Source organism: Rhinopithecus roxellana, chromosome 21, assembly GCF_007565055.1.
Source record: "Rhinopithecus roxellana isolate Shanxi Qingling chromosome 21, ASM756505v1, whole genome shotgun sequence".
NCBI lineage: Eukaryota > Metazoa > Chordata > Mammalia > Primates > Cercopithecidae > Rhinopithecus > Rhinopithecus roxellana.
Window position 1 is genome coordinate 43,305,443 of NC_044569.1, and position 144,179 is coordinate 43,449,621.

The 144,179-nt window shown below is 39.7% G+C and overlaps 1 protein-coding gene and 1 non-coding gene across 3 annotated transcripts; both read left to right on the forward strand.

Moving 5' to 3' along the window:
• Positions 1-32,914: 32,914 nt before the first annotated feature.
• On the forward strand, positions 32,915-102,113 carry MBD2 (methyl-CpG binding domain protein 2). Of its 2 annotated transcripts, XM_010375358.2 has the most exons (7): positions 32,915-33,688; positions 52,645-52,804; positions 68,861-68,998; positions 90,460-90,550; positions 91,924-92,101; positions 97,029-97,167; positions 101,637-102,113. In XM_010375358.2, exons 1-6 carry the CDS (start codon positions 33,144-33,146, stop codon positions 97,153-97,155), a joined length of 1,239 nt encoding a protein of 412 aa, XP_010373660.2. In that variant the 5' UTR covers positions 32,915-33,143; the 3' UTR covers positions 97,156-97,167; positions 101,637-102,113. The 2 variants fall into 2 exon arrangements, with proteins under 2 accessions (XP_010373660.2, XP_030781774.1); XM_030925914.1 differs by lacking the exons at positions 68,861-68,998; positions 90,460-90,550; positions 91,924-92,101; positions 97,029-97,167; positions 101,637-102,113 and adding an exon at positions 55,082-55,522 and having other exon boundaries at positions 32,946-33,688.
• Positions 35,305-35,433, forward strand: LOC115895569. Its single transcript, XR_004055761.1, has one exon. It is a non-coding gene; the product is annotated as a small nucleolar RNA SNORA30/SNORA37 family (small nucleolar RNA).
• Positions 102,114-144,179: the final 42,066 nt, after the last annotated feature.

Sequence of the window (144,179 nt, forward strand, 5' to 3'; positions counted from 1 at the left end):
GCCGAGGCGGGCGGATCACGAGGTCAGGAGATCGAGACCATCCTGGCTAACACGGTGAAACCCCGTCTCTACTAAAAAAATACAAAAAAAAATCGAGCTGGGCGAGGTGGCGGGCGCCTGTAGTCCCAGCTACTCGGGAGGCTGAGGCAGGAGAATGGCGTAAACCCAGGAGGCGGAGCTTGCAGTGAGCTGAGATCCGGCCACTGCACTCCAGCCTGGGCGACAGAGCGAGACTCCCTCTCAAAAAAAAAAAAAAGACTCCATTTCAAAAAAAAGAAAAGAAAAGAAAAGAAAAAGTCTACTTCCTTTGGCCCTATATTTACCATTCAGAACTGTAGTGAAAAATTTATGGGTAATCTCCTTGGCTGAAAGGTATCCTTTCAAAGCAGAAATAAATAATTACCCTCACTCTGATCTCATTGAGAGTTTCTAATGAAATATTTAATTATGGACTTCGGATATGGGAAATATTTTCTAGCTGATCTTTTATTCTAATACGTATGCTCTGTAATTGGATTGAGTGACAAAGATCATTTACCTGATAGAGAGGGCAATTAAACTTTGTGGCTATTGTTGCTTTCACCTTACAATTAAAAGTGACATAATTAGATCCTATACTTTAGCACCCTGTTGTAAGATACAGGTTTAAACCTATCCCTTACATCGGAAGTTTCACACCGTCTGACCCTGCAGCCCTTCTCAGTGGAGCTGATGTGCATTAAAGTGGTTCTGATATCCTCTTTGCCTGAGCAGACAATGTTACTTCAAAGCTCTCTGATAAACACAGAACACCAATGTTCCCTACTGGAGTTTTCAGAACTAAAGTGTGACCTAGGTGATCAGTTTCCCAAACATTCCTGGTCCCAAGAATCACCAGTTATCATTAAAAGTAAGTTCTCTTAGGAACCTCATTGAGAAATTATGATGAAATAGATTGTGCAGGACCTTGAAGATCTGAATTTTAGACAAGTGTCACTGGTGATCAGGCATATTTGAGGCATTGGTCTCAAATTTCAAAACAGTAACATACAATAAAGCATCAGTCACTCCTGTGAGGTGTTATTAGGATACTAGAAAGAATATGAACTTTGTTATTAGATAACCCTCATGTTTCCCCATTTATGAATTCTTTAACCTCTCTTTTAATGTCTGTTTTAAAAGATGGTAATATCTATCTCTCAAATTCATTGTTAAGTATTAAATATAAAGGATCTGGATTTGTGATAAAGTGTGGCCTGGGAACCAGCAGGTAGCAGTCGCTAAAACCTTGCAAAAAAAAAAAATCTGCAGAATCTCAGGTCTTTTCCCAGACCTGCTGGATCAGAATATGCTTGTTAATTTTGTATCCTGAGACTTTGCTGAAGTTGCTTATCAGCTTAAGGAGATTTTGGGCTGAGACGATGGGGTTTTCTAAATATACAATCATGTCATCTGCAAACAGGGACAATTTGACTTCTTCTTTTCCTAACTGGATACCCTTGATTTCTTTCTCTTGCCTGATTGCCCTAGCCAGAACTTCCAACACTATGTTGAATAGGAGTGGTGAGAGAGGGCATCCCTGTCTTGTGCCAGTTTTCAAAGGGAATTTTTCCAGTTTTTGCCCATTCAGTATGATATTAGCTGTGGGTTTGTCATAAATAGCTCTTATTATTTTGAGGTACGTTCCATCAATACCGAATTTATTGAGCGTTTTTAGCATGAAGGGCTGTTGAATTTTGTCAAAAGCCTTTTCTGCATCTATTGAGACAATCATGTGGTTCTTGTCTTTGGTTCTGTTTATATGCTGGATTACGTTTATTGATTTGCGAATGTTGAACCAGCCTTGCATCCCAGGGATGAAGCCCACTTGATCATGGTGGATAAGCTTTTTGATGTGCTGCTGAATCCGGTTTGCCAGTATTTTATTGAGGATTTTTGCATCAATGTTCATCAGGGATATTGGTCTAAAATTCTCTAAATCACAAGCATTCTTATACACCAGCAACAGACAAGCAGAGAGCCAAATCAGGAATGAACTTCCATTCACAATTGCTTCAAAGAGAATAAAATACCTAGGAATCCAGCTTACAAGGGATGTAAAGGACCTCTTCAAGGAGAACTACAAACCACTGCTCAGTGAAATCAAAGAGGACACAAACAAATGGAAGAACATACCATGCTCATGGATAGGAAGAATCAATATCGTGAAAATGGCCATACTCCCCAAGGTTATTTATAGATTCAATGCCATCCCCATCAAGCTACCAATGACTTTCTTCACAGAATTGGAAAACACTGCTTTAAAGTTCATATGGAACCAAAAAAGAGCCCGCATTGCCAAGACAATCCTAAGTCAAAAGGACAAAGCTGGAGGCGTCACGCTACCTGACTTCAAACTATACTACAAGGCTACAGTAACCAAAACAGCATGGTACTGGTACCAAAACAGAGATATAGACCAATGGAACAGAACAGAGTCCTCAGAAATAATACCGCACATCTACAGCCATCTGATCTTTGACAAACCTGAGAGAAACAAGAAATGGGGAAAGGATTCCCTATTTAATAAATGGTGCTGGGAAAATTGGCTAGCCATAAGTAGAAAGCTGAAACTGGATCCTTTCCTTACCCCTTATACGAAGATTAATTCAAGATGGATTAGAGACTTAAATGTTAGACCTAATACCATAAAAACCCTAGAAGAAAATCTAGGTAGTACCATTCAGGACATAGGCATGGGCAAGGACTTCATGTCTAAAACACCAAAAGCAACGGCAGCAAAAGCCAAAATTGACAAATGGGATCTCATTAAACTAAAGAGCTTTTGCACAGCAAAAGAAACTACCATCAGAGTGAACAGGCAACCTACAGAATGGGAGAAAATTTTTGCAACCTACTCATCTGACAAAGGGCTAATATCCAGAATCTACAAAGAACTCAAACAAATATACGAGAAAAAAACAAACAACCCCATCAAAAAGTGGGGAAAGGATATGAACAGACATTTCTCAAAAGAAGATATTCATACAGCCAACAGACACATGAAAAAATGCTCATCATCACTGGCCATCAGAGAAATGCAAATCAAAACCACAATGAGATACCATCTCACACCAGTTAGAATGGCAATCATTAAGAAGTCAGGAAACAACAGGTGTTGGAGAGGATGTGGAGAAATAGGAACACTTTTACACTGTTGGTGGGATTGTAAACTAGTTCAACCATTATGGAAAACAGTATGGCAATTCCTCAAGGATCTAGAACTAGATGTACCATATGACCCAGCCATCCCACTACTGGGTATATACCCAAAGGATTATAAATTAGTCTACTACAAAGACACATGTACACGTATGTTTATTGCGGCACTATTCACAATAGCAAAGACTTGGAATCAACCCAAATGTCCATCTGTGACAGACTGGATTAAGAAAATGTGGCACATATACACCATGGAATACTATGCAGCCATAAAAAAGGATGAGTTTGCGTCCTTTGTAGGGACATGGATGCAGCTGGAAACCATCATTCTTAGCAAACTATCACAAGAACAGAAAACCAAACACCGCATGTTCTCACTCATAGGTGGGAACTGAACAATGAGATCACTTGGACTCGGGAAGGGGAACATCACACACTGGGGTCTATCATGGGGAGGGGGGAGGGGGGAGGAGGGAGGGATTGCATTGGGGAGTTATACATGATATAAATGATGAATTGATGGGTGCTGACGAGTTGATGGGTGCAGCACACCAACATGGCATAAGTATACATATGTAACAAACCTGCACGTTATGCACATGTACCCTAGAACTTAAAGTATAATAAAAAAAAAAAAAAAAAAAAAAAAAAAAAAAAAAAAAAAAGAATATGCTTGTTAAAACAATCCCCAGATGATTGACATGCACATCAAAGTCGGAGGGAGGCGCTGACCTAGTCACTAAGTGTTCAGAAAATGCTAGATTATTTCCTTCTCATTATGTTTCTTGTACCAAAATTTCAATTCAGCTGGGGCTCAGTATCTGTCATTGCCACTACTTACTGTTGATTTAAGTCCATCAGGTACACTTTGAGCTCTTGCATGAGGGAAAGGCATTCATAAATAAACAAATGCATGGACTGGAAATCAGGCTACTGCAAAAGGTAACTGAGGATTTCTCTCTCAGACCTTTGCCCTCACACGCTGTTGCAGGCGTGAAGCTGACAACACTCATTTTTCAGTCTTTTCTAAGCCTGGTTTCACAGCTTCTTATATGGGCTTCACTGATAGTTTCCTACACAGTAACCATAGAATTGTTGGTAGCAAGGGAGACCTACGGCTAATAACTAAACCTGTTACTGCTTGAATACAAATTGGGGGAAGGCTTCATGAAAAGATTTTGAGTTTTTTTCATTTTCAGAGTTTATCATTGAACCATGTGGAGTCAGAGGATTAGGCAGAACCTGTCTTACTGCATCAAAGACATATTCAGTAATTGCCTGTAAGATATATGGCACATGTTAGTGTATGACAAATGAAAATGAAGATTATATTTTGAATTTTGGGGGTTCACTGAGGGAACAATGGGAAAGGCTTGCTGTTGCAATTAATGTTTTTGCTGGAATAATTTTATGAAAATGGCACATGAATTTAATATTGCTTTTAAAATAAATAGACTCACTCTCAGATTTACAAATATTTTAGCCATAGAAAGTCTTCTCCAATGCCTTGAGTTTCTTTTTCTTTTTGTTTTGTTTTTTGTTTTTTGTTTTGAGACAGGGTCTTGCTGTGTCACATAAGCTGGAATGCAGTGGTGTGATTTTGGCTTACTACAACCTCCGCCTCCCAGGCTCAAACGATTCTCCTGCCCTGCCTCAGCCTCCTGAGCAGCTGGAATCACAGGTACATGCCACCAAGCCTGGCTAATTTTTGTATTTTTAGTAGAGACGGGGGTTTCACCGTGTTGGCCAGGCTGGTCTCAAACCCCTGGCCTCAGTGATCTGCCAGCCTCAGCATCCCAAAGTGTTGGGATTACAGGCGTGAGCCATTGCACCCAGCCCTTGTGTTTCTTAAAGAATTTGTTGTCCAACAGAATTTATTGAGATCTGGTATTTGTAAGTGTTCTATCACTGATATATTCCTTATAAGAATATTCTTCACCTGAGGTCAGGAGTTCGAGACCAGCCTAACCAACATGGAGAAACCCTGTTTCCACTAAAAATACAAAATTAGCCAGGTCTGGTGGTGCATGCCTATAATCCCAGCTACTCAGGAAGTGGAGGCAGGAGAGTCACTTGAAACTGGGAGGCAGAGGTTGCTGTGAGCAGAGATCACGCCATTGCACTCCAGCCTGGGCAACAAGAGTGAAACTCCGACTCAGAAAGAAAAAAAAAAAAAAGAATATTATTTTTTATTTTCCCTTTAACACCAGTGAACACCTATCCTCAGAGGCTTCTGGTTACAGAAGCTAAGCCCACAGCTTGACTTCAACCTTAACACACCTCTCACATTTTCCACGGGTCTTGGAAAGTTTTAAGATGTGTTTTCACTTAGATTCCTTAGTTCTTGGAGAAAAGATCTGTATATTGAAAAACTGACACACCAAGCTGGGTATGTTAGAATTCCACGTGGTAGGTCTTTGAATTCACTGTCACCATTTGCAATACTATGAAGGGTAAGCTTATATACTCCTCTTTCAATAACATAGATTCAGCAGGATTAATGAGGCATGCCTTGAAAATGAGGAAATAAAGAAGTTTCTTTTGCTAAAATCAATGGATTATCATGGCCAAGTGTGGTGGCTCATACCTGTAATTCCAGCACTTTGGGAGGCCGAGGCGGGAGGATCCCTTAAGCCCAGGAGTTTGAGACCAGCCTGGGCAACATGGCAAAAATCTGTCTCTACAAAAGAATACAAAAATTAGCTGAGTGTGATGGCACACGCAAGTGGTCCCAGCTACTGGGGAGGCTGAGATGGGAGGATCACTTGGGCCTAGGGGTCGAGCCATGATCATGCCACTGCACGCCAGCCTGGGAGACAGAGTGAGACATTGTCTCAAAAAGAAAAAAGACAATTTTCTTTTTGGTCTAAATATTTGGCACAGAAATCACTGAGTGTCCTAAAATTGATAATTTTTAATGGTTTTTGGTTTTAATGGCTATTACTTCTACCGTAGAGATTGGCGACCATTTTCTATAAGGGCCAGATAATAAATACCTAGGCCTTCTGGGCATAAGGTCTCTGATGTTTATCACAACTATTCTACTCTGCTGTTGTAAGTGAAAGCAGCCATAGAGAGAAAACGTAAACAAATTGGTGTGTTTCAATCAAACATATGGACACTAAAATTTGAATTTCATAGAATTTTCACAAATCACGAGGTATTCTTTTCTTTCTCACCATTTAAACAATTTAAAAACCACTATTAGCTCAGAGTTTCTACAGGAGCCAATGGCTGGGGGATTTGGCCCTTGGGTTTAATATACCACAGTTCCCCCCCAGACAACTGAAGCCTGTGAATTCATGCTTGAAATCAGCCTTAAAGGTCATCTAGTTCACTGGCTTTGGGATTAAAAAAAAAAAATGTTTTGAACCAATGAGAGCATTAAAAAAATAGTAAGTTAAAAAAAAAAGGAATGCTTCTCTGGTTAAACGGGGACAGGGATAGAAGGCATGCCTGGCATACTTCCTGCTTTGCTGTTTTGGGCCCAAAATACTTTTCCAGAATCCACAGAAGAGTTTTTAAATCACTGATCTAGTCCAAAACCAATTTTTCCAAGAATAGTCAAAGACTGCATAGCTACTTAGAGGACAAATGTGAACCAGAATTCAAGTCCACTGGTCTGTGTATGAAATACTACATGAAACTCTTCTCAACTCTATTGAAAGTCTTGTGACATTGCTGAATGGGTTAATGGCTGTGCTCCTATCCCTGCTTTTATCTTTTACATTTGATTTTGAAATGATTCAGACCTACAGAAAAATGTTAAGAATAATGGGAAGAACTATCATCACTCTTTAACATTTTGAGACACACACACAGAAGCACACACAAACACAATTACTTATTTTTTCTTAACTATTTCATTTTGCACATCATGTCCTTTATTCCTTAGTATTTCAGTATGTGCTTCTTGTGTCCTATCACTTTTTAAAGCTGTAAATCTGTCGGCACAAACTTTGTTTTTACTGCAATCTAACCATCAAGTTTATATCCTTTCCTAGTCTTACTTTTATCCAACATGGTATATGATATGTTTCTCATGTATTATTGCTTTTCAAGTGTTTTTATGCCATTAGTTTTCTCATTAACTTTCACCTAGCTATGTAATGAGGGTTTCCTAATTTTTCCTCTTTCCTCATAGCTTTGCTTCTCCAAACACATCTGTACATTTTCTGTACATTTCTGGTAAGGGGGGAGCCATAACTGAATCATAACTGTGCTCCACACTGTAGCCTCAAACCTAACCCTCAGAGCTCAGCTGTTATTTTCCAAACCATTGTAATTACCCTGCCATTCATGTTACAATAAAGCACTGGTTATTTTATTACTTTTATTTCTATTATTAACTTTGAGTTTAAGTGTAGTGTAGTTTCAGTAGTTAAAGGAAGTATCACTTCCTTTAGAAGTAATTCATGCATATAACTAATGATTCCAAACACTTATACTTCCTGTTGTGTGTGTTTTTGTGGCCTATATAGAAATTTGCTGGAATGAGACGATCTGAGTTTATGTTCCAGTTCTGCTGTTTACCAGATAGGTAATTTTGTTTTTGTTGGTTTTTTTGTTTTTTGGGTTTTTTTTTTTTTTTTTTTTTTTTTTTGCTTTTTTTTTTGAGGTGGAGTCTTGCTCTATCACCCAGGATGGAGTGCAATGGTGCGATCTCTGCTCACTGCAACCCCCGGCTCCTGGGTTCAAGCAATTGTCCTGCCTCAGCCTCCCCAGTAGCTGGGACTACAGGCGACTGCTGCCACACCCGGCTAATTTTGTATTTTTAGTAGAGACGGGGTTTCACCATGTTAGCTAGGATAGTCTCAATCTCCTGACCTCGTGATCTGCCCATCTCGGCCTCCCAAAGTGCTGGGATTACAAGCGTGAGGCACCACGCTTGGCCCCAGATAGGTAATTTTTACCAATCACCTTGTATTAGTCCATTTTCACACTGCTGATAAAGACATGTCCAAGACTGGTCAATTTACAAAAGAAAGGGAGATTTAAGGGACTTATAGTTCCATGTGGCTGGGGGGCCTCACAATCATGGCGGAAGGTGAAAAGTATGTCTCACACTGCGGCAGACCAGAGAAGAGAACTAGTGCAGGGAAACTCCCCATTTTAAAACCATCAGATCTCATGAGACTTATTCACTATCACAAGAACAGCACGCAAAAGACCTGCCCCATAATTCAATTACCTCCCCCCAGGTCCCTCCTGCAACACCTGGTAATTCAAGATGAGATTTGGATGGGGACACAACCAAACCATATCACACCTAATCTCTCATAACCTTAGTTACCACATCTAAAATGATACTCGACCTATCTGTTCTCTAAACTTCTGCCTTGTCTATTTCAGGAATTCTTGTGAGGAAAAAATAATAAAGTAAATGTGAAAGGGCTTTATAAGAAACGCCAAAATATTTAGAAACAGTAGATATCCAAGTATTCAGAATGTGGAAGGAATCACAGAGATTATCCAATCCAGTTGGGTTATTATGTTACAGATGGAAACTAAAAAACAGAAAGAATTTGCTCACAATTCTAACTCTTGGGCAAAATCAGGTTTTCTGGTTCCTAGACCAGTACCCTCTAACTTCAGCAAACTGTCTTCCTAGGCAGAGTCCACTTCTTGGTGCTTCAAGTTTATCCTCTCTGTATCATGGCTTGATGTTGTAAAGAACACAAACAGAAGAGCCAAGTATTTTTTTAAGCACCCACTGTAGAGAGTTTAAATTAATATAAAATTTAGAAAAAGCTAGATTATTTAAAGAAAATACACAAAAATTGTAGGTGGCTTAGAATTATATTTAACATTATTTGAAATATGCCAGGACATTATTCTTGTCCACTGAAGTGCAGGTTTTGTAAAAGTGTCAACAACCAGGATCTATATTGAGCTTGTATAGATTAGCTTTTAGTTCAAGCTCAATAAATGACCAATAAAAGCTGCCAATAGTATTATCTTTTTTAGTTAACTTCATTATAAGATGTTAAAATAGTATAACAGGTTAATTGCAGAATAGTCATGCCTATTCTGAAACCCAGTTGAGTATTGATCTGAAAATTTAGATTTGCAATTATTGAAGAGGATGCTGTCATAACTTGTAGATGAAATAGGCAACAAATTAATTTGTCTATAGTGTTAGGTGTTGGAAGAATACTCTCTTTGACGTTGGGTTGAATCTACTCTTTAGTCCATTCAAATAGATCTCACTGGTTGAATATAAGTAGGTTAAAAGATTGGCAAGGCTTGAAGTCCACAAATCTGAGAAGGTTTTTGAACTGTTCTGATAGCAAAAGTCTTTACTGTATGCCCTATTTAATTCAAACCTTTTATTCACGTAAATTATATGAGGAGATGTTAGTAGATTTGAATAAGAGCAAAGACTGCAGTTTACAAAGTTCAGGGCATTTGTCTTAAGATGATAGAATTGAAGAGGCCTCCAAAATGTCTGTCAGATATAGAACCTTCATATCTGATATACCAGAGTAACCCTACTGTCAGTGAAGGTTTGAATGGCCAGATCCAGGATTTTATAGATATTTTTATAGGTAATACATTTAGGATAGCACTAAAAATTATTGAATTCTCAGAGGCCTCATGTTTGTACCTCTAGCTGGCTAACTAATCATGGAAGTTTTTTTCCCAAGATGGAATCTAACTCTGCCACCCAGGCTAGAGTGCAGTGATGTGATTTCAGCTCACTGCAATCTCTACCTCCTGGATTCAAGCCATTCTCCTGCCTCAGCCTCCAAGTAACTGTGACTACAGGGGGATGCCACCATGCCTGGCAAATTTTTGTATGTTTTAGTAGAGACAGGGTTTTGCCATGTTGGGCAGGCTGGGCTCCAACTCCTGACCTCAGATGATGCACCCACCTCGACCTCCCAAAGTGCTGGGATTACAGCTGTGAGCCACTGCACCCAGCTGGTTATGAAGTTTTAAATTTTAGAAGGATAAAATCAGTTTTGAGGTTTTTATTGATCTGTTTTTAAGTATCTGGAGAAAATTTCAGAAATGAATCAATATAATTTATAACGTTGATATAATTTATAATTTTATGTCAAAGAGTATTCGTCCAACATCCACGGGTGTTTTGGCTGTGCCTCCAGCTTGTGATTTTCAATCAGAACATTTAAATTATTTTATTTTTACATTTAATGATTCCCTGACCTCCCCACATCTAAAAGCAACATGATAATCCTTCATCAGTTATAGAGGTTATGTTCCTGAATGGGACTGTGGTTGGCAAAACTTTTATTGCTAAAATCGTGATCACAAAGAATATACAGTTTTAGGGGGAAAATGTATGCCATAAAAATATTATATGCATTTTTAACTCAGTAAATAAAAGTAGAAGTCATCTGCTTTTGAAACAAACCATATTTGTTGGCATTCATACGCGCTCTGGTATTTTCCTTGAGTCACCTTTATCAATTCTTCAAGGAAAAATTCCTGAGCTTCTCAGGTTAGCATCACATTATCAGACTATAGCTCTATTTAATGCCTTTGAATCAACCCTTTCTGCCTTGAAATTTACTGTTTCTTTGACTTATGCTTTCCTCTGTTTCTTATAAGTCTCAGCAAATGCCTGTGTAGCACCCAGCCTTTTTACAAGGTATCTAAATTCTTAAGTATTGGAGGAGACAGGAAGGAGTCTGATCTTGAAAGCATCTGCAAAGAAGGTGGGACAACAACCAGAGTTCTCCATGAACTGCGTTTCCGCTGAGCTGAGCAAGTCGGCCTGGAAGGGAACAGAACAGCCACGTGTTTACATAAGTCAATCACAGCGTTTTATTTTTGTTGTTGTTTTTAAATCTCAAAGCCCATAGTTAAAATCCCCTCCAGATTCTACTAACTCAGAAATAGATCCAAGAAGGTAGAAAATGTTTTGATTCTCAACTTTATTTGCAGTAAAAGTAGTTATGGAGGGAAAAAAGAAGTTTTCTCCTGAGGTCTCCTTCCTACACCTCTCATAGCTCTACCCACGGTGAATTGGAAATGAAGAGCCCCATGTGAACAGCAAACCTGATTCTTCCACTTAGTGGCAGGGTAAGAAGCTGGTTCTGAGAGAACAAAGGCCTGTCAGAGCCTGCAGGAGGCCGAACACACCTGCCAGCTTACTGATGAGAACTTGAGGCACAGTGAGCCCACAATGCCTCGGGGGGAGGAAACCCAGAAAGGATTCTAAAGGCTGGGCCACAGCACCATTAACCCCACGTATAGCCTTATGATTGTCAGACTCTCCTCCTCTCACTAATTAGAGAAACATCTGTTCTTGCCTTGGGGAAGAACAAAGATCAGGAGTGGGGCTGTGGAGAGACAGAGAGAGAGAGAGAGTGTTGTGTGTGTGTGTGTGTGTGTGTGTGTGTGTGTGTGTGTGTGTGTGTAAATACAGCATCTCTGAAAGAGGAGAGCAGAACTCTTCATTACTCAAATGGCAAAGAGCAAAAGGGTTTAAAAACTCTCCCCTCTCTAGGTTGATTTTTTGTAGTGACAGGGTTTTGCCCTGTGGGCCAGGCTGGTCTCGAACTCCTGGGCTCAAGTGATCTGCCCTCCTTGGGGCCTCCCAAGGTGCTGGGATTCCACACCTGGCCCTGAAAAGACACTTAACATTACTAGTCATCAGGGAAATGTAACTTAAAATCACAATGAGATGCCAATACACGCCCATTGAAAGGCTTACCTTTTTTTTTTTTTTTTTTTTTTGAGACAGAGTTTCCCTCTGTCACCCAGGCTGGAGTGCAGTGGTGTGATCTCGGCTCACTGCAACCTCTGCCTCCTGGGTTCAAGCGATTCTCCTGCCTCAGGAAAATCTCAACTTAAAAAAAAAAAAAAAAAAAAAAAAAAAATGACTCTATCACATGAAGATGAGGATATGGAGCAACCAGAACACTTAGACACTGTTGGTGGGAATGCAAAATGGTGCAATGACTGTGGAAAGTAGTTAGTAGTTTCTTAAAAAGTTCAATATACATCTATTATGTGTCATTCCTCTTCTAGGTATTTACCCAAAAGAAATGAAATAATATGCTTGTGTAAAGACTGCAAATATTCATTGCAGGCTTCTTAGCAATAGTCATAAACAATCCAAATGTCCATCAATATGTGAATAGATACATTGTGGTACAACCATGTAGTGGAATACTACTCAACAATAAAAAGGAACAGAGTATTGATGTTCACTATTTACCACAACATAAATAAATCTTAAAATAAATTGCTGAATGAAGGCTGGCATTGTGGTTTATGCCTGTAATCCCAGCACTCTGGGAGGCTGAAGTGAGAGGACTGCTTGAGTCCAGGATTTAGACTTGGAGACCAGCCTTGGCAACATAGTGAGACCCTATCTGTACAAAAAAAAAATAGCCAGGCGTGGTGGTACTCACCTGTAGTCCCAGCTACTCAGGCAGCTGAGGTGGGAGGATCACTTGATCCTGGGAGGTCAAGGCTCCAGTGAGTTGTGATCACACCACTGCACTCCAGCCTGGGTGAAAGAGCAAGACCCTATCTCAAAAAAAAAAAAAAAGAAAGAAAGAAAGAAAAAGAAAAGAAAAAATGTAGCTGAATGAAAAAAGTCAGAACAAAAAAAAAAAAGTATGTACTATATAATGCCATTTATGTGGAAGTCTGGAACATGCTAATTAATTGATGGTTACAGAAGGCTCAGTGGCTCTCTGGAGAAGGGATTGGAGGCAGGGAAGGATTGCCAAGGGGCAAAGTAAATTTGAAGCTGGTGAAAAAGTTTGTTACCTTGTCTATGGTATGTACATATGTTAAGACTGATAAAATTGTACTCTTTAAATGTGTGTGGTTTGGTGTACTTCAATTATACCTCGATAAAACTGAAAACAACAATAACAAAAAAATACATTGAAAAAGCTAGCACTTCAGAATCTTTCAATTTAGGTCCTTTCCTGGCCCCATTACAGAGGAGGAACCTTTGTCACTTAGAAGGCATATACCAAGGAATCTACTCTGTTTGGAAAATTGTATCATGAACCTCTTGCAGCCTACAGTTGACTAAAACTAAAACTATAGCTGACAGTCAAGACTAGACCTTGTCTGATAAAATGCATATAGTCAGCTCTTGGTGGTAGGAGAGTTATTATTCAGATGTATGGCTTAATCAGCCACCCAAGATGGGTTATCATATGTCACTGTAGGAGAACATGAATGTGATCCTAAGTGGGTTCAATAAACCCGTAGGTTAAAGAGGTGACATCAGTAGTCCTATTATCAGACTATGTGGATATGGTCAAATTATAAAATAGTGCTGTAAATTCCATCAAAGGAGGAATTGAATGTAATTATTACTTGATGAGGCTCCTGAATTTCTTAGATTCATTTACCAGCTGCAGGTCCAGGCATCCCAATACACTACTATCATTGCTCAAATTGTTTTGTGGCTTTCAAATGTGTTTCAAGCAACAGACCCTTTAGTCAAGAAAATCTCCAAAATCTCATTCAATACACCCACCTCAATCACCACCCCTGCTGTGCATAACAGAAGAATTTTATGACTATGTATTTATTTTGTTTACTTTTTAATCCTTATATAATCAATAAAAGTAATGTAACTAGAGAATAATGGCCACACGATTTCCCAAAGAGAATTTGTGGATGATGGTTGGTGATGTATCGACATCAGCATTCATTTCTATATCTTGTCTGTGTGAAATTCCAGATTCACACAGACAAGAAGTTCCAAATGGTGGTGGTTTTTTTTTTTTTTTTAACCAGTGCCAGTTGAAAACTGAGTATACTCTCCTTTTAAACTGATTCAGAAGCTTCAGAGGATGACAACAAATATTTGCCTCTAAATTGAATCACTAAGGATATCTAACAATTGATTTCATTCCTTGTAAAAAAAAAAAAAAAAAAAAAAAAAAAAAAAAAAATTCAGGGCCAGGCGCGGTGGCTCATGCCTGTAATCCCAGCACTTTGGAAGACCGAGGTGGTTGGATCACCTGAGGTCGGGAGATCGAGACCAGCCTGACCAACATGGAGAAATCCCGTCTCTATTAAAAATACAAATAAAATTTGCCGAGCGTGCTGGCGCATGCCTGTGATCCCAGCTACGCGAGAGGCTGAGGCAGGAGAAGCACTTGAACCTGGGAGGCAGAGGTTGCAGGGAGCCAAGATCGTGCCATCGCACTCCAGCCTGGGTGACAGCGAGACTTCGTCTCAGGAAAAAAAAAAAAAAAAAAAAAAAAAAAAATTCAGGCAAGAAATACAAAAATTTAAAATAAATGTCAGAATGATCTAATGTGAGAACATCACTATTCAATATACTGTACATTTACTTATTACTGATAATTCACAATGGTACCCACATGTTCTAAGAGTGTTTTTAGTTGTACAATTTTATGTGTTCAGACATGCAAAAACCTAAATTAAAATTGAGGAGAAAAAAACAAAAAGCTAAGTCAGAACAATCAATAACCATTAAAGCAATACAAAAACTTTAAATATACTAATCCAGATGGCAGAAAAGTTGTAGTGGTCAGAATCTTAGGTGCGACCCTGAAGAGCTATAGATTTTGTATACTCCCCTGCCCTTTGAGTGTGAGCAGAACCTTTCAATAAATTTCCACCAATGCAGTATGGCAAAAGTGATGGGCTGTCACTCCTGTGATTACGTTATGTCAGCTGGCAAAGGTAAAGAAATTTTGCAGATGAAATTAAGGTCCCCAGTTAGTTGGCTTTATGTTAATCAAAGGAAAATTATCCTTAGTGGGCCTGATTTAACCAGATGACCCCTTTCCACAAAGGGTATCGAGATGGAAGTCAGAGGCTCTCCCGCTGGTCTTGAAGAAACGAACCATCAAGAATTCTGCAGCCAGCTGGCCAGATGCAGTGGCTCACATCTGTAATCCCAGAACATTTGGAAGCCGAGGCAGGAGGAACGCTTGAGTGCAGGAATTTGAGACCAGCCTGGGCAACATAGCAAGACTCTAAGACTCTGTCTCTACAAAAAATACAGAAATTAGCCAGATGTGGTGGCTGTGCCTGTAGTCCCAGCTCCTCGGGAGGCTGAGGTGGAAGGATCTCCTGTGCCAGGGGGGTTGTGGCTGCACTACACTGTGATCGTGCTACTGTACTCCAGCCCCAGTAACAGAGTGAGATCCTGGCTCAAAAAGGGGGTTCAGTAGCTGCAAGGAATGAACTGTGCTAACCACGACATGTCCTTGGAAGAGGGGTCTGAGCCTCAGATGAGAATGTAGCCCTTGTCAACACCTTCAACACACCATACCCAAGAGCATAATATTCAGAGATGAGACTGATGGCAATGGCAGGCCGTCCGGAGAGGCTGCTACCGTCATGCTGGCTGCAGCAGGGAGGCACGAGCAGTGGCAGCAGGGGTGGCTGTGGGAGCAGCAGTGGTGGCCGTGGGTGCTCTGTGCTCTGCATTTCCGATGCAGCCAAATGTGCCACCCCTACCTCGCACAGCTGGGCAGGACCTGCTGCCAGGTTTAGAGCCTCCACCGCGGCCTCAACCTCACTGCCCGCTGCATCCCAGGAGCCCACGAGCACCCAGCTGAGGGCGTAGCCAGGCTCACAGGCCCGGCCCTGGAAGCACTGGCTTCATTTGTGTGGGTATAGCCGGGGCCAACGCACTGCGGGCAAAACCTGGAGAGGAGGCACCGCCGGGGCTGCACGGGGTTCCACTGAGCCTGCTGGAGCAGGGCACAAGTGGAAGCCCCGCCCCTTCTGAGTTGGTGGGGCAGGAGCTCCTCAGGTGCAACTGCAGCCGCTCAAGCCTTCTGTGACCTGAGCGCCCCTGTTCCCTTGGAGCCAAGAGTTCCTCAGGCCCAAATGCAGCTACCCAAGCCACGGTTGCCACCCAGGTACCCCTGTGCTCTTGGGAGCCAAGAGCAGGCGGGAGCTCTACCCTCCCAGGCACAGCTGCAGCCACCCAAGCTGTGACTGCGGACCCAGAGATATCTGCACTCTTGGGGGCCCAGGAAGTCCCCGCTTCCCCTGCAGGCTTGGAAGTGCCTGCTCCCACTGTCTGGTTTCTCCCCACTGTTGGCTCCCACTCCGATTGCCCAATCCAATCTTGAAGCAAAGTTGGGGCCGAACCCGAGTGCTGTTGCAGCCTGGTGGAGTGTGCACAGGCTTGGGGCTGTGCTGACACACCAGCCCCCAGCCATCTCAGACCCCTCTCCAGACTTTGGGTGTGGACAAAGAGGAGAGGGAGGCCAGGAGGGTGCTGAGGGCAGCCCAGCACTGGCCTGCAGGCGGCCTTGGCATGAACAGCCTGGGCATCAAGAACAAGGGCAGGAGGCAGACAGGCTTCTGGATGGAAGGGGGTGGATCCCTGGTGAAGCCCCACCTTCAAGCCCATTGGGCCTGAAGCCTGGGGGCGAGGCTGCCCATCTCAGGGACCAGAGTGGGAATTTGTGGTGCATTCCCCTGGGCCTGCCCATGGCCACCCATAGACCAAATCAGCACACACTTCCTCCCCTCTGAGGCCCATACTCCCACCTCACTCAGCCAGACTTGAGGTGAGGATGGAGAGACATGAGACAACCAGCTTCCGAGAGGGGCTACCCTCTCTGCTGAGAGCTGAGCACTCACGGGAAGATCTGCCTAGCAGAGAGGAGCTACTCTGTATGCTGAAAGCTGAACACTCATCAGGACACCCTGGCTGTGGAGAGGAGCTACTCACTGTGGGTCTCCCCTGAGCTGTTCCGTTACTCAATAAAGCTCCTCTGTGTCTTGCTCTTCCTCTACTTGTCTTCTTACCTCATTCTTCCTGGATGCAAGACAAGAACTCAGGACCTGCTGAATGGCAGGGCTAAAAGAGCTGTAACACAAACAGGGCTGAAACATGCCCCTTGTTCGCCACACTGAGGGTGACTAGAAGAGAGAAGCAGAGAAGAGCTGCAAACCTTCAGGGAACCCAGACCTAGAAGCTCCCCAAGCCAGGGCTGTGACACCCTCTTTAGGGATCTACGGTTCCTGGTGTCTCCAAGCTTTTGGGCACCACTGCATTCCCCAGTATCAGCTGTGGAAGCTGCTTATGGTACACTTGGTCTAGCTGCAGCATCGCAGGGAGCTGGTGCCTGTGCTGGTCCTGCAGCTGCCCGCCCCACTGCAGGCAGTATGCCTGACTATACGCAGTAGCCAGATGCCACGCTTGCTCACAAACCCCTCACTGCTCCGTGCCTGGCTCACCCTTGGCAGACATGGGATCCAGGCCGGCAGTGGAAGCTTAGTGCAGCCTGCCAGGCCGAGTGGGCAGAACAAGCCCAGCAGGCCAGAGCAAAACTCAGGTAAAGGCACCACTGACCACAGAGGTTTCCAGCTGGCAAAGCAACGCCCCAAGGATCCCATGACAAGACCATTAGAGGACCCAGTTAAGCCATTTCCACACTCCTGACCCATGTAAATTGTGTAATAACAAATGTGTGTTGCTTTAAGCAGCTAAATTTGTGGTAATTTGTTATCTAGCAAAAGAAAACTAACACAGATGCTTTATTCCCAGGCAAATAAATACTGAGAACAGCTCAGGGCTGTCATTCAGTATTAACATTTCTTTAAGCTCAGAATTATAGCTGAGCATGATCTCTGAAATGCAGCTCCGTTAGAGAAAAATACAATATGAAGAGTCCTTCAATATTACACTAAGAACCTGAGGAAAACAAAAAACTGCTTGCTAAGCTCTGTGCAAAAATGAGTTAAGCCAGCAGCATAAAATGACCTCCAATAAATTAAAAGTTGATGTATGGCTGGACGCAGTGGTTCACGCCTATAATCCCAGCACTTTGGGAGGCAGAGGCAGGTGGATCACGAGGTCAGAAGATTGAGACCATCCTGGCTAACACGGTGAAACCCCGTCTCCACTAAAAATACAAAAAAATTAGCCAGGCGTAGTGGCACTTCACTGTAGTCCCAGCTACTCAGAAGGCTGAAGCAGGAGAATCACTTGAACCTGGGAGGCGGAGATTGCAGTGAGCCAAGATCATGCCACTGTACTTCAGCCTGGGTGACAGAGCAAGACTCTGTCTCAAAAGAACAAAAACAAAAACAAAAAATATCATTGAGACAATTGTCAGAACTTGAATGTCATCTGAGGATCATAGTAATATATCAATTTTAATTTCTTTATTTTGATGGTTACATTACCATTATTAAGGAGAAGAATGCCTTTATTTGTAAGAATTACAAATTAAAATATTTGGGGTTATAGAAGGTCATGTTAGCAATTTTATTTTAAAATAGTGAGGAAGCAGATGTTCTTGCAATCTTTCCGGAAGTTTGAGATTGCTTTAAAATGGAAAGTATACAAAAAGCTAAAACTTGGACTTTAAAAAAATTATGCATTTGGGAAACCCCTCAAGTAATTCCCATGAAACACTGTTTTAAAAGTCTCTGTTTTGCCCTTTCTCCAGAAAAATAACACAATGTTTAATGAAACTATTTCTTATCTATATGGCAACCATATAATTTTTTATTCATTTTTAAAACTGTAAAATTTATCATTTTTTAATTTGTGGTTTCACTAATTACTTGTTTCCTTTGTGATAGATCATGATTTGGTTTTGAAAAGTTTGCAGAAGATATATGCTAAAATAAGAACAAATTTCACTGTTTATATTTTCATGCATCTATTAATTCTCCATTTCTCTCTAAAATTAGTTTGATACCAGGCGTAGTGGATCACGTCTGTAATCCCAGCACTTTGGGAGTCTGGGGCAACAGGATCGCTTAAGCCAGAAGTTTGCTATGGCAACACAGCAAAACTCCTGTCTCTACAAAAAATTTAAAATATAGAAATTAGCTGGGCATGGTGGCACATGCCTCTGGTCCCAGCTACTCTGGAGGCTGAGGCTGGGGGATTGCTTGAGCTCAAGAGTTTGAGGTTATGATGAGCTGTGATTGTGCCATTGCACTCCAGCCTGGGCAAGAAAGGGAGACCCTATCTCAAAAATAAATAAACAAAATAAAAAATAAAATTAGTTTGGAAGTTTTTCCTTATGCATCCTCATGTGCTATTTATTATCGAGGGCCAGTTAATTACAGTATTCTACAAATTGCAGTGGCTAACAATAAATCTAGTATAGATGTTAAAATGTTATTTTAGTGTACACTGCAAAGCAAGATACAATTGGAAAACCATTTCTTTCTGATCCTAAGTTTAGATGCTAAAAAAAAATCAGTTTCTAATCCTAACTTTTAAAAAATTGCTACTAGATTCCAGGAAGTATCATCCTCCTATGTATTTATTCCAGACAAATGGCATGTTTAGAAACATTTGCAAACATTTCTGTTTATATGTCTTTTAAAGAAAAAATATTTCTCATTAAATGTTTTGATATTGCTTTAATCTTTTTATTTACTTTTATCCTCATGAAACTCTTATATTAGAATTCCCTGATTAATAGATGAAGGAGATGAGTAAGGGGAAGGAATGAGGGCATAATTCTCACTCAAAGAGCAAGCTTTCCTCTCTGTCTCTCCTAAGACTGCTGCTCTAACATTCAGCTCTGTAGTCATTGACCCTACAGGGACTCTGATTTTCTAGACACAACTCGCCTTCTTTAACAGGTATTTTTTTCTCCCTTCACCAAGCAATCAGACTTGCCAGTGAACACCAGGAACAGTTCAGAGCTATCGTTCAGTGCTAAAAATGTATTTTAGCTCAGAATTACAGCCGAGAGCAATCTCTGAACCTCAGGTGACTTAAAGGAAATATAGGAAGAGTCTTCCAATACTATATACTAGGAGCCTGAAGAAGATAGTAAGCTACATGCTGAAAATGTCGACTTAAGGAATAACGCCATCACAAACAACAGTGACACAAATATACATTACGTGCACACAGGGAATAATTAGTTAACGTACAAAAATTAAAATTGCATATAAACAAAGGTATAGTTGCACTTACCCACAATATGTGATTGAAAGAGCCTAGGTTTTAAAACCAGATGGACTTAGGCTCAACTTCAAATTTATTATTAGTCATTTGGGTAAACAGCGATGGGTAATTTAATCTCTCAATGCCTTAGTTTTCTCATCTGTACACTGAAGATAATAATATCTACTTTGCATGATGTTGTGATGATTAAACATAATGCATGCATAGTGTCTAACACAGGGGCTGGCTACTCAGGAAAAAGAGATAATTAACCTTAATATCATGAGGTTGTAAGTAAGGGTACCAAAAGAAAATCACATTACAATTTTTAAAAATTGTCAAATTTTATCCAAAATAATATAAGCACATGGTTCAAAAAGTTAAAGAACAGACGTATATAAAGGAAATATCCAGTATCTTGTTCCATCTGTTTATTTCTCAGTCCCACTCCCCAGAGGCAACACATCTCTGCACTTTAGCTGCTTCCTCTAGTGTAGGTTCACCTTTCTAATTTCTGATTCAATCACTTAACCACTATTACATACTACAAAATATCACAATATTATGACCATGATTATATATCTTTTCTTTTTTCCCTTTACCAAGGAAGTTCATCAAAGAATTTCATCAAAGTTCAATGATAACCTCTTTTCAAATTTTCTTAGTATTCTACGTAACTATCACTGATTCTTTTTCCCCACACACTCCAAGAGCTTTTTAATAAATTTCTACATAGCCATCAGCACAGATAACCAATCCTCCTTTTTTCCCCACTAGAGATGTGCCTTCTGTAACCTCTTTCCTCTTCCTTTAAACTGGAATTTTGCTCTCCAGGCCTGTTGTGCAGCTAAGAGCTTCATTCCTCATCATCCTGGGGTTCTTTTCCCTCTCTCTTGTACTGGAATTTCTCTTGCCTGGATCCCCCATCTTCATAAATCTAGTTTACTCCTTCGTTTTGGTAGAACACATCCTCCAGCAGCTTTCTAGGAAGGGTGCTTAAGAAACTTATTTTCTGAGACCTACCTTGTAGTTCTGGGGATGATTGTTGACTAGGTATAGAATCCTAGTTTGAAAATAATTTAAAAGCAAATTTTTAAATGCATTGTTTCTTTGCCTTGCAGCTTTCAGTATTCTTGAGAAATTCAACAATATTCTTACTGTCAATCCTTTACATGTGAATTTTCTTATCCCTGAAGCTCTTATGGCCTTTATTTGTGGTGTTCTGAAGTCTCATGATACTGTATGCAGGTGTGGGATTGCATTTTCTTCATTATGCTGGGTTCTCAGTGGGCCTTTCAATCTGGAGGACTCATGTCATGAAAAATTCCTTAGTTAGAAAAAAAATCATTTATCTATGTTATGTCTGTTATTTGTTTCTGAAATTTGTTTCTGGAATGTCTATTACTTGTTTCTGGACCTCCTAATTTGATCTCTCCGTGTTTTTTTTTTTTTTTTTTTACATCCTTTTCTGGGAGATTTTCTTAACAATTTTCTAATATTTCTATTTATTTTTTAAAAGATTGTGCTACTATAGTTACATTTCTAAGAGCTTTTCCTTATCCTCTGATTCTTCTTTTTTAATATTGTCTTGTTCATCCTAAGGGATCTTCCAAGTATGTTAATCTCTGAGTAATATTATGTTCCTAGATTTTTTAAAAGGTTTTTCAATTCCCTTTGTTGCCTCTGTTTCTTCCAAAGCTATTTTTTCCGCTGTTTTTTTTTGTTGTTGTTGTTGTTTTCTTGCTCTGTTTTTCCATGTTAAAGGCTTTCTTCAAATGCCTGGAGATCCTGGCTGCCCATATTAATGAGTAAAACACAGGAAAGCTGTTTGGAAGCTCTGTGTATACAGGCAGGAAAGACCTTTACAATGTATTGAAGGAATAAGGAAATGGTACAATATACAGAAAGCAGGGCTTCTATGTACCTAGGAAAAAACTTGGGGATATGTGCTGAAAAGTTAAATAGTGTCCTCCTAGAAAAATCTATCTTATATAAAAAAGTGGAAGAAACAAGATAGGAAGAAACCAATGCGTTCAGGTCAACCTGGTGATGCATTTGAAATGTGATCAGCTGAAGGACTTGTCTGTTTAAGACAGAGTGAGAAGGCACAGTAAGAACCTAAGAATGGGATGGTCTGATCAAGATGATAGTGAGAGAAAACATTTGGAAATGAGTTAAGAACAGGCTGTTGTGCTGAGGAATCCAGTGATGATATCATAATGTTAGTTCAAGGAAGTGAAGTTAGTAGCCTGCACGTTCTGCTATTTCTACGGGGCTGAAAATCATCTGCCCTCTGCTTATGGAAATAAGAGCAACACCAAAGTATTTATGAGTAAAAGGAATGTTAAAATTTGACATCCTGATTATTTCTTTTGTTTCTACAATCCGATTATCTGAGCGAGGGACATACAAAAAGTGCCATCTGCACAACCCAATTCCCCACCAGTTCAGCTGTAGCTTGGAAGAGTAAATAACACATACTCTAAAGTCATATTTCTTTGGCAAATAAAACATATATTCTCACAATGGTCACAAAAGGCTCATTTAAAATAAGTATGTTCAGAGACTATCTCCTTATCTTAATTGTTTCATGATAAAACAAGTTTAGGCAAAAACTAGACCTGAATCAAATTATATTTCTTTTAAATCACATTACTGACTTTCTTTGTGCTACCCCTACCTTTACAATATATGTCCCAGTGAAATCTGTAAACTTGCTTTACTTTACTGAAATACTATGGCAATATCTTGTCCTTCTATCTTTTTGGACCATTTAGATTTTATAATCTGGCATTCTAAATTTAGTATTAATTCATCTAAATACTTTCCAAACTTCTCAGAAAAATACCAACCCTTTAACATATGTATTTTTAAATTTTCTCTTAAAATTGTTGTGGGTATGTAGTAGATATATATTTATGGGGTAACATGATTTTGAAACAATACTTAAGGAAACAGATTTTAGCACTCACAAATGATATTACCATTAAAAGGGAATGTCACCATTCTACTCTTGTTTTCAAACAGTGTTTGTTTGCTTGTTTGTTTGTTTTCCTTCTTCTTCTCTTCACACTCCTGGTCTCTTTTCCAATCCCCTGAAGAGGTAGAGTGAATGGTGAATTTGGAAAGAACAGGATCTTGGTAGCTCATCTCCTTCCTCTCTTTTCTTCCTGTTTTTGGCGTTTTCCTGCCTGCTTAGCATATTTGTTCTTGGTTATTCTTGGTCATGTTACAAAATGTAAGAGTAAAGGCCAGACCTCAAGAGGTGGACGGAGACACTGCCCACAGTCCAGTTATAGCAAGGTAGGTTAGGTCATTAAATTTTGGAATTCAGTGACAAGCCCATTCAGCTTTCACACATCCTCTAAGCGATACTTTCTCATGATGGAGTTATTCTGGATGTCATTTTTCTCATTCCTTTTCTTGTTTCTTTTATTTTTTTTTTGAGACGGAGTCTCGCTCTGTCGCCCAGGCTGGAGTGCAGTGGCGTGATCTCAGCTCACTGCAAGCTCCGCCTCCCGGGTTCACGCCATTCTCCTGCCTCAGCCTCCCGAGTAGCTGGGATTACAGGCGCCCGCCACTACGCCCGGCTAAATTTTTTCTATTTTTAGTAGAGACGGGGTTTCACCGTGTTAGCCAGGATGGTCTCGATCTCCTGACCTCGTGATCCGCCCGTCTGGGCCTCCCAAAGTGCTGGGATTACAAGCGTGAGCCACCGCGCCCGGCCTTCTTGTTTCTTAATTAGTTTCACTTCTCAGGAGGGACAGAGGGGTACCAGTTTTGGGGCCTCCTCAAGACCTCAAAAGTAGCCAATGGGGTGATCTGTCGTCTGGAAAACTGCTATAGGGTTATCTATAGTATATATAGGATGATCTCGCCGATGCCGCATTGGCCATGTTGTCACTGGAAGGCAAGGGTGAGTTCCTGTAGCTAAAGCTGGTGAGTAGGTGACATTGACAAGGCAGAGCAGGTAGAAGGAGCAGACAAGGCACCTAAAGATGGAAGCTGGGAGAACAGATCATTTGAGGAACTATCCAAGAAAAAAGGTATACCAAAGAGAACTGGAAAGTAATAGAAGGAGAATCAGAAGGGTATGTCTCATAAACCAAGGAGAGAAAGAATTTCAAGATGGGTCACGAGAGACACTTACATTTATTAATTTCTCAGAAATCTCATCACATAGGAAGAAAGAATTTGACGGTGAGACTGAAAATTAGAGAACTGTTTCTCAAAATAAAAAAAGGATATATATTTCTTTTTCAAGGAAAAAATTACTGAGGACTCTATTCCACAGTGTTGAGTTAAATAATAATAAGAATGATTATTTTGAGACAGGGTCTCACTCTGTTGCCCAGGTTGGAGTTCAGTGGCACCATCTTAGGTCACTGCAGCCTTGACCTCCTGGGCTCAAGCAAGTCTCCTGCCTCAGCCTCCTGAGTAGCTGGGACAACAGGCAGGCACTACCATGCCTGGCTAAATTTTTGTTTTGTTTATAGTAGTGACTAGGTCGCACTATGTTGCCCATGCTGGTCTTGAGTCTTGAATTCCCAAACTGAAGCAATCCTCCTGCCTCGGCCTCCCAAAGTGCTGTAATTACAGGCGTGAACCACCACACCCAACCTGTGTTGTATTATTGTTCTGATGTCACATAAATATGTGAAAGCATAAAACTCTTAGCCTCATTTAACTCATTTTAACCATGCGGCTCTTACATAATTATAAAAATTGAATAAATTTATAAGTAAAATACAAGTAAAATTATTAAACAGTAGTCAAGTCAAATCGCTATTATAGATTATTATTTTCCCAGAAACTAAATTATTGATCCCAAAGTGATGACACAGATTGACACTAGTCAGATAGTTTGGGTTTTGGCCGATAGGTGCCACTTTGTTCTTCAGGTGACTAAGTTTTCCCACCACTTTTCTCTGATGGAATGATTACGAAACTTTCATTGGTCTTCATATGCACAAACTCATTATTTGCATATTATGTTGGCATCTGTTCCTTTATCATTAGTCAATGTCATTCAAAGTAGCACTGTTTATTACCAACTAGATCAAGCTGGGGCAGTGAAATAAGGAAACATGACTCAGATACCAGATGGTTATGCAGACAGTCCGTTGTATGCTTATGTTGGGGCTTAAAAGAAAATAAAAATGTTATTATTGAAATGAAAATTTTATGCTAAAATTTTGTGGTAGGGAATTGGCAAACTGAGTCCATCTGTGGATCTCAGTTGGAGAAATGCTGATCAAGGGTCTCCTTCCCCATATGTGTTACTCTATTCAGAAAAGACGACAGTTGCTATGAAATGATCAAGTTCAAAGATAATTTACTGGGCCATACCTTCTGGAGCTGGAGCTTGCATTGTGCCTAGCAAGGGAATTAGAGCCCAAGCAGAGGTGGCCCCTTGGAATACCTTTCTTTCCACCAGGGTGTGAAAGAGAGACCTCTCCTGGACTGCTGCTACTAGGGGAAAGCCTACTAACAACTTTCCCCTGCTCTCTCTCTCTTTATATTTCTCTCTGGCTTCTTCCTTCACTCTTTGCAATCTCTTACACCGAGGTCTCAAGCTTAGGAGCTGCCTGAATTTTAGCAAGATTTAAACAATCCATTAAAAGAAGAAATTTTATTTCAGCAAAAAATGCTTTCTGCTGCAGGTATCCAAAAACTAAACAGTGATTTAATCAAACATGGTCTTACTCATATAACAAAAAGTCTGGAGATAAACAGTTGCAAGACAGTTCAGCTGCTCAACAATGTCATTCAGCTCTCCATTTTCTGGCTCTGCTATTCTTAGGATGCTGGCCTTTTATCTTAATGTTCTTTGCTTCATAGTTGCAAGACAGCTGTCACAGCTTCAAAAATCCTGCCCATGTTCCAGCAGGAACAAAGGCAAAAGGCGAGTGCCGATCATATCTTTTTTATCTTATTTACTTATTTATTTATTTATTTATTTATTTATTTATTTATTTATTTATTTATTTTTGAGATGGACTTTCGCTCCTGTTGCCTAGGCTGGAGTGCAATGGCACAATCTCGGCTCACTGCAACCTCCACCTCCTGAGTTCAAGCAATTCTCCTGCCTCAGCCTGTTGAGCTGCTGGGACTACAGGCACCCATCATTGTGCTTGGCTAATTTTTTGTATTTTTGGTAGATATGGGGTTTCACCATGTGGGCCAGGCTCCTGATCTCAGGTGATCCACCCACTTTGGCCTCCCAAAATGCTGGGATTACAGGCCTGAGCCAGTGTGCCCAGTGTCTCTCTTTTTTTTTTTTAAGATAAAGAAGTAAACAGTTTCCCACAGTCACTCTTGCTTCTCTCCTATTCTTGCCTAAGCGAGATTGGGAGAGTATTTATACTTTCTAGTTTCTATAGAGAAGGTGGGCAAGGGAAACTCAAATCGCTAATGGGTGTTTGATTTTGCCAACCAGTGTGTCTGCCACAGATGGTGACGGAGAAAGTTGCTGGGTCACTGTTGTTCCAATCCCCCACCCCAGAGGACAGACTTCCAAGCTATGTAGAAGGATATGTGGCAATAATAACAGCTGCCTGGAGAGAAGCAATTGTGTACAATTGTATATAATTGTGATTAACTTGTTGGGGAGTCTTGAGGTATGTAACGACTTGGAATACAAAGTCTGAAAGTGTTTCAGAACAAGATCACTGGGCTAAATCATGAGTCCTCTATTAGGTTTTTAAACTATTCTGAAAAGTACTACAGATTAGAGCCCATTAGAAATGAGCAAAGCCATAAAGAAAATACCCTGACAACTTTGTAGATGGTTCCAAAATAGAAAGACACATGTGAGTATATGTAACTTAGACTATTAGGAGGAGTCAAATTATCTGAAGTCAAATGAGCAGAAACATGAATGCAGATAAATATTTCAATTCAGAAATAGGTTTTTAGAAGTAGTCATTTTGTGATTATCTTTTATGATATATATTCTCCAATATTTTTGAGGAGCTAATAAACAGTTCAAGTTAAAGTTGATGTAGAAGAGACTAAAGAAAACATTATAACTTTTATAATCAAACATATTTGTAAAATGAATTTAAGCCTCATTTTTAATTACTATAAAGTTAAATTCTGGTTATCTACCCAAAGTTAAATAAATTATTAGAAATCATTATATCCAAAATATATCCATACTCATATGTTTATTGCAGCACTATTCACAATAGCAAAGATATGGAATCAATGTAAGTGTCCATCAACAGATGTTTGGATGAAGAAAATGTGGCATATATACACAATGGAATACTATTCAGCCATAAATAAGAATGAAATCATGTCTTTTGCAGCAACATGTATGGAACTGGATGTCATTATCTTAAGCAAAACAAGCCAGACACAGAAAGTCAAATATCACTGTTCTCACTTATAAGTGGGAGTTAACTACTGCGTACATGTGGACATAGAGTGTGGAATAATAGACAATGGGGATTTGGAAGAGTGATGGGTGGGGGAGGGTGGTTGCTGACAAATTACTTAATGGGTACAATGTGTATCATATGGTTGATGGATACCTTAAAAGCCCTGACAATCACTACACAATCAATGCATGTAACAAAATTGCACTTGTACCCCACATTTATACAAAAAAAGTAAAATTTATTGTTAAATATCTCTTAGGCATGGAAACCTTTTCAATTTTTCAAAGATTGGACGAGCTGTGAATTTCTTTTTTATATAATCCATGTGATTTTACTTTCATTGAGAAGTAAATATGCTGCTCATTATTTTAAGACTATATAATTTTTACAAAAGGGTAACCTGAGGTCAGGAGTTTGAGACCAGTCTGGACAACATAGTGAATCTCTGTCTCTACTAAAAATACAAAAATTAGCCAAGCATGATGGCAGGTGCCCGTAATCCCAGTTCCTCAGGAGCCTGAGGCGGGAGAATCTCTTGAACTCAGGAGGTGGAGGTTGCTGTGAGCTGAGATCGCACCACTGCACTCCAGCCTGGGTGACAAGAGCGAAACTCTGACTCAAAAAAAAAAAAAAAAAAAAAAAAAGTATTAATTCAATGTATTCATCAGCTATCTAATGAACCCTTCCCATGTACCCGGCAAGTCCAGTAATAGGCACGGAGAATGCAATGGTGAATATGAAAAGTGCCTTATGGGCTGGTGGGGGACAAAAGACAATTAAAAACTAATTCAATAAAGTACAATAAATGGATGAGGATACTAGTGTGGTGCAGAGTATACAACCTGGAGGGCACTGAATCAGCAGTGGAATTTCTGGGGAGGTTAGAAAAGGCAACTTGGATGAAGTAATGTCTAAGGTGAAACCTAAGAGATAAGTAGAAATGAGCCAAATGGAAGGTTGGGGTGAGAGTGTGGGTGGAAACAGACAATCTCTTTCCAATTTGAAGTAGCAGCAAGCAGGAGAGTGAAGAGGCCATTGAAGGTGGGACAGGCAGTGAAAGCAGACAAACCTCTAAACTTGGAGTCAGGAGACTGGAGTTCTAGTCTTTGCCTTGCCTCTCGTGAGGTATGCATGAGGACTTGGGAAAGCCATTTTAGGTACAAAGTCTCTTTTGGTGAGATGTATTTTCTGATTTACTCAGTGACTACTCCTCCCTCACTTGCAAACTGAGTAGTCAGCTCTCATTTCTGATGTATCACATGTCCTAGCATTGTGGTGTTTTGCAGCCAGAATTAAAGTTAAAAACCACTGTTCAGCATATTAAGTGGTATCTGAGGGCTCTAAAACCTAAAGATCATTTTCTTTCTACTGGTTGCACTGTTTTGTTTTCCGTCCTTTTTTGGGGGGGGGGGAGTTAAATAAAATAAGCATGTCTCCATCCTTTATTCCTAAACATTTACTTATGACAAATGTAATAACTGACAGAAATTTTAAAAATATCAGACACTTCTTAAATGTTTTCCCTCGGTTCAAAATTTATCCCTTCTTGTTTTCTCTTTCTTTTAAGATAATTAACTTTTCTTGTTTTAGTTTGAACTATGCAGTGCAAGATTCCTCTGTAGTCTTTCCAAGTGGAAGGTTATAAAACACAAAAAAACAAACAAAAAGAAACTTTATTTATACTATGCCAGGTGAGGTGTCAGAGCCCTGGCATCGGAAAGTGGTTGGCTCATGGGTCATAGGGTTGTAAGAAGAATTTACAGAAGACAGCACAGGTTCGAAAAAGCAAGTTTTATTAGAAAGAAAGAACAATGCAGCAGAAGAGTACAGCAGGGCACCTCAGCAAAAGAGGAATGAGTGGATTTTCCTTAGGGATATTTATGGACCTTAAAGCAGGAGCTTAAAGGGAATTTGGGCCATATTAACCACGTAGGTCATGATAAATGATTACATTTTTAGACATTTTGGTGTCTTAATGTCAGCAAAGGTTGCACTGAGTTTTGACATGCATGCATGGGAGACGTGCAGAAATTTTAGTTACTTACAAGTTTTTGGGAAAGAAGCCTGGACCCAGACGCCAGCTTTAGATAATAGGGGAGCCTAATTACTTCTAAATTCCTCACATAAGGAGTTTTGCCTCTGGACGGCCTGCTTGATGGCTACTAGGTGATCTCTGCCCTCTTCATACTACAAGCTCTTGCACTTGAAAGTGTCATTTGGCCTCGTGACATGTTGTGCCTGGGAATTAGGTGAGAACAGTAGTTGGGCCAAACTAGTGAATCATAAAACCTGTTAATTAGTGCTGGAAAATATTTTTTCCCCCTCACTGTGCCCTTACTCCTATGTAATGTCTTGATAAATTCTGACCTTACTGTTTGGCGTCTAAGAGAAAAAAATCCTAAAGTCCCTGTTACTCCTTCATGCAAAAATGTTCATTGAAAAAAGTAAGGTTTTCCAGTATTTGAAACGTTTTTCTAGCTGGGTGCGGTGGCTCACTCCCATAATCCTAGGGCTTTGGGAAGTGGGGCGGGAGGATTGCTTGAGCCCAGGAGTTTGAGATCCGCCTGGGCAATAGGGGGAGACTCCCATCTCTACCAAAAAAGAAAAAAAAAAAAAAGTCTTAATTAGCTGGGTGTAGTGGCATGTACCTGTGGTACCAGTTACACACAGGAGGCCAAAACAACAACAACAATAACAACAACAACAACAACAACAACAACAACAAACCCAGTAAACCAATCAACCAAACGAACAAAAACCCAAAAAACAAAGACCAAACAAAACAAAAAAACAAACAAAAAACCCCTGCTTTTATTGGGTATTTTATCACACTCAAAGATTTAAATGCAGGTTATATATTTGACAGAATATATAGTTCTCAAAATCAGTCTCACCTCCTAATATTCTTCGAAGTTTCATTACCTGAATGTGTTCTAATTTTCAAAATAAAAATCCAGATTAACACCTTTCTTTAAAACAACTTTTTCTTTAATGGCTTAACTTCACCCAGTTTTACCTGCTAAACAATAAAGGGAAAAATCAAAGAATGAATAGTCTTCTAGGGGTGACAGTTGGTGTTTTAGCACCTGCCTTTATACCTGGGAGGCAGAGATCACAGGTGGTTACATCTCTGTTTGTTCATTTAGTGGACCAGATCCTGTCTTGCTTTTGTCTTTCACTTTTTCCAAAAGGTAAGTTAGCAAGCCTTCTCCATTGTAAGAGAGACCAAATTGAAAATTTGGTCACAACTTTACTACCTAAGAAAAACAACGTTGCTATGCTTCCTGGAGGAGTGATAGAAAATGCATTTTCCTAGAATTAGAAAAGGTTTATTATTTGTCCAGTATTTTAAGAGAAACAAAGGGGTCTCTCTCTCAGGTATTTAGCGTCTATTCTTAACAGTTTTCGATCTCAATCTAGTCCCTTTTGGAATTTATTGTTGCCCTAATTGGAGTATTTTTTTTTTTCTTTTAGTGGGAGAATAAATAAGAGCATTTATTTTTATCTGTTTTTTTTTTTTTTTTTACTTTGCTCTATGGTATCACAGTAGAAAAGTTCAAGTGTAAACAAAAAGCTTTTGATATGTCTAAATGAAGTTTTTCTTAACAGAGGGAATATTAGGCTACATCTTCTGGGATTTAGCAAATGGAATCTGGTAGTAGAAGTCAAAATAATGACCCGAAAATCCTGTGATTTATTTCTTAAAAAATGCTTTTGTATCCAATATATCATTTGATCTACAGCCTCGTTAGCACAGCATGAAAAGGTAGAATTTTCCAAAAGTATACCTGTTTCCATCTGTTGTCTCAACCACCTGTCTCAATTACCGTTTCTACTGAGATTTTTTGTTCATGTTTACCCTTTATTTTCAATTATGTGCGAAAATCAGAGTACTCTCTTATGTCATACAAACTTTAATATCATTTTTTTCCTTTATTCCTTCAGTGGAACCTTAAGTATTGGCATTCCTCAAGATTCAGTTCTTTATCCTCTTTCCTTTTATTATTAACCATGCAAGCCCTTCCTTGGAGATCTTACTTACTTGCAGGGTCTCCTTCAATTGACACTTTCACAAATGACTTTTTTTTCTTGAGACGCAGTCTTGCTCGGTTGCCAGGCTGGAGTGCAGCGGCGCGATCTCGGCTCACTGAAACTTCCGCCTCCCGTGTTCAAGCAATTGTCTTGCCTCAGCCTCCCAAGTAGCTGGGATTACAGGCGCACGCCACCACGCCCAACTAGTTTTTGTATTTTAGTAGAGACGGGGTTTCACCACGTTGGCCAGGATGGTCTCTATCTCCAGACCTCGCGATCCGCCGGCCTCGGCCTCCCAAAGTGCTGGGATTACAGAAGTGAGCTACCGCGCCTGGCCACAAACGACTTCTATGTGAATGTCTCCAGTACTGATCTCTCTCCTCAGAACTTACTTGATGAATTTTTAGATTCACATTTCTAAATTTCTTGTAGGAAGCCATAAATTAGTGTCTTTCAACTAAAGGACATTAAAAGAAGACTAGGGTCAGGTTTAGAGACAGACAAGTTCGTGTGTATGAGTTAATGTTTGCATATACTGCAAAGATAAACCAAATTAATTTTCGATTTTCGTTTCTTTATATTAATCAACTTTTTCTATACGTTAAACTTGGTCCTTGTTTTTAGGTCATATAAGTACAGAAACCCAAGATAGCTTATCATCAGGCTGATAACATGTGCTTTACATTTTTCAGTCTTCCAAACATTTCATAATATGTTATCTTGAATTTCAATAGCACACTTGTATAAATGTTCAACAACTTATAGAAAATATGCATTTCTAAAATTCAAATCAGTTTCCTTAATCGATTTGTCATTATGCTTTAAAATCATTCTTGGATGATGAGTTGGATGACCGAAAAGAATCCCGCACAGTTTCCGAAAGGCTTGTGACGGTAGGTTAGGCTGGACTTTCAACATAAGGGAATATTTACCAAATAAAAGGCCATTGATTTTTGTATTAGACAAAGACATCTGGAAATTGCTAGATGGGTTTAGGGATTCTAGTCACTCTAAGAAGAATATAGAGGTAAGCCACATCTGACTCATGGGCATATTCCAAGTTATCATTTTCCTTCCTACATCCTTACAAGGTTCAAGGAGAATCTGTCAATGGCTCTGAAGCCAGGCTCAGGAGGTGCACTGGTATTCCGCGAATGGGACACTTTGCTTCATTCCTTCAGTATAAGCTCCCCTGCAAGCTTTGTGCAGAGAGGCGGGAAAAGGGGCTATCATCCCCTTAAATGAATAGCCGAGTTAGTGAGTATATAAGATCTATTTTGCTTGTTATTCATTAATGGGGAAGCAAACATAGGTAAAATCACATAATGGTGGAGATTACCCCGTATGAAACAAACTGACCACAGTCACTATGACACCTCCAGCTGGTGACTAGCCTGACCAACCTCCCCGGCTCCGCGCGCCCAGTGGGGGCCCGGGCCGGAAAAGCGCGGCAGGGGGCGTGGCCCCGAGGAGGTGGAGACAAGATGGCCGCCCAGAGCGCTTGGAGGACCTAAGAGGCGGTGGCCGGGGCCACGCCCCGGGCAGGAGGGCCGCTCTGTGCGCTCCCGCTCTATGATGCTTGCGCGCGTTCCCCGCGCGCCGCGCTGCGGGCGGGGCGGGTCTCCGGGATTCCAAGGGCTCGGTTACGGAAGAAGCGCAGCGCCGGCTGGGGAGGGGGCTGGATGCGCGCGCACCCGGGGGGAGGCCGCTGCTGCCCGGAGCAGGAGGAGGGGGAGAGCGCGGCGGGCGGCAGCGGCGCTGGCGGCGACTCCGCCATAGAGCAGGGGGGCCAGGGCAGCGCGCTCGCCCCGTCCCCGGTGAGCGGCGTGCGCAGGGAAGGCGCTCGGGGCGGCGGCCGTGGCCGGGGGCGGTGGAAGCAGGCGGGCCGGGGCGGCGGCGTCTGTGGCCGTGGCCGGGGCCGGGGCCGTGGCCGGGGACGGGGCCGGGGCCGGGGCCGGGGCCGCGGCCGTCCCCCGAGTGGCGGCAGCGGCCTTGGCGGCGACGGCGGCGGCTGCGGCGGCGGCGGCGGCAGCGGTGGCGGCGGCGCCCCCCGGCGGGAGCCGGTCCCTTTCCCGTCGGGGAGCGCGGGGCCGGGGCCCAGGGGACCCCGGGCCACGGAGAGCGGGAAGAGGATGGACTGCCCGGCCCTCCCCCCCGGATGGAAGAAGGAGGAAGTGATCCGAAAATCTGGGCTAAGTGCTGGCAAGAGCGATGTCTACTACTTCAGGTATCTCCCTGGGGGGAGGGGGTGGCGGGGTCAGGGGTCAAGAGCGGGCTTGGACAGGGTATGCCAGGATGAGAGCTGGGGCCCTGGGGGCATCTGGCAAGGACAAGCTGGTTTGGTGGTGGAAGGTGGCGGAACTCTTGGGTGAGAGTTGACCCCAGTGCGGTGGGAGGCAGTGTCAAAAGGTGAGGGCCCGCAGGAGTGAGTCTTATGTGGAAGGCGTCAGGGAATATGGTTGGCGAAGAAAGGGTTACCCTGGCAGGGATGGTTAGTCCACTGAAGGGTTAAAAGGAGGTGTAATTCATCGAAACTATAAAACCCAGTCACTGTTGGCTCCTGTCCCAGCCTGTCCCAGATTCATCATCACAAGTGTTTAATCATGCACATGTGGAAGAATTAGCTATCTCCAGTAACAAGGTTTCATTTACTTCATCCAAGAAAGTTTTGTATAAAGCAGCTATTTGGAATGCCTGAAGTTGTTTTGGAACTTCCTTGGTTTTGCAGAATATACTCTTTTGAAACTGACACACTGTACTAAGTTTTTAGATTCCTAGACCAAAATTTGCTCCCCAGGGAACATTTGTCAATGTCTGGAGACATTTTCGGTTCTCACACCTGGGGAGGGTGTGATACTGGCATCTAGTGGGTAGAGGCCAGAGATGCTGCTACATATTCGATAATACGAAGAAGCTCCCACAACAAAGAATGATCTGGCCCAAAATGTCACCTGTGCTGAGGTTGAGACATCCTGTTTTACATGATTCAAGGTTTTTCACCTTAATGTGATCTTGCACTGCCGTGGTCATGCCGCTCATGTCTTTAGTTTGTGTGACCCAGTAAGCTCAAGAAAGTGCCTATGGCAGTTGACATCCGTGGACTTAATACACATTTACTAAATTTTGTAATAAGCCATCCTATTGATAGAAGATAATATAAACTTGTATTCAGTAGTTTGGAGATACGTGTTTGTGGAGTGATTGAAGCATTTTTCAGTGAATGTATATGGCTATTGGAGACAATTGTCATTTAGCTATTGTAATAATGTTATGAAGGATTTCCTGTCCTCTACAAGAAGTTCTGGGAAAATGTGTCTGTACACATACCATGCTTATGAACTGAAAATACTTTTAACTAGATTGAAAAGGTTAAAGAAATGTACATACGCATGTATACACACATACGCACACACAAGAATGTGATCACTGCTTGTGCAGCATGTAAATACGAACACATTCCTGATGGTTGCTATATATGGATGAGTAGTTGTAGTGAGTTCACTTCACCTCAGCTAAAAAACAAAATAAGAGTGATGTTTCATTAGAACTTAGTTTTCCACTTGATCTGGACCCTCATCTTGAAACCTCATATGATAAAATGGAGGACTTATTTTAAATATATGAAGGTGATATTCGCCTGTGGTCCCAGTTACTCACGGGACTGAGGCGAGAGAATCTCTTGAGTCCCCGAGTTCGAGGCTGCAGTAACCTATGATTGTGCCTGGGCGATAGAGTGAAACCCCGTCTCTTTAAAGAAAAAAAAAGAAAAAAGAAAAAATGTGATAGTCTTGGTTTGTATTTCCTCATCATTAAATATTTGATTTAATGGTTAGAAAGTTATTGTGAGCACTTTCACAGGTCCTCCCTCAGGCTATGGGGCCAGGATTTGGTAGCTGGTGCTAAGAGAAAACCTTTGATGGCATCTTTGCCCTGGGACTGTACCAGTGGCAGCTGTCATTCAATGGGACAATTTCTTCTGATTAAAAAAAAAGTTATTGTGGTTAAAAAAAGATTAGTCCTCTCAAGTTCATTAGTTTCATTTAGTGCTGTTCATAATTGTCCGTTTTCTAGTATTCTTTCATTAACAGAGCATTCTGTTTTCTTTCTAAGCAGGCAGTCTTCATAACCTGTGAACTATGTGCTGATGTCTTGTAGGCAGTTATATTTGACAAGATTATTCTGTGTCTGTGATTGAACTCCTTCAGGAATAGATGACTAGTCTGTTCACAGTAGACCATCTTAAACTTTGAATTTTACTCTCTATGGTAGTTCTCCTGGGATTTGGTTTGTTTGGTTTTGGGATGATGTATTCAGACTAACTTTGGGTATTGCAAAGGTTTTTGTTTGTTGGTTTTTCTTGTAGTTGGAAGAGTTATTTCAAGAAATCAGATTGTTGTAGTGCTCATTTGGATTTGTGGCCACTTAACATTTTCTTGAATGTGTTGTAAATTTTCTGATGTTAAATTTGAACACCTCTCGGGTTCAAGTGATTCTTCTGCGTCAGCCTCCCAAGTAGCTGGAACTACAGGTGCCTGCCACCATGCCTGGCTAATTTTTGTATTTTTAGTAGAGACAGGGTTTCACCGTATTGGCCAGGCTGGTGTCGAACTCCTGACCTTGTGATCCACCCACCTCGGCCTCCCAAAGTGCTGGGATTACAGGCGTGAGCCACCAGGCCTGGCCATTAAATTTTTAAATACAAATTTAATAAGTTGTTTTTTTTTATTTGAGACGTAGTCTTGCTCTGTCACCCAGGCTGGAGTGCAGTGGTGTGATCTCGGCTCACTACAAGCTCTGCTTCCCGGGTTTGCCATTCTCCTGCCTCAGCCTCCTGAGTAGGTGGGCGCCTGCCACCACGCCCGGCTAATTTTTTGTATTTTTTAGTAGAAACGGGGTTTCACCGTGTTAGCCGGGATGGTCTCGATCTCCTGACCTCGTGATCTGCCCGCCTGGGCCTCCCAAAGTGCTGGGATTACAGGCGTGAGCTATCAAGCCCCCCCCATATGATCAATTTAAAACAAACTTTCTAAATAAATGCATCTTAAGGCAAGTCGCAAGCCAGTATAGTGGTAGTTACTCTCTATGATTTGCCTTTTACTTATTTATGTAAAATGGAAAGGACACATTGAACAGATTTGTGCCAAACCTGTTTCATTCAGGGCCTAAAGGAGCATTGTCTGCTGTTTATTTACTGTCTACAGAGGTTCAGTTACTTTGCAGGATTGTTAAAACAACCAGTCTTGTTTTTCTTCTGAAAGGTTACATTCTGAGGCAGTAAGATACATGTATGTAGCATAATATGATGATTGTGATACAGTAATTTGACTGTAGCTTTTTGTGATGAATGATGGCAGTCACTTATTGTAAAGAAAGACAAATTATTTTTCAGCTTACAGTGTCACTGCTTTACATATTAGTGTCCCCATGTATACTCCACCCTTTAAAAATTCCATTAGTTCACCGAACACCGACTATCTGCTAAAAGTGGATTAAGAGTTAATTCTCCTGTTGGTAATGTGAACACCTGCACCCAGTTGTTCACACAGATTCTAATAATACTAACCCCTGAATTAGCCTGCCCCTGGGGAGATTAATTTAAACAAATCTGTGCCTGTTAATGTAGGGTGTGGCAGGCACTTATTAATTGGACTGAAATTAAGCTCATCGAGAAAGCCTCAAATTTTGGTAGTGTGTTTTTTGGCTGCTTTTTTGAAACTGCCAAGTTCTAATAGGAAGGAGTGCCCTAGTTGCCAGTTAAGCAATATAATTATGCCTTCTGTCAGGATTACTGATAGTGTTGTGGCGGTTCATATATTATCATCCAGTGTGTTTGTTTAAAAGGGTGTGGTTTGACTGGATCCATTGGTGTATTTTCTGAAAAAGTTTGTTGCCATCATTTGAAACCATTATTTGAACAGTAATTTTCTAACTTGTCTTCTTGACTCCTGTCATTTCTAGTTGCTTGCATTTTCTTCCTCACATAGTCTTTGTTTAGTAGCCCTCTCCTGCCCTTTTTAAAAAATCATGTCTAGGCTGGGCGCCGTGGCTCATGCCTGTAATCCCAGCACTTTGGGAGGCTGAGGCGGGTGGATCAAGAGGTCAGGAGATTGAGACCATTCTGGCTAACACGGTGAAACCCTGTCTCTACTAAAAATACAAAAAAATTAGCCAGGCGTGGTGGTGGACGCCTGTAGTCCCAGCTGCTCTGGAGGCTGAGGCAGGAGATAGGCGTGTTGTCCCAGCTACCTGTGAGGTGGAGCTTGCAGGGAGGCGAGATCACGCCACTGCACTGCAGCCTGGGCGACAGAGTGAAACACAGTCTCAAAAATGTGTGTGTGTGTGTGTGTGTGTGTGCGTGCGTGCGCCATTTGTTGCTAAAGACTAGTATGATGCTTCAAGAGCATGAATTCTCAATCACTGAGGTTCAACCATGCTCCTCCCCTCATTTTGGTTTGCCTTTAAAAACAAACAAACAAAAAACAAATGGACCCTCCATGTAGGCTCTGTAGAAAACTGACTGAGTGGACCCAGGTAAGGAATGTGACCATTGTCACAGTTCTTACATATTTGAGTTAGTCTTCTTGGCTTTCAGTAAAAAGCCTTTTCTGATATTGTCCTCTTTCTCATTATTCCTATGTAGTTAAACTTGGTGTCTCTTGTATAACTCTCATATTCATTTACTTAGAACTTGTGGCTTTCTCACATAGCTGTTTTTCCCCTCGACACAATGCTGAACACACAGGTGCTAAATAAGGATTTATCAATTGATATTCCACCTAACATTTTGTAAAACAAGCCTTAAAATGACTTCGTAGTTTTTTTGCTTTATTTCTGTTCCTGTGGTGGTGTGTTGGGATAAAATTGGTTGAGATATTTTATTAATAAGGCTACACATTTTGTAGTTTCTAGTTTTCATCATCAATGTGAGGGTACTGCAGAAAACCTTTCTCTGGGATTTTGAATATTAGAGATACAGTGAAAATGGTAAATAGGATGCTCAGTGCACAGACACAAGTGAGAAACTGGCATTTGAATTTCATCGACTGTGTAACATAGGGTAAAGTAGTGTAGGGTCTTCTGTGCCTTAATTCTATGTGTATTTGTGTTACAGCTCTCAGAATTTTGGCAGCTGTTAGTATTATTTTGCTAAATGCTTTACATGAATTGTCATTTTTTTTTTTTTTTTGAGACGAAGTCTCACTTTGTTGCCTAGGCTGGAGTGCAATGGCGCAATCTCAGCTCACTGCAACCTCTGCCTCCTGGGTTCAAGTGATTCTCCTACCTCAGCCTCCTGAGTAGCTGGGATTACAGGTGCACACCACAACGCCCGGCTGATTTTGGTATTTTTAGTAGAGACGAGGTTTCACTATGTTGGTCAGGCTGGTCTTGAACCCCTGACCTTGTGATCCGCCCACCTCAGCCTCCCAAAGTGCTAGGATTACAGGCGTGAGCCACCGCGCCCGGCCTATCATATTGGATTCTTATAACCCTATGAAACATAGGTACAATTATCTCCATTTTACAGATGGGGAGTTAGCAAAGGGAAGTAGCGTGCTTGGGGTTGTATAGCTGGTAAGTGCAAATTTACAATCCTGAAGCGGGTGGTTTAACCTCAGAACTCCTAACCACCATGCTCTGTTGCACGGCATAGAGATCCCTACTTGTATTCTCAAATATTACAACACCCCATGTCTAATCTACTTTATTGGGCTTAGTGTGCCGTTAAAATAATGTGATTATTTACTATTACACTTGTATCCTGAAGATGTCAAAGGGTAAATTTTAAATCCTATTTGATAGTGAAGCTATTGTACCAAAGTATAACCCTCCAGCTTTATATAATCCTGGAGGGGAAAAAAAAAGTAATAAATCCACATAATTTAAGCAGTATTGTTCTGGGTAATAAAAGTGATCAATTTGTTCAAAAATATTCTCTCTTTGATAAATGTTCAACCTAGGATTACCCTGTTATTTCTCAGATATTGAGGTTTGAGATACAGTTGAAATACACCCTACAGATCAATTTTTTAAAAATCTCTGGTTGGAGGAAAGAAAGAAATGCATTATTTATTAAGAGCTTAATTGCATAATAGAAAGTTTGTCTTGCTTTTAGTCTTTTCTCTTGATGTTGTGTGATTGAAGCCTGCATCCAGAAATGAAAGACATAGGTGTGGTGGAGATTATGCTCTGAGACATCTTCCTTAGCTGTACTATCACATCTTTTTGTGAGACGCCAAAGGAATTTTTGTTAGGGTGCGGCGTTGCTGTCTGTCCTGCATCTGATTTTTAGAATCTGGCATGCAAAGTCTCACCTGCCCCAACACCCACAATACCTGTATTAGAGGAAATACATAGCTCAAAGGAACTGATGCATATACATTCTAAAAATAGTCTCCAACAGAAATTGGTAGTTTTTTTTCACATTGCTTTTAAAAATGTTATTAATGAGATATACAGTCATTTTTTCATAATTTAGTTTTAATCGAATTTTAAAGGAAGTGATGCTTTTTTTGATTTTGTTTTTTAGATTCTATCGTGGGGCTCATAGAAGTTCATAACTCTTTCACTCATGTTTAAAATCTTCTCAAGACTTCCGTGATGAATTAGAAATAAACGATAAACTCTTCCTGGATTTAGTGTTTGGCTGGGAATCTTAATGCCTCTTACAGCTCTTGTGTATTGATCTTTCATTGTTCTTTGCCATTTCCAGTGAGAAATGATGGGGAAAATTTTGTAATATGATGTTTTACTTAATTTTATCAGAACTTCTAAAAACTAAAACTTCCCAAGGAAGGAGAATAAAATTATGGAATAGAATGAAGTTTGAATAATATCTGCAGATTTCATGATTTTGTCCTGTCTTCTTTCTCAGTATAATACAAATTCAAACTCATTTTGAGAACTTGGTGTACATAAACTCTATGTGAATATAAATACTAAAACTTAAAATTAGATTTTAAAGTTGAACACTTAGGACTTCTCAGGAATAATTGAGTGTTTTACAGATGTGAGGAAGAACATCATCCCCCTATTTTATTTTATTTTATTTTGAGATGGAGTTTTGCTCTTGTTGCCTAGACTGGAGTGCAGTGGTATGATCTCCACTCACTGCACCCTCTGCCTCCTGGGTTCAAGTGATTCTCCTGCCTCAGCCTCCCAAATAGCTGGGATTACAGGCACGTGCCATCATGCCTGGCTAATTTTGTATTTTTAGTAGATGGGATTTCACCATGTTGGCCAGGCTGGTCTTGAAGTCCTGAACTCAGGTGATCCGCCTGCCTTGTTGGCCTCCCAAAATGCTAAGATTACAGGCATGTGAATGCTGAGATTACAGGCATGAGACACTGTGCCTGGCCCATCATCCCCTTTTGAAGATTTTTTGTTAAATGCTGTATCTTGGTATTCTTTTCTTTGTTATTTTTACAGTGGAAGAATGGATAGATAAGCAAGGATGAATGTCGCTAAAATTCTTTTTAATAGGCATTCATCTCTTTTAAAAAGCCTTTTGTAGAGTCCCCTAGCAGAAATGGGAAGCTCCTATGGCATTTGAGTATAATTCTGTTAACTCTTACCACATTTGCTTTAAGAAATAGCTGGCAAGTCTTTGTTGCCCATGAGATTCTGAACCTCCTCAAGGTCAGGAGCTGCATCTGATTCATTTTTGAATCTTCAGTATCCAGCACAGTCCCAGGTATAATATGGAACATTTTTGATAAATCCTTGTTAAATGAAGCAAATAGTAAATACATTTCTCTATTAATCAAAAAACTTGCGGTTAATCTGGCTGTGTACATAGGCCTGCCTGCCCTTATAGGGGCTGTTTTATGTCCCCTGCAATTACCAGCATCCTGCCTTGCACTAAATCAGATAAGCAAATATTGAATAGCTGAAGTAAATGTAATTTTTTTCCTCAAACTTGTATATGTGTAGTGTTGATGTATATATATTACCTATAGGCTTTTAGGTCTAATATGATTTATAGGACTTTTGATTTCATTTTTAATATTAAAATTCTTTTATATTTTGCTTGAAAAAATCTACAAGGGCTGGGTATGGTGGCTCACGCCTATAATTCCAGCACTTTGGGAGGCTGAGGTGGGTGGATCACCTGAGGTCAGGAGTTCGAGACCAGCCTGACCAACATGGTGAAACTCCATCTCTACTAAGAAATATAAGAAAAAATTAGCTGGGCGTGATGGCGGGTGCCTGTAATCCCAGCTGTTCAGGAGGCTGAGGCAGGAGAGTCGCTTGAACCTGGGAGGCGGAGTTGGCAGTGAGCTGAGGTCACGCCATTGTACTCCAAACTGGGCAACGAGCAAAACTCCATCTCAAGAAAATAAAAAATAAAAATAAATAAAAAATAAAAATAAATAGAAAAAAAAAGAAAAAGGCGGGGCGCGGTGGCTCACACCTGTAGTCCCAGCACTTTGGGAGGCCGAGGCAGGCAGATCACGAGGTCAGGAGATCGAGACCAGCCTGACCAACATGGTGAAACCCCTTCTCTACTAAAAATACAAAAATTAGCTGGGCATGATGGCATGCACGTGTAATCCCAGCTACTTGGGAGGCTGAGGCAGGAGAATCACTTGAACCAGGGAGTTGGAGATTGCAGCTAGCTGAGATCGTGCCACTGCACTCCAGCCTGGCAGCAGAGGGAGACTCCATCTCAAAAAAAAAAAAAAAGAAAAAAACATATCTTCAGAAATTGCTTTTGTATCATCTTGGAAGCCTATGTTTCTATCTAATTTTAACTAATTTATTTTTTCTTTTGCTATAAATGTGAAGCATTTGTTACAGTATCTTGAAAGTAGAGTGGTCTGTATTAAAAAAGAAGAGAAAAATGAAGTAAAAGTGGATATACAAAAAACATGTTGCAACTTTTTACTACCAGATTCCTGAGTCACATAAACTTACCCTGTCAAGTTACCGTAACAGTTTCCAAATGCTTTCCTTACACTTGCGGGCTTAAGTATTTGAGGACCAGTATGTGTGCGCATAGACTACACTTCGGTTGTCCTGGTTTAGAATAAACAATGGGAACTTTTGAGTCAAAAGATTTGGGCTTGTATCTTGCTTTACTGTGTTAATCTTGGATGGATAAGTTTTTGTAAGCCTTTATTTCCTCAACTATAAATCTAGTGTAAGAATTCTACCTCGTGGAGGCCAGGCACGGTGGCTCATGCCTTTAATCTCAGCACTTTGGGAGGCCAAGGCGGGCGGATCACGAGGTCAGGAGATCAAGACCATCCTGGCTAACACAGTGAAACCCCATCTCTACTAAAAATTACAAAAAATTAGCTGGGCATAGTGGTGGGCGCCTGTAGTCCCAGCTACTCTGGAGGCTGAGGCAGGAGAATGGTGTGAACCTGGGAGGTGGAGCTTGCAGTGAGCCGAGATTGCACCACTGCACTCTAGCCTGGGTGACAGAGCTAGACTCTGTCTCATAAATAAATAAATAAATAAATAATAAAAGAATTCTACCTCGTGGAATTTTTTTGAGATTAAATGTGCTTGCCATGTGTAGGTGGTTAGTGCATCAGTAAAGTGTTAGCTCCTTTCTCTTCTTTTAATTAACCAACAGAAATAGAAGTGCATGCTTGGTATTTATGTGAAGGTTTACTGTCTTTTGTTGTATTTTGAATGTGATTAGGGCAGACCTTAGGTTATAAAGGTTCCCCAGAGCTTAAAAAATATATTATCTATGGGTCAGGTATGGTGGCACATACCTGTAATCCCAGCAGGAGGATTGCTTGAGGACAGGAGTTTCAGACCAGTCTGGCTAACATAGTGAGACTTTTGTCCCTACAAAATTTTTTTTTTAATTAGCTGAGCATGTTGGCCTGAGCCCATACTCCCAGCTACTCTGGAGGCTGAGGTGGGAGGAGGATTCCTTCAGTGGAAGAGTTCAAGGCTGTAGTGAGCCACAGTTGCTCCACTGCACTCCAGCCTGGGCGACAGAGCGAGACCCTGTCCCCCCCCCCCAAAAAAAAAAGTATGTATATATATATATATATACACACACACACATATATATAATATGTATGGGTTATAAAAGTAACCCATGCTCAGTGGGAAAGTTGGGAAAATACAGAAGAGGATAGCGAAGTAATGACAGTCATTATTATAGTCCCAAAGAGAACTACTGTTTTATCAGGCAATGTTTGTTGTTGAAAGAAAGAAAGAGAGAGAAGAAGAGAAGAGAAAAGAGAACCACTATTAATTTTGACGTAGTAGCTTCCAGTCTGGTTTTTGGGCATATTTGTTTAAGTAAATACTAATATGTGTGTGTATGTATATATGTAAGATATATGTGTAAGGATATATATGTGTATACACACACACATATACCTACATACACACACTTTTTTTTTTGAGACGGAGTCTCGCTGTGTCGCCCAGGCTGGAGTGCAGTGGCGCGATCTCGGCTCACTGCAAGCTCCGCCTCCTGGGTTCCCGCCATTCTCCCGCCTCAGCCTCCGTGTAGCTGGGACTACAGGCGCCCGCCACCGCGCCCGGCTAGTTTTTTGTGTTTTTAGTAGAGACGGGGTTTCACCGTGTTAGCCAGGAGGGTCTCGATCTCCTGACCTCGTGATCCGCCCGCCTCGGCCTCCCAAAGTGCTGGGATTACAAGCTTGAGCCACCGCGCCCGGCCTACACACACTTTTAATTATGGAAAAGTTCAGACATAGGCAAAAATAGATGGAAAAGTATAATGAGTTCCTATATAATCATCCAGTTTTAACAGTTACCAACTCCTGGCCTGTCTTGTTTTATCTGTATTCACCCCATTCTCCCCAGTTATATTTTGAAATAATTCCCAAACATACTTAATTTCTGAAAGTGTTGTAGCAGTGTCCAGTCCCCAATTCAACCAAAATAACCAGTGTTTTTCTTTTTTTCCTTTTTCAGAAAGCAAATGCCTTAAGGATGAGACTAGGTAGAATTCTACATATGGTTCATTTTTCACATTTTAGTGGCACACCCTGGTTTTTAATTTTTTAACAAACTGATATAGAGCAGTGGTCCCCACCTTTTTTGGCACCAGGGACCAGTTTTATGGAAGACGGTTTTTCCATGGATCCCGAATGGTTTTGGGATGAAACTGATCCACCTCTGATAATCAGGCATTAGTTAGATTCTCATAAGGAGCATGCAACCTAGATTCCTCATATGCACAGTTCACCATAGGGTTCATGCTCCTATGAGAATCTAAAGCTGCCACTGATTTGACAGGAGGCAGAGCTCAGGCTGTAATGCTCGTCTCCTGCTGTGCCTCCTGGTTCTTAACGGACCATGATCAGTGTCCAGGGCTAGGGCTTAGGGATCCCTGAAATAGAGATAATACTATTAGCTATAGTAATTTACTGTAGTAAATTTTTTCCTTATTCATACTTTAAAAATAATCCCCCCCCCCCATCCTTCCCACTCAATCCCACTGCCAAGGAATTTTTTTTAAATTTTTGTTTTGAGACAGGGTCTTGCTCTATTGCCCAGGCTGGAGTGCAGTGTTGTGATCATTGCTCACTGCAGCGTCGCCCTCCCAGGGTCAAGCAATCCTCTCACCTTAGCCTCCTGAGTAGCTGGGACTACAGGCATGTGCCACCATGCTCGGCTAATTTTAGTGTTTTTTGTAGAGGCTGAGTTTCACCTTTTTTGCCCAGGCTTGTCTTGAACTCCTGGCTTAAGTGATCTGCCCACCTCGGCCTCCCAAAGTACTGGGATTATAGGTGTGAGCCACTTTTTTGCCTGACCAGCATATTCTTTAATGCTCAAATTTACTTGCCCAGAGTCTTGATTTTTTAAAAGCTTTCCTATTTTGGGGGCAAATCTTCAGCTAGCATACTTAATGTTTAAACAAAATAGAGAAATTTTCTTACATACATACAAAAGTAGTGGGAACTACCCAGCTTAAACAATTTGTCAACACATGGTCAATCTTATTTCATCCCTATCCCAATTTACTACTCCTGACCCAACCTTCATTATTTGAAGCAAATCAGACATTGAATAAGTTCATTCATAAGTAAGTATTCAATATGCTATTTGAGAAGATTTAACTTGTGAAAATTTTCTAGCAATGTAGAACTCAGTGCTTCAAAGCTAGAATGAGGCCAACAGGCAGTTCATGACTATTTGCGTAACATAGGCAATAATTACTATATGGGTTCAGAGGAAAGAAAATTCCTATTACTGGGTTCTGTGAAGGCTTTATGGAAGAGGTAGTATATAAGGTGGATTGGTATTTCTGGGCTCTTGGAGACTGGGCATAGCATCATGCATTATGGACCAAGTAAAAGATATGGTTCTTGCAAAAAACTGTGGAAGCCATTTAGACTATTCAGAATAGAGTGATTCAACCAATATGGCTGGAGCAAAGGTCACTAGGTAAGAGTGGAAAGTAGGGTTGAAAGGTTAAGAGGAGGCCATAGGACCAACATAGAGAAACCCCGTCTCTAAAATACAAAAAATTAGCTGGGCATGGTAGTGGGCTCCTGTAATCCCAGCTACTTGGGAGGCTGAGGCAGGAAAATCGCTTGAAGCCAGGAGGTGGAGGTTGCAGTGAGCTGAGATCCCACCTCTGCACTCCAGCCTGGGCGACAGTGCGAGACTCCATCTCAAAAAAAAAATGAAAAAAAAGCGGTGAGGCCATAGGAAAAAGGATCTAAAACGCAGGCCTAAGATGTTTGGCTCTCTTTTTTGCTAATGGGGTAAAAGTCCACTGAAAGCTGTTAAGCCAGAGCTGTGGTCAAAGTGGTGTTTTAGGAAGGGCCATGTGGATAGTGTAGAATGCAAAGAGACTAGCAAAATTAACTTATCATGATGATTTAGACCTGAGGTGATGCAGACGATTTGGGCAGTGGCAATGGAAAGGAAGGCTGGGTTTAAAGGTGATCACTTAGAAAGTGATCAGACATGGTAGATATGAATAAAATAAGAGTAGATAAAATCTATCAGGGACAAGCTGTAGAGGAGTGCTGAGGATGGTGCATTGTAGTAAAGCCCTACATTTAAAGATTAAGGGGAAAGGAGTTAAGGAGGTTTGGGGGGCTGACTTAGGTAGGCTTTTCTCTTGTGTGTGTGTGTGTGTGTGTGTGTGTGTGTGTATATGTGTGTGTATGTGTATGTGTAGCAGTGATATACATTCTTTTCATTTGGCGAGTTTCTGATTGTTTTGTATCTAAGTACAAAACACTAATTCTAATTTCATGTTTTTAGTCTCAGATGAAATTTGATTTCTGAAGAAAATTGTTATTTAAAGTTAGGGAAATGTTTCTTTGAATACTTACTCTTGTAAGTAAGAAGTAAGCGTTAACATTTAAAGAGGTTTAAAAAAAAAAGAAAGTTGATGTTTCTTTTAGTCTCAACATTTCCAGTGCTGTAACTTAAAGAATTTTTAGTATGGAGATTTTTTTTATTCCCCATAAAGTATTTTCTGATACTGATGGGAAGTGATGTGCCTCTGAACATGCTGTTTAGGTGTCTAGCCACCTGCCATCTGTGACACCCCTTGTCACTCACAGGCCATTTCATCTTATTCCAATCTAGTGGCTGCTACCCCTATCATGTTAGAAATTGATTTGAAAATAGACTTGTGTTTATTTAAATCTCTGGTCTCCTCATAATGGTTTGACTGAACACTATGATTATCCATGTTATCAAAGAAACAAGAAAAAGTATCTTCTGCTGTATTAGAGTAGTGGTTTCAGAGTAGAGTTTCACATGCAAGCAGCAGGTCTTCTGGAGATACAATTTTATGTCATAGACTGAGAGGGCATATTATAGTTGTCTAACTCAGGTAGTGGTAATTACAAGTAAGTTCACAGTGCAACAAATTGTGAATACCACTAAATTAAAGTGAGCGTAATCGGAGTATTTCTGTTTCAATTACTTTTTTTTTTTTTTTTTAAGATTTGAAAATCAGTTGCCACATAAAATTCCTTTCTTCTTGATAATAGAAACTTCTAATAGAAACATTAAAACTGGTAAGATGGAGTTAGGCTTAAAAATTGCTTTGAACAGTTTAATTGAAATGAAAAGAGGTCAAGACATAGTTTAAAAGTGATAACGTTTATTTTTGTTATTTTTATTTTTAAGTGATGAAATGTTCTTATGTGAATGGGAAAGATACAATTCATGTTTTGATTTTCAATTAGTATGTTTCTTCAGGGCTTTTTTCAGAGTTTATTTAAATAGTGGGTAGAAGAAGTTAAAGGTGTGATCACAGTTGGTTCAGGAATGGTGTATCTAGGGGGCAGTTGATAGGGAATTTTTTTTTTTTGTGGTTGAAAGTGAAATAGTATTTCATTACTGGGATTAGAAGTAATCATAATGGGCAGAGAAAACTGAAAATGACTAATATCCTTTACTCAGTCTTCTAGAGTTAAACAGGTTTTGAACTTCCCTAAGTTACGAATTGATGCTTTTAAAATAAAAGCTTAGTCACTTTCAGTCTTGGTGTTTCTGAGATCAGGACCTACAGCAGCCATTATTGAGGGTAGACAGGTTATTAAATTTAATCACTTTGGGTAAGAGTAGAACTTAGGTGACAGTCTTTTTGTTCATCTAGCATTTATTTCCTCAGTTTGCCTCTCCCAAGGTCAGTTTGCCCCTGTACAGATGGTGTGTATATCATCTCATGGGCAGAATTCCTACTTAACCATTCCCTTGGGCCTTGCCGTCCTCCATGTTTGCTTTCAACTCCTGAAGAGTAAGGTCTCTGGCCTAAAATCCCTTGGGGCAGCCAGGTTGACTTCCCTTAAAGCACCACACACAGACTGTAGCAGTTACGGAGAAGAAAATGGCTTGTAGTACTGTTTTCTGAAGGCAGCAGTATGTATGACAGATACTTGTAGCTATCCAATACAGATGTTTCATAGAATTCCATCTGTAAGGCAGGAAATGGTGATTCATTATGAATAAGAATTTGCTGATTACTAGCAAATATTCCAGCTTTCTTTTGGGTATGCTAATAGTTAAAACTTCTACCTTTTTTCCTTCATTGCTAATTTAGTTTATTAGTAGAGGATGTCTAGCCTTTTTGTTTGTAATAAATACCTTCCATTTCTTTTTTTTTTTTTTTTTTTGAGATGGAGTCTCACTCTGTTGCCCAGGCTGGAGTGCAGTGGCACAGTCTCAGCTCACTGCAACCTCCGCCTCCCAGGTTCAAGCGATTCTACTGCCTCAGCCTCCCAAGTAGCTGGGATTACAGGCACACGCTGCCACACTGGGCTAATTTTTTGTATTTTAGTAGAGACGGAGTTTCACCGTGTTGGCCCAGGCTGGTCTCAAACTCCTGAGCTCAGGCAATCCGCCCTCCTTAGCCTCCCAAAGTGCTGGGATTACAGGTGTGAGCCACTGTGCCTGGCCCCCCATTTCATTTTTAAAATCAATAAACATAGGAATAATATGAAGCCATGTTAAACTGCTAATAAACTGCTAATCTAGATGATAAATATAAGCGATCACATTTCATGAGTATAGCCTTTTAATTGAGTTCAAATTATCTTGATTTGTGGGAGAGGTATCTGAAATAAACTGATTGCTAATGAGTTTTGTTCTGTAGAGGAACATTGTACTGAGGCTCTATTATGTTTTCAGCTGCAGTGGATAACTGACATTTCAACTGTTAAATGAGGAACTACTTATTGCAGGTTTAATTTGTGAAGTTTGTCAATTGATTCCCTCATAAATAGCTTCCTATTTGTTCACTAAGCCATATACTAAGAGCAGTGTGCTTATCTTTTTGGTAAGAGTTACTGCCTGAACATTTCATCTTCTGGAAAATGAATCTGTTGAAATAAGGGGTCTACTCTTGAGCTGTTTTTTATTGCACTATCTGAGGGATAACTGAGAATTGTCATTTTATTTTATTTTATTGAGACAGAGTTTTGCTCTTTGCCTAGGCTGGAGTGCAGTGGCACGATCTCGGCTCACCGCAACCTCTGCCTCCTGGGTTCAAGCGATTCTCCTGCCTCAGCCTCCTGAGTAGCTGGGGTTACAGGCATGCGCCACCACACCCAGCTAATGTTGTATTTTTAGTAGAGATAGGTTTTCTCCATGTTGATCAGGCTGGTCTCAAACTCCCGAACTCGGCCTCCCAAAGTGCTGGGATTACAAGCATGAGCCACCGTGCCTGGCCACAGAATTGTCATTTTATTTTGTGGAGAGATTTTGTTTATTCATTTTTTGTGATATGTTAACTAGTTTATCAGAATCTTGTTTACCAATTACTTGAGTATCTGATAATAAGGACCATATGGCTATTGCAGCCTTTTTTTTTTTTTTTTTTTTTTTTTTTTTTTTTGAGACAGAGTCTCGCTCTGTCGCCCAGGCTGGAGCGCAGTGGCATGATCTTGGCTCACTACAAACCCCGCCTTGCGGGTTTACACTATTTTCCTGCCTCAGCCTCCTGAGTAGCTGGGACCACAGGCGCCCACTACCACGCCCGGCTAATTTTTTTGTATTTTTAGTAGAGACAGGGTTTCACCATGTTAGCCAGGATGATCTTGATCTCCTGACCTTGTGATCCGCCTGCCTTGGCCTCCCAGAGTGCTGGGATTACAGGCGTGAGCCACCGTGCCCGGCTATTGCATCTTTTTATAAGTGACATAATAGCAGAGTAATCTTTACTAATTTTTCATATTAATTTAGGTCATTAGTATAATGACAGTATAATACTTTATTTCTTATGTGGTAAAACACATTAATCATGAATATGTTTTCTAGCTTAGTTTTAAAAATTGTATGCCATATAACTTAAGTAAGCGATAGTATTTATCTCATTGTGTCTGCAAAAACCACATCCTTTAGTATTGAACTGATAAGGTTTTTTGCTCTCAGAAAGTTACCTTGTTCAGTGCTAGCCTTTAATAGTGTTTGAAGTTTAAAAGTGGCATTGTTGTTTGACTCAGGAAGGAAATATATAGGAATTATTGTAATGAAAATAGAATTTCGGGTGGTAGTAGATTATTTCTGACTTGAATTGGAGAATCTCAGAAGACTTCCTAGTGGAAGTGGAGCACATTTTAGCTGGGCTTGGAGGATTTAATAGCCTTTTGATAGGCAGGATGTTTCTGTGCTCATCCTTCCGTCTGCAAAGACATGACTGGAAGATTCAAAGGTATATGGCATATTTTGGTGATTTAGAGTTTGGAATGTAGGCCACCAAGGCTGGTGGGAAAAGAGTCTGGAAAGAAAATATAACAGACGTAAAGCTTTTGATGGCTTATTAAGGAGGTGAAGCTTTTTTGTCAACATTGAGGAGCCTGAACATTTAGAACTTGGTACTGGATGTGTGACTGAGACATGGAGGTGCTGAAGGATTGTAATGTGGCCTTCTGGCTTGGAGAATGAAGTGCTAAGTGGACAGCAGTGCTGCTGACACAGGTGTGGAGTATAGAAGATCAGGTTTTGGGGGTGGAACTGTGTTGTGTGGTGGGCAGAGATGATTCAAGTTTTGGACAATATTGCGAGTGACTTGCTGTTTTATTTTGTGATACTGAGTATTCTGGAAATCTAGGTTAGAGTTGGAGTTGAGCTTTGCTTGTGTGGGATCCCTTACTCTCTCCTCTGGTGCTTTCTTGTATTGTTCTTGTTGTTACTGGTTGTTATCTTCATCTGCCTGCTGAACTCTATACCTTGAATTGTGTTTCAGGAGTACTTAAGTCATGTGGTTGTGGAAAAAGAATGTTGATAGGATCTTCAGTTGTCTTGAAGTGTGTTGGGACAGACTACCAAAGAGTTTGTGACAAGTCACAAACTTGGATTTGACCCAGAGAGAAGTTTTCTTGTTCCAAGAGAATATGTATTGCTTGATCTCTCAGCCTTTTTCCTTTTATCTTCTTATGAGTTATTTTTCTTTTATTGTGGTCACTTGGTGCAAGGTTAAGTTCTGAATGTGATACATTGGCTTCTTTGAGAAGTATTTGAGAATTCTCACAATTTTCTTGTGACATATCACACTGACTTTGTTCTAGCACATTTATTTCATTCAGAAAATTTATTAGGTGAGACTTTGGGGCATTATTCCTATAAAAAATTTCTTACAGATTAATGCCACACAGGAAAAAAATTTTTGGGGGGAAGACTAGTCCTCTGTATAATTCTGGCATTTTTGTAACTTTCCAGCTTTGGCAGTATTACTTACCAGAAGTAAATTATTCTTCATGTGCTTCCCTAAGGGAGGAGTTTGGCTAACAAAACTCATGTCAGCATGGTACAAGCACGTTCACAAATATTTGGTCTAGTTTTCTCATTTCAGTAGTATTAGCATTTAAATATTGTCAAGATTTAAGAATTTTACTGTGAGTGTTATGAGCCAAAATATGATACAGAGTCCACATATTTGTGTTTGTGTGTGTGTGTGTGTGTCTGTGTGTGTGTGTTTTAAACAAGGGTTGCTGACTTCAGAATAATTTGTTCTCAAGTCTTTTTCTGATTATTGCTGGCATAGTTGTATATGTAATACTTGCAGGGAAAAAAAGCATTTCAAAAATCAATTTGGAAAGGAAGTTTGTGAGATTGAAGACAGTTTTAGTATGCCTGTTATGCTGTGCATGAAGTTTGGATTTAGGTTCTCGCAGTAGTTGCTGAGTGACCTGTGGGAATGGCTGTGGCAACATGTTATGTGTTCTAGTGGATTACCTAGGGGAGCGTTATATTAGGTGACATGTGATCTCTTCTTACAGGGAAGTTACAGAGTTCCCTGTAAAACTTTAACATTTTTTTTTTTTTTTTGAGACAGAGTTTTGCTCTTGTCCAGGCTAGAGTACAGTGGTGCGATCTTGGCTCACTGCAACCTCTGCCTCCTGGGTTCAAGCAATTCTCCTGCATCAGTTTCCTGAGTAGCTGGGATTACAGGCGCCCACCACCACGACCAGCTAATTTTTTGTATTTTTTTTTTTTTTTTTTTTTTTTTTTTTAGCAGAGACAGGGTTTCACCATGTTGGCCAGACTGGTCTTGAACTCCTGACCTCAGGTGATCCACCCACCTCTGCCTCCCAAAGTGCTGGGATTATAGGCATGAGCCACTGTGCCTAGCAGAACTTTAACATTTCTTTAAAAATATGTACAATTGAATGGGGTATCAGTTGAGGGTAGAGGAAGACATGAAGAAAAGGCTTATGTAGAGACCTAGAGTAAATATTGTTGCCTTTTATTCAGTTAACCTTATCTTTCTTTTAGTCCAAGTGGTAAGAAGTTCAGAAGCAAGCCTCAGTTGGCAAGGTACCTGGGAAATACTGTTGATCTCAGCAGTTTTGACTTCAGAACTGGAAAGATGATGCCTAGTAAATTACAGAAGAACAAACAGAGACTGCGAAACGATCCTCTCAATCAAAATAAGGTTGGTTAATTTACTTATCGCATGTATATGCTACTTTGAAAGCTGTTCAAAAAGTATCTCACATCATAGTCACTGGAATTTTGGTTGTCCAAATGTCCCATGCATGTCCCTGTACCCTGCCCACCCTGTCCCAGAAAGAAAGAGCATAAGTAAATTGTGCACAGTAGAAAATAGCATTTCAGTATCTCTCTAGGTCAGTGAACATCACACTTTCTGACCCACTGGGGCTGTTTACAAAAGGTTTCTTTAGTGTTAATTGTCTGCTTTTTTTCTTTTTCCCTCAAAATCGTTCCTGTTGTCCAAAAAGTGGCAACATTTTAATGTGGCAGGTATCTTTATCTCATAGTTTATAATTACGTATTGATTTTCAGGTTCAGGTTTTGAGAAAGGGCGGTGTTTTTTTTTTTTTTTGACCTTTGATGATGTTGAAGATAATGAGTTTTTGGAATAATATTCTAATACTATGTTTGGATATTTTTCCGTTAGCCCTTAGCTTTATCGAGCTGTTTGGTTGATAGTTTATTGTATAGCAATTGAAGCAAGTCTCATTTGAATTATAATACAGTTTGAACATTCCAAATCTGAAAATATCTGAAATCTGAAACTCTTCTGGTCACAAGCATTTCAGATGAGGTATGCTTAAGCCTGTACTAATTTATTTATTTATTTATTTATTTATTTATTTATTTATTTATTTACTTATTTTTTGAGACGGAGTCTCGCTCTGTCTCCCGGGCTGGAGTGCAGTGGCCGGATCTCAGCTCACTGCAAGCTCCGCCTCCCAGGTTTACGCCATTCTCCTGCCTCAGCCTCCCCAGTAGCTGGGACTACAGGCGCCCGCCACCTCGCCCGGCTAGTTTTTTTTGTATTTTTTAGTAGAGACGGGTTTTCACCGTGTTAGCCAGGATGGTCTCGATCTCCTGACCTCGTGATCCGCCCGTCTCGGCCTCCCAAAGTGCTGGGATTACAGGCTTGAGCCACCGCGCCCGGCCAGCCTGTACTAATTTAATTGTGTTAAAGGATCCAGTATCTTTACAAAGAAAGCTGCTTTTTCCCTGAGGACAACTAAACCTATGTGACTATTTTTTCTTAGTTTTTCTTCCTCTAAACTTCAGGGATCTGTGTGTATGTGTATTGCTACCACCATTGTCTTCACACTGACAGTGAAAATAGTGGAGGGAGAAGTAGGGGCTCTCTTTCTTAAGATGTGACTGATGTGTGGGACTAATGGGACTCATGTAATCCCGTAAGTCCCAGTGAGCTCATTTTAGGAACCCATTGGCAGTGTAGTGGAGTAAGAAGGGCTTTGGACCCAGGAAGGCATGGCTTGGTGAACTGGCTCTGCTACTTATTAGCTGATGCAGTCATGAGAAACTTTCTTAGACTCCAAGGGCCTTCGGTTTCTCGTTTGTAAAATTAAAGAAAGAAAAGTTTCCCTTCGCATTGTTGTGAGGAGTAAATGGGAATTTTTTAGAACATCTAGCAAAGTGAATTTGACCCACGTTAATTCCTTTGCTTTCCACACTGCTCTTTCCCTAAGCCACCCCCTTTCCTGAGCACCAAGCCACCTCGGTGAACAGTGTTGCCTGGTGGCCAGCGTTGGAAACTTTCTGACCCAAGCTCTCTTCCCTCTTGTCATTTTACATTTTCTGAGGGGCATGGGGTCTCTGCTTCATACCTGTCTTCATTCAGAATTCAGCTTAAATTTGTGCAGTTTACAGTAATATAATTTCTAATAATTGATACAGAGATCAAAATGCATTGTTTCTTCATAGCATAATACCTTGCATTGGTTTTCATAGGGACATTGGCAGGTCCTTTGTTTAGAGAGGCAGAGTAGAAGAGAAGGCTAAATTGCCTCTGTATTGCTTAACTATGGGGTGGATTTGAGTTGGTCGTTATGAAGATGTTAAGAAAGGTAAGAATAGCAGTAGAGGGGGAGCCCAAGTTAGCAAAAGTTAGTATCTTGTGTGTGTATAAATCACTGTGATTTCAGCTTCAGGAAACCTTTATTCTGGGGTTACTTTGCTGCTTAAATGTACAGAGGAAAATTCAGGTTTATGTTTCTAAAATTGCCATCTTAAAACACAGTGCTGGGTACCTATAAAAGGGGCTTCAGTATTTATGAAATGAAGAGTACTTTCAGATTACTGTACTGTACCAGAACCACAGTTTAGTTACGTTAAGTGTAATGTGCAGATTTATTTTTCTGACACGTTTCATCAAAAACCAAACACTAATTCATCTCTTCAGTTTGTGTGCACCTTTCTGCTCTAGCTGCGCTGGAACGCTCATCGTCCTGCACCATGGCATGCGCTTTCAAGACTCTGCTTGCTCATGCGCTGTTTGCTCTGCTTGGAATGTGCTTACCCCTTTCCCCTTCATCTGGCGAACTCCTACTCATCCAAGACCCAGCTCCATTGTCTCCATCTCTGGGAAGCCTGCCCTGCATACTCCAGGCAGAACCAATCCTTTCCTCCATAATGCTTCCCTGGTGCTTTGCCATTGTATTTGTGACTTGTTTGTCTGCTTCAGCTAGACTGTGAGCTCCATGAGGGCAAGGACCATGCCTGTTTTTGTTTTTGTCTATGTAGCCAAAGCCTAGCACACGGTAGGTACTTAATAAATATTGCTTTATGTTTATTTGATTTACCGTCCACCTCATTTCAGAAGTGTATAGTGGTAATTAATGTTTACTTAATAAGTAAATATACATTATTTTGGAAATGCCTTTCATTTTCATTGTTTTCTGAAGCTTTCTGCCTGAATTTTTGGAGGCATGGTCTTTTTGCATATGATTTTATTTAGATGGTCAGAAAGTGGAGCTTTGCATTTTAAAAAATAAGTTCTCTTTGAAAGTAACACCAACAACATATTAAGTAGCTCTATAAAGCAGAAAGTGTATTTGTGGCTAGTTAAGTAATAACCGTACTATGTCTTTATTATGATAGTACAGTGTAAAGCTAAGAGCTTTAAAGTAATTAATAGAAATCTGAGGTAAGAGTGGTTGTAAATCTGGCTTCAGTACATTGTTGTCTTTGTTTTGTTTTGTTTTGAGACAGAGTCTCGCTCTGTTGCCCAGGCTGGAGTGCAGTGGCATGATTTCTGCTCACTGCAACCTCTGCCTCCCAAGTTCAAGCGATTCTTCCTCAGCCTCCCGAGTAGCTGGGATTACAGGCACCAACCACCACGCCCGGCTAATTTTTGTATTTTTAGTAGAGATGGGGTTTTGTAATATTGGCCAGGCTGGTCTCGAACTCCTGACCTCAGGTGATCTGCCCATCTCGGCCTCCCAAAGTGCTGGGATTACAGGCGTGAGACACCATGCCCAGCATGTTCTGTTTTTTAAACTCTTATCTTGAAAGAATTAGAGCTTTAATTGACAAAATAAACTTTGAAACAGGCCAAATTATAATTTAAGTAATGATAAGCTATGATTTTAACATATTCCACATCAGAGGTGAATTACTGGTGATGAATAATATCTTTAGGCGTGATTGGAAAGATGTCTTTTTTTTTTTTTTTTTTTTTTTTTTTTTTTTTTTGAGACGGAGTCTCGCTCTGTCGCTCAGGCTGAAGTGCAGTGGCACCCTCTTGTTCACTGCAAGCTCTGCCTCCCAGGTTCACACCATTCTCCTGCCTCAGCCTTCCGAGTAGCTGGGACTACAGGTGCCCGCCACCACTCCCGGCTAATTTTTTGTATTTTTAGTAGAGACAGGGTTTCACCGTGTTAACCAGGATGGTCTCCATTCCTGACCTCATGATCCACCTGCCTCGGCCTGCCAAAGTGCTGGGATTACAGGTGTGAGCCACCATGCCCGGCCAGAAAGATATCTTTTTACGAACTCTGCAGAGTGGTTTTTAATTCTTTCAGGATGGGAGAGTAGGGTGAAGGGGGCATTGTTTGTAGTCTCTACTACTATTTTTGCAGTACCTATTTCAGATATCTCAAACTCAATCTTAACCTTACCCTGAAAATCGATTCCATTCTTGATTACATTACCTTACTGATTTTCTTGACTGCCATAATTATTTCCAACCACCACCTCCATCTCTTCAACTGACATTGCTGAAATATCATGAAGGTTACTGAAGATATTCCATTAGGTTAATGGAAAAAGACTAGAGAAAGATTTGGAAGTCATCGGCACAGTTTATATTTGAAGTCATGAGCAGGTTTCTCAGATCTTAAAGGGAAAAGTTACAGAGCAGCATATCCAGGGGAACATTCTGTGATGACGGGACTCTTTTCAGCCACAGGTGACTGCTGAGTGCTTGACATGTGGCTAGTCTGACTGAATAACTCAATTTTTAGTTTTACTTTAAAATTAAATAGCCAGATGTACCTGGTCACTGTCAAACAGCATGGCTCCAGAGCTTTGCCTCTCAATATGCAAACAGAAACCAAACCTTTGCTTCAAAAGCTAAATATTGTTTAGGCATTTATGTTTGGTTTTTCAAAGAGGAGATGTTGCAGGGTTTCATAGATGTGACTGTCAACATTTTTAGCAGGGAACTGGGAGGAGAGGCAAGATGATACTAAAATTTAATTGGAGACACTCTAGGATTGGATAAAGAAGAATACAGAGATTCTAAGTGCAAGATATGTTTAGAGAACTTCAAGTAGCTTGGTTTGTCACTGGAAGTTTATTTTAGTGTTTTAGATGTATAAACATACTGAATTTGTGTTTCTACGTCTTAACATCAAATGTTTTATAAATTAAATCTACAAAACTAATAAAATTCAAGTTCCCTAACATTAATTTAATGTGACATATGACATATTTTATAAATTGCTTACAATATGAATATGGTATGGAACAAATTATTTTTTTAGTTTTGCTTGACAGTACTACAAGTATCTTGGAAAGGCTCAGTTCTTTCATCACATTTCTCTATTCACCCAAATTGGATACATTTGAAAATAAAGAACATCATATTCTCTTGAGTGGAATCAGTTGTGTGTTAAGTCTGCTATTGTTTATTTCTTATGAATGATCTTGGTTTAAGGTGGTAGTATGTTATTGTGAGTATAAACACACACTTGGATAGGTATATGGCTGTATGCTAGGTTCTCAGTCACATGATCTAGAATGTACTTGTTTTAATTATCCTCAACAATAATAAAAAATTTTGTGGAGAGCTCATCTATCTTGGTGGCAATTTCTGTGTAGTTTGAGAAACTTAGTGGTGATGATAAGAATCAGATTTGGGTATATAGAATGGGGCGCAGTATGGAGACTGGATTTGGGAAGGGATGAAACTAGAAGTAGGGAGAATAGTTGGGCTGTTGTAGTCTAGAAAAATAAAGATGGCCTGAATTAATCCTGTGGCAGGAAGTATGGAAAGGTGAGACTCGAGAAATTAGATAGAAGTACCTGATGGTTACAGAAAGAGAATTGATGCCTGCAACAATTCTGGCTTTGGTCACTTGGGGCAGGGAGTCAGGGGATAGGGGAATGAGGGCAAGTTTTGGGGGTGGAGTGGGGAAGATCGAGTTAAAATAGTTTTGTTTCTTGGACTTCCAAAATGATCTTGGAGACCCCCAGGAATTCTCAGATCACACTTTGAAAACTCCTTTGACAGTGTTTTTGCCATTGATAATGCCCAAAATAAGGACAAACGAAGTGTATCTTGTCACTCTGTAGGCCCATGGATTAAATGAATAAATGAATCTTGTGGAGAGTAAGAGGACCTTCCAGAAAAGAAATAGGAGAATCAAGAGAATGTAGTGTTACAACAGCCTGGAAAACAAGACTTTTGTTAGTGATTAGGGAGGATAAAGACTTGTCTAGCCATTGGATTTCTAAATTATGAAGCAACTGGTGACTTTACCAGTTTCAATGGATAGAAAGGATAAGTCCTATTTAGAATTCCAGAAAGTTTCTGGGAAATGAGAGACTAGAAACACAATGTGCTTGTTCTTTCAGATGTTTTAAAATTTTATTATTTGGTTAAGTGATTTGGGCACATAGTGAAAAGGATACTCAGTGAAAAATGTCTCCCTCTCTCCTGTCTCTCAGTCCCAGTCCTCTTCTTTAGAGGAAACTTGTTAATGAGGCTTTTTGTATGTCTCTCTAGAGCTTATATGCTCTACACATACATGCATTTTTACCCTTTCCACAAAAATGGTTGGACTACTGTTAAGAAACTTGAATGAGAAGTGGAAGAGAGAAGACAATATTCAGAAGAGAATGCATGATCAGAGAATGTTATGGTTATTTTTCCTTTAAAGGTTTAAAGAGGTCAGCTTGGAAGGAACCAATAGGCAGAGAGGTTTCTAATCTGGGTGACCATGCCTCAGAAAGACCTCCAGGAACCTTTGAATTGTGTGCAATTTTTGTGTGTGTACGTTTTATTGTTGAGACAGGGTCTCACTTTCTTGCCCAGGGGGAAGTGCAGTGGTGCGATCACAGCTCACTCAGCCTTGACCTCCTGGGTTCAGGTGATCCTCCTATCTCAGCCTCCTGAGTAGCTGGGACTACAGGTGCAGGCCACTACTCCTGGCTGACGTTTTGTATTTTTTGTGGTGACAGGATTTCACCATATTGCGTAGGCTGGTCTCAAACTCCTGACCTCAAGCGATCCACCTGCCTTGGCTTCCAAAGTGCTATGATTACAGGCGTGAGCCACAGTATCCAGCCTTGTGTACATTTCTCTCCAAGAGAGAGTTTATTTTCCTCAAATTCTCAGTGGAATCTGTAACTGAAAACCACTTTTTTAAAAGCAGGAGAAGGAGCTTGGCAGAAGATGTGAGGGAGCAGGTGAAGAGCCAGGTCACTTGCTGCAGCTCAGAATAGGCATTTGCTTGACTATGGATTTTGCAGTTATTGAAGTAATGCCGTACTGGACTGACTGACTTCTGCCTGAGGTACTTCATGGCCAGTTCACTACAATCAGAGCCCTGTGATAGGACCCTTCTGATGACCAGCTCCTGGTAGGGCCTATAGTGTGGTAAGAACTGCCTCTTGGCTTCTACCTTCCTAGGATTCCTCCATCCAAACTGAAAATAAAGACTTCATTTATTCCACCAGCATTCCTGACCTATGGAGAAAGTAAAATTGTTGCCAAAGATACTGATATCCTGTTTGTCAGTTATTAAAGTCTTGCTCAACGGAGTTTTTTCTGGTCTCTGTAGATAAAGTTGGGGACAGGGAAGGGGAATGAATAGGTCGTAGGTGATGAGTCTAGCGTTTCTAGGCCCTAAAGTCCCTCCAAGGGATAAGTGCGGGCCACTGTTGAATATAGGTTTCTACTAATTGGATGCTGAAATCAGAAGTGGAAGTGAGGAGCAAGTAGCTGTTGTAGGATGCTGCTGCTACTGCTGCTGCTGATGATGATAATGATGATGCTCTAGACATGTGCCCGTGGAGATAGAAGTGGACAGATTCTAAATCTCTTTTGAAAATAGAATTGACTGGTTTTGCTGATGAGTTGTGTGTAGAGCATAACAGAAAAAGACTACTTAAGGGTGAGTTCTTGGTTTTTAGATTAAGTGAGTAGACAGAGGTGCCACTTACTGAGGTCACTTTAGGGAAATAATTTATGTGAGTAAATAAAATCAATTTTAAATATTCAACATTTGAGGTTCTGTACAAAAACCAGAAGGAGACGCTTTCCCCGTAGAGGGAGTAGCCAGTGTCAATTCTCTAAGGAAGGATGCACTCATCATGTGAAGACAAAAAGGCCAGGTTTGCTGGAGCTTAGTGAGTGGAGGAGTATTACTAGGTGACATTAAAGTAGGCAAGCCTGGTAATAGGGCTGTGCCAGCCAGCATAAGGAATAGTATAGAATGCTGTCTGAGGGTTTTATATAGGGAGAAATATGACTGCTTTGACTATGTGTGGAAAACATAGAGATACAGAAGTGAAAGTTGGAGGCCAGTTAGGAAGCTGTTGTATTTGTCCAGGTGGGGATGATGGTGACTTGGACAGTACTGGTTTAATGAATGAATAAAGGAAGAAAGGGTAAGATGTAGCAAAAGACAGTAGAACTAATTCATGTTCTCTTGTTCAAAGAGCTAATTTTTCTCATATACAGAAATATTTTTAATATTTAATGTAAGTTATTTAATATTTAATAATGTAAGTTAATACATAAAGGATATTTAGCTGATATTCTTTAGCTAATGAAGATAATCAGATTATTAGCTATTAATAATAGTACTGGTCCATCCTTTTGGCTAATTTGAGTCATGTAGATATTGATTGGATAGAGATTGCTAGGAAGCAAAGAGTGAACAGAAGAATGTTAGCCATGTTAGCAAATGGGCTTGCTGATGAGAATGATTTGTTCAGTATGATACTAGCTTTATTATATTATAAACTTGTGCTTCAAATGTGTCTGAGTGTGATAGAACTTTTTGAGAGGCTATAGTGATAATCATGAAGGTAGATTTGGAGACAGAGTTGTCCATGATATGGCTTTAACAAGCTTTGTTTAGTATGCCCAGGTGTTAACAGAACTTTTGTAGGTTCTGAAGAGTTAAGCTAACTTGTAGGCTCCAGGTTGGCAATAGAATTACGCCCTACAGAAAACCATTTGTGTCACTATTTCCATCATTCTCCCAAGGATGTGTACATAGCTAATGCCAACTGAGAAGTAAAGGAGATGATTAATTCCATATAATAACTATCTGAGTTTGAGTAGGACTGTTCTAGGATATCTGGTTGAAACTGGCATTTTTGGTGATGTCTGTTAATGACCTTACATTAACTAAAGCTCCAGTAAGTTATTTTTCAAGCAAAACTCTTCAAAACTTGTTTCATTGATGAATTGTAATCATTCTTCTGTGAACAGGTGTAGTCCTTTTTAATGAGCTCAAAGTGTAGTCCATCCATCCTATTAATATTTTAATATGCCATTGATCTCCTTTAAAAAAATCTTGTTCCCCACACAGGATATTAGACTAAGTGGATTTTCTGCATAAACATCATGGGTACCAGATAATTTTTTCTTTACTTTTTGTAAAAACCTATGAAGTTGCATAAATTAGTGAATATACTAGAAACCACTAAATTGTACATTTTAAAATGATGAGTTTTATGGTATGTGAATTATATTAAAAACTTATGAAGAATTGTAAGGCACTTCCCATTGTTGGCATTTGATTTTGTGGAAAGACATTAACTATGGACTACTGTATATATTCTCGAGCAAATCGCCAATTACTTTTTGAGAATAGCCGTAATTTGACCTAAAGGTATCACTCAGGCACACCTTTGTTTGAACCAGGGGATACCTTTATTTCTGGGAAAACTTTAACAGGTTAAATTTCTAAATTTTAATAGCATGTTAAATAACCTGTTTGGGTTAAAGAAATAACTGCTATTTATTTAGAATTTGTACCAACATGACTATATTATAAGCTATAAACTTGTTTTACTAAGGGCTGAATTTCTTTCTTTTTTTAAATGACTGTATATAGATGGTCCAGTCAGTGCCTGGCACATAGTAGGCACTCAATATTTGTTCAATGATCAACTCAATGAAAGCTGCATTTGTAGCAGCAGCAGCATAACATGCATTATCTCATTTGATTTTTATAAGAATCTTATGCAGTAGCTATTATTATTCTCATTTACAGATGAGGAAACCGACCTTAGAGATACAGTCTCTGCTTCTCAAATTGGAGTATCTTTTGGGGGAGTGTGTGGTGTATGCAAAAACCACAGAATTAAAATGACACTTGAATAATACTTGGAAGTGTCAGTTTTTTTTGAACGTTTTGGGTAGGTAGAGCAACATTTTTACCGTAAACATGGCTAATGTTTAAAGTAAAGTGCAAAATTTGTGTTAATTTTAAAGATAAAATGAGCTAGACTTGGACCCTAGAATATGTACAATTTGAACTGTCATAAAGCTTTGTTTCAAAGTCATACTGGAAAAAAGTGGTGTTTACAGTATTGTATAGTGTAAGTCCCTGGTGTTCAAACTATGCTGTGTGGAGGCTTTACATGATATTCATAGACATCGATGGCTTTAAAGGAATCCATTTTGATATCTTTAAATTCCATATACACTCTTTCCTTCAATTGATCTGAGAATGTAACCTGTGATAGAAGTACACATTATTTTTTTCTGTAATTCTCCTTTATAGTCAACCTCCCATTTTACAGAACAGCATACTTCTCACTTATATGCAATATTACCATGGTACAAAATGTTTGATATCATAAAGGGACAGTATGAGATACTGGATTGAGAACACGAATGACTCAGGAACAGTCAGTTCTTTCCACAAGCACAATTATTTGCTTTCAGAAAAATTTAGAGGACTTTATGTAGATGTTGACTGATTTTTTTAATTTTTTTGATGGTTCACTGTTACATTCTATCATATAACTCAAAAAGAGTTCAGAGAATTTGAATGACTTGGAATAAAATTCATTCTATCTACTCATTTATGTGAACAACATTTCTCAGTGCTACATTTATGAAAAAGGGAGACTAGGAATAGAATTGATGCTATAGCTTGTCCCATTCTAGCAATTAGTAATACACACTTGAGAATATAAAATTCTTTAAAAAATTATTTTCATTAAGCTACATATATATATACACACACACACAAAATAAATTTTTATATATATAATTATGTACTAAAAATTGTAATACTTTATTTTGGTCATATATATACTAATAATTGTAATAAACCGGAAGAAATTTGTTGTTTTATCACTAAGCTTTATGGTCACAGAAAGTGAAATAATTTCATGATATATAAATGATCAGTGAAAGATTATCAAGTTTAAAATAGGAAATAACTTTGGAAATGGAATTATTCAAAGAGCAAAGGGAATGAAAATTTATAACCATTGAAGAGTTTGTTCATATATAACTAGGTAATGGTGGGTACATTTAGATTCTGTTACATGTAACAGTCCATTATTAAAGTATTAGCATTTAAATTACTTCTGGTAAGTGCATCCTTTGCAACTGATTACATTAAAATATGAAATATTCTTCCTGACTTTAAAATGCAGGTGGGGTATATATATATTTTCAAATTTCTCATAAGGGGTAGAAATACAAAATTAATTGACAACCACTGGCTTATGATACATGTTCTTCATTTGCCTCTTTATTCTCTTGTATCCTTAATCACGTGAGATCACTGGAAGGTTATACAATAATTAGGCCCTAGGTGCCAATAATTTTGTCTTATGTTCTTGGTTTTTATGGAAAGTCACTAAAAAAGAAAAAACATTTGAAATCTGCTTAATATTTGTTGTGAAGTTTATTGCCTTTATCGATTTTCTTCTAGATTTAATACCTGGACATTTTTTGTTTTCCTCATTACTTGGTATGCGTCCTCCTTTCTGACCATGATATCTGTGTAATTGAATGTTTCTCTCTCTGCCCAGGCCCCTTGAAAATTCAGATCCACATTTGATGTTCAGCTGTAGTATCACTACTGATCTTTTCAAACGTATATCTGTTTTTTCCTTGTCCTTGATTTTCTGTTTTTAAAGATTAATTTTTGTGTATTTTGTCCTTTGGGAATGTACAAATGATATATCTCAGATACTTATTGGAAAGAGGAAGTAAAATTTTTAAAAATAAAGATTTATTTTATGTTCCTCCCTGCAACTAGGGGGATAAAATAGATCCTCAAGAACAATACTTTCAGCCTAATATACACATTATAAAATTTATTACATTTTGATTTGAGGACTAGTCTGTACATAGATTTTTCAAAAGTTGGAAACTTAGTTCTGATATTAGAATGTGTTTGCCAGTTTAATTTTGTAACAAAGAATTTCTGCTTCACTTTGTCTTATATTGAAGTTATAAGAAGATTGCGTATACATAAAAGCTTTAATCTTGTCCCATAAAAAAGTGTCTGGCTTTTAACTCCAAAGTTGATGGTAGATTGGTCCTTTAGATTCTAAACTAAACTGTAGAAAAACTCAGACACACAACTGGGCATAAATTAATAGTGACTCAGGGCAGTCCTCAGGATAGAGGTAATAGAATTGACGGTTTCTGGGAAAACTAGTTAGTCCAGCTTTACAGATTACTCAGCTTCATGTGATACTGTTTTAGAAAACTAAATTAAAGACATTCTTTCTCTTGTCAGAGCTTCTAGGCCAGTTAAAAGGAGAAAAAATCCTAAAAACCAAAATAAGATTGAGTGAAGAATAATGCAGCATATTTTGAATAATGTCTCATTCTGTACCAGTGGGGAATGAACTGTCTCATTAGACAATGGAAGTTAGTTGTGTATCTTAAGTATTTTAGCCAGGCTTTTCTTTTAATTTTTTTTATTGCACAGAAACATAAGTGAATGGAAAAACGTCCATCTTAACAGTGTAGCATCAATAGCATCAATAGTTTGACATATTCCATGCTTCCTTTCAGTCTTCATGGATTCAGGATTCATAGTTTAAAACAGTTTAGAGTAGTTCCTGCTGCCTCCAGTCATCCTTGGTAACAATGAGAATCTCAGAGGTTTGAATATGTTTACTCATGCAGACAGTTGCAAATACTTCTGTGTGTCTACTAAGTAGACACGTGATGCCACCTTTGTTCTAATACCAGCAGAGTATATCATTCTTTATTAAGAACAAAGTCCAGGCACAGTGGCTTGCATCTGTAATCCCAGCATTTTGGGAGGCTGAGGCAAGCAGATCACGAGGTCAAGAGATCGAGACCATGCTGGCCAACATGGTAAAACCCTGTCTCTACTAAAAATACAAAAATTAGCTGGGTGTGGTGGTGTGTGCCTGTAGTCCCAGCTACTCAGAAGGCTGAGGCAGGAGAATCGCTTGAACCCAGGAGATGGAGGTTGCAGTGAACCAAGATCACGCCACCGCACTCCAGCCTGGTGACAGAGCGAGACTCCGTCTCAAAAACAAAAACATTAAAAGCCAAACAAGGTATCATTTAGTGATACATACTGATTATACCTAATTAGTGACAAGAAGTGCCCTCTAAGCATTTATGTGTGAAGCTGCTTAAGGACTGAATATTGCCTGTTGTCATTAATAGGTTGGATGACTTTAGGGCCTCCAAATAGTCTAGATGTCATAAATCAGAGGTGTTCAAACTTTCTTTGCATCACAGAATGACCAGGAGAGCATTTAAAATGCATACTCCTGAGCCTCACACTTCGTAGAGTTGGCAACCTAAGTGGTTACTTTGCAGCTTGTCAGCCAAATTTGTACATTTTATATATTTTTTGACAATCCATAAAGTTAAAGCTAAATACCTTAGAAATAATACTGTTAGAGTCATGTAAGATGAGTATATCTTTTAAAGGTAAGTGGAGACACTGGGGGAAAAATGAGATAAAGTAATGACAGGATTGCCCAATATAAACAAAGAGGAGGGCTGTGTTGTGTGGGGAGGTGTAGAAGTGAGGACACATTTAATAGTGGATCTAAAGGATACTGTAATTGTAATAGTTGTCAGATTATTGTGAGGCTTATCTTTCTAGGCATGCTGATGTTCTTCAAGTAGAGGTCACAAACTCAGTGCCTACAGGGCCCAGACAGGTAATGCAAATATGAGTTGTTGAGGAATGTTGCAACAGGAGACCCTGAGGCCACTACTGGACAGCCATTTCTAACCAGTCACAGCCTATTGTTGCCAAATCAAGTCCGGTATTTCTAGATCTTTCAGTTTTTAAGAGAAGCTAGAATTCTGGATTTTATATGAAAACTCTAGATTTTTAGGTGCTGACTTAATTTATTAAAGGCACTAAAAAATGAACACTCATCTCTGGGTTGGACTTGATCCACCTGTGATCAAGTTGCAATCTTTGTTGTAGAGCTGTGCTTCTCCAGGTGTGGTCCCCGGCATAGCAGCATCAATAACACCTGAGAGCTTAATAGAAATACATATTCTAGGCCCTATCTCAGACCTGCCGAAAGCCCAGTGCCAGGGGTGAGACTCAGTCATCTGTGTTTTAACAAGCCCTCTGGGTGATTCTGATGCATGCTCAGGTTTGAGAACCCCTGTTTTGGAGCATGGAAGTTGACATTACAGTTTCTATGTGGGGTAGTGGTAAAGTTCATCAAATATCCTGTAAATATCAAAAATATATCAGATGTATTTTGTTTTCAGGTACACGTAACTTCATCTTTTTTGCCAGAATCTCAGAAAACAGTAATTGTGTTTTCTCCCTTTTCTTTCTTGTTAAGAATATTGCAAATTAACTTAATAGCAATTCTGGTCACATTTTGACCTCATTGGAACACATCTTAGATTTTATTGATTGATTGATTAAAACTAGGTAAATAAGTTATGTGGCTTTACGAAGCTTCAGTGTTAAGTCTCCTTTAAAAGTATTAAATATAATATTCAGTAAGTCCTCACTTAATGTTGTTGATAGGTTCTCGGAAACTGACTTTTAGCCATATGATGTGTAATGAAACGTTTACTCTAGGCTGATTGATATAAACAAAAATTAAGTTCCTGTGGCATATTTCTGGTCACAAAACATCCCAAACTTCTGAATAAAGACCAAAACACTTCTAATGATAAACATTGAAATTAATGTGAGCTCTCCACACATTTAAGAAAGATTAATATAAACAAGATTATTATTCACCCATTGATTCCAGTTCAGGGTCGTGGGTGGCCAGAGCCTCTCCCAGCAACTCGGGGTCCCTGGTACCCTACCCTGGACAGGACCCCTTCCCATCACAGGTTGCACTCACGCTCCCTCAGCCTGGGACCATATGGATGCACCACTGAACCTAAAGCGCACTCATCTTTGGGATGTGGGAGGAAACAGGAGTACACAGAGAAAACTCAAACAGACCTGGGGAGAACATGCCAGCGTCACACAGATGGGCTTAGGCTGGGAATGGATTATTTTTTTCTCATCATTGTTATAACAAAATGACATTGAACAAAACGACATTATTCAAAGACCTACTGTATATTAAAAATAAGGAACATCACATTTTTCTAAATTGAGTTCTGTTTGCTGGAATTAGAACTACCATTTCTACTTACCTATTTTTATATAAAAGGTTAATTTATGTGGTTTTATGTAAGTCTGGCCTCCTAATTGCTGATCAGGTTGTTTATATTTGAATGCCCAAGTATGCCAATATTTCCCTCCATTCTCAGAATGTAGAAATGGTTGCTATCCTGATTGTTATCCTTAAAGTTCTTGGCCAGGTGTGGTGGCTCACACCTGTAATCCCAGCACTTTGGGAGGCTGAGGACTGCAGATTGCTTGAGTCCAGGAGTTTGAGATCATCCTGGCAATGTAGGGAGACCCCATCTCTACAAAAAAAATACAAAAACTTAGCCTGGTGTGCGGTGGCACGTGCCTATAGTCCCATCTACTTGGGATGCTGAGGTAGGAGGATTGCTTGAGCCCAGGAGGTCGAGGCTGCCGTGAGCCACGATCATGCCACTGGGCTCCAGTCTGGGCAACAGAGTGAGACCCTGTCCCTAAACAAACAAAAGCCCAAGTTCTTTTTTTTTTTTTTTTTTTGTATAAACCAACCTTAAACATATTTGTTCATTTAAAGTCACTAGTACCTTGCTAATCAGATACGAAATTTAGGGAGAGAATTTTCTTACACTTAAAAATACACAAAAAGCTGGCCAGGCGCGGTGGCTCATGCTTGTAATCCCAGCGCTTTGGGAGGCTGAGGCGGGCGGATCACGAGGTCAGGAGATAGAGACCATCTGGCTGATACGGTGAAACCCCGTCTCTACTAAAAATACAAAAAATTAGCTGGGCTGGTGGCGGGCGCCTGTAGTTCCAGCCACTGGGGAGGCTGAGGCAGGAGAATGGCGTAAGTAAACCCGGGAGGCGGAGCTTGCAGTGGGCCGCACTCCAGCATGGGCGACAGACCGAGACTCCGTCTCAAAAGAAAAAAGTCTACAAAAAGTTTTTCATTTATTTTGAGGAAACGTCATACATGTGTCACGTATTAGGTGCTTAAAATGTACTTTAGAGTATTCAAAATGCTGCGATAGACTGAGAAGTTTGGAATAATTTGATTTAAAGTAATAGATATTGAATTTGTAAGAAGTCGTCTGCTTGTGTTTATATAATTTTAAATAAAAATAAATTTATATTCACAGGGTAAACCAGACTTGAATACAACATTGCCAATCAGACAAACAGCATCAATTTTCAAACAACCGGTAACCAAAGTCACAAATCATCCTAGTAATAAAGTGAAATCAGACCCTCAACGAATGAATGAACAGCCACGTCAGGTAAGGATCTAATTCTTTCTCCAATCTTATTTTTCAGAAAAATGCTGGTATTTTTACCAGACATAATTCAAATAAATTCTGGCTAAAATGGAGTGTATTTGGAAAGAAAAATTGTTTTATGTCTTAGGCTATTACATGAATGCTGGAGTATGCAAAATTTAGGTAAAATATTTTTAAGAAAATATTTAAGAAGTTAATTAAGAATGAATCTAATTCATAATATGGACTAAATTTTTATGCTTTTCGTGTGGTAATATACATCAGACTTGGTTCTGCTAATCTTAGTTTTTTAAAGATTATCTTTCCAAGGATAGTATTTCATAGAAGAATGAAGCATGTAGTTTGTGTTGCTTAGTTTTAAAATATTTTCTATTATTTGGAAGCTAAGACTACTTTTTATTCTGATTTCTTATTTTGTGAAATCTGTCCCACCCCTTTTGAAAAACAGAATTAGATAAACTTTGTCAATCTGGTATATTGTCCTGTGACTTCCATTTTTGTATAAATTCAATTTATTTTTCTCTTTCTTTATTGCTTCAAGCTGTATTCCACTAGAATCTTTTCTTAGAAAAAAAGCATTACCTGAAAGGCCTCCCTGCTGCCTATTAATGCCATATAGCCCGGGGAGGGAGACTGGACAAAATGCTTAAACCTTCCACGTAACCTTGCTTATTCACTCCCTAATTGTGGTCAAAAAGCCTAGGTAGTTCATGAATTTTTAGTAGCAATTGGGGTGAGGGAGTGGAGGGAGAAACATCTGTGCGTTTTTTTCTCTCCTTTCTCTGCCTCCTCCCACCTGAGTCCAGCTAAGGATTAGAAACACTGATTTACCTACGACGGTTATCTTTTGCTCTCGTATTCCCCTTTTAGATGTCTCACTCCACCTTTTCATTTGAATTTTGTTTTTCACTAGTCCTTCAAGTGTCTCATCTCCAGACTTCATAAAGGATTGGGCCAAAACTTTCAGACAGTTGCTCTAGAAGAAACTACATAAAGAAATTCAGTTCCCACATCCTCTGTAGTGTTTTTTCCTCTTCAGGTGAGCCAGGAAAACAGAAGATATTTGGAGCCACATTGGATCAGCATCTTGCTATAGATGTCTCAAGATTTGAAGTTCTAAACTTGCTTTACTGTTGGTCCCCAAGAGATTCAACAGGGGCCATGTAAGTGTATCACATCCAACATAAAAGATGCGTACCTGCATGTGCCTTTAGGCTCTTGTCACCACTTAGGTTTTCTTTGGGCCATTCAGCTTTCTGTGTGAGGCTTTTCCCTTCTGTTTTACTACCACACCCAGTGATAGTCACAAAACCACAGGAAGTTGCAGTATATTCATTACAACAGGGAAGGAATTCTGGCATTCTGAACTTTGTCCACCTTGATAAAGCCATTCCCTGGTTGTATTCTTTCTCAGATACTATCTAAAGTCTTGAACATCTTGTCCTTTGACTTTTTGGTGATTTAAAAATCATTTCCCCACAAAGATATTTATTAATGGAAAATTTTGAAAGTATGTAATTGGGTAAAACAGATTTGCTTCAAAAATTCTGAAAGATAAAAAAGGTGGAATGTAATCTTTAATTAATAATATCATTCCACGTTGGAAATTTGAGTTCTTTATGAGATTAGATAGTATTTAATAGATTTGATCCTCATCTTTTCTTTGCCAAATCATTCTCAATATAGTCTATAAACCCAAATGTTTTATTTAAAGATCAACTGATTAGCAAATTCTGTCCATTTTAACAGTAATTTAATTATTTTCTGCACCTAAATTCAGTCACAGTTTTAAAAAACTGGTAATTTTTTACTGGGTGTTTATCTGGCTATAGAGATACTGGTAACTTACAGTTTTAAAGTTGAAATAACCAGACTAGTTGCTCCTTGTTCTTTGGTATGTTGAATAGTTTTAAGTTTTCCTTCTTTTATTATGGTGTATGAGATTATTCTCAAATGAAAGGTATGTGTCCAAAAACCTAAGTTCCATCTCCTCCATCTCTCCCCAAAAAACTTATGTCATTTCAACCCAGATCTTTTGAGGGTTTAATCTTCCTTTTAGCTTGCATAGACAGGAAGTGTTTAAAATTATTTAGCAGGCCACTTCTCCAAAAGCTTTGGCTGTTTTTTACTTTATCCTTATGGTACCTGACAATTTTTGCTGGATGCTTTTGATTGTGCTAAGACATTAGTTGTCTTTCCTCTTTCTTTATCTTCAGTGTAAGAAGTGAGGTAATATTTGACCACTGTCTCACCAATAGGACTGTGCACTGGGCAGAATATGGGAAAATAGTAAAAAGACAATTTTCATATTAATGTTTTAAAAATCATGATCTGTTATCTCAAGTTTTCCAGTTTAGCAGTTTAGATTCAGTTTGTTAGTAAAGGAAACATGTTGGTTTTAATTCTATTTTGATATACATATGGCAGATGACTGCTAATCAGCTATTGTAATTGAGGAGATCGTTGGCAAAATATACATAGGCAAAAATGATTCTTCCAATTTTGCTACCCATTACTTAGATTCATTGAATTCGGTTGGTAATATAAATTGCCAAATATTCCAATTGGAGAAGTTATTTTTATCATAGAGTAAACGAATTAGAAAATGAGGTTTCTATTTTTGAGGTTCCCATAGATATAAATGTTTTTATTCTTTATATCACATTCTTTTAATATGATGTTCAAGATAATGATATTGTAATTCCTTTTAAAGTGTTGAATTTTGAAGCCTATAACTAGGGTTAGGCTTCTGAATATTAACTAGGCTTTACTGCGAAAAGATCTGAAATGTTTAATTTAGATGAGAAGCAATCATTAAAAATAATAATTCTGTCTTTTATAACCAACATCCTATGCCCAGGTCATTTATATGGCAGCCTAATTTGAATTCTATAAAATGTATAAATTATGAATTTTTAATGTATTGATTCCTTGAAAATGCCTTAACTTTAAAAGTGCAAATTAGGGTATGTAAAGAAAAGCATTAAACAGAATTCAGTGATTTCTACTTATAATTAAAATTATAAAGTAGTGATGGAATTTGTAAAATCTAGTTATAATAGGGTAGTAGCCAGCCATCTTTGTATATAGCATCAGTGTATTTGATGATTGCTTGTCTTTTCTTTAGATTAAAAAGACCCCTGTAGTGGGGAGGAGGGAACTCTGCCAATTACCAGACTATTATCCCAAACAGTAATCACTGAAATATCCTTATTCAGTTAGATGCATAAAACACATCTCAAGATCTTTTTAGTGTAATTGAGTTGTAATTTTTGCTGGTAACAATGCCTTTCCTAGTTTACCCCCTTTATAATATGAAGAACTACCATTTCTGTTTCTTATTTCTTTGCTGCTGTCATCTTTGATACTATCTGGTCTCTTGATTCCTTCTTTTTCTCTTTTAGCGTCAAACCTAAGAAGCTTCATCTTTGAACTATTACTTCTTCCTTTTAATTATTAGATTATAGAGGGATAAAAGGCTTTTGTGTTTTTGACAGTCTTTGAATATTAATTACATTTCTTACAGAATATTCACTTTTTTGTAAGAGTAATTGTTTAACAGTAAAGAAGCAGATTTGAATCTTTCACTTGATCTTAGATTTTTTTTTCCTTTTATTTCATTTTGCCAATTCCCCTTGCAAAGATATGAAACTTTCCTTTACCTACTTCTCTAGAAGCCAGGCTTTTCTTTTAGAAGGAATGTTTTAAAATGTATTAGAAGAAACTTTCCTGGTTGAAGATAAATTTTTTAAATGTGCCGTTTAAAGTCACTGTGTATGAAAAGTGTATGAAATAGTTCAACTTTCAATTGCTAAAACCCAGAGGGTTACTATTTCAGGCATTCTAGCAACATTTTCTTGTTTCTAATCTCTAACAGTTATTTCTAGTATAGTCTCATTATAATGTTCTTAATGATTGACAAACAGATAAGTTAAAGCACACAGTCTCATGGTGGATATACTCCTTTGCTCTGGACAAAAAAATTGACTGCCTCAGCAGAGAAAATAGACGATGTGTCCTATAACACTTAAAAATATTTCTCTGGGTACTGTTGGGAAGATGCCATATACAAAGTGCCAAAGGAATAGTAGACTAGTACAAGCAAGTGCTATAGGTGTTTAAGAAAAGTGAGGTTACTGTTGCTAGGAGGCTTGAGGAAATCTTTAGAAAAGGCATGAAACATATGCTGGACATATTTTTAAAATGTAAAAAATGTTGTGTAACAATATTTTATAATGTTTCCTTGGGCTGGATTCCCAGAAATATAATTAGTGTGAATGTTTACATTTTTGATACATACCAGCAAATTGATTCCAAGGGGTTGTACCAAATTAAAAGACTATCAAGAAGTTATATACTTTCCAGTTTCAGCTTACCTTCTGTAGCAGCAGTCCCCAACCTTTTTGGCACCAGGGACTGGTTTTGTGGAAGACAATTTTTCCATGGACCAGGTGAGGGGGAGGGGGATGGTTTTGGGATGAAACCATTCCACTTCAGATCATTGGGCATTAGATTTTTATAAGGAGCATGCAACCTAGATCCTTCACATGCGCAGATCACAATAGGGTTCGTGCCCCATGAGAATTTAATGCTGCCTCTGATTGGACAGGAGGTGGAGCCCAGGCGGTAATGCTTACCTCCTGCTCCTGCTGTGCTGCCCAGCTCCTAACAGGCCACAGACCGCTACCTGTCTGTGGCCTGGGGGTTGGGGACTCCTTTCTATAGCTCTGACTATTACTAGTTCTTTTTTTTTTTTTTGCGGGGGGGGGGAGTAATTCAGTAATTTAAAAGAGTATTTTATTTTAAATTTATATTTATTTCAATAAATATAACTATAAAGTTAAGTAGACTGAGGCATTTGTGTTAAATTTTAAACATAAGAAACGTTTAGAGCTTTTTAAACTAGGGAGTAGCTTTTATATTACCCATCAGAACTGAACTTAAAGGTATCTCCTGGTGGCCTAAAGCTAATTCCAACACGTGTACTCTGCAGATACACTTCCTCCTTCCTTCTCAGAGACCCCATCCAATAGAATATGTCACTTACCTTTTATCTTCAACCTGTCTCTAAACTGGCTTCTTCCCAAAGCATTTAAATGTATTCAAATCCACCCCATCTTAAAAAAATTATCCACCTCACTGCTCCCCTTTTAGCGTTTGTTCTCTTTCTTTTCTCGTTAAAGTCAAACTTCTTGGCATTGTGTGTGTGTTTACTATCTGCTTTACCTCTTACTTGTATGTTTATATCTCTGAAATAATAGCTTTTGTTCTCACTGAAACTGTTCTTATCAGGATTGCTGATGTTCCTTGTTAAACTGAATGGACAAGTTGCTGTCTTTAAATTTCTTGCCCTGCTTTAACATTAAACAATATGACTACCCCTCTTTCTGAAACATTCGCTTTCATTCTTTGACTCTGCACTTTCTTGGTTTTCCTCCATACTTTTTTTACTCAATCCCCTTCTTAGGTTCTTCTTTCTCTATCTGTCTTTTAAAATGTTGAGGTTCCCCAGGGAATTCTATGCATTCCTTTTTGTATGTAAACCCTCCATGGGTGATTTCACTCATTCCCATGGCTTCAGTTATCATCCATATGTTAATGATTCCCAAATTTATATCTTCATCCTGAGCTTCAGTCATTTAACTAACATTGTTCACTTGGAAGTCTCACCAGCACCTGTAATCTATCGCTTTATCTCTGTGAACTCCTTTGTCATCTGATCAAATCTGCCTTTTATTGGATGTGCTTTATCTCAGTGAAAGGACCACTGTCCACTTGGCTGCCTAAGCTGGAAACCTGAGCATCACCCTTGACTCTTCCTATCTTTCACTCCAAGCGTCTATGTAGCCAGCAAGTCCTATTGATCCTACCTCCTGAATGTTCTCTTACTCCATTCTGAGACTAGGTAACTATCATTCATTTCATCTCATCTCTCATCTCTCTGCTTTTTGTCTTTTGTTTGTTTGTTTGTTTTTGTTTTTGGAGACAGGGTCTTGCTTAGCTACCCAGGCTGGAGTGCAGTGGTGCAATCATGGCTCATTGCAGCTTCAATCTCCTGGGCTCAAGTGATGCTCCCACCTCAGCCTCCTGAATAGCCGGGACCACAGGTGCACACCACCATGCCTGGCTAATTTTGTGTTTTTCATAGAGATGGGATTTCACTATGTTGCCCAGGGTGGTCTTGAACTCCTGGGTACCAGTACTTCTTGTCTTGTTCCCTTACTTTTCTCTTCATATTGCAGCCAGGTGTTCCTCTGGGTGATGGTCTGATAGTGTTCATAGTGTTATACTGCTGAAAACCCTTCAGTGCTTTCTGGTAGCTTTTAGGGTAAATTCAGAACTCTTCAACATGACTGCCAAGCCCTTTTGCTTACCTCTTTGGCCTCACCTTCTCTTGTTCTACACTCAAATCATATGGAACATTTTTCAGGTTTTTGCATATGCTATTCATTCACTACCCCTGACCCTTGCATACCTTGATCAGATTTCATGCAGTTTCCTTTCCATCCTTCAGCTGGCTGTTTCTTACTCATCTCTCAAGTGACATCAAGAACATAGAAGTCACTTCTTCTGTTCAGAAAACCCCTGATTTACCAAGTTTGGATTTAGAGACCTTCCTTAGTGTTTCATCTTTCTTCTTTTCTGATCACAAGTGTATTAGGTTATTCATTGCTTCATCCACAATTTCTCTGTTATATAAGTGCCTAATATGTAAATTTGTTGAATTAGTGAATTAAATTATTCATTCATTTAAAAATTATTTATTGAGGCTTCAACTTGTACTTTTCTAAGCAGTGGGATACTGCAGTGAACAAGACAAAGTCCCCGCTGTTGTGGAATTTTCCATCTAGTGTGAGGATAGGAAGTGAGTCAGACAAATACATGTATAGATAATGTATCATGTTGTGTTAAGTGCAATGAAAAAAACACCAGAAGAGTGAGAGAGCATGTAGTCTTCAAAAGCAGAGAAGTATGGCGGGAACATTCTAGACAGAAGTCTGTCAATTGTATGTAGTATGAGGACTGACAGGGTTAGGAGATCATTGAAGAAACTCTAACAGGAAGTTAGGGCATAAGTGATAAGGGTCTGTTTTATGCTGCTCATAAAATAATTGATGGCTGAGCATGGTGGCTTGAGCCTGTAATCCCAGCACTTTGGGAGGCCGAGGCGGGTGGATCACATGGTCAGGAGTTCAAGACCAGCCTGGCCAAGATGGTGAAACCCTGTCTCTACTAAAAATACAAAAAAAAAAAAAAAATTAGCTGGGCATGGTGGCAGGTGCCTGTAATCTCAGCTACTTGGAAGGCTGAGGCAGAGAATTGTTTGAACCTGGGAGGCAGAGGTTGCAGTGAGCCGAGATCGCACCGCTGCACTCCAGCCTGGCGACAGAGCGAGACTCTGTCTCAAAAAAATAAAAATAAAAAATTGACAAAATTTAATGACTTATCAGCTCTGCCTATATGAAGAATCTTAGAATAAAGTGTGAGAATGATGTCATTGACAGAAATATGGACATAATAAAGGGTAGCTCAATATTTTTTAAAAATAATAAAATATGAATTTGAGTAGTAGAAAATTTGTACTCTTTTTTTTTTTTTCTGAGTCGGAGTCTCACTCTGTCGCCCAGGTTGGAGTGCAACAGCGCGATCTCTGACTCAATACAACCTCTGCCTCCTGGGTTCAAGCAATTCTCCTGCCTCAGCCTCCTGAGTAGCTGGGATTACAGGCGCCCACCACCACGCCCGGCTATTTTTGTGTTTTTAGTAGAGACAGGGTTTCACTGTATTGGCCAGGCTGGTCTCAAACTCCTGACCTCGTGATCCGCCCGCCTCGGCCTCCCAAAGTGCCAGGATTACAGGCTTGAGCCACCGCACCTGGCCTGAAAATTTATAGTCTTAAAGTAATTGTTGCATGATGAGCTAGTAAAAGATGATGGGCTGGAGTCCAAGAGAGTCTGGAGATATGGTCAGTCTTTATGGAGGGAAGAATTGCAATGGAAACATTATATGTGAATTTTTAAAAATTAAGGAATGAGGCTAGATGCAGTATGCAGTGGCTCAACATCTGTAATCCCAGCACTTTGGGAGGCTGAGGCAGGCAGATTTCTTGAGGCCAGGAGTTTGAAACCAGCCTGGCCAACATGGTGAAAACCCATCTCTACTAAAAATGCCAAAATTAGCCAGGCATAGTGGCGCACGCCTGTAGTCGCAGCTTGGGAGGCTGAGGCATGAGAATTGCTTGAACCCAGGAGGCAGTAGTTGCAGTGAGCTGAGATCAGGGCACTGCACTCCAGAGTGACACCCTGTCTCAAAAAAAAAAAAAAAAAAAAAAAAGAAAAAGAAAAAAGAAAAAATTAAGGAATGCATAATAGGCTGTTGGTTCATAGTTACCAATAATTATCATGTATTTTTCTAGTTCATTTTAAAAACATGAAAACTGTCATGTGGAAGGATCTGTGAAATTTTTTTATTTCTCTAAGTAACGTAGGAATACAGATGAAAAAAATTGAATAGTGTTTTTAAAAACTACTCCTCAAAACAGTAGTTTACTACTCCAGTTAAGTCTTCTAGTCTGTGCCAGAAAGTTTTATTCTTAATTCTTATCATATCTCTTTATAATTCTCTTCATATTTCTAATTAATATACTTATTAGGCTACGTCTTTGTTAATTTTAACCATTATTTCTTTGCTTTCCCCAAGGATAGGTGACTACATAGTTCTCTTTCTCTGCCGTCATGCTCTCAACCTAGATGTATCACAATTTTAGGTAAATAGGTTAAATAATCAGAGTTCGCATTATTATGAATGAAAATTCTTCTGGGTAGGGTAAGTAATGCCCTGCCACTCCTTTCTGTCATAATTCTTTGTTGTTTTTAATCTTAATAACTCTGTTAGGTTTTCTAATATAATTACAGTTAACCTTTTCTGATTTTAAAATTTCTGCCACATGCCCATCAATAGTATTTTCTTTATGCTGCTAGGATGTAAGTCTGTGGATCAACTGGGGAGAATTAATATTTTTATAATATTAAGTATTACAGTCCACAAGTCTTATGTATTCATCCATTAAGGTTTTATAGTTTTCAGTCTAGTGATCTTATATATCTTTAATTGATTCTTAGATATTTGATGTTACTGTAAATGGTGTCATTTATAAAATTTTTATTTTCTAATCATCTTTGGCTAGTATTAGAAATAAACTGATTTTGTGTATTCACTCTGAATTCAGTTATATTTTTAAATTATTAAGTCATCTATGATTCTTTTGGACTTTACATGTGAATAAACATGTCATCTGTCAATGAGAGTTTTCTTTCTTTCTTTTTTTCTTTTTCTTTCTCTCTTTCTTTCTTTCTTTCTTTCTTTCTTTCTTTCTTTCTTTCTTTCTATCCTTAAACCTTTGATTTTTTGTCCTTGTTTTATTTTACTCGTTAGAACTTCCAATACAATCTTGAATAGAGTTGATAACAGATATTCCAGTCTCATTAGTGATACAAGGGATCATTTTTAATGTTTCTCCATTAAATGTGATACTTGCTTTTTTGTAAATATTATTTGTCAGATTAAGGAAATTTGCTTCTATTTCTATTTTACTAAGAATATTTCTTATGAATGGATATTAAATTCTTTCAAATTATTTTCCTTTACCTAGTTAAGTGATCAAGTAATTTTTATTATTTATTCTGTTAATAAAGTGTATCATATTGATTGGTTTATGTGATTAATTTCACCGTTTGATGTTTTTGAATGTTAAACAGATCTAGAATTCCTGGAGTAAGCCCCATGTGGTTGTAATGTATTATCATTTTTATCAGTGTTTAGAGTTGCTGTTATTAGGCTTAGGATGTTGTGCATTTATATTCATGTTTGAAATTGACTTGCACTTTTCTTGTAATTTTCTTCTCAAGTTTTAGTATCAAGATTTTTCTGGCTTTGTAAAATGAGCTGGGAAGTGATCCTTCTTCTTATATTCTCTGGAAGAGTTTGCATAAAATTGGCATTTTTTAAAAACAAAAACATTTCTTTTTGGAATAATTAATTGGGAGGTCATCTCAGCCTAATTTTTTTATGGAAAAGTTTTAAATTATATATACAATTTTTTTCTTTGTTTTTGAGACAGAGCCTCACTCTGTCACTTAGGCTGTAGTGTAATGGTGCCATCACAGCTCACTGCAGCCTTGCCCTCCTGGGCTCAAGTGAGCTTCACACCTCAGCCTCTGGAGTAGCTGGGACTACAAGTACACACCACCACACCTGGCTAGTTTTTAAAAATTTTGTTGCTTTTTGTAGGGATGGGGTCTCACTATGTTGCTCAGGCTTCAATTTTTAAAATAGATACATGGAAGAATATTCATTTTTTCTTTCTAGTTTTTATCATGTGACTTTCTAGGAATTTGTGCATTTTATAATTTTCAAATTTAGTGGCATAAGGTTGTTTATATATTTCTAGTAATATTTTTAATGTTTGCAGTATCTATTGTGATATTCTTCTCTCTGATCTTGGTAGTATCCAAATGAAAAGTGGAATGAGGTATTGGGGAGACCTTTCCTAACAGGTTTTGAACTCAGTCTATACACGAGCTTTTCCTCATTGAAATTCAAATCCAATTAGATCAAATTTCTTTTTATAAGAAAACATTTATTTTATAGAAGTTATTTCTTTATAATGGATTATGCCTCATCTTGTTTGTCACTGTTGCCTAGAAGTAATCTTATAGTACTGTTGGGATCTTTGTTTTTTATGCCTGTATTTGTTTGCTATTTCTTTGCACTTTCTTTTTATTTCCAGCTTTCTGAGTGTTTTTATTTTTACATCTGTCTCTTGCATAAAACATATAGTTGAGTTTTTAATTTGTTTAAAAATATGATCTGAAGGTCTTTTTCTTAATTGGTAAGTTTACCATTACATTTATTGCTATTACAGATATGTTTGGTCTTAATTCTGTCACTGTGTTTATATAATGTTTTTAATATTTTGTCATTATTTTTTGGTATTTCTATTTTTGTTCTGTGGTCTGGGTTTTTCATTTAAATATATACTTCTGATAATTTTGAAGATTTATAACCTGATTTTAATTCTAGTGGTTGACTAATGTCATATTCTAAATAGTGCATATGGTGCTTCTATTTCTCAATGTATTGGTATTAAAAAGGAAGAACGACTGGGCATGCTGGCTTATGCCTGTAATCCAGGCACTTTGGGAGGCTGAGACGGGAGGATTGCTTGAGGCCGTGAGTTTGAGAGCAGCCTGACAAGAAAGTGAGACTCCATCTCTACAGGAAATTTTTAAAGAAACTAGCTGGTGCAGTGGTGTGGGTCTGTAGTCCCAGTTACTCAGGTGGCTGAGGCAGGAGGATTCCTTGAGCCCAGGAGTTTCAGGTTGCAGCGAGCTATGATCATGCCCACTGCATCCCTGACTCCTGCTTGGGCAACAGAGTGATACCCTGTCTCAAAAAAAAAAAAAAAAAAAAAAAAAAAAGAAGAAGAAGAAGAAGAAAAGAAAAATTGTGCCTGTTAGTATCCTACAGAAAGAATAGGAATTAATTTGGCCGGGCGCAGTGGCTCATGCCTGTAATCCCAACACTTTGGGAGGCCGAGGCGGGCGGATCACGAGGTCAGGAGATCGAGACCATCCTGGCTAACACGGTGAAACCCCGTCTCTACTAAAAATACAAAAAATTAGCTGTGGGTGGTGGCGGGCGTCTGTAGTTCCAGTTACTTGGGAGGCTAAGGCAGGAGACTGGTGTGAATCCGGGAGGCGGAGCTTGCAGTGAGCTGAGATCGCAGCACTGCACTCCAGCCTGGTCAATAGAGCAAGACTCAGTCTGGAAAAAAAAAAAAATAGGAATTAATTTACACTACTGAAATTAGTTTCAAGAAAGCTTTTCTTAAGGGAATATCTTCTCATAAACAACTAATGATAGATCCTTATCTATTAGAGATCAAAGTTCCTGCCATTGAGTGGGTTTTGAAATCAGCAATTTATTCATTCCACAGCATATATTGCTGATTAACAGATGCTATATTAACAAAAAAGTCGAACATGTTCCCATCCTCATAAAACTTTGAATTTGATAAGGAAAACCAACACTGAACAAATAATTGCAGGCATACTGATGTATGACAAATATGTGAAAAGTAGCGAAGGAGCACATCTAAGTTCCTGTATGAACTTACGTATCAGTAAGAAAATGATTATAGCTTTTTCTGTGGGAGGAGCACATGAAAAATCTAGGCACCTCGAATGATGCTCTTATTCCATGGTTGGTCATCTTAGGATAATGGTACCTTTTCAGGCACTTGACAAGTATCATATACCCACAGTGTGTAAGTTAGAGAGTATTCATGGCAAAATTTAGACAAACAACTACAGCAAATGCTTACTGCACCTCTATCTTCATCAACCCTAAAATCTGCCCTTTGCTTTATTCATCTAACCTGTTTAGCCCAAATTATCTTTTGCCTTAAAAAGAGATCACATTGTAGTTTGCACAGCACATGAAAGAAGCTTTTCCTTGATTTATGCATAATTTTCTTGTTATTATCTAGCTCTTTCTTCTTGGGCTACTCTTACAAAATAAGAGGGTAGCTCATACTTGATTTTTGATGTTTGCAGACCATGGTATTTAAGTTAAGTTGTTATTGCTGACCATTAACTAGACAATTCAGATACTATATGGGGTTGATCTGAAATAAAGCAGTTTATAAACTGGACGGTGAATTTCTTCTTGGCAGGAAACACCATTCATCCACATAGCCCTAACTCAGTGTCTTGTATATTTAGCTTTTTGAGAGTGACAAGAAAGTACACACTTTCTGGATTTTGCTTTAATCGACAATTATGTGACAAGAGTCTCTATTATTTGATTAGCTTTAGTAACTGCCTTATGAAAGTGAGTAAGATATTCATTAAATTGATGGAATCCTAACATTAGAAAAAAATTCTGAGCAATTTGATAAAAGATTTTTTTTCTCAAAAAACTTTCTCATATTTTATTAGTGTTTTGATAACCTGAGATAGATCTGACAGTTATTAGGATTTCTAGTTTACTAGTGAAAATATATGCAAGGAGATTAAGTGCTTTGCCCAAGCACATCTATTTAGTGTTTGCGCCAGGATTAAAGCATTTAGCTGCCAAACCAGCACTTTCTATCACCCTGTCCTCCCTCTACTTAGCCAAAAATTCATCCTGCAAACATCTGAGTGCGAATTTTGTGTCTAGCATCATGCTCTTGACAGCTGTAGATTGCAGATAAAACTTTAAAAATGGGGAGATTTTTAAGGTAACTTTTGGTTCTTCTGTTTTATAAAGCATTAACACTGTTGTCCTCATATACTTTAAAAATTATATCACATATCTTATGCATTTAAATTTTTTTCATTAGAAAAAAGAAAAATGCTTATAGTCTAAATCTTTGACAATTAATGTTAGACATTTTAATGTGTTGTTTAATAGTAGTAAAGAATACAGAAACATACAGAGAGCTGTCATGAAAGGTCCTCATTCCCCTGGCAGCAGGCAAATGTATCAGTGAAGTAGGACAGGGGGGCTTGAGCTAGGAATTGGATTTGGTAATTAGGTTACTGTGACCTTGGGCAAGGTCAGTGTTCATATAAATAAAAGGGGCAGAGCCTGGGTTAGAAGGAAAAGAATGAATAGAATGTGGGGAAATAAGATACAAGGTCTCTCTGCTAGTGGAAGGAGGAGATCAAGATGGCTTGAGGGGGAAGCAGTGTGAATAAGGGCATGTTTTAAGTTGTCAGTGTTCAAGTGGATTTGTCAATTAAAAGAAGATGTCCCAGGAGAGGAAGGGAAAAATGGAAAATGTGAGAAGTTGGGGAAATTGATAGGGCAAGAAGAGGAGGAGGTAGAAGATGTGATCAAGAGCGCAGGTGGCGGGATAATCTTAGAAGGGCAGCACATTCTTATTTCTCTAAAATAGGAGGAGATCTGAGGTGGAAAGGATGATGTTCATAGAGGCTCTAGACCTTCAGGCTTAGCGCCTGACTTTTCTAGTTGTTCTGAAGTTGCTCTACAGTCTTCTTGGCTTGGAGGTTAATATTCAGCCTATGGTGTCTAAAATAAACAACAAAAAACAGGAGTTTGGATATGTAGGAGTTTTAGATGAACTTCCCTTAGTTTCATTATTGAAATTCAGCAGATTTCTCTGGTCAGTTTATTTTTTGTTCTAACAGAGATTATAATTTCAAAAGGGAAGATGCTTTTTAAGATAATGCATGAGGGGTAAAATAAGTTTTAGGTTTTCGTGTGGCTCAGTTTGGTGAATTTTCTCCAGTTTTTTTTTTTTTTTTTTTTTTTTTTTTTTTTTGAGATGGAGTCTCGCTCTGTCACCCAGGCTGGAGTGCTGTGGCCGGATCTCAGCTCACTGCAAGCTCCACCTCCCGGGTTCACGCCATTCTCCTGCCTCAGCCTCCCGGGTAGCTGGGACTACAGGCGCCACCACCTCGCCCGGCTAGTTTTTTGTAGTTTTTAGTAGAGACGGGGTTTCACCGTGTTAGCGAGGATGGTCTCGATCTCCTGACCTCGTGATCCACCCGACTCGGCCTCCCAAAGTGCTGGGATTACAGGCTTGAGCCACCGCGCCCGGCTTTTCTCCAGTTTTCATGTAAGAATTAGCCAGGCCTACTGATAGCTACATGCTAATTTATGGAAATTAACATGTTCCAAATAAACCTGTCTGTTCTATTTTGCTACTGTACCTACATTTGAACACTTAAAGTCATTCTAAACGGAGCTGTGCCTTTCTCAGTAGTCAGTGACAGATTCGCACATGTGTGGGAACCCCGATCCTGTGGTAAATAAGATAACCCCTTCTAAAATCTGACATCCCTTTATACAGATACTTTCTAGTTTACAAGTTGTGATATAAAATTTCATGTTTCATTTATTTGGAACTCTACATCTTCCAACAGAAATGATATTATAAATGACTCTAGTGTTCCAGACCCACCCATAAAAGACCATTTAATCTAAAGTATATCTGAATTATTAAAAATAATTACAACCACATTTCTAGCAGCAAATACAACTTTCTGAGGTATGAAATGTTTCTCCCACTTGTGCTTTATCTTACTCTCCAGAATGACTGGGTTGAAATGACTGGCAGTGAAAAAAAAGAGGCACCCACCTCCAATCCATTTAGATAGGTTCTTCTAAGGCTCATGAATGAGGGGAGCTGGGAGACACACTACTGAGAACTGAGAGAGGAGCTTGCAGTGATGGTGCATGCTGGCGGGGGCCCTTCTTTCTGTTTCTGCTGTGAGATCTGGGCGCCTGCCTTTATAAACCTCCTATTTCCCTATCCTTTTTCTCTTTCTCTGGACCAGTGGTTCTCAACTACACATGATTTTGTTTCCCCCATTTCCTCTTACTGCCCCACTGCCCACCTACCTGGGTACATTTGGTAATGTCCAGAGATATTTTTTGGTTGTCACAACTGGAGTATTTCTTCTGACATCTTGTGGGTGTATAAACCAAGCAAGCTGATAGTCATTTACCCCCAAACGTCAAGAATGCCAAGGCTGAGAAATTCTGCTCCAGACAGTTAATGCTACTGGTTAGGGTTGTTTTTGCCTTTTTTGATTCATTGCAGCTTAGAAATATAGTCTGTGTTCCCTGATTCTTTCCCACCTTCTATTCTTGAAACAAGCTCACAGCTCTTTTGAGGTTTTTCTGAGGGCTTTAGTATCATCAACTAGATGGACCAAAAATAACAAGAAGATTACAGTTTTAGGGAATCTTAATTAAAAGCTATCCATGCTCTCCACTGGACTTTAAATAGAGCAAAATTCTGATCCTTCTCTAGGCTTCAGTCCTTTCCTCCCCGTGATGATGGTTTCCTCATTCTCTGGTCTTCCAACCTTCCTTATTAATACTGCTCCACCATGGAGAGCCTTAGCAGTGATCCTGTTCTCCCGATGAGAAACTACAGGGATGAAAAATCCTTGCGTTATTTTAATTAGTTAAGGAAAGGTTCCTTTGTATTGCATAGAATTGGCCAGAACTGTTTTCTGTTGTTCTCCTTCTTTTAAGAAAGTTTCAGGAAGAGATTACATCCCAGCCTTTCCTTAAGTACTGCTGCACAGCACAGGGACCTCCTTTCTCTACTCTTCTCTCCTTCTGTCTACTGCTGCTCCATACTTGCTACCAGTGCCAGCTTCATGGACATGTGACCTGTGCAGTTACACAGGGCCTTGTGCTTAAAAGAGCCCCTCACTTAGAAGGAAGGGCCTATGCCTGGTTTAATGCTTTGCTGCTATACCCTTGAAATTCTTAATTTTTTTAAAACAAGAGGCTGCACATTTTTAATTTGTTCTGGGCCCAGTAAATTATATAGCCAGTACTGCTTACCAAAGTACTCCCAACCAACCTTAGGTCCAGGTGAGAGGCAGTCTGGCTTGGAGGAGAGAAGGAAGAGGAGAATTTAAAAATATTTGTAGTAGCAAGAAATCCCCAATTGAAAGCGAAGGAAGGGAAGGGAAGATTCATATTCATTTGCTCAGTCTCTTCATTTGCTAATACTTACCTTTCAGAATTGATTATTTTTGCTTTGTTTATACTTACTAATTTTAATAAAATGACCAACTACTTATTAAGTGCTATTGTATGATCAGCAATGTGCTACAAGCCACAGGGGAAACGAAACAGTAAAATGATAGTTGCTGTGTACTGGGCATATTCAAGTGTTTATAACACTTCCTCATTTTGTTCCCATAACCCGTTGAGATTGCTTATATTGTCCCATTCCATAGGGTATGAAACTGATACTTAGAGAGGTCAGTTGTCCAATTTATAAAGCTTGTGAAAAAGCAAGTTTGAACATTGGGTGTTCAGATTCTAAAACCCAATCCCATTCACTCTGCTAATAAGTTAGATATTCCTGTCCTCAAGGTTGACTGTCAAGTTGAGGTCGTGAGTATACATGGAAAATCAGTTTCTTCATTATTGCGGTCGGCCTTGTAGAGTTTTGCATGTTTTCTACCAAACAGCTCCTGGAAGGCAGTGGTTGCCGATTATCCTACCAAGCATCCCCAGTGCCAGAAAAACACGTTACATATCATGGGCATTCAAAGAGTATTTGTTGAATGTTGTTGATCCTCAAATTCCTTTTTCCTAGTAAGCCATCTCTTTTGTTCTTCAGTAAAGAGTAGAAATCTCTTCAGAGTAATATTAATAAACTCAGGGTGATGAAGGTAAATAATAATCAGCATTATCAGCCTCAGTTCCCAGAGCATCAGAATAGGGATCAGTGTCTGTGAATGGTGGCAAGGAGTTGTTTCTGATCCCTGTTTCTTTCTCATCCTCTTTGTATATTCTTCATAAGGCAAATTGAACAAATCCCTCAAAGTCCAAGTTGAATACATAACAATTACGAAAAGGAAATGCTATCGTGGGTTCATTTTACTTTCAGTAAACAGATTTGATCATTGACCTCACTAAAGAAGCAGTTTTTGTAATACACCTTCATGTTTGTTCTTTGGGCCACTAAGTGGATTAAAGTCCATGTAGCTGTGCTTCCGTTGATGTCCTTCCTAGGAGAACTGTGCGGAGAAAATGTGGTAGAGATGAACTACAGTGACTACTAAGATGGTTTCTCCAAAGATGCTCTGCACTGTCACTTAAATTTTAGGCACTTTTGTGGTTTTGAGTGACTTTTAATTCCATCCCATGTTTCTCTCTCCATCAGCTGGTTTCCTGGATAGGGCATTGGCCAGACCGTTGGTGTTATAAGGTGATAGGCATGTGGAGCTAGCCAATGTTCTAATATACTGGAAAGTGACAAAGAGAACAAGGTATTAGATGCACTCAGAGCATCTGGTTATTGAGGATTAGAGGGAGATGTAATAACTGAGGGTGATAGCACATTTTGGGAGTTTCTCCAAATGTTAAATCACTGTTCCTTATACATATTCTATATATTGATCATTTGGCTTCACACCAGGCAGCAAGATTAAGCTGAGAAAACCACTGAATTTGGCAGGGGAAATCAGATTTTCAGTGAGTAGGTTAGGATTTATGACAGCAGTAGTGCTTATGGAGTGTAGTGCAAGAGACTAGGTAGCCATCATAGAGGGAGAGTCCTTACATATGTTTTGAATATTTTGAGTATTAGTCATCTTTTGAATATTAAAGTCTTTGGACTTCTAATGTTTGAGAAAGCGGGGAGACTTCCAAGTGAACAGAATCTCCAAGGAAAAACCTACTCACCTAAGTGAGTAGATCAGGAAATTTTAAACTTAGGCAAAGGAAGACCTTTTCCTCCCCTGCTCCCTCTGAAGCACTGAGGGCTATAGTGGCCAAAGATAATGAGAAAAGATCTTGGAATTTGGTGAGAGGAGCTGACTGTTAGAGTAGGTTTAGTGCAAGTTGGCTAGAAAGGGGGTGGGCTAATAAAGTTTCAGTAGGCTTGGGAAAGGGCAATAGCGCACATTGGGCCATTCCTTGAGGAACAGGCTTAGAAAGAAAAGAAAATGGTCATTATATAAGCTGGATAAAGTCTCCACGTATTAACAACCAGAAAGTACAGTCCTAGCACCCCAAAGAAGTTGCTTGTGCTGAGCCTTTGCTGTCAGACTCCCCTCCATCCTAATCTCTGGCAACCTTCCCTATAGGTTTTCCTTTTCAGGGTATCATAGGAGTGAAATCACACAGAGTGGGAAAGACTGGCTTCTTTCACTTAGCATAATGCCTACTGTATGTACATTTAAAATGCATTTTAAAATGCAAATAATCCTTGCCCGCATCCCCTGCCCAAACAAATAAAACAGGGATCTGAGAAGATGGATGTACAGAAAAGTTGAGTTAGGAACATACTGAGATGTAAATAGACGTTTACCTCCTGAGGACCGTTTCAGTTTTCAGTGAAATTAGGTGAGCTTGTTAGCTTTGAGTGAGTGTTGGAAAGGTTGGAGAGGAAGTGACCTTGACCATTTAAGTGTTTTCTTAAACTAGCCTCCTCTCCTTCTCTGACCTTTTTCACTCCCCCTTTCTCCCCTGAGTTGGGGGTGGGGGAAGATACACACACACACACAAATACGCATACATAAATATATATATATATCTCTCCATTTTCGTGGCATAACAATTTTGTTATTTTTGCTCCTGAACTCTGAAAATGGTGCTTTTACTATCGAAAGAGCATATGCAAAATCTTAGTTTCTTATGTCCTCTCTTATAAAGAGAGCATCCACACATATCAGATTCTAACTTCAGCTGTAGTTGAGGGCTATCAGATGACACGTGGTGGTTACCAGGATGTGATACAAGCTAGAGCCATATACTTGTATTTCAGTCCAGGATTTATTTTTACTAAATTTTTCTTTTTAAATTTTTGTATTGTTTTCCTTGTTACTGATAGAAGTTTAAAAGTTAAGAATTTAAAAAGATAGAATAAAACAAATTATTTTTTAGTATCTGGAATTGGAACTTTTAGATGTAAAATATAAACAATGTATCTGTTCATAATTCCCATGCTTTTATTTGGTAGTGTTGATTTATTTTTACAAATCAGTGACTATGAGATTAGTAAGTGCTTTTATTAAATTGTGTATATATACACACACACACACATAATATTTAATTCTAAAAGCACTTACTAATCTTATCCTCACTAATTCTCCTGGATACTTTTTCATTAGAAATGTAACTGGGTTTTGTTTTCCTTTTTTTTTTTTTCTATAGCTGTGATATTCAAAACACAGATGATATTATTCCACCAAAGAGCAAATAGAAAGCAGGCAGGTTTTCTTGGGACATTTATTGTGTTCATCAATTATTACCTTCACCTTACTAATTTTCATTCATGATGATTAATATATTTATATCCTCGAATTGTTGACTTGTTTATATTGACAACATATTCTACTGATAATGTGATTAGCAGAGAGATGTAAGATGTTACTATATACCAAAGGCCTTCCTTGGTGCTAGTGTTGTGCTTATTACAAATTCAGCATATTGCTCTTCTAACATAAATAGAATTACACTACTGTATCTTCTCATTTATCTGGAGGACAATTATCTGATACTTCACATATATCCAAAAGTCAGAATGTAAGCCCCAAAAGCCCTCAGAGTGGCCACAGTTTGCTGAAAGCAAATGTGATAAATCTTGTGCCCAGTTTATAATGGATACTTTATACATATTGCCTTATTTAACTTCCACAGTAATCTTTTGTGATAGCTATTGTTGCCACATTTATAGAAGAGGAAATAAATTGAAGATTCTGAAGAGGTTATAAACCTTGTCCAAAGTTGTCTATCTAGAGAGTATCGCAGCTGAGATTTCAGCATGGGTTTAGACCTTGTCCAAGGTCGTCTATCTAGAGACAGTGTTGCTGCTGAGATTTCAGTATGGGTTTGTGTGTCCCCCAGATCCTCACTCTAAGTCCAGTTGCTCCCATTTTCAGTCATTCTCATAAATATTTTTTCAGTACCAACTATGTGACAGGCCCTGGTATCCAGGATTAAAGACAATTATACAGAGTCCTATAGAAATCCTTTATCTGTTTTTTTTGGCTGCAATAAATATGAAACAGACTAGAAAAGAAAGGAGGCATGAGGACAGTGACATTGTCTCTGTTACTGACTGTCACATCTGCAGGGTGAGCACAATACCTAGCAGGAGCTCAATAAATATATGTTGAATGGGTGAGTGATATTAGTGAAAAGTAATAACTAGGAGAGAGAATCAAACATGAAAAGGATATAAAATAAAAACCATGATTGTCTTGGACCATTTAGTGTTTGAATAAGCAAAAAGCTCCATAGCCCCTAGGGCATGAAGAGCCTCTCAGTGTACTCACTGATGCCCATAATGATGACCTGGGGCCACTAAGTGACCATGGTGATCCAGGCCCTGTGCAGCAGGGAGTCACTCATGAATATGACATCCAGTTTAAAAATAAAGGAGGCATCTAAAACATTTTAGAAAATGTTTCATTAAAAATGGTCTTTTCTCCCTTAAAGTGTGCTAAAGAGCTAAACTTCATTGTCTTGGAGAAATCCTATATTGGAGTAGCTCTTTCTCTAATAATATTGGATAAAGGGGGATAACACATCATATAATTTGTTTTCTTTTCCCTAATAAGTCATAGCATTAAAATTTCATGCCAGATGAATCTTTAAAAAATTCAAATTCTTTTCTTCGGAAGATAAACTATAAGAAACTATACATAGTATACAGCATATAACCATCTATAGTACTGTAACAAGTGAATAGGTCACATAAAACAACCTTTTTTGAGCAATGTCATCTGAGAGGATTATGATGTGTTGAAATAATTCACGTTTGGAATATCATTTAGCTTTTTATAAGGAAAAATGAGGAAATTATAGGAAACTATTGAAATGATTTAAATTTCATTATTCAACAGCATCGATGCGCTACTTTCTTGTTTCAAGAATGTATCTATTAACAGTGATATTTTGCCTTACAGCTTTTCTGGGAGAAGAGGCTACAAGGACTTAGTGCATCAGATGTAACAGAACAAATTATAAAAACCATGGAACTACCCAAAGGTCTTCAAGGTATTATCTAAGTTCAGTTGAGCAGACATTTATTAAGTACCTACTGCATGCCAGGCACTCTGTTAGATGCTGTGGATTCAGCAATGACTGAGAGGAGGTCTTTGCCTTGGGAGGTCATATGCCTTGCTGGATGACGTACCTCTTGTGTTTTAGTAAGGCCAGGCAGAAGCTACATGAAAAACTTGTGTGTTACAGGGATGCTGCCGTGTAGTATATTATCTTAGATTTTTTTTCTTTGTAAAAATTTTGGTTTTAGGTTAGGTTCATCACAGAAGCTAACCCATGTGCTACTTTTAGCACTGGATGCAGAGGAGTAACAGAATTTCTCAAGCTTCCTGCTTATAGCAGCATCTGGCCCTACCACCTGCTCTTTCTCTCATCCTCTTACCACAAGAACAACTAACAGCTCTCCTTCTGCCCCTCCTCCACAAACTGGTGCTCTAAGTAGCAGTGGGAACAGATGCACTTTGGTCCAGCAACAGCAACCAGTGGGATCTGGGGTGGAAAATTCAGTCGCTGATCTACCTTTCGTGTTATATGAGAACTGCAAGTTCTAGAGAAGAGTTATTTTTCAAGTATTAAAAATTTGGCTTCTACAGCTTGATGTATTGTGAATTGCTCAAAAATCCTCATAATTCATGGTTAGATTGTTGCCTTATCTCTTTATGTTCTTGGAATGTTGGCCTTAACTAGTTAAACAGGTTTAGGACTTTAACCATTGCATTTACATGTGACACGGTGCCAGTATCTTACAAGTAATCAAAGTGTGCAGTTATTAATTCTCTGATTTTGGCTGTTTTGTTAGGTTTATGAAAAAAGCTGTTAAAGCCACAGGTACAGCTTGCTTGCATTGGCTTTTTCTTTGAATCCCGAGACAAAGAAGATAATTGTTGAAATATTTCTGGAAATTAATGTTAAAAGCTACAAGGAGAAACTATTACCAGTACTCTAGGAATACATTAAAAGGGATACTTGAGTATAGTCGCTTCACCAAGTCTCACCTCATTAAAATAATTAACATTGCTTGGGGAAATATAGCCAACTTTTTAAAAGTTTAGTACCTTGGAAAATGTGTTTTAAAGTTCTGGTAAAGTATTATTAAAATGCTCAGCTATAAGCTTATAGCAAGCATGAGGATTTGTTTTTTAAAGTAAGAAAAAATGCTCAGCTATTTTGTTACTATTTCTTTAGTGTGAATTATTTAGTGTATCATACCTATTGAGTAGATATATTATCTTTTGCTGCTTTGTTTTATATCGGTTTTACATATATGATCTCAAATATATATAAAAATATCAGTTGTTTTAGGTCACATAAAGTTTGCTCAGCACATTGAGACATTTCCTTTAACTAGTACTTATTTCTCATTGCAGGAGTTGGTCCAGGTAGCAATGATGAGACCCTTTTATCTGCTGTTGCCAGTGCTTTGCACACAAGCTCTGCGCCAATCACAGGGCAAGTCTCCGCTGCTGTGGAAAAGAACCCCGCTGTTTGGCTTAACACATCTCAACCCCTCTGCAAAGCTTTTATCGTCACAGATGAAGACATCAGGTAATGCAGTTTAACATGACTTCATAAACTTGGGTTTTTACATTTGGATAAATTTTATGCTGTTCATTAGGTTCAGTGGCATAGCTAGTAAGTGATATATCACCTAGAAAGTTATACTTTTTTTTTTTTTTTACAGAGTTTTACAGAAACTGATGGAAGGTGAAAAAAGACCATTATAACAAATACATGCTTGAAAGGGGTGTAAATGCTACATGCCAGGGATATCATCATGGTCATGTCCAAAGGACAGGCACCAGATCAGTTATATTCCCTAAGCATCATTTTTACTGTGTCTTTTGCAATTTGGGATTCTGACTTTCTATTCTAAAGAACCTCTTTCTGACAGACACAGTGGCTCATGCCTATAATCCCAGCACTTTGGGAGGCTGAGGTGGGAGGATTACTTGAGCCCAGGAGTTTGAGACCAGCCTGGGCAACATAGTGAGACCCCATCCCCACAAAAAATTTTAAAAAATTAGCCAGGTGTGGTAGTATGTAACTGTAGTCCCAGCTACTTGGGAGACTGAGGTGGGAGGACTGCTTGAGCATGGGAGGTCGAGGCTCCAGTGAGCTGTGGTCACATCCCTGCACTCCAGCTGTGGCGACAGAGCTAGATCCTGTCTTAGAAAAATAAAAATAAATATAAAGAACCCATTTCACTCAGTCATGCCTTTTCTGATTGCTTCCTTCATTGGTTTGTCTGGAAACCAATCTCTCTTTAAATCAGATGATAGTGATGCTGCTCTTAAACTTACTTGTGACACGGTAGAGCAAGAAGAGAAGCAAATAAGAAAGAAGAAACCACAGGTAAAGCAATAAAACAGAGTCAGGAATGAGGCAAGATGCAAACTATCTACTGACATCTTTCACTCTTTCTAAGGCTGACTCACAAGTTAGGGTTTCAGCAGCAAATGGTAAAAGGAAAACATCCAACTCAGATTGGTAGAACCCAGAAAATAGAAGCAAACCATTGCACAGGAAAAGCAAAACTACTCCAGTTAGTAAGACCACAGAGCAATTCTTATATGGGTTTTATGACCTCAATATCATTACTTTATAGTGATACTTTATAGTGATACTATATAGTATATTGCATTTTCTTTAAAAATATGGCCTTGTGTATACTTCACTATTTCTGTCCCCTGAATGTAAATCAGTTTAATTAGAGTATTGTTCCTAGACAAAACCAGCAGATTGCACTTTCGAATCATGTAATTTTAAAATGTTTTATATTTGTTATTTTGTTTGTTTGTTTTTTGAGATGGAGTTTTGCTCTGTTGCCCAGGCTGGAGTGTAGTGGCACAATCTCGGCTCACTGCAACCTCTGCCTCCCGGGTTCAAGCAATTCTCCTGCCTCAGCCGCCCGAGTAGCTGGGATTATAGGCAAGCACCACCATGCCCAGCTAATTTTTTTATTTTTAGTGGAGACAGGGTTTCACCATATTGGCCAGGCTGGTCTTGAACTCCTGATGTCATGATCCGCCTGCCTCGGCCTCCCAAAGTGCTAGGATTATAGGTATTACAGGTGTGAGCCACCACGCCCAGCCTATATTTGTATTTTTTTAAAAAATCCATACAAAGTTGACATGAAAATGTTTTTAAATGGGTAAGTCTATCTAGGTTTATAATACGAAAGCCCTTCTTGGGTCTTAAAGTAATTATTTTGCAAAGATAAAAAGTGGTACACAGTTGTATTCATATGCCTTGATTGCATATGAATATGAATAAAGTTTCTTTTTTTTTTTTTGAGACGCAGTCTCGCTCTGTCGCCCAGGCTGGAGTGCAGTGGCGCGATCTCGGCTCACTGCAAGCTCCACCTCCCGGGTTCATGCCATTCTCCTGCCTCAGCCTCCTGAGTAGCTGGGACTACAGGCGCCCACCACCGCGCCCGGCTAATTTTTTGTATTTTTAGTAGAGACGGGGTTTCACCGTGGTCTCGATCTCCTGACCTTGTGATCCGCCCGCCTCGGCCTCCCAAAGTGCTGGGATTACAGGCGTGAGCCACTGTGCCCAGCCATAAAGTTTCTTAAAAACTTTATTTTTTAAGAAAACAAAATGTAAAAAATCAATGAAAGGAATCAGCTTGCTCATTGGATTGTTCTTACCCTTGAGGAAGAAAATTACTCCAGAGACAAGTTCTTTTCCATCTTGAATGAATACTGAATCAGCAGGGATTCCGCCAGGTCTTTATGTGTGTTGATGGAGGTTCCCTGAGTTATATCACAGGAATGTTGATGGCTTCGACAGCAGATCTTTTGATAGTTGAGGAAACTATCTCAAAGCCAATTCTGGATGATTTCCTTTTTGGGTAAATTTGTCTAACAAATTGCTCATTTGATTTAATTGTCATGACAGAAATTAGGAAGCAAATACTCCTTGTTGAATTAGTACATGTTCAAAATAAATTACTGCAAATGGAACTGTTACTCTTTATCTAATTGTGTATCCAATAGTCTGTCTACATTAAACCTCCAGCTGAAGACCCCAACAAGATATATCTCAAGTATTTTTAGCATATTTGATACCATTTGCACTGATGGGTAGTTTTGTTTTTTCATACTTTGTAACAAATTCTCACAAACTTTGCAGCTTAAAACAACACCCATTTATTAGCTCGAAGTTCTTTGAGGTCAGAAGTCTGGGCCTGGTGTGACTGGGTTCTGTGTTTGGGTCTTACACGTGTCACTGGACTGTGTTCCCTTCTGAAGCTTGGGGTTCTCTTTCAAGCTCATATGATGGTTGCAGAATTCATGCCTTGTGTTTTAGGGCTGAGGCCCCTGTTCTCTTGTTGGCTATGGGATGGTGGCTGTCTTAGGTCCCAGAAGCTGCCTGTAGTTCCTTGTCTTGTGGCTCCTCCATGTGCCCCTTTATGCTCCTGTCAGGAAGATCCCAGCTCCACTAAGGGGTCCTATTAGGTCAGGCCCACTACAGTAATCCCTCTTGATTGACTCAAAATCAGTTGATTGGTAACCTAATCATGGAGAGATATACCATCATATTCACTAGTTCTGCTCACCCTTAAGGAGAGAGAATTATATAAAGAGTGCACATAGAGGTGGTTTTGGGGAAGGGGGAATGTTGGGGACATCTTACCATTCTGCCTACAGCAATGGGCAAATGATTAAATTTCAGCTTTCACAAATATGGAAAGTAATGCTCAAGATAGAAGAAAATCAATGGGAAATGTTAGAGTTTAAGATAAAATTCTCCATCCAAATTACTGCAGATGGTGCCATTTGCTCCATTTTCCCCATCTTCCTAATGAGGTTACTCTAGGACAGCTGTGGAGATTCTTGTACTCTTATCAGTGAAAGACTGCCAGTGAAACTAATACATCATTTGTCATAAACTTTGAGTCACTGACCCAGAGGTGAGACTAACTGTATAAGAAATAAACAAATATGTTCTGCTTGACCCTGTCCCATGGCATGAAAATCTGTCGAACTCTAGTTTCTTTTAATATGACAGAGGCTATAGAGCTAAGACTGACCCAGTGACAGCTTCCCTCTTTGAAAATTCATTTAATAAGTGGAAGTCTATACTTTTTAACTCTTTGTGGTGTTTTGGAGTTTCATAAAGATATCCAAAGTTTTTGTGGGAAGCAGTACATATATGTCACTTTCACTATCTTGGACATAGTCTTATTTGGTCAAAGGGGTATGATCTTGAGTAGACTGAATATGACTTGGCAGCTGGTTGAGCCCCTATAGAGTGAATACTCAGGGACCCTTAGTGCAATCTTCTATAGCATTGCTCCTCTATCCCTCTGCTGTCCCAGGTTTGGGAATTGCTGAAATCTGTCTTCCTCAATTATTGGTAGAGAAAATTACTTTTTTTTTCAGTAGAACCCTTAGTATATTCCTTGTTGCATCTTCATTTCCCTCTCTGCATCTTTTCTTATCTCCTTTCTTCTGGTCTCAGGAGGTTTGCCCCGTTTTCTGTTCTGCTGACCCTCCCTCCTCTGCCATTGCCTTCTGTTCTTGTTCCCACTGGAAACTTTTCCTACCAGTCTTCTCTCCTTCTCTCTTCTCTTGTCTTTCTTCGACCTTTGCCTCTCTACTTGGTTCTGGATGTCAATTTATATTTACCGAGCTTTGCTTGCTAGACCCATATTAGGAATTTGTCTCTTACCCTCTGGGGGCTCTACTTATATTTTTTTTTTTTTTTTAACTTTTTGAAGATAAAGTGTATACTGGTAGCCTTTCTTCCTGTGCTTTGTTCTTCATCTAGTGGTTCAGAGCCTTTTTAATGACTTGGAGTTATTAACCCTCACTTTTGAGGTTCCTTTGTAATCACTGAGACACAGAGAAACTCATGGCATGTTCTTAAGCAACTCACTTTCTCAGTCGAAGAGAGACTTTCCAGTGTCTGTCCTCGGTGTGCAGAATCATGTGGTCTTGGCTCCTTCATGCTGACCTGTTGCCTGCAGACCTGGGAACCCAGGAGAGAGCTCTCTCCTAACTAACCTAGCCATGGAATGTCAATCAAATCCCAGCTTATCATGTCTCTGCTTCCTCCATCTTTCTCAGTGCTTCCATGAACAAGTCACTTTTCTTTCGTTATTTATGTTCCCTCCATCTTTTATTCCTGCTTCTTAGTTATTTCTAATTGTCCTTATAGGAATAAACCCAAATTTTGACACAGTCGACATTTTCAAAGTTTAAGAAAAGGTCACTGACGTCAATCTGCTCTTTCTAGAATTTCATGTGTGATGAGGGATAACTGTCTGTGTGAACATTCCTCTTTTTGGCAGGGCTCATTGGTGAGATTTGATTTGTGTTTAGAAGCAACCTCTGCAAAATCTGAAAAGGAACTCTATTCTTCTTAGAAATTTAATGATTTTGAAGTAAGGATGAACTTCTGTAGCAGCTTCATATTGTCATTACTTGCCAAATTATCAGTGCCTTTTTATTCTGTTTTTAAAAAGGAAACAGGAAGAGCGAGTACAGCAAGTACGCAAGAAATTGGAAGAAGCACTGATGGCAGACATCTTGTCGCGAGCTGCTGATACAGAAGAGATGGATATTGAAATGGACAGTGGAGATGAAGCCTAAGAATATGATCAGGTAAACTGACACTAGAGAGAGTGACTTGGAACTTAAAATGTTGTGTTTTCTTGGCCGGGCACAATGGCTTCTGCCTGTAATCCCAGCACTTTGGGTGGCTGAGGTGGATGATCAATTGAGCTCAGTAGTTCAAGACCAGCTTGAGCAACATGGCAAAACCCCATCTCTACCAAAAATACAAAAAATTAACTGGGTGTGGTGTTGTATGCGTGTGGTCCCAGCTGCTCAGGAGGCTGAGGTGGGAGGATCACTTGAGCCTGGGAGGCAGAAGTTGCAGTGAGCCAAAATTGTGCCACTGTTCTCCAACCTGGGTAACAGAGTGAAACTCCATCTCAGGAAAAAAAAAAATGGTGTTGTTATATTTTCTTGTTATTTTCCCTTTAGCTTCCTCCACAGTGAATGAAAAAGCTACTCCTCTGCTCGGGTTATGCATGTGCTGTTGTTTGGTTCTTCTCTCTGGATTGAAGGACCATATAAGTTATTGCATCCTTTTGTTCCCATTCTGGGAGGATATTCACACCCCTGCAGTCACTTGCAAGGGATCTAGTCTCCTTTATTAAAACCAGGTGGAAAACCTCTAAGGTGTCACTAGAGAAGAGCAGCAGCAGAAGAAAAGGACTTTGTCAGGTAGGGAGGAACGGCCCCAGGAGAGGAAGGGGACTGTCATCTCCATCACAGTAGCCTCTGGGGCATATTGCTTCTCTTTAAAGTTATGGTGGCAAAGTAGCAAAATCTCTTTATTTTTCTTAGGTTCTCCCTAGCACAGATTTGATGTGGGGAGAACAAGAAGGACACTGAAAAGCATAATAAATACTTTACCTTAAAAAATACACAATTTTAGGCTGGTTTTGGTGACTCATGCCTGTAATCTCAGCACTTTGTGATGCCAAGGCAGGCAGATCACTTGAGGTCAGGAGTTTGGGACCAGCCTGGCCAACATGGTGAAACCTTGTCTCTACTAAAAATATAAAAATTAGCTGGGCGTGGTAGAATAGCTGGAATTTTGTAATTGTAGCTACTGGAGAGGCTGAGACACGAGAATTGCTTGAACCCGGGAGGCAGAGGTTGCAGTGAGCCGAGATTGTGCCACTACATTCCAGCCTGGGTGATGGAGTAAGACTCTGACTCAAAAAACAACAACAAAAATGCACATTTTGATCTTATCTCAAACTCACATTCCAGGCTCATTGCTCTGTGCCGCGGGCATACCTTGTCTTCAGAGGAGCACATGCAGATCTCCAAGGCTTTCTGCTGCGTCTTGCTTCCTGGCTTCCATCCTGCTTTATTTTGGCAGGCCATGTCTTCCTTTTTGCCAACCCCAAACCAATTATTTATTGTTTCCTTTGAAGCCAAAACAGAGGGAGAGATGGGGATGCTAATGTGATGTCAAGGGTCAACAAAGCCTCTCTGAGAAAGTGACATTTATGTTGAGCCTGAAAGATACATAGGAATGAGCCAGGGGAGGTTTGGGTAAAAGTGTTCCCATTAGAAGGAACAGCAAGGAGGAGCTTGGTTTCTTTAAGGAATGAAGAAATTATCCATGTGGTTGGAATGTAGTATGTCTGGGGAGGGGTGGGGGGAATGTGTGGGCGGTGAACCTAGTCACCTAGGACCTGTGGGTTGTTAGGGAGATTGATGACTGCTTGAGATTGAGTATGAAAATTAGTAGGAATCACTGAAGAGTCAGTAGCATGATCAGATTTGCTTCTTTGCAAGAGTCTTATGGCTGCTGCATGAATACAAGGATTGGAGTAGGGAAAGCTTGGAAACAAGGAGACCAATTAGGTGTTGCTGCAGTAGTCTCACAAGAGATGATGATGGCTTTAGGAGGATGTTGACATGCCAATGGGTTCGGAGAAGAAGAGACGGGTACATCTGAGATGTAGCTGGAGAAAGAATCACGTGACCAGGTGACTGCCTGGAAGTGAGGGTGAGAGAGTGGCGAGGATGCCTCAGGGTTTTCGCTTGAGCCATCACTTGAGCTGGGTGAGAGGGAACTCTGTTTGGTAGGGGAACAGACTAAGGGTAGGGATTGCACGGAGGGTGAGTTTAATTGTTAACACAATTTTCCCCTTCCATGAGTGCCTTTATCTTAATCGAGGAGTGGTTCATGCCACAGCAAGACCAAAATCCAATAGTACATATAATGTCTTACATTTACATGTCTATCCATGGCAGTACTTCTGGGTCACAGTTTCCTGACCATACAGAATCATTTCAGGCTGGGTGTGGTGGCTCACGCCTATAATCCCAGCACTTTGAAAGGCTGAAGTGGGTGGATGTCCTGAGGTCAGGAGTTTGAGACCAGCCTGGCCAACATGATGAAACCCTATCTCTACTAAAAATACAAAAATTATCCGGGCATGATGGTGGGCACCTGTAATCCCAATTACTTGGGAGGCTGAGGCAAGAGAATCGCTTGAACCTGGGAGGTGGAGGTTGCGTGAGCCACTGCACTCCAGCCTGGGCGACAGAGCGCGACTCCATCTCAAAAAAAAAAAAAATCATTTCAATCCAGTTCAGTGCTATTTTAGCTCTTTTTCTCTTCTCTTATTGAAGACATGAAGATGCTGTGTTGATACTTGGATTTTGTTTTCCAAACTGGCAAGGATGTATTTATGGGCTTTGATGAGTGTACTTAAAATGCTGGAAGTCTTTCAGAGGGAGGTCTGAAGTGTGTTTCTACTGTCCACTGCTTCAGCTATGCTGTCTCTGGAGCACAGAGAGATCTGGATCTCACCTAATCCAGCTTCTGCACTGTTGCTTCAGAATGGACTCTCAGAAAGCCCTTCTGTTCTGTCAGGGCTTTTTGGTTTTTTTCTAGACTTTTCTCATGAAATTATTTCAGATAATCAAGGGTCACCTAATTGAGGTTTTACTAGACTTCTGCTTCCTTTTTTTAAAATTATTATTATTTTCGAGATGGAGTTTTGCTCTTGTCATCCAGGCTGGAGTGCAGGGGTGCAATCTCAGCTCACTGCAACCTCTGCCTCCCGGGTTCAAGCAATTCTCCTGCCTCAGCCTCCCGAGTAGCTAGAATTACAGGTGCCTGACACCACACCCGGCTAATTTTTTGCATTTTTACTAGAGACGGTTTTTGCCATATTGGGCAGGCTGGTCTTGAACTCCTGACCTCAGGTGATCTGCCCGTCTCAGCCTCCCAAAGTGCTGGGATTGCAGCGTGAACCACCAGCCGACTTTTCCTTTCTTTACAGATTACTTTGCAGGTTGGCATCAAGGCTATTCCTGAGCAAGCCTGTGTTGTGGGCACTGGCACTATACTTATATAGAAGTTGGCAACTGCTCATTGCCTTGCACAAATGTGGATAATAGTAATAACAAACTAATATTGAATGATTAGAATTTTAATCAGTTCTTTAAAAGTAGCTATTATTTTGGCATGTTAAGTAGGGAGAGATTCGAATTATGTATGCAATCTTCTAAACTTGAGAATGGCATTATTAGACTAAGCCATTAGACTTGTAGATTGGGAAGGATATAGATGTACTTCTTAATTATGAAAATTACATTTACCTTACTCAAATAACACCATATATACCTAAAAGTTTTAAGAAACTAAAGCACAACCACATGACTTAATCAGCTGTCCATGGTAACCTGTGGTAAGGTAGGACTTAGTTGAGTAAAGGGTGGGACATGGCCAGCTTCACAGGCTCGTAAGCGATAACCAAGGTCCCTTCAGGTCGGCCGGCCTCATCATGCCTCAGCTCTTTCTAATCCTCCTTATTAGTAAGGTGGATGTTTATTCATTTATTTATTTGGTTAGTTAAATAGCAGGTTGCAATTTACTATGTTACTTAAATTTTACAATCCTAGAGAAATGCCAGGATATTAGACAAACATTTTAGAAGTGATTGTAAGAAGAAGATGACTATAAAAACAAAGGTGTGAATATATTTAGCTATACATGAGATAGGATATCAAATACATAAATAGTTCAATTTGCAGTTGCACAGTGCCATTTCATCCAGGTTAAACAATAGGAAGACTCAGTACATGCCTGTCGTCTGTAAATGCTCTCATGTGAAAGAAATTGTGAAGTAAAATAAAGTATCTTGAGTAGAAATTTTTCTACATTTTCTCAAAATGTATTTGGATTGTTCTGTATCTATTCTGCTCTTTCATTTGTATGCCCTTTGAATTCTCTTTTTATTCTGATGTAGATAACTGTAGTTAGAAAATATTTGCATAAACATATAGAAGAATACATATGATTTCTTTGGAAAATTAACAGGATAGTAAAGGTTATCATCAAAATAAAATGAAACAATGAGAGAATATGTTGAGCACTTTTTATTTATGAAGTGCTGTAACTAAATGTTCATCAAGGCTGTAAAAACATGGTTCTAAGTGGAATTCAGTCTCTAATTCTTTCTTGAGTATTGCTGACCTCTCACCTGATAAATCACAGGATTACTTAAGTTTGTTCTTTTTTTTTTTTTTTACAGGTAACTTTCGACCGACTTTCCCCAAGAGAAAATTCCTAGAAATTGAACAAAAATGTTTCCACTGGCTTTTGCCTGTAAGAAAAAAATGTACCCGAGCACATAGAGCTTTTTAATAGCACTAACCAATGCCTTTTTAGATGTATTTTTGATGTATATATCTATTATTCAAAAAATCATGTTTATTTTGAGTCCTAGGACTTAAAATTAGTCTTTTGTAATATCAAGCAGGACCCTAAGATGAAGCTGAGCTTTTGATGCCAGGTGCAATCTACTGGAAATGTAGCACTTACATAAAATATTTGTTTCCCCCACAGTTTTAATAAGAACAGATCAGGAATTCTAAATAAATTTCCCAGTTAAAGATTATTGTGACTTCACTGTATATAAACATATTTTTATACTTTATTGAAAGGGGACACCTGTACATTCTTCCATCATCACTGTAAAGACAAATAAATGATTATATTCACAGACTGATTGGAATTCTTTCTGTTGAAGAGCACACACAATAAAGAACCCCTCATTAGCCTTCCTCTGATTTACATTCATCTCTGATCCCTGGGCCTTAGGTCTGACATGGAGTTGGAGGAAGATAGCGCATACATTTGCAGTATGAACTATTGCCCCTGGACATTGTGAGAATCGTGCTTTCACCAGAATTTCTAAGAATTTCTGCTAAATATCATCTAGCATGTGTAATTTTTTTTTTCCTTGCCTGTGACTTGGACTTTTGATAGTTCTATAAGAATAAGGCCTTTTCTTCCCTTGGGCATGAGTCAGATACACAAGTACCCTTCAGGTGTTACTAGAAGGCATCCATGTTTATTGTTTTTTAAAAACAGCATAGTTTATCCTTGTTGAAGCGACATCCATGCAATCTTTTATCTATATTTAACTTCCAAATAAAGACATTAAAAAAAAAAAAAAAAAAAAAACAATGTTTGGCACTCTCTAACGTCCAGTAGCTTACTGAGTTAACAGGTGCAGGTCAGACTCTTGGCTACAGTGAGAGGCAGCTTCTAGGCAGAGTTGCTTAATGAAAGGGTTTTCAATACTTTACAAACCATTATCTGTACCTGGCCTGGCCTCCAAAATATTAACATTCTTTTTCTGTTGAAACTCGTGAGTGTAATTTTCATACCACCTGAAATATTGATATTTAATTGTGAAAACTAGCATTACATTATTAAACGAGTTCCAAAATCAAAACATACTTAATCTGATACCAAGGAAGGGAGGGAGTAGTTATAAGCAAATTAAAACAAATTTTGAGAGATAGACCAAAAGTGAAATCATTCTATAGGAAGGATGTGTTTATTTCTTTACTCTTGAGTTCTTTTAAAATTAGACCCTAAATTATGCAGTCAAGGGTGCGACCAATTCCACATGAGTGTCACCTGTACATTTTATTATCACTACCTCCAGTTCCCAAGGCAGGGAAGAAGAGGGGAATAGTCAAAGCAATATGACTGGCTAGGTTTGGGCTGCTGTTTTTCCTGGACCTTTTTGCCAAACTACATAAACACTTCTTGGAATTCCTGATTTACACTCAACTTTGATGCCTGGACCCTAGGGCCATTAGTTTCCTTAAAGCAGTCCTGCTGGTGGATGAGCAGGGAAACTTGGAGACCCTGGAGGCCAACTGGTAGAGGGTGCCTGCCCTGGCCCCATCAGACTGTCCCAACTGGGGTGGGGGTGAGGATCATAGTGATTTCTTTTTAAAAGCTAGTGTGACTAGTGAGAATGGATGTCCAAGGGCTTTTCTCTTCCTCCCCCGAGTCCATGATTCTTTATTTGTGATCAGGGTTGGGGTAACTTCAGCTTGGTGATCATATATTCTTCCTACAAACCAATCCAGCCAAGATATATGTGCTTTTCTAAACAGCTTGTAAAAGCAAAAACACAATGTATACACATATAAAACTTTGTGGGGTTTTTTTTGGTTTTTTTGCTTATATACTTCGCTCAGGTGGAGAACAAGGTATGAAAGCCATTATATGGTGTCCCTTGGGGACCATGCCATAAGTCCAGGGTGTTCCCAGTATACCCACAAGACAACTTGTTCAAAACTTCATCACCTGGTCCCCACAAACCTACCACCCTCTTCCATTCCCTCACTCTGGTAGAAGCAAGCCATCTTCTCCAGCTGCCCAAGGCAGAAGCCCAGGAGTGAGCACAATGCTGCCCTTTCCCTTGCTTCTGACTTCTCATCAATCCTATTAGAACTACGGACTGCACCCCACATCTCCTCCATCCCCACGACCACTGCCTTCATATGAACTGCCTTTCCTGTCCCCTTGACTTTCAGTGGCTTCCTTTTTTGCTCATCTGTCCACTTTCTTCCCCTTCCCTCTCTTCATCCCCCTTTTTTTCACTCCATATAGTCATCAGAAAGATCATCAAACAGGCAAATGTGACCGTATTATTTCCCTCACTTATCTTTGTATGCCGTTTAGAGTGATTTTTAAGAGCACGCACTTTAAATTAGGAGAGCCTGTGTCTGAATCCTGATTTTTGCCATTTGTGTGACTTGTCAGGTTATTTAATCTCTTTGAGCCTGTCCCTCCTCAGTGAAATAGGAATAATAATACCTACCTCATAGAGTTGTTGTGAGGATCCAGTGAGATAGACTGTTTCTAAAGTGTGTAGCACAGTGCCTGGCACATAGTGGGGCACACATTGCAAAGAGCACACTGTTGTTCCTATCCCTGCAGGTGTGAGTTTTACATCCTTTCCAAGAGGCATTTGCTAATAACCCTAACTACCGCTATCCCTGTGACACTGTATTCTGCCTCAGCACCTTGTTTATTTCCCTTGTAGATATTTTCTAAATCTGTATTTTATTTATTTGTTGACTTTTTGCCTATTTCTCTACTAGAATGTAAGCTCCCTGAGAGCAAGGATGTGTTTGTCTGATTTCCCGTTACAGCCCCAGCGCTTAGCTGAGTGACTGGCACCTAGTAAACACTCAGTAACTGCTGAATAAATGGAAGAATGGTCAAAAGGCTCTTCATGATCTGATCCCTACTTATCTGTCTGGCCTCATCCTGCCACTATCCTCATTGCACCTTCAGGTCAAGAAAAACCTCTTTACTTGCTTCTTCGAAGTGCCCCTTGGGCCTCCGTGTCTTTGTACCTGTTGTTCCCTTTGCCTGAAACACCCTTTGCCTGCCCATCTACATGGTGAATTCCTAATCATTGGTGAAGTCTCAGCTCAATGGCTACCTCCTCTGTGAAGTTGTCCCTGATTTCTCCAGGCAGATGTTCTTTCCCCCCTTCCCAGTTCCCACTGCACTTTGTAAATACCTCCATGGAAGCACTTTATTGTATTGTATTGTAATTTTTTTTTGCATGTCTGTTTCTACTATTAGACTGTAAGCACCGTAAAAGCAGAGATTGTGCTTTTTCATCCTAATGTTCCCAGAGCCTAGCCCAGTGCCTGGCACATAATAGCTTGTCATTAAATATTTGTTGAATGAATCTGTGAATGAACAAGAGTCATACAATTGGAAAAGTGTTAGAAGCTGTATGTATTATAAAGGAAAGACATGCCCTTGGTGGCTTCCAGGGTTTTTTTTTTTTTTTTTTTTTTTTTTTGTCTAAAAAGGCGATCTAGAGAGTGTTATACAATCTCTTTGAATATAGGATCAATTGTTTGGATTTTTAAAATAATATAGAGCTTCATAAATAATTGCAAAGATATAAACAAGCTTTGTGATTTCTCAAATGCTATGAAGTCCAAAATAAGTATTTGCACTATTAGTATTTCCATAGTAAATGCTATGAGAAAATGTACAGCAATAAATTTTGAAGCTTTAAAACTTTGTGTAAGTCATCTTCAATGACTTAATCCATGAAGGACATCTCTGGATTATGTTTCTCGGGTACAGGGGACATCAAACTGAGGGGTGGGGTCCCAAAGTTCACAGGTCGGGCAGGGAACACCAGTCAGTTAAAACCCAATTAGCTAGCAGTAGCTGTGGGATTTGGACTTGGAGCAGCAGGCCGTCAAAATGCATGCCTCGAAGGATCTGGAGTAGGCTTTGAAATTTTAATTTGCATGCTGGTTTTCTCTATAAGGGTACATGCAAATTTTATGTGAAAACAGTTACTTTTTTTTTTTTTTTTTTACTTTTTTCAATTATTTGACTTTTAATGATGGGAAAACAAAAAGTTTTTTATTTCCTCACATTTATATAGCATTTTATAATTTATAGAACACTTTCACCTCCATTAATGTTATCTTTGAATTTTAATCTACCTGTAAGCCATGTAATATGTACATATTCTTCTTTTCCTTATTTATGAGTTAAGGAATCTAAGACCCAGATAAGTTAAATGACTTATCCTAGCCAATAAGATTTAGAGAGGGAAATTTGAATGTAGAGGTTTTCTGTTTCTAGAACGCCATGCAACCTTCCAATACTATTCTCCACTCAGGGCTTAAGCTGGCAAAAAGCAACACAGTTTGGTTTAACAAGTACAGTATGACTGTGGCCTGAAAGCTGAGTGATTCTTCCGAGGAAATCTGGTCCTTTTATGGGTGACTAGTCAAAGCTTTTCCAGTAAACCCCCCCCGCTGAGAAATCTTTACTAGGATTATTTATCTTATAAAAGAGGTGAGAATAGGTAAAGCCTCTTAATCACAGAATGTTAAAAATTATTTTTATCTGACGGTTAGCGTTTTATTTGTAGCACTTTCAGCTTTTTGCCTCATGAACTTGATGCTCTGAGAAGTCTGGCAGCAAGATGCAACGGGACCATAGGCCCTGGGGCAAGAGTACCCAACCTTTTTGCCACCAGGGACCGGTTTCATGGAAGACAATTTTTCCAAAGACTAGGGTGGGATGGGTTGATGGTTCTGAGATGAAACTATTCCACCTCAGATCATCAGGCATTAGATTCGCATAAGGAGTGTGCAGCCTAGATCCCTCGCATGTGCGGGTCACAATAGAGTTCGTGCGCCAATGAGAATCTAACGCCGCAGCTGATCTGAGGAGGCGGAGCTCAGGCGGGAATGCCCGCTCACCTGCTCACCTCCTCCTGTGTGGCCCGGTTCCCAGCAGGCTGAAGATCAGTATGAGTCTGCTGCCGCCCAGGGCTTGGGGTCCCTGATGTAGGGCATGTGTAAAACCATTCACTGGGAGTGGGAAAATAGCTGACCTTTTAATATTTGTTCTTATCTAATGTTTTTGTGATTCTAATTTTTGAGTTTTTGTATATACATATTAGTAGAAGAGTACATGTATATAATTTGTAAGTAAATATCCATAAATTTGGGAATACGTTTTTGTTTCAGAAAGGATTTAATAGCAAAGGAGTTTTGAGACCACTGCTCCAGTGCAGGACTCCTCATCGGGGGTCCATATTCCGCTGGAGTCAAGGTTCCTGCCAGACTCTTGCCATTACACACACAATTTTATGACGATGAGCCTTTCTCCTGGGGTAGTATCAGTAGCTTCTGTAGAATTCTCAATGGGGAATGTATATCCAAGAATGAGCCACGAGGGCTGGTCTAGTGATTTCATTCCACTCTTGAAACAGAATGGCTGGCACATACAAATTCAGATCATCTGCAGCTTGGTTTGTTGTTGTTGCATTTGTTGGTAGCCTCCAACTGACTTTACCTTTTGATTTAATGAATTAATGCTAACAAAATACCTAATACAGTGGCCTACATATGGTAATGTATTTCATAAATGGGAGCAACCTCTTCCCTCAAAAACAAACAAACAATGTTGGTAAATTGTTAGGTATTGCAATATGCTTTTTGGGGAGTAACCTTGATTTTTGGGGACTAGATAAATATTCCCTGGACTGAGAGAGAACCAAAGCAGGGAGTTAATTGTGTGTGTGTTGGGAGAGGCTGATAGCAAGCAAGAATATGCTTGTTGAACACAGCATGATTCATATAAAGGCCTTACACCCAACAATAGATAGTTGTGTTAAAACAGAAACATTTAGAAACTTGAGGGGACTGATACAAATAGCAACATGGCAGAATGTGCTATTGGGAATGAATGCCTTCTTTTAAGCCTTTCTCTTCCCTTCCTCTGTCTCCTACAAGAACCGAGTCACTTAGTGTAATTTTACGAATGAGAAAATTTACGAATGAGAAAACTATAACCTTACAACTATGACTTTTCTTTTAAGAAACTCATGTGGTAGTTTGGAACAAACAAGATTTTGGTTTTACAGAAGCTGCTGTGAGAAGAGGATGAATTAGTCACCTAACTCTGAAAACATTTAACACTGGGGGTGGAGGGCTGGGGGAAGGGTGAGTGCATTATTACTCAGTGAGTCAGAAGCACACTCAACTTTACTGGAACTTTGTATTCATTCAAGGAATGGTCACAATCTTTGTTGTTGTTCTTCTTCCTCTTCTTCTTTTTTAAAATGACACTCCATAGGCTCTATTGCCATATTATTAAAGATCAGTAGAAAGGCAAGAGGAAATATGGGTTAGAGTTAAAGAATGGAGATAATTCAAACTACTCAGGAAATTTCTTCCTCAGAGGGTGCGACTGAAGTCCCTGGTTTTTTGCTGACTGTTAGTTAGGGTTTGTTCTCGATGTCTAGGGGCTGCCCATATTGCTTGGCTCATGGCTTCCTTCATTGTGTTTTGTTTTGTTTTGAGAGCCTGGCTCTGTCACCCAGGCTGGAGACTGGAGTTCTGTGACTTGATCTTGGCTCACTGCAGCCTCCGCCTCCTGGGTTCCAGTGATTCTCCTGCCTCAACCTCCTGGGTAGCTGGGATTACAGACATGCGCACTACCATGCCCGGCTAATTTTTATACTTTTAGTAGAGATGGGGTTTCACCATGTTGGCCAGGCTGGTCTTGAACTCCTGATCTCAGGTGACCCGCCTGCCTTGGCCGACCAAAATGCTGGGATTACAGGCATAAGCCACCGCACCCAGCTGGCTACCTTCATCTTTAAAGCCAGAAATCAGGTCAATTTGTCTTATTGTTCCAACTTCCCTTTCTGCCTCATGTCTTTCACTCCAGCCAGAGAAAGTTCTCTTCCTTCAAGAATTCATTTAATTAGATTAAACTCACCCAGATAATCCAAGCTAATCTTTCCATTTTGAGATCTGCAACCTTTATTGTAGCTGCAGAATCACTTTAGCTGTGTAACCTAACATGATTATAATTTATAGACATTAGGGCTTGGATAATTTTTTGGGAAAGGGCATTCTGCCTGCCACATACTGCTAGCTACAAGTAACAGATTATCAGTCTCAGATGGTTAAACAATAAGGAAATGTATATTAAATGTAACTAAAAGACAATTCTAGGCTACTTTAGATTCTTAATGCAAGCCACAGGGGTCTAGCTTTGCTTCTGTGTAGCCTTCTAACCATGGCCTCCCCTCCATGAATTGACTTCAGCCTCAGCTCAGTAGTAAGATGGTTCCAGGTGACACATCCACACACAATAGCCAGAAGGAGAAGATAGACGTCTTCCTATGCCTGCTTTTTATTATTTATTTATTTACTCTTTTAAATATATGATGGAGATAGGATCTCGCTATGTTGACCAGGTTGGTCTTGAACTCCTGATCTCAAACAATTCTGTCTCAGTTTCCCAAAGTGCTGGGATTACAGGTATGAGCCACCACACCCAGCCATATGCCTGCTTTTTAGAAGGCCCCAAACACTTTCCTTTGTGTCGCATTGGCTAGAATGGGTTAACACACCCATTCCTAAACTAGTCGCTGAGAAAGGGGATTGCAATTACCCCACATGGCTTAGATTAATCATAATATGGGACTGTTGGGGCTGCTGGGGAGTCAACCACAACACCTGCTTCAATCTTCTGTCTCAAACTGCCTACTATTCTTCTGTGCTTTCCCCTACCTCTGTGCTTTCATTTTTACTGATTTCTCTGTAGAATTAGTTTCTTTTATTCTCACAATCTGTCCAAACCCTATATTTTCTTTTCTTTTTTCCCCAGATCCTATTTTTTATTTAAGCCAAAACAAACAAAAAAAAAAAACCCACCACATTTCTTTCCTAAAGCCTTGTCAAATGCATTCCTCCCTCCAATCTGTCCCTTCTCAGTAGTGTGACTATGCCTGACACCTTGTATATGAGTATGTATTGCCTGTTCCTCAAATGCTTCTCATCTTACCTAGGCTATAAGTTCCTCTAAGACATGAACAATGACTTTTTAAAAGAATGAATTTGGGCATGAGTTCATCAACTCATTCCCAAATGAGTTAAGAATCGAAGTTGGAGGACACAGTCCTCCACAAGACCGCCTTCACTTCTGAAACCACTGCAAGTTTAGGCGATTCCCACAAACACCCTCAAGTTTGGTAATTTGCTAGAAGGACTCACAGGACTTGCTAAAAATTATTATGTTCATGGTTATGATTTGTTGTAGGGAAAGAATACATGTTAACATTAGCCAGAGAGATACACAGTCTGCAAGGGTTCCAAACTTAAAGCCCACATTGTCCTCCTCCCATTGAGTGACGAGACATTACCCTTCTAGCATTGACGTGTGGTATATATGGGGTATTGCCAACCAGGAAAGCTCATCTAAGCTTTGGTGTTCAGAGTTTTTAACCAGGACTGTGCTTAAGACATGATTGATTGCTTGCCCACACGGTTTTACTCAGTCTCCAGGTCAACTGAATGCATAACAAAAAATCCCCACCCTAAGTCACATGGTTGATCTTTCTGGAGTGGTCAGATCCTACCCTGACACAAGTGGCCCTACCCTAAAATCCAGTCTGACCAGGTCATACCCTACAAAGAAGACACTTTTATCAGATATGACCTAGATATCCCCCAGACGCTGAGGGGAAAGGCTAGTTCTCTCTTTGGGCAAGGCCAAATTCTTTATTTCATACTTTGTGATAAGAATTTTGGTAGTAAACACTAATTTGGTTATTACTATGGCCCTGAGAAAAGTTCCCTTGATAATTAAATTAATATTTAGGCATTCTAGAATGATCATATTTTAAGAGCAATTAACATTTAATGCCATTCCACTAAAGCTTTGTTTTTCAACTTTATTCTTTCTATGCAGGAATACTTTGTTGTAATCATCACATAAAATAAGCAAGATAATTTCTCTGTTGTGCTTTCTTCACAAATTATATAAGATAATTAAGACATAATTGCTTCCTTTTCCCTTAATCTGGAGCAAACAAATGGTTCAAGAATAAACAACAAGGACACAGACTGAGTAATCTTGCAAACACTTTACCTCCAGGAAAGAAAAGGCAATGATCTCCATTAAACTTCAGCAATAATGCTTACTTATTGTATCAATTACAAAGCCATAGGTCTTTCTTATCTTTAATATATTTTAAACCTTTTTAAATTCATTCTTTTGCCTCTATCATATTAGAACTATTTTGGTTCTAATCTTATGACTCTAATAAAAGAGATAAACCAACTCAGTGAGGCTATAGGACAAGAGACAAAATCTTGACATATATTATTTCTATGATAAAGTCATCATTATCTGGGGAGTCCTGAGGTTCCAAAGTCTATATACAAGGTGAAAAATCTCTCTCTCTATCCACTCAGTCGAAATTACCCTAGAAAACTCTCTAAACCCCTATATAGTACACCATATATAGTTTGGCATATACAATTTTATAAAGTAATTCTTTTTTTTTTTTTTCTTTTGAGACAGGGTCTTGCTCTGTCAATCAGGCTGGAGTGTAGTGGCAAGATCTTGGCTCACTGTAGCCTCGGCTTCCCAGGCTCAAGTGATCCTCCCATCTCAGTCTCCCAAGTAGCTGGAACTACCAGCACATGCTACCATGCCCAACTAATTTGTTTTTTTTTTTTTTTAATTAGAAAAGAGGTCTCACTATGTTGCCCAACCTCAAACCACCCTCCTGCCTTGGCCTCCCAATTTTTGGGATTATAGGCATAAGCCTCTGGGCCCGGCCAAAGTAGTTCTTAAAATTAGTCTAAAGCAGTGATTCTCAGTCTAAGACAGCTTTGCCTTAGACTGCCTAGAAAATGCATGACAACGTTAAACCATTTTTGGTTGTCACAATGAGGGGAGAATAGTACAGTTGCTACTGACATCAAGTGCATAAAGGCCAGGCATGCTGCCCAAAGTCCTGCAAGGCACAGGACACATCCCCAAAGTATCAATAGTGCCAAAAGGCCGGTTTAAGGAAATATGTATTTTTAAGGCTCTCTGGATATGTCTGATCATTACATTTTGCCTTTCAGGTAACTATCAATCTCCAGAAGTGAATGGAGGTTGGAGGGGAGGGCACAGAATTCTAAAGTGTTCCCACATTCCTGAAAAGCTACATACCATTTTATTCTTGTTTTTGTGTTTCTGGTTGGGGTTCATTTATTCAACACACATAAAAAGCACTTAATTTGTACAGTTGCTTTTTTAAAAACTAGGCATAATTCAGATGACATTCCTGGGCCTCAGTTCTCTTTTGGGAGTTAGACACTCACGGTAGACATTATAAGCAGGTCATGTTCACAGAATGTTAAATGTGAAGCCCTATCAGGGACCCCTCTAGGTATGGATGCATTTCCCCAAATTCTGACCTCAGGACCAAGTATAACATTTAAATAGATTCAGAAAAAAATATTTGACGTAACGTACCATTCTTGTATGATAATAGCTCTCAGCATATTCGGTGTAGAACAAATGTACCTCAAGCCAATACTGAACATGCATGACAAATGCACAGGTAACATCACACTAAACAAAAACAAGTAAGGCTTTTTTTCTAAGAACTATAACAAGACAAGGATGGCCACTTTCATCACTTTTGTTCAACATAGTATTGGATGTCCAAATCTGAGCCTTTAGAGAACAAAATCAAAGTCATCCAGATTGTAAACAGTTAAATAATCCTTCTTTGCAGATGATGTAATTTTATATAATAAAAATCTTAAACACTCTATGAAAAAACTTAGAACTAATAAATTCTGCAAACTTTCAGTATACAAAATGAAAACACAAAAGTCAGTAGCATTTCTATACAGTAAGAATGTATTCTCTGAAAAAGAAATCAAGAAAACAATCATAACTACAATAGCTATAAAAATATATTTAGAAATAAATTTAACCAAGAAAGTGAAAGATCTCTACATTAAAAGCCAAAGAACTTTGAGGTAAGAAATTAAGTAAAGATTGGGTGTGGTGGCTTACTCCTGTAATTTCAGCATTTGGGGAGAACAAATGCAGGAGAATCATTTGAGCCCAGAAGTTCAAGACTCGCCTAGGCAACATAGAGAGACCTCATATCTACAAAATTTTCGAAGTTAGCGGGCGTGGTGTCATACACCTGTGGTCCCAGCTATTCAGAAGGCTGAGGTGGGAGGATTACTTGAGCCCACATGGTTTAGGCTGCATGAGCCATGGTTGTGTCGCTGCATGCCAGCCTGGGTGACAGAGCAAGACTCTGTCTGGAAAAAAAAAATAATAATAAGTAAAAGACAAATAAAAAGAAAGATGTTCTTTATTCATAAATTGGTAGAATTAATATTGTTAAAATGTTTATATTACATAAAATGATCTACAGGTTTAATACAATCACTGTCAAAATGCCAATGATATTCTTCACATACAAAAGGAATCGCCCAATTTATATGGTACCACAAAAAACACTGAATAGTCCAAATAATTGAGCAAAATAAAGCCAAAGGCATCCAGTACTTGACTTTGAAATATACTACAAAGCTATAATAAGCAAAACTGCATGGTACTGGCATAAAAACAGACACATAGTACAATACAGCAGAGTAGAGAGCCCAGAAATAAATCCATGCATTTACAGCTAACTGACTTTAGACAAAGGTGACAAAAACACACAGTGGTTAAAGTACAGTCTCTTCAGTAAACAGTGTTGGGAAAAAATGGACATCCACATGCAGAACAAAGAAATGAGACCCTCATCGAATCTCATGCCACATATAAAAAACAACTCAAGGTGGATCAAATACTTAAATATAACATCTGAAACTACTGGAAGACAACATAAGGGAAAAGAAAATATGATATTGGTTTGAGCAATTACTTTTTGAATTTAGCCACAAAATGCAAGGAAACAGAAGTGAACATAGACAAATGAGATTATTTCAAACCAAAAAACTTCTGCACAGCACCAGATACAATCAATGGAATGATAACCTAGGAATGGGGAAAATATTTCCAAATTATGAATCTGACAAGGAATTAATATCTAAAATGTTTTAAGAATCTCAAATAACTATATAACAAAAATAAATACATATTAAAAATAAGGAAAAACTTAGGCATTCTCAAAAGAAGACACACATATGACAAATAGATATATTAAAAATGTGAAACATTAATAACTATCCAGGAAAGGCAAATAAAAACCACTATGAGATATCAAATCATTCCTTTTAGAATGACTATTCTAAAAAGGCAAAACATAACAAATGCTGACAAAGATTTGAAGAAAGAGAATGCTTGCACACTGTTGGTGTGGATGTAAATCAGTACGGCCGTTATACACTTTCCCGGTTGTATTAGTCTATTTTCACACTGCTATAAAAGAACTGCCCAAGACTGGGAAATTTATAAAGAAAAGAGGTTTAATTGACTCAGAATTCTGCATGGCTGAGGAGGCATCAGGAAACCTACAGTCATATCAGAAGGAGAAGCAGGCACGTCTTACATGGCAGAAGGTGAGAGAGCGTGTGAAGGAGGAATGGTCAAACACTTATACAACCAACAGATCTTGTGAGAACTCACTCTCACAAGAACAGCATGGGGGAAACCATCCCCATGATTCACTCACCTCCCACCAGGTCCCTCCCTTGACACCTGGGGACTGCAATTCAGATTACAATTCAAGACGAGATTTGGGTGAGGACACAGAGCCACACCATATCATGAGTCTTTCCTTAAGTGTAAATTACAATGACCACCACAATTTCCATACCTTCTCAGTACTGGTGTTTTTTGTTTGTTTGTTTGTTTGTTTGCTTGTTTGTTTTTAAGTGAATCTTTTGTGCATTGCTCTGGCTAAAGATCTTGGGTCAAATGAGAAGACATAGCTGAATGTTTGACTACTGTCTCATCTCTCATCACATTCCAGGGCTCTTTTCTTTGCTCTAGGCAGGTGATCAAACCTAGCTTAGAGACAGTGAGGTCAATGTAGAACAAGTTTCCATAGTTCTCTAACATCACATCCCTATATAAATTTTGCTGAGCAGGGTCCAGGAGTTTCCACTTCTCCAGAGAGAATTCTATGGCCACATAATGTTAACAGCTTCATTTCCTGGCTTCCAGGAATCCTGGTGTTTGACTTAGGGATCTCCCAATGCCTTCAGGTCACAGGGCCATATATGAGCAGAGAACACAGAGCAGTGAAGACAGGAACTGGAGCTCTGTCTGGAGTGAACGACAAAAGCGCAGCCCCATTCTGGTTTAAAACAAAACTTGTGTTTACTTAAAAAATTATATACATTAAAATTTAGCCTTTTTGATGTGCAGTTCTGAGTGTTGACAAATGAATAGAGTCATTTATCCACTGCCATAATTACACAGAGCTATTTTATCACCTCCCCAAATTCCTTAGTGATACTCCTTTGTAGTCAACACCTTCCTTACCCTGATCTGTTATCAGCCACTGATCTGTTCTCCGTATCTATAGTTTTGTCTTTTCGAGAACTTTGTATAAATGGAATTATGCAGTATGTAGCCTTATGGGCCTGGCTTCTGTCAGTTAGCATAATACATTGAGAATAATTCATGTATCAAGAGTTTATTATTTTATTGCCATGGATTTTTAAAATCCATTGTTATCCTTTCACCTGTTGAAGAATAATACTTCATTCTGTTCTAATAGAAAAGATTGATAACTTTAACACATTTTGAAATTTCTTTTTTTGTTGGGAGAATCAAATACAAGAGTAGCCTTATATCCTGTGCATAATGAAGTTCCAAATTCAATGTATGTCAAAAGTACAAATGATGCAATTGCTCTGTTTTTAACCATTGTGTTTTTTGCTTCCGAGAACTGCATTCATTCACCTTAATATATGTTCAGGATTGTGCTGGATGCAATCATGAAAATGTAAAATACTCTACCAATGCAACACATATCCCAGCATAATATTCACAGCCTGGCAGGAAATTGATGCCACCCTCAAAGGGATTAACTAAGTGTTACTCAAGGAAGGAACTCAATGAAGTGATTATTTTAATAGGTGTTAGCAGTGTTTGAATCAAATGCTTGTTAAACATTCAGAGACCAGCCACACCAAGAACCCAACAGGAAGCCAGAGGGCATGTGTGTACAGTGCAGCTTTCTGGAACACAGGGCAAGGCAGAGAAAGATGGGTTGGGCCAAGGGGGCACATTGAATAACCTGCCCACCCTGTTAGGCTCATCTTCTGTCCTTGTCTTTCCACTAATGTTGGTTTTGCTCTTGTTCTTGTACCCAGTTCTTTCCTCTTTAGTTCTACAGAAATATAATCAATTCTATAAGGCCCTTTCTTTATAAATCACTTCACCCTTACTCCAGTCAACTTTGGTCTTTTCTCACCTCCACTGTTCATGACATCAGTTTTCTGTATCCCATGTTCTGGCAGTTGGTTACAGTCGTTTGGGGTTGTTATTCTATGCAGTTTTATTCCTAACCAATCCTATTGCTTTGTCTCATCTTCATAACCACATTGTAGTGACTAAACAATGTTTTTTTATTCCCCACAGTTCTTGGCATAGAGGAAACCAGATATTTTTTGAATGAATGGCAAGTCTATATCACCAGAAAGCATTTATTGCTTACTTTTAGGTGGTATTTTAATAACTGTTAGATGGAACAGAGCCAGCGTATTTGTCTGTTCTCACACTGCTATAAAGAACTACCTGACACTGGTAAGAGAAAAGAGGTTTAATTGATTCATGGTTCTGCAGGCCCTACAGGAAGCATGGCTGGGAGTCCTCAGGAAACTTACAATCATGGTGGAAGGGCAAAGAGGAAGCAAGCACATCTTCACTTGGTGGCAGGGGAGAGAGAGTATGAAGAGGGAAGTGGTAACCACTTTTAAACAACCATATCTCATGATAAATCACTAACTATCATGAGAACAGCCAGGGAAAAATTCATCCCCATGATCCAATTACCTCCTGCCAGGTCCCTTCTTTGGGAATTACAATTCAACATGAGATTTGTATGGGGACACAGAGCCAAATCATATTATTCTGCCCCTGGCCCTTCCCAAAACTCATGTCCTTCTCACATTTCAAAACACAATCATGTCTTCCCAATAGTCTCCCAAAGTCTTAACTCATTCTAGCACTAACCCAAAAGTTCAAGTCCAAAGTCTCATTTGAGACAAGTTCCTTTTGCCTATGAGCCTGTAAAATAGAAAACAAGTTAGATACTTCCAAGATACAATGGGGATACAGGCCATTTGGTAAATGTTCCGTTTCCAAAAAGGAGAAATTGGCCAAAACAAAGGAGCTACAGGCCCAGTGCAAGTCTGAAACCCAGCAGGGAAGTCACTAAATCTTAAAGCTTTAAAATAATCTCCTTTGACTCAATGAGTCACATCCAGGGCACACTGATGCAATGGGTGGGCTCCTAAGGCCTGGGGAAGCTCTGTCCTTGTGACTCTGCAGGGTACAGCCCCTGTGGCTGCTTTCATGGGCTGGCATTGAATGCCTGTGGCTTTCCAGGCACATGGTGCAGGTTGTTGGTGGATCTACCATTTTAGGGTCTGGAGGACAGTGGCCCTCTTCTCACAGCTCCATTAGGCAGTGTCCCAGTGGAGACTCTGTGTGGTGGTTCCTACACCATAATTCCCCTCTGCACTGCTCTAGTAAAGGTTCTCCATGAGGGTTCTGCCCCTGCAGCAGACTTCTGCCTGGACATCCAGGCATTTCCATACATACTCTGAAATCTAGGCAGTTTTCAAACCTCAACTCTTGCCTTCTATGTACCGGCATGCCTAACACCATGTGGAAGCTGCTGAGGCTTGAGGCTTGTACCCTCTGAAACAACAGCCAAAGCTGTACCTTGGCCTCTTTTAGCCATGGCTGGAGCTGGAAGAGCTGGAACACAGGGTGCCATGTCCAGGCCACAGACCAGCAGGGCCCTGGGCATGGCCCATGAAACAATTATTCCCTCCTAAACCTCTGGGCCTGTGATGGGTGGGGCTGCCACAAAGGTCTCTGAAATTCCTTGGAGTTGTTTTCCTCATTATCTTGGCTATTAACATTTGGCTCCTCTTTACTTATGCAAATTTCTACAGCTGGCTTGAATTTCTCCCTGGAAAATGGGTTTTACTTTTCTTGCACATGATCAGGCAGCAAATTTTCTAAACCTTTATGCTCTGCTTCCCTTTTAAACATAAGTTCCAGTTTCAGATAATCTCTTTGTTCACACATATGAGCATAGACTATCAGAAGCAGCCAGGTAATACCTTGAATGCTTTGCTGCTTAGAATATTTTTCTGCCAGAAATCCTAAATCACCTCTCTCAAGTTCAGAGTTCCACAGATCTCTAGAGCAGGGTCACAATGTCACCAGTCTCTTTGCTAAGGCATACCAAGAGTGGCTTTTACTTCAGCTCTCAAAAAGTTTCTCATCTTCATCTGAGACCTCAACCTGAACTTCATTGTCCCTATCACTATGAGCATTTTGGTCACAACCATTCAACAAGTCTCTAGAGAGTTCCAAACTTTCTCTTATCTTTCTCTCTTCTTATAAGCCCTACAAACTGTTCCAATCTCTGCCCACTACCCAGTTCCAAAGCTGTTTCCACATTTTCAGGTATCTTTATAGCAATACCCTACTTTTCTGGTACCATTTTTTTTTTTTTTTTTTTGTATTAGTCCGTTCTCACACTTCTGTAAAGAACTATCTGAGACTGGGTAATTTATAAAGAAAAGAGGTTTAATAGACTCACTGTTCTGCAGGCTGTACAGAAGGCATGGCTGGGAAGTCTCAGGAAACTTACAATCATGGCAGCAGAAGGGCAAACGGAGAGCAAGTACATTTTCACATGGCAGCAGGAAAGACAGTGAGCAAATAAGGAAGTGGTACACACTTTTAAACAACCAGATCTCATGAGAACTCACTATCATGAGAATAGCAAGGGGGAAATCCACCCTTGTGGTCCAATCACCTTCCACCAGGTCCCTCCCCCAATATTGGGGATTACAATTCAACATGAGATTTGGGTGGGGACACAGAGCCAAACCATATCTGTCAGTCACTATAAGACAAATAATGTATAATTCTACTTGCTTGAGATAACTAGAATAGTTACATTCATAGAGAGAGAAAATAGAATGGGGATTTCCAAGGGCTTAGGAAAAGGGATATTAAGAAAGTGTTTAATGAGTACTAAGTTTCAGTTGGTGAAGATGAAAACGTTCTCGAGATGAATGGTGGAGATGGTTGTACAACAATGTGAGTGTATTTAATGCCACTGAACTGTACACTTAAAAATTGTTAAAACTGTGAATTCTGTATTATGTATATTTTACCATATTATAAAAATAAAAATAAAATAGTTGTGTTAGATAAGGAGTTAGGCATCATTTTTATCCTCTGGCCTAACCGAAGATAATATGGGGATATGATTTGCCTGGTAATCACAAACTTTGTTGGGCTAAAGAGAAAAAGGAAACAATATAGTATAACGCTAATGATATTCTTAAGGAACTATAACTTAATTCAGATATTTATTTCCACATTTCTCTAGTAAGTATTTTTGAGTGACCTTTTTCTTATATTAGTGACTTTCATCCTTAGAGATCAGAATTTCTTTGGCTATCATACTATTAAACAAATGTGGATAGGAGACTACACATCTGGCTGCAACATCTGCCATACCACAAATCTGCAGGATAGATTCAGCATATCTGGCCAGAAAAGGGTGTGTTGCCTTTCTCATTTATCATTTATCAGAGAAAATAGAATGGTGATTGCCAGGGGCTTAGGGAAAGGGATATTAAAAAAGTTAGTGTTTAATGAGTGCTAAGTTTCAGTTGGGGAAGATGAAAACATTCTCAAGATGAATGGTGGGGATGGTTGTATAACAATGTGAATGCACTTAATTCTCTATTATGTATATTTTACCATATTATAAAAATAATATGGTAATATGACCCTCCTCAAGCTCTGAGAAAAGGCCGACTTTCCGGGTAGATCTTGGCCATGGTAGTCCAAACATGGAACTTATAAATCATAATAGCATCTTCCTTACTACATACATTTCAGTTTTAATTTCTTTCTTTCCTTTCTTGATGGCAGACTAGTTTCTTTGCTTTCTTGGATAGTTGGGAGACAATTTTTGGTTAATTCCTGAAGAAGAAAAGGTGAAATCTGATTTCATTATCTGTAGTAATCCTAAATAATGAAACATTGGTAGGTTGAACTAGTGAGCATAGGAAATAACTCTCAGTTTGATTCAGTGATGTGCTATCAAAAGATGCAACTACTTTCAGAACCCTGTGTGAAGAAACAGATGAGAAGGGGAAGAGATATAGGAGGCAAGAACCCAGAGTCACTCTTGCGATCAATTAGGGGGCCACACAGGAAAAGGGAGAGAATGTCCTGCAATGACTGCCCTTCCTGCCTGGGAAATTACACAGGTCAGACACATCCAGGATAAATATTACTTTCTTGTTTCTTACCACAATCCATTTTTGCTTCCATAGAAAATGTTAATCAGTCCTTACTGATATGGTGAACTTCCAGAGCCTAGCTCATGAAATATAGTTGACCCTGGAATAATGTGCACAGCCAAAAATCTGCACATCACTCTCAGCTTCCCCAAAACTCAACTACTAATAGCCTGCTCTTGACTGGAACCCTTTTCAATAACACAAACAGTCAATTAATGCATATGATGTATGTTATATGTATTATATACCGTATTCTTGTGATAAAGTAATAGAGAAAAGAAAATGTTATTAAAATCATAAGGAAGAGAAAACATTTACTCTTCATCAAGTGGAAGTGCATCATTATAAAGGTCTTCTTCCTCATTGTTTTCACATTGGGTAGGCTGAGGAGGAGGGGGAAGAGGAAGGGTTGGTCTTGCCATCTCAGGGGTGGTAGAGGCAGAAGAAAACCTGCACGTAAGTGGACCAGCACTATTCAAACCTATGTTGTTCAAGGGTCAAATATAATAACAATAACACCAGATATACATGATCTCAATTTAAACTCACAGTAACCCTACAAGAGAGATACTACTATCCCCATTTTGCAGATGAGAGAACTGAGTCCTGGAGGACCTTCAGCAGGGCCACTCAGGTGGTGGGCCGCAGACAGAGCTTGAACCCCAACAGCATGGTGCCAGGGTCCACACAGGACACCATCTTCACCTCTCGATTCTCTCTGTGTGGGTCAGGTTAGTATATTTGGAGAAATAATGGCGTTGGGGAGCCACCATGATCCTAGAGCAAGATGGATTGTGTTAAAGGGAGAGAGCAACCTTTTTGGCAACAATTATTGTAAAAACTCCAGAATTGAGAGAAGTAAAATAACTTCTGTCAAGTGGTGAATTGAGAGTTTGAGAGCAGTAGGAGAATTGGGAATGAGGAAAGAATGAGAAAGGTGAGAAAATGTGGCTTATGATAGAAAAACATCATATGTATTCTTTATCATTCTCTATTTTAAAATGTATATTTGGGACCATACTCATATATACAGGAAATGATAAGGAAAAATGATGATTTAAAAAAACAAACAAAAACAAAACCTTGTGTCAAAGATTGAAGGAAAATAAAGGCAATAGTCCCATGGCGAGAGAAGCCACATTTAGATATGTTAGAAAATATTGCTTCTTTAGCATTTTACATCTTTGCTAGTCCCATGGTGGAAGAAGCCACATTTAGATACTTCAGAAAATATTGCTTCTTTAGCATTTTGCATCTTCGCTGTGCTTCTTTAATGCTTCACTTTTTCTAGCCTTTGGTTGGGGACGCAGCTTCATTACCTTCATTTTTTTCCTAGCTGTCCAGATAACTCAGGTTCAGATAGGCCAAGCAGAGTTAATGACCCAGGCAGGGTAAATGGGAAACTTTCTGTACTCTTGGGAATAAGTCATCAATTTAATGTCTTTCCCGAATGCTACATTCTTTCTAAAAATAATATAAAAAATGTGTGCAAACCAGTTTCTGAATTGTTTTTATTCAATAAAATTTAAGATGAACATTGCAAGCTCATTCATCAATGTCAGTGAAATACTTAAAATGAAATGTGTTCCACGAAGCAGGTGTTAAAAAGTCACTGCTAAATTTCTAAAATAACTCTTCTGAGGTCCTATTCAAGTTCACCATACTCAGACATTTTGTCTTGATTCCTTTACAGAGCTGATATGTAATGATTGCCCAGGCTACATCAAAGAGAACCATTTCTATGATGGAGAGGCTTTCCTTTCTTTCCTCTCCTTTCTTTCTTTTTGAAACAGGGTCTCACTCTGTCACCCAGGCTGGAGTGCAGTGGCCTGATCATAGCTCACTGCAGCCTTGAATTCTGGGCTCAAGGAATCCTCCTGCCTTAGCCTCCTGAGTAGCTGGGACTACAGGCTTACATGTACCACCATCCCCTAGCTAATTTTTTTTTTTTTTTTTTTTTTTTTTTTTTTTTTTTTGTAGAGAAAGAGTCTTGCTATGTTGCTCAGGCCAATCTCAAACTCTTGGCCTCAAGTGACCCTCCTATCTTGGCCTCCAAAGGTGCTGAGATGAAAGGCATGGGCCACCCCACCCATCCTCCTCTCCTCTTTTTTCTTTTCTCTCATTAGCACCACAGTATGCATAGCTTCATTTCAGAATCTGTTTTAGGAGAGGAAAAGCAATCAGGGTTGGCTCACAGAATTGAGCAATTATCTCCCTTAAACCTACATTTGGTGTTAACATTCACTTCCCATGTACATGAAACACAGCCCTACCATTACCCTCAATTATGTATGGTGATAGTCTAGGTACTATACAGGGAGCTACAATCTTTGCCTTCTGGACAAACCCAATGAGTGCTTTTAACAAGAGACAGCCACAGTTTTCCCCCAAACATAAATACCTACATCTACATCTTTCATGCTTGTGAGTACTTGCCTATGAATTATTTTCCTCTTACCATGTAATTGAATTTATGTGGATATGAAAAGCTTTGTATTTATTGCTGACTCATTGGGAGTAATAAATTGTATCTTACATAGTATCATCTTGTAATATTCCAGGAATTTCAAAGCATGTAGTAGTATTTCAAAACAAGGTCCCAATAAAATTCATAATAGCAATTCCAGTAGAATTTACTACTTTTCTTCCTCTTTTTTCAATATCAACACATCAAAGTATAAAGGAATAAATGTTCTTTTTTGCCACCCTTTCCACTTTTTGGTGTAGGGTACTTCATTGCTCCCACTGTTTCTATTACCCTGGCTATTGGTTTGCTAGTGCTTCCATAAGAAAGTATGACAGACGGAGTTGTTTAAGCAACAGAAATGTACTTTCTTATAGTTCCGAAGGCTAGAAGTTCAAGATAAAGATGTCACCAGGGTTGGTTTCTTCTGAGGCCTCTCTCCTTGGCTGGTGGGTGACCATCTTCTCTTGCCTGAATTTTCACTCTGTGCCTGTCTGTATCCAAATTTCTGCTTCTATAAGGACACCAGTTGTATTAGGTTAGGGCCCAGCCTAATGGTCTCATTTGAACTTAATCACCTCTTTAAAGAACGTATCTCCAAATATGGTCACATTCTAAGCTACTGGGGGTTAGAAACTCAACACATGAATTTGGCAGGGGTTGGGGGTGTGGGGACACAGCTCTGCACTTAACACCCTAAATACCTCATACAACATCTCAGATATTTATAGCTGTTAAATTTAGATTAATGTCCATTGTACCAGCATATTCTCGCTATAAATATGATTTTGGTTTAATGCAAGGCTTCTGATCTAGACAGCCCATGGGTTACTTGGGGTAGGGGTCCATAAGCATGCTGAAATCATATGCCAAAATTTATTATGTTATACATTATGAACACTTTTCTGTCAGACTCTTAGAATGTTTATCATGCAAAAAAAAAAAATGATCTAATGACTGACATAAAGTGATTTTGTCTTGTTTATCTCACAATATCTTTCCAATTAATAACAAACACTCCACATTTTGTTTCTGTATTCAACAAACACATATATAGCATTGTATAGCCCTGACAATGTGCCAGACTCTGTTTTAAGTGCTTCCCAAATAGAATCTCATTTAATCCTCACAGAGACAGTTGAGGGAGGTAATATTTACAGATGGGGAACTGAGGTACACAAAGGTTAAGTAACTTAGGTCACAGAATTAGCAAATGGCAGAGCCAGGATTCAAAACTAGGTGCCTGGGTCAAGAGTGTTAACCACGACTTTGGACTACTTCTCCTTTCTCATCATAATGTGCACGAGAATTCCAAGCCACGTTATTTGCATCCACAGAATCAATGATCTTCATTACTGTGTTAGTCTGTTCTTACATTGCTATTAATATAAAGAAATACCTGAGATTGGGTAATTTTAAAGAAAATAGGTTTAATTGGCTCACAGGTCTACAGGCTGTACAGGAAGCATGGTGTTGGCATCTGCTTGGCTTCTTGGAAGGCCTTTGGAAACTTATAATCATGGTAGAAGATGAAGGGGGAGTAGGCAGGTCATGTGGCCAGAGCAGGAGCTAGAGAGTGGGGAGGTGTCACACACTTTTAAATGACTAGATCTTGCAAAAACTCACTCACTATCCTGAGAACAGCACCAAGAGGATGGTGCTAAACCATTCATGAGAAATCTTCCTCCATGATCCAATCATCTCCCACCAGGCCCCACCTCCAACACTGGGGATTACATTTCAACATGAGATTTGGGTGGGCAAAAATATCCAAACTATACCAGTAACTATTGGCATAACTTACTTTTTTTCCCCCAAAACTTACAATGAGAAGGAATTTGAAAGTTCTATGAAAGCACTTGCTGTGTATGCATCTCACTTTGGTAACTGCTAGTATTAGAGCTCTCTACCTCCACTTAGTCAATTATTTTGTGTTTCTACAATCATGCATTCAAGCAACATCCAAACCTCCTAAATTAAACTCTTCTATTTGCCTGGGATGTATGGACAATGATAACTGCATGTAAACTCAAAAATAATCAGAAATCACTTTAATAATACAAATAACAATATTTAAAACTTTATCCAACTTTCTATAATGTCATAGTATGTTGACCTAAAAAGAAGAAGCAGAAGCAAAATTAATAAAAGTAGAGAGTTTATTTGGGTCGTTATTGAGGATTGCAACTATAGACTCAAGTTGTCCTGAATATATATACTCCTGTTAGCAGGTGTTACAAGTAGGTTTTTTTTTTTTTTTTTAAGACAGAGTTTCACTCTTGTTGCCCAGGCTGGAGTGCAATGGCGTGATCTCAGCTCACTACAACCTTTGCCTCCTGGGTTCAAGTGATTTTCCTGTCTCAGCCCCCCAAGTAGCTGGGATTACAGGCTAATTTTGTATTTTTAGTAGAGATGAGGTTTCTCCGTGTTGGCCAGGCAGATCTCGAACTCCTGACCTCAGGTGATCCACCCTTCTTGGCCTCCCTAAATGCTGGGATTACAGGTGTGAGTCATTGCACCCAGCCGCAAGGAAAAGAGAGAGTTCCTAAATTGTTAACCAAAAATCTACATTAAAATAATAAGCTATGATTGGCTCTACATTGTTCTTCAAATCAAATTCCAGAAACATAAAGACTACGAGTGAAACAGCCAGTCAGAACAAAATGCCTTTAAATAATTGCCCCCAGGCAGTGGTTGGTGGGAGTGGAAGTCCCATACTCATATCTTTCTGGGCCTAATAAATGACTGAAGTCCCATACTCATGCCTTTCTGGGACTGATGCATTTTGCATAGCTCACATAGCTCAGACTTCTCTGAGTTATTTTTCCTTTCTCAATCACTTTATGTATACCCAGCATTTTGAAGGGAGTGAAAAAAGGAGATTCTCATACAATTTTTACTTTCTCCTAGGCTTTGAAAGAACAGTAGTATTGTCAATGGACTTCTTTAAATAGAACGTTCTATCATTTGCCTTGGGCTGGGGTGGGGACGGGAATTAGCCAGGCAGCACTTGCTTTTGTGATTCCAGTTGCTGCCTAATCTCTACTTACTTTTACCTTCCAACCCCAGGGAGAACAAGAAGTGCCTTATTCCCTCAGGCAAAAGATGCTTAATTAACAAAACACAACTGACAGGGAAAGTTAATATTAGTGACATCTTTCTGTAATTGGGAAATATTTGTATGCTCCCAGTTTTTCAGAAATTATAGCTGTAACCATGAAACCTTGTTATTTTGCAACTGGTGTTTGTTCTGATACTTTTTGGAAACTCAATATATGTGTAAGGAAACAGGATACATTTTTAAGGCATTCATAGTCCTATATGCCTTAGGACTGTGTCAAGGTTCCTTAAGTAAATGAAAATGGGAGCTCCTAGACTGAAGGTTGCCAACAGCGAGGTGAATCATTTAATAAAGGCTTACATATTTATGCATTTCTTCTGCTGAGCTTCTTGGCATACTTTCTGAGTGACAACTGCAGTGGGAAATTGGAAAATTTTGTGAATAATTATGATTCTCTTTGAATCTATTGGAGTAAATGCATAACATCCTAATGGGTGAAAGATGGTGTGTTGAGTGAGCACCTCATCTATGGAAATTGTCAATCCAATTATTACAGCTAGCTCACCCATTAAATCAGATCACTGCCCAATCAATTACTAGATGATCAGTGGTAAAGACAGCCTGAAATTCCAGATGCATAATGCTTGGGCCAGTGTCTAAGGCACAAGTGTAATTTCATGAAAAAGGCAAGTGGTTAAGCTACAGGACATGAGTGGTTTAATTACTTTCCATGTTTTTATTTTTGGTGTCAAATCAAATGTCTACACTAGAAATAACTCCCTCCTCTTGTAAATTTTGTAGACCTAAAAGGAAGAGGCTGAGGCACAACATACAATGTAAAGAGTTTAATTGAGCCAAAGTGAAGACAGCTGCCTGTAAGACTCAAACCCTAGTAATCTTGGATATGAGCTTCTTTTTGCCTTTATTACAAGCATGTTCTTAAAGGCAAAAAAGAGGGAAAGGGAGTGGGCTCGTTCAAAATTGCTTTGTATCAACCCAGGAATTCTCATGGGTTTATAGAAATGACACTGATTAGTGATTGGTTATACATTGTTAAGCTACAGGATGTGGGTAATCGTGTCCGGTGCAGCATTCTTAGATGAATCTATGGCTGTTGGTGGCACTAGCAAGCAGTTTCAAGAGATGAATACATAGCTCAAAGTGGGGAGTCGTGCGTGATTGCTGTTTCATTGTCATGTCTCTCTGGGCCTGATCAGTTAAAAGGACTTGCCTTCCTCAGATAAAAGTTCTTTTCTCATATTCATTTTTCAAAAAAAATAAGATTCACCTATATATATATATACAGGTTTAAGAATGCTTCCCCCACAGTTCGTAGAGATAAAGAGATTTACCTAAGATTACCTTTTCCAGGCTCACCAGTTTTCAATACATTCAGCCTCTTCCCAGGTGCGTGCTCTGGAGAGGCCAGCTTTGTTTGAAGTGATAACCACTGCTGAGGAAAGGAGCTTTCGGGTAGCTGTCGTGCAGGTAAGACCTTTATTACCCAGAGGAAAATCGATTAGGACTCTCCCAGGAACTCTTGCATGCTCAGACAAAGAGAGTCTGGCAATGAGGATCCCAGACACCATGCAGCTTCTCCCATGGACCTCAGTGACCTCTCCAGGTCCCCTGGGGAGCATCATCCACTCAGTGGCGAACAGGTGGCCCTGAGTCCTGATCCTAGGTCGGGTGCAAATGAAGCCACTTTAAAACCGGAGATGCTGTCTTGGAAGGGCAAGGCTCTTTTAGGTAGAACTGGGCAGCTTCACATGTGAGAAAATCTGTATGTGATGTTTAGAGAGTAACCAAGCTATTGTTTTCGAACTGTTGTTTCCAAAGGGCCTTATATTTTTCTTTCTTCCCTTTCAGTGAGACTATGGATGATGTAATTATATATATAAGTATATAATATAATCTATATAACTATAATGATGGATGCACACTTGTGGATTATTTGAATTTTAGAGCACATGTCCCAGCCCCTCTTGGATCTCTTATTCCTCTGGACTGTCTGCCGTGAAGAGGGATTAATTCCTTAATTTGAGGGACATGCACTCTTAAAATTTCCCACAAGTCACACTTGCAGACTGGGAATCCCAGCTCCCTCAATATTTCTGATTTCCTCCCTTTCTTCTCCATAAGAGGACAGATCTCTGGATGGCCTGTGGGTTAAAAATCAAATTTTCTATTGCCATAAGGTGTCATTAAGATTCTTGTAAGGACTTGACATGCCACGCTTTTTCCCCCTACCCTGTAACAAAGATGCAGCTTGCTTCCCCGAACAGAGGTGTGTTTCAACCTAACATGCATGTGGGCACTCTGGGGACTCAACCTTCTCCTCTGGGTGAGAAATTAAGCAAGGTGGCAGTGATAAGGCAATCCAAGCAACTGGGTCTTCAGACAGGGCCACAACTTCCCACCGTCCTTGTATTGGGAAGGGACTGGACGGGGTTGGCAGCTGGTCTAGGGTCTCAGTTGCCACATGGGGCAGGGAATCAAAGATGCACATTTAAAATGCAAGCGCTTGTTCCCAATCTGTTTTACTAATATTGTAGCAAGCTTAACTGCTGGTGCTCGGGGCATGAGAAATTCACTGATGAGATTTGCTCCTCTTATTAAGGTGGTTTTAATTGACAGCCCTTGGCTGTGAGATCACGCTTTCCTTCTTTTTCTGACTTTTCATACCCCTTTTGATTGTAAGAAAGAAAAGCAACATTTTCTCTTATTTTATTTTTTTCCCCTGAGCCAAGTACATAGCACATTGTGAATGAAAAGGAAGAACCTGTAGGGGTCAGTGCAGCGTAAAAAATGGCCAAAGCTCAGGCCGTGGAGCCGGGTCTTTAAGGTTTCAAGGATAGCTTTGTTCCTATTTCATTCTAATGAGGTAACCGTCCCATTACTTCCTGCTGAGCCTGACTCCAGAAACAATCCCCTTGATGGTCATTTTCCTTTAATATAAGTTTAAACATTTGCAATCAAAGGCAGTTCTAATTTGAAATTTAGGATTGGGAATGCTATTTTCAAAAATGATGCTATTCACCTTTTCTGTTTGAACCTAGAAGGTTCTCCCCTCCCACTGTCCTTTCATGGGTTCTTGCCAGGGTGGGCAGGGCCTGCTGTTCTTTTACTTCCCTTTAGCTGCCCCCAACTTCTATTTCTTTTAGTGAAAGAGTCTTGGCTTGTTTGTGTGTGTGTGTGTGTGTCCTTTTCCTTTTGTATGTATGTGCCCCTTTGGCCTTTGTCTTTTTTTTTTATGAGGCAGAGTCTCAGTCTGTCACCCAGGCTGGAGTGCAATGGCACAATCTCTGCCCACTGCAACCTCCACCTCCTGGGTTCAAGTGATTCTCCTGCCTCAGCTTCCCGAGTAGCTGGGATTACAGGCATGTGCCACCACGTCTGGCTAATTTTTGTATTTTTAGTAGACACAGGGTTTCACCATGTTGGCCAGGCTGGTCTCAAACTCCTGACCTCAAATGATCTGCCTGCCTCGGCTTCCCAAAGTGCTGGGATTACAGGCATTAGCCACCATACCCAGCCTGTCTTTTAAATTAGAAACTTCCTAACTTCTTTTGTTGTATTATCAAGGAATAGTTAAGTTTGGGGCATGCTGTGGGTAGCGTGGGGTTTGGTGGGAGAGATGATTAAAAACAAATACACAGGACATGGGCAACAGAGTGAGACTCCATCTCTACAAATAACTAAAAATTTGCTGGGTGTGGTGGTGGTTGACTGTGATCCTAGCTACTTTGGAGGTGAGAGATTGCTCGAGTCTGGGAGGTGAAGGCTGCAGTGAGCTAGGACCACAGCACCGCACTTCAGCCTGGGTGACAGAGTGAGACTCTGTCTCAAAACAAAAACAAAAACAAACCCCAAAAAGCACAGGACACACCAAAGTGGTAGGCTGGGATGAAGAATTCTGCTGAGATTCCTGGGCAGACATTGGAGACTATGTCGCCCAGGCTGGAGTGCAATTTACTCAGAGGAAAATCGATTAGGACTCTCACAGGAACTCTTGCATGCTCAAAGACAGTCTGGCAATGAGGATCCCAGACACCATGCAGCTTCTCCCATTGACCCCAGTGAACTCTCCAGGGCGGTTGGGGAGCATTGTCCACTCAGTGGTGATCAGGTGGCTCTGAGTCCTGATCTAGCTAGACCAGGTGCAAACAAAGCCAGTTTAAAACTAGAGATGCTGTCTTAGAAGGGCAAGCCTCCTTTAGGTAGAACTGGGCCACTTCACAGTGTGGGTAAGACCCTGGGAATTTCTTGAGGGCATCGTCTTTCCTCACCAAGGTCATTTAAATTCTTCCCCTTTGTTCTTCAACTCTCCTCAGTTCTGCCCCCTCGAAATCAATGAGACAGCTCCCCATGAAATCACAAATGTCTAATTTCCAGCCTCCCTGCTTCAGCCTGTAATTCTATATCATCTCCTGATGCACCTGCCTCCACTCAACATGTCTTTCTGATGTGTTTTCTTATCATTCTTTTGCAGTGTCACCTCTTGCTGCCTCCTTTTCCTCTGTCAGCCTCCTAAATCTGGGGTGCCACCACTTCTACCTTCCCTGCCGCTAACAACCCTGTGAATCCATCCTCACACCCTGAATGTGGCCCTAGAGTCTTCCTTGGGGACTCCCTGCAGACACTACCAATTGATCAATGTCAACATGGTAAATGAAACCTCCTTTCCAGCCTCCCTTAATCGTGCTTCTCCTACAATCCTTGATTCCATTTCATTTTGATCTCCATCCTTTCCGTGGATGACATCAACTCTTCTTGCTATTTCAATTAGTACTCAGGTGCAAAAAACATGCCGATTTCTAGCTTGAGAACAACTCTTTCCCCGATCTCTAACACTGACAATTGTTAAGTCAAAGTCACCTCCTTACATATTTTAAGTTCAGCCTAAAGGTTTCTTCCTATATAGTGGACTGTAACCCAACTGGATGTGTAAACAGATTGTCATCTACTCTTGTGACAATCATGGAGAATCTGCCAATTACAGGAGGCTGACCATTGAAGTGTTCGAATAAGGGAAATGCTGAGCCGTAATCAATCCAGCTGTTTCTGCACCTCATTTCCGTTTTCTGGACCTCACTCCTTTTTTCTGTTCATAAATCTTATCCTACTATACTGCAGGCCCAGAGTCACTCTGAATTTATTCTGGTGTGTGTGGCTGCCTGAGTCACAAATTGTTCTTTGCTCAATTAAACTCTGTTAAATTTATTTGTCTTAAGTTTTCCTTCTAACATAGTTCTATAACCAATTGAATTACTCCATCTGGAACTCCTACAAACATTTCCAATTTAGCATGTCCAAAACCAAGCTCATCATACACCCCCAAATCTCAGTGGCCTATATTCTCCACCTTTATTAATGCCATCATTATCCATCCAGTAGCCCAAGCCAGGTGCTTCTCTTCTTCTCTTTCAATTCCTTACACTCCTGATCCATCATGGCTGCTTCCTTTCCCTCAAAATCCAACCATAATAAAGGGCATATATGAAGTGCCAAATGAGTAAAATAGGTAATTATTTTGTGGAGAGGGCTGTAGCTTTTTTTTTTTTTTTTTGAGACAGAGTCTCACTGTGTCACCAGGCTAGAGTGCAGTGGCCCAATCTCTGCTCACTGCAACCTCCGCCTCCCAGGTTCAAGCAATTCTCCTGTCTCAGTCTCCCAAGTAGCTGGGATTACAAGCATGTGCCGCCACACCTGGCTAATTTTTCTATTTTTGGTAGAGATGGAGTTTCACCATGTTGGCCAGGTTGGTCTCAAACTCCTGACATCAAGTGGCCTGCCTGCCTTGGCCTACCAAAGTGTTGGGATTACAGGCCTGAGGCAACGAACCCAGATGCTTTGTAACAATCTCCATTAAACCACGCTTCCCATCCAGCCATCCTGTGTAAACATACGTTGTAAGTATAATGATGTAGTTTCTCTGCAAACACAGCTTCTTCATGCAACCTCTCATTTGAGGAAAGCTGCCCTTAAACTTTTGTGTATGAGTTTTGGAGCTTTCTCCATGGGAGAGCTATCTAAAGCATAAATCTAGTCATTTTCCCAACTTAACAAATCTCTCTCTCTCTCTCTCTGTATGTGTATGTGTGTATCGTTGCTTATGACGTAAATCCTAAACCTCTTAGCATGTTATCCAAGGCTCTATCTGGCTCCACGCTCCCTGTCCAACCATGTTTTCTGCCCATTCCTTTCCCCACATCTAGCCCCCATACCTGGCATGTTTCTTACATACTTAATTAATTGACGTTTTTCAGGGCAATTTCCTTGCAATCCTGTTCAATGTGCCTTTTCCTAATAATTCTCTATTTGGTCGCTGAACTTTAATGTCATTTCTGGGAAATCTTCCTTAGCTCATCCAAGCAGACCAATAAGAATTAGGTACTTTCTCCACTATGCTCCCCCAGCACAGGATCCATTTCTCAATAGTATGTGTCCTGTAGAGTCCTGATTGTCTGATGCCAGATTCTAAGCTCCTAGAGGGAAAGACTGCTGCTGAGTTTTTGAGTCCACAGGATCTTGCTTCATGTCTAGTACAATTAGATATTCATTCATTGTTTTGTGAATGAAGGAGGCAGTGGATGTGCTAAAAGAGAAAATGAGTGTTACTGATGACAAAATGTTAGAATTTTGCTTCAGGCCAATCCCTAGTAAGGACAAGTACATTTAAAATCTGAAAGTGTAGTTCTGTGCTCTGCAAGGCACAAAGGAATCCCTTCCCCACCCTGAGCTGGGATGAGGAAGAGAATAATATGGTAGCTGTGGAAGTTTAGACTTTTTGTACTCTGGTCAGTCTCTCTCTCTTTCTCTCTCTCCCTCTCTCTCTCTGTGTGAGTGTGTGTGTGTGTGTATGTGTGTAGGGGAGGATGAAGGGGTAGGTAATTCCCCATGGAATTATCTGTTTATAAGCAAAACAAGAATCCCCCACTGTCAAGGATAATAAGACTTGATTTTTAAGCACTGTTTGAGCTGTTCCTTTGGGCAAAGCACAGCATAGTGTGTGCAGAGGGGTACAGAGGAATGGGACACAGTTCCATCATTGAATCCTTTGTAGCTCAGCCAGGGGGATTAGATTTTTGCAAAGATAGGTTTGATAAGGTAGATGGTTGCATTTTATCATCCAGACTGGGACATTTTTGAGCATTTTTAAATGCTATTAAATACTTCACCAGCAATACAGGTGCAAACCAGGATTGTTCCACACAAACTGGGGATAACTGGTCCCATTAAGGAAGACTGTCAGATGTGTAATGTGGACCATAAATGTTCTAGGTTCAGAGGAAAAGGCAATCACTACAAGACTGGGAGTTCACAGAATCTCTGAAGAGGGGTGCCTTGACCTAGGCCTTGAAGAAAGAGGAAGACTTTCTTTCTTTTTCTCTCTTTTTCTTTCTTTTTTTTTTTTTGAGGTGGAGTTTTGCTCTTGTTGCTCAGGCTGGAGTGCAATGGCATGATCTCGGCTGGCACGATCTCGGCTCACCACAACCTCCACCTCCCAAGTTCAAGTGATTCTCCTGCCTCAGCCTCCCAAGTAGCTGGGATTACAGGCATGTGCCACCAAGCCTGGCTAATTTTGTATTTTTAGTAGAGATGGGGTTTCTCCATGTTGGTCGAGCTGGTCTTGAACTCCCAACCTCAGGTGATCTGCCCACCTAGGCCTCCGAAAGTGCTGAGATTACAGGCGAGAGCCACCATACCCAGTCAGAAAGAGGAAGATTTTTTTAGTGAGAGGAGGTGGGAGAAAATGTTAACGTGTGGAAAAGTGAGTGATATAAATTCACTGGGGGAAATAAGATGGTCTGTATGAATAACAGAGAGCAGGCCCATTTATTTGGAGCAGAGAATTCACAGAAGGTGGTGATGAGGGGGATAGAAGAGGGACTAGAAGTTAGGAGGGTAGCCGAATGCCAAGTGGGAGCAGGAAAGAACTTTGTCAAACTAGAACATTGGGATTTTTTTATTCAAGGCAATGAGGGACTGATATGGTTAGGCTTTTGGTCCCCACCCAAATCTCATCTTGAATTGTAGTTCCCATAATTCCTGTGTGTCATGGGAGAGACCAGGTGGAGATAACTGAATCGCAGCAGTGGTTTCCCCCATCCTGTTCTCATGATAGTGAATAAGTCTCATGAGATCTAATGGTTTTATAAAGGGCAGTTCCCCTGCACATACTCTCTTGTCTGCTGCCATGTAAGAGTAAGACGTGCCTTTGCTCCTTCTTCACCTTTCACCACGATTGTGAGACCTCCTCAGTCACGTGGAACTGTGAGTCCATCAAATCTCAGCTTCTCTATAAATTACCCAGTTTCAGGTATGTCTTTATTAGCAGTGTAAGAATAGACTAATACAGGAACCAATGACAATTTTGACTGGAGTGATTTGTTCAAAACTAAAGAAATTATGTGTGTGTGTGTGTGTGTGTGTGTGTGTGTGTGTGTATTTATTTATTTATCTTTTATTTATTTATTTTTTTGAGACAGGGTCTCTCTTGCCCAGGGTGAGATGCAGTGATGCAGTCATGGCTCACTGCAGCCTCTACCTCCTCACCTTCAGCAATCCTCTCACCTCAGCCTCCCAAGCAGCTGGGACTACAGGTGCATGCCAGCAAGTCAGATTATTATTTTTTCTTTTTTCTTTTTTTCTTTTTTTTTTAAATAAACATGGGGTCTTGCTATTTTTCCCAGGCTGGTCTCGAACTCCTGGGCTAAAGGGATCCTCCCACTTCAGTTTCCTAAAGTGCTGGGATTACAGGCATGAACAACCACACCCAGCCTATATATTTTTTAGTTAAGGTTAACCTTGCAATATTTTGAGGATGTAGCAGGGAAAAGCTAGAAGTGCAGCAGGAGATTGTAGCTATCTAGCCATAAGGTCATAGAATCTTCAGTGGGGTTGTGGCAGAGAAAATGGAAAAAAAAAGATGTTTGCAAGATACTTTATGAAGGTGGGAATAAAGCCCAAATGTAATCTGGAGACTGTTTGCCTCTGGGAGGTGAGCAACAGGGAAAGGAAGAATCCAGAAACACCTGAGGTTTGATACTGGGTGACTGGGAGGTGTGGCCCTACCATTAACAGGGAGTAAAAATGTAGGTAAAAATGGTTTATGAGAAGATAATGAAGCTGAAAGGATTTTTAAAATTTTGTTTTTTGACTTTGATATTAAAAGTAATACACACTGATTTTAGGAAACTTGGATAGTGCAGAAATTATGGATGAGAATTTTAGCATCTGATGATTTTGATATGTCTTATTCCTGGGATATTCCTAATGTCTAACTAATTCTGAAGGAATAGATATAAAAAGTAGGTGGAGTGAAGTGAAGCCTGATTTCCATGTAAGTTTTAAGAATGGGTTTCCTTCTGTGTTGGGGAAGATATTTAACTTATAAAATATGTTTATTTAAAATGTATTGGTCCCTTACTTTGTACCAGACATTGCGGAGGAAAAAGATTCTAAAAGTGGCATGGAAAAACCCAGAGGTGAAAACCTGTGGTACAAGTTTGATACGAATGATGATAAGGAGTTCAGATACCCAAATGAAAAGCCCAGTTGAAACCTAGAAAACATGAACTCCCATGGTGGGAATAATTATCACAGTGAAGATGCTGACAAGTTCCTTGTATGTTTGAGGTTTAGACAATTGAAGATTCTCTGGGGTTTATTCTCTGTGGAGCCTGGGTTGTTCCAGTCCTAACCAAACTATTTAGTTTCTTCCAGCCTTCTTTTGTTTCCTTTGTTCTTGATGTGTGTTCATTCATCAGAACTGTTGCTGCCTTATCAGCAAGAAAATTTATGTTGCATATTGGTAAGTCAAGACAATGTTTCAGATGGTGCACAGGACTGATGGGACTTTCTTTATCAGCCACATTAGCTTGCTCACAATAGTAGGGTAAATACTACTTGTCTGGCTCTTTCCTGTCCTGAAATTTTAGGATCTCCAACAGCCAGTTATTTCCAACCATCTTCAGAGAGTATCTCATGCTGCTCACGAATATAATCCTGTCAGCCACCAAAAGGCATTTCCATTTTCCTTCTCTTTGACAACATATCCTGACTTGTTCTGCTAAGGTCATTGGTGATGTGGATCCCTGCAGTGAATGGTGCCTTGTTGTTTTTGGTTCTGGTGCTGCTGCTTGTTAAGCAGCTCTTGGTTACCAATATTTGCCCTTGGCCCCTGAAGTTGTGCTGTGCCATCCTTAAAGGGTCCTGTAGTTATTGTCCTGTGCTAAAACACTGACACTACTGAGGCTATTTCATGTCCATTGCCCTTGATGTGATGGCGCCATGCTGTGCTGACAGAGGAAGTGAGGGGACATCATTCCCCTAGCTTTGTGTCACACCCTCTTTGTTCCAGGGCAGTACTACCTTCTGCTTCCATGATAACCCTGAAAATAAATCAGTTTTTATGAGTAGCTCTCAACTTTCTAAAATTCTAGCAGAAGACCAGAGCTTCTTGGGCCAGAGGACAGTCTGAGTGAAGGATACGTGCTGTGCCCAAAATTATCCCTTGGCATCTAGAATATTGTCATGTGACCAAGTGGATGGGCATGATGGCTTCTGCTTGAGCTCTTACCTAAGGGCTCTGCATTTCTCTGGTCTCTCATATTTCATACCTCTGCAGAGCCTACCGAACTACCCAAAAGACATACCCAGATGTGTCTTTTTCCTAGCATAACATGACAGTCAGGATTGAATCCGTACTCTTCTGGTAGCTCAGTAACGATGTTCCTCTAGTTGCAGGCAAATTTCTGTTGTGGAAACCAGAATAGCAAGCTTGAAGTGCTAATCCCATCTTTCCACTAGAGGGCAGATATGGCATATCTATCGAAACACACACAGCTCATGTTTTACAATAAAAACCACATTAGTGGGGGGAGGAGCAAGATGGCCGAATAGGAACAACTCCAGTCTCCAACTCCCAGCGCGAGCGACACAGAAGACCGGTGATTTCTGCATTTTCAACTGAGGTACTGGGGTCATCTCACTAGGGAGTGCCGGACAATCGGTGCTGGTCAGCTGCTGCAGCCTGACCAGCGAGAGCTGAAGCAGGGCGAGGCATCGCCTCACCTGGAAGCGCAAGGGGGAAGGGGATCCGTTTTCCTAGCCAGGGGAACTGAGACACACAACACCTGGAAAATCGGGTAACTCCCACCCCAATACTACGCTGTAAGCATACAGGCATTCCAGGAGAATATATCCCACACCTGGCCGGGAGGGTCCCACGCCCAGGAAGCCTCCCTCACTGCTAACACAGCAGTCTGCCGCGATCTATCCGCAAGGCAGCAGCGAGGCTGGGGGAGGGGCGCCCGCCATTGCTGAGGCTTAAGTAGGTAAACAAAGCCGCTGGGAAGCTCGAACTGGGTGGAGCTCACAGCAGCTCAAGGAAGCCTGCCTGTCTCTGTAGTCTCCACCTCTGGGGACAGCGCACAGCTGAAGACCAACAGGGGAAGTAGCGGGAGCCGGTGCAGACGCGAACGACTCTGTCTGACAGCTTTGGGGAGAGCCGCGGATCTCCCAACGCGGAGGTTGAGATCTGAGAACGGACAGACTGCCTGCTCAGGTGTGTCCCTGACCCCTGAGTAGCCTAGCTGGGAGAAATCCCCCACTAGGGGCAGTCTGACACCCCACACCTCACAGGGTGGAGTACACCCCTGAGAGGACACTTCCAAAGGAAGAATCAGACAGGTACACTCGCTGTTCAGCAATATTCTATCTTCCGCAACCTCTGCTGCTGATACCCAGGCAAACAGGGTCTGGAGTGGACCTCAAGCAATCTCCAACAGACCAACAGAGAGTCCTTCTGACTGTCAGAAGGAAAACTATCAAACAGGAAGGACACCTATACCAAAACCCCATCAGTTCGTCACCACCATCAAAGACCAGAGACAGATAAAACCACAAAGATGGGGAAGAAGCAGGGCAGAAAAGCTGGAAATTCAAAAAATAAGAGCGCATCTCCCCCTGCAAAGGAGCGCAGCCCATCACCAGCAACGGATCAAAGCTGGTCAGAGAATGACTTGGACGAGAGGAGAGAAGAAGGCTTCAGTCCATCAAACTTATCAGAGCTAAAGGAGGAATTACGTACCCAGCGCAAAGAAACTAAAAATCTTGAAAAAAGAGTGGAAGAATTGACAGCTAGACTCATTAATGCAGAGAAGATCATAAACGAAATGACAGAGATGAAAACCATGACACGAGAAATACGTGACAAATGCACAAGCTTCAGTAACCGACTCGATCAACTGGAAGAAAGAGTATCAGCGATTGAAGATCAAATGAATGAAATGAAGCGAGAAGAGAAATCTAAAGAAAAAAGAAGAAAAAGAAATGAGCAAAGCCTGCAAGAAGTATGGGATTACGTAAAAAGACCAAATCTACGTCTGATTGGGGTGCCTGAAAGTGAGGGGGAAAATGGAACCAAGTTGGAAAACACTCTTCAGGATATCATCCAGGAGAACTTCCCCAACCTAGTAGGGCAGGCCAACATTCAAATTCAGGAAATACAGAGAACGCCACAAAGATACTCCTCCAGAAGAGCAACTCCAAGACACATAATTGCCAGATTCACCAAAGTTGAAATGAAGGAAAAAATCTTAAGGGCAGCCAGAGAGAAAGGTCGGGTCACCCACAAAGGGAAGCCCATCAGACTAACAGCAGATCTCTCGGCAGAAACTCTACAAGCCAGAAGAGAGTGGGGGCCAATATTCAACGTTCTTAAAGAAAAGAATTTTAAACCCAGAATTTCATATCCAGCCAAACTAAGTTTCATAAGTGAAGGAGAAATAAAATCCTTTACAGATAAGCAAATGCTTAGAGATTTTGTCACCACCAGGCCTGCCTTACAAGAGACCCTGAAGGAAGCCCTAAACATGGAAAGGAACAACCGGTACCAGCCATCGCAAAAACTTGGCAAAATGTAAAGACCATCGAGGCTAGGAAGAAACTGCATCAACTAACGAGCAAAATAACCAGTTAATATCATAATGGCAGGATCAAGTTCACACATAACAATATTAACCTTAAATGTTAATGGACTAAATGCTCCAATTAAAAGACACAGACTGGCAAACTGGATAAAGAGTCAAGACCCATCAGTCTGCTGTATTCAGGAGACCCATCTCACATGCAGAGACATACATAAGCTCAAAATAAAGGGATGGAGGAAGATCTACCAAGCAAATGGAGAACAAAAAAAAGCAGGGGTTGCAATCCTAGTCTCTGATAAAACAGACTTTAAACCATCAAAGATCAAAAGAGACAAAGAAGGCCATTACATAATGGTAAAGGGATCAATTCAACAGGAAGAGCTAACTCTCCTAAATATATATGCACCCAATACAGGAGCACCCAGATTCATAAAGCAAGTCCTTAGAGACTTACAAAGAGACTTAGACTCCCATACAATAATAATGGGGGACTTCAACACTCCGCTGTCAACATTAGACAGATCAACGAGACAGAAAGTTAACAAGGATATCCAGGAATTGAACTCATCTCTGCACCAAGCGGACCTAATAGACATCTATAGAACTCTCCACCCCAAATCAACAGAATATACATTCTTCTCAGCACCACATCGCACTTATTCCAAAATTGACCACATAATTGGAAGTAAAGTACTCCTCAGCAAATGTAAAAGAACAGAAATTATAACAAACTGTCTCTCAGACCACAGTGCAATCAAACTAGAACTCAGGACTAAGAAACTCAATCAAAACCGCTCAACTACATGGAAACTGAACAACCTGCTCCTGAATGACTACTGGGTACATAACGAAATGAAAGCGGAAATAAAGATGTTCTTTGAAACCAATGAGAACAAAGATACAACATACCAGAATCTCTGGGACACATTTAAAGCAGTGTGAAGAGGGAAATTTATAGCACTAAATGCTCACAAGAGAAAGCAGGAAAGATCTAAAATTGACACTCTAACATCACAATTAAAAGAACTAGAGAGGCAAGAGCAATCACATTCAAAAGCTAGCAGAAGGCAAGAAATAACTAAGATCAGAGCAGAACTGAAGGAGATAGAGACACAAAAAACCCTCCAAAAAATCAATGAATCCAGGAGTTGGTTTTTTGAAAAGATCAACAAAATTGACAGACCGCTAGCAAGGCTAATAAAGAAAAAAAGAGAGAGGAATCAAATAGATGCAATAAAAAATGATAAAGGGGATATCACCACTGACCCCACAGAAATACAAACTACCATCAGAGAATACTATAAACGCCTCTACGCAAATCAACTAGAAAATCTAGAAGAAATGGATAATTTCCTGGACACTTACACTCTCCCAAGGCTAAACCAGGAAGAAGTTGAATCCCTGAATAGACCAATAGCAGGCTCTGAAATTGAGGCAACAATTAATAGCCTACCCACCAAAAAAAGTCCAGGACCAGATGGATTCACAGCTGAATTCTACCAGAGGTACAAGGAGGAGCTGGTACCATTCCTTCTGAAACTATTCCAATCAATAGAAAAAGAGGGAATCCTCCCTAACTCATTTTATGAGGCCAACATCATCCTGATACCAAAGCCTGGCAGAGACACAACAAAAAAAGAGAATTTTAGACCAATATCCCTGATGAACATTGATGCAAAAATCCTCAATAAAATACTGGCAAACCGGATTCAGCAGCACATCAAAAAGCTTATCCACCATGATCAAGTGGGCTTCATCCCTGGGATGCAAGGCTGGTTCAACATTCGCAAATCAATAAACGTAATCCAGCATATAAACAGAACCAAAGACAAGAACCACATGATTATCTCAATAGATGCAGAAAAGGCTTTTGACAAAATTCAACAGCCCTTCATGCTAAAAACGCTCAATAAATTCGGTATTGATGGAACGTACCTCAAAATAATAAGAGCTATTTATGACAAACCCACAGCTAATATCATACTGAATGGGCAAAAACTGGAAAAATTCCCTTTGAAAAACTGGCACAAGACAGGGATGCCCTCTCTCACCACTCCTATTCAACATAGTGTTGGAAGTTCTGGCTAGGGCAATCAGGCAAGAGAAAGAAATCAAGGGTATCCAGTTAGGAAAAGAAGAAGTCAAATTGTCCCTGTTTGCAGATGACATGATTGTATATTTAGAAAACCCCATCGTCTCAGCCCAAAATCTCCTTAAACTGATAAGCAACTTCAGCAAAGTCTCAGGATACAAAATTAATGTGCAAAAATCACAAGCATTCTTATACACCAGCAACAGACAAGCAGAGAGCCAAATCAGGAATGAACTTCCATTCACAATTGCTTCAAAGAGAATAAAATACCTAGGAATCCAGCTTACAAGGGATGTAAAGGACCTCTTCAAGGAGAACTACAAACCACTGCTCAGTGAAATCAAAGAGGACACAAACAAATGGAAGAACATACCATGCTCATGGATAGGAAGAATCAATATCGTGAAAATGGCCATACTCCCCAAGGTTATTTATAGATTCAATGCCATCCCCATCAAGCTACCAATGACTTTCTTCACGGAATTGGAAAAAACTGCTTTAAAGTTCATATGGAACCAAAAAAGAGCCCGCATTGCCAAGACAATCCTAAGTCAAAAGGACAAAGCTGGAGGCGTCACGCTACCTGACTTCAAACTATACTACAAGGCTACAGTAACCAAAACAGCATGGTACTGGTACCAAAACAGAGATATAGACCAATGGAACAGAACAGAGTCCTCAGAAATAATACCGCACATCTACAGCCATCTGATCTTTGACAAACCTGAGAGAAACAAGAAATGGGGAAAGGATTCCCTATTTAATAAATGGTGCTGGGAAAATTGGCTAGCCATAAGTAGAAAGCTGAAACTGGATCCTTTCCTTACCCCTTATACGAAGATTAATTCAAGATGGATTAGAGACTTAAATGTTAGACCTAATACCATAAAAACCCTAGAAGAAAATCTAGGTAGTACCATTCAGGACATAGGCATGGGCAAGGACTTCATGTCTAAAACACCAAAAGCAACGGCAGCAAAAGCCATAATTGACAAATGGGATCTAATTAAACTAAAGAGCTTTTGCACAGCAAAAGAAACTACCATCAGAGTGAACAGGCAACCTACAGAATGGGAGAAAATTTTTGCAACCTACTCATCTGACAAAGGGCTAATATCCAGAATCTACAAAGAACTCAAACAAATATACGAGAAAAAAACAAACAACCCCATCAAAAAGTGGGGAAAGGATATGAACAGACATTTCTCAAAAGAAGATATTCATACAGCCAACAGACACATGAAAAAATGCTCATCATCACTGGCCATCAGAGAAATGCAAATCAAAACCACAATGAGATACCATCTCACACCAGTTAGAATGGCAATCATTAAGAAGTCAGGAAACAACAGGTGTTGGAGAGGATGTGGAGAAATAGGAACACTTTTACACTGTTGGTGGGATTGTAAACTAGTTCAACCATTATGGAAAACAGTATGGCAATTCCTCAAGGATCTAGAACTAGATGTACCATATGACCCAGCCATCCCACTACTGGGTATATACCCAAAGGATTATAAATTAGTCTACTACAAAGACACATGTACACGTATGTTTATTGCGGCACTATTCACAATAGCAAAGACTTGGAATCAACCCAAATGTCCATCTGTGACAGACTGGATTAAGAAAATGTGGCACATATACACCATGGAATACTATGCAGCCATAAAAAAGGATGAGTTTGCGTCCTTTGTAGGGACATGGATGCAGCTGGAAACCATCATTCTTAGCAAACTATCACAAGAACAGAAAACCAAACACCGCATGTTCTCACTCATAGGTGGGAACTGAACAATGAGATCACTTGGACTCGGGAAGGGGAACATCACACACTGGGGTCTATCATGGGGAGGGGGGAGGGGGGAGGAGGGAGGGATTGCATCGGGGAGTTATACATGATATAAATGATGAATTGATGGGTGCTGACGAGTTGATGGGTGCAGCACACCAACATGGCATAAGTATACATATGTAACAAACCTGCACGTTATGCACATGTACCCTAGAACTTAAAGTATAATAAAAAAAAAAAAAAAAAAAAAAAAAAAAAAAAAAAAAAAAAAAAAAAAAAAAAAAAAAAAAAAAAAAAAAAAACCACATTAGTGAAAAATGTAATCTAAAAATTATGTTCCTGTATCCTTCTCTGCATATCTTTAATATTTATGAGCATCTAGAGCATATTAATATATATAATATTGATATCCTAAGTGACTGTATATTCTTATAGTGGTTTTATGGACACAGAAAGGGTATTTAGCAATAGAAATTGTTTTGTATACCCTGGTTTTCCTTTGAAGCATAAAATAGGCATCATACCAAAAAGAGATTTTAAGAAGAAATAAATGTAGAATTAATTGGCATAGCATACCATTTGCAATAATTTTTGCTCTCATATCCTACTTTTGTCTGATGTATCTTTGAAAAAACAATTCTGATATGCTGATTTTTTTTCCAGCTTGTAGAATAGCTATCTTCAATTTCTAAGTGGCAATATTTTGATTTCGAATATTCTTTCTGTCAATTTACTTCTACTGATTGGAAGTTAAATCCTTCTGAGTGTCATGATTGATTTGTGGTTTTAAGGAGTTCTCTAAACCACATAGAAATGGAAGCCTTACAATGGCAATATGAGATATGTCTTCTTTTTTTTTTTTTTTTTTTTTTTTTTTTTTATTATACTTTAAGTTCTAGGGTACATGTGCATAACGTGCAGGTTTGTTACATATGTATACTTATGCCATGTTGGTGTGCTGCACCCATCAACTCGTCAGCACCCATCAATTCATCATTTATATCATGTATAACTCCCCAATGCAATCCCTCCCTCCTCCCCCCTCCCCCCTCCCCATGATAGACCCCAGTGTGTGATGTTCCCCTTCCCGAGTCCAAGTGATCTCATTGTTCAGTTCCCACCTATGAGTGAGAACATGCGGTGTTTGGTTTTCTGTTCTTGTGATAGTTTGCTAAGAATGATGGTTTCCAGCTGCATCCATGTCCCTACAAAGGACGCAAACTCATCCTTTTTTATGGCTGCATAGTATTCCATGGTGTATATGTGCCACATTTCTTAATCCAGTCTGTCACAGATGGACATTTGGGTTGATTCCAAGTCTTTGCTATTGTGAATAGTGCCGCAATAAACATACGTGTACATGTGTCTTTGTAGTAGACTAATTTATAATCCTTTGGGTATATACCCAGTAGTGGGATGGCTGGGTCATATGGTACATCTAGTTCTAGATCCTTGAGGAATTGCCATACTGTTTTCCATAATGGTTGAACTAGTTTACAATCCCACCAACAGTGTAAAAGTGTTCCTATTTCTCCACATCCTCTCCAACACCTGTTGTTTCCTGACTTCTTAATGAT

Bases quoted from the DNA above. Each gene is read 5' to 3' on its own strand.
- MBD2 (XM_010375358.2), top strand. From the start codon at position 33,144: ATGCGCGCGCACCCGGGGGGAGGCCGCTGCTGCCCGGAGCAGGAGGAG. The intron at 52,805-68,860 runs GTTGGTTAATTT...TTATATTCACAG, and splicing joins ATCCTCTCAATCAAAATAAG to GGTAAACCAGACTTGAATAC. The intron at 92,102-97,028 runs GTAATGCAGTTT...GTTTTTAAAAAG, and splicing joins GTCACAGATGAAGACATCAG to GAAACAGGAAGAGCGAGTAC.